Source organism: Bufo gargarizans, chromosome 8 (genome assembly GCF_014858855.1).
Source record: "Bufo gargarizans isolate SCDJY-AF-19 chromosome 8, ASM1485885v1, whole genome shotgun sequence".
Taxonomy (NCBI): domain Eukaryota; kingdom Metazoa; phylum Chordata; class Amphibia; order Anura; family Bufonidae; genus Bufo; species Bufo gargarizans.
In genome coordinates this window covers 143,472,267-143,616,445 of record NC_058087.1, presented here as the reverse complement: position 1 = coordinate 143,616,445, position 144,179 = coordinate 143,472,267, and the positions used below count along the sequence as shown (strand labels likewise).

At 46.3% G+C, this 144,179-nt stretch overlaps 2 protein-coding genes across 2 annotated transcripts in view; both read left to right on the top strand.

Moving 5' to 3' along the window:
• The window catches only part of LOC122945446 (uromodulin-like), a 22,377-nt gene extending 18,011 nt beyond the window's left edge, over nt 1-4,366 (top strand). The window contains exons 11-13 of the mRNA XM_044304515.1: nt 585-830; nt 3,813-4,002; nt 4,280-4,366. Of these exons, the coding sequence (XP_044160450.1) occupies nt 585-830; nt 3,813-4,002; nt 4,280-4,366 (523 nt within the window). The remainder of the gene's footprint in view (nt 1-584; nt 831-3,812; nt 4,003-4,279) is intronic.
• A 55,847-nt stretch (nt 4,367-60,213) lies between these two features.
• LOC122944485 (nodal modulator 3-like) lies at nt 60,214-129,929 on the top strand. Its single transcript, XM_044302807.1, has 31 exons — nt 60,214-60,474; nt 68,891-68,980; nt 71,092-71,137; nt 78,279-78,379; nt 78,545-78,651; nt 80,478-80,550; nt 81,056-81,208; nt 82,085-82,222; nt 84,323-84,412; nt 85,926-86,031; nt 86,746-86,896; nt 86,999-87,176; nt 90,176-90,317; nt 90,983-91,114; nt 94,678-94,814; nt 95,113-95,200; nt 102,093-102,156; nt 103,179-103,274; nt 103,861-104,070; nt 105,504-105,586; nt 105,707-105,866; nt 108,660-108,786; nt 108,879-108,992; nt 110,295-110,422; nt 114,005-114,146; nt 114,665-114,748; nt 116,110-116,220; nt 118,862-118,963; nt 123,691-123,810; nt 125,024-125,116; nt 129,409-129,929. Exons 1-31 carry the CDS (start codon nt 60,343-60,345, stop codon nt 129,538-129,540), a joined length of 3,630 nt encoding a protein of 1,209 aa, XP_044158742.1. The 5' UTR covers nt 60,214-60,342; the 3' UTR covers nt 129,541-129,929.
• Nucleotides 129,930-144,179: the final 14,250 nt, after the last annotated feature.

Genomic DNA, 144,179 nt, shown 5'->3' with positions numbered 1-144,179 from the left:
AGTGATTGGCTCCAATGTCACCATCAAAATGGGTTGTCTTCTTCTGGACCTTCAGGGCCCATTATTGTATCACAGCCAGGGACCAGCATAGGATCCTCTGGTACACTGGTGGTCCAGTCTTTTATATCCATGTCCTACTATGTGTTATACACAAGACGCATAGTTGCCAACTTTCCCCGAATTTGCCTGGACTGTGCCTGATTTTCAGAGACAGTCTCTGCAAATTTGTGCTGTACTGGGTCGAAAATGGGTGGAGCTAAGACAAACAGCGGCCACAAGAGGGCGTTCCTGGGTGGGGGTTGGGGTTTCCTCAGGGGCGGAGCTTAAATGACCCCAATTTTACCAACGGAAACGTTGGTAAGTATGAAGATGTACATTCTAATGTGCCGCAGATTTTAAGAACTAAGGGGGAAATTTATCAAACTGGAAAACTCACTTAGTTGTCCATTATGCTCAACAGATGACTTTTAATGGATTCCAGGTCTCAGATACATCTACGGCTGTTTTCGATGATTAGTATACGAATGCTTCAGCCAATGTACGTCTAGTAACCTTCAGTATTAGTAACTTTCTTATTTTTACAGTTCACTGACCTTGAACATTGAAGGCACTGGGCAATTCAGGGCACAAATGGTCCTCTACAGAGATGAGAATTATGTGTCCCCATATGAAGATGACCAGATTATGCTGTCCACACAAGCCACCCTGTATGCTGCCATCAATCTCGAAGGTGAAAACTCGTATCAGTATGTTGTGCTGATGAAGAACTGCTTTGCTACTCCGACAAGGAACTTCTATGATCCGGTCAAATACTATATAATAAAAAATAGGTACGTCTAAAAAATGTAGGATTATGACCTAAACTATGTTATGAAGCTGTAACCATCACCAACCTAATCCCTGGTTTATGTACTGTATGTGTGTTAAGATTATGGATTCTCGTGGCTGACACTTTATTAAGGCCCTGTGTCTGGCACCGTATGGGTTCTCTGTGACTGGCACTGTATGTGGGCTGTTTTGCTGTCACTATTTGGAGTTTCAATGCCTGCCACTGAATGGATTGCCTGTAGCTGGCATTGTGGATTGGTGGCTGGCACTATAGGGATCCTTCTGGCGAGCCCGTATGGGGCTGACTCTATGGCTGACTCTGTGAGAGACCTCTGTGCCTGCCTCTGATTGGCCTCTCTGTGACTGGTGCTGTGTGCGTCTTTCTTGTGACTGACAGAGACGTGTCTTTATTTTATCTTCCCTTTTGGTTGGAGACATCCCAGAATGAGTGGAGCAAGATAACTAGCTTGCAGAAAGGAAAAAAAATAAAAAAAATAAAAAAATATATATATATATATATATTATTCAACTGGATTTACACAGCCTTGTGTGTAAACAAGGGTGTACCTCCTTAATATATATACCAACAAAAGAGAACTGGTACTGATTAATACCCAATAAAATTTTATCTTTATTTTGACATAAAAACATAGACAAAAATACATAAATGTAGAGACCGTGCAGAGTGCCTGCAGAGAACAGTCCACAATCAACACCGTGATCACAGATGGCAGATCATTCAATATTCCACAATTATCGTGTGAGACTCTGTATATGAAATGTCTAGGTCAGCATATACTTATACAAGCTGTCTCTAGCTGTGAATACAATTATCTCTCACTATAGGTGCATCTGGCATAACTGTGACAAGGGTATAGATAACATCTATATTCAGTGGTTAGTGCCGTATAAGCACCACAGCACATCGCATAGATGCTATTGTATTGGCACAAGACCGATCTAAGTTCCTCTCTTACCCGATATCCAGTGATATTGATGTGGGCTGTCTCTGGCTGGCGTGATCCTCGACTCACGTTTCGCTAATGCTTCATCAGGAGAATTTACTGCAGGCACTCTGCACGGTCTCTACATTTATGTATTTTTGTCTATGTTTTTATGTCAAAATAAAGATTTAATTTTATTGGGTATTAATCAGTACCAGTTCTCTTTTGTTGGTATATATATATATATATATGTATAAAGATGAAAAAAGTCGGACTGCACTCCTGAGTAGTAAAAGTGGAAAACTTTTATTCACCCATATTGTGGCAAACTTGCGACGTTTCGGCTCACAAGAGCCTTCCTCAAGCTTGAGGAAGGCTCTTGTGAGCCGAAACGTCGCAAGTTTGCCACAATATGGGTGAATAAAAGTTTTCAACTTTTACTACTCAGGAGTGCAGTCCGACTTTTTTCATCTTTATACTTATTGGGTATTGCCGCTACCTCTTGTTGGACCTTGCACCCATACCTTGGATGGTGCTCCCGCTGGACTTTCTTTTATATATATATATATATGTATATATAATAAATAAAAACATTCTGCATTACTCACAATGGCCAACAGTGTAAAGTAAAAGAGGTCATTGCGTCTCACAAAAGGAAAGGTAAGGAAGGGCACACTTATATTATGGGGATGTTACGGCTGACAATATATTGGTTCTCTAATAATTTATATAGTGGTTCTGTGGCTGGCAGAATGTAGGGGCTTTGTGGCTGGCACTATACAATGACTTGTGGCTGCCACTATACAATGACTTGTGGCTGGCACTATACAGTGACTTGTAGGTGGCACTATAAAATGACCTGTAGGTGGCACTATAAAATGACCTGTAGGTGGCACTATACAATGACTTGTGGCTGGCTCTATACAGTTACTTGTGGCTGGCACTATACAATTACTTGTGGCTGGCACTATACAGTGACTTGTGACTGGCACTATATATTGACTTGTGGCTGGTACTATAAGGGTGCTGTATGGCTGGCACTATACAGTAACTTGTGGCTAGCACTATACAGTAACTTGTGGCTGGCACTATACAGTAACTTGTGGCTGGCACTATACAGTAACTTGTGGCAGGCACTATACAGTGACTTTCTAGCTGGCACTATACAGTAACTTGTTGCTGGCACTATACAATGACTTGTGGCTGGCTCTATACAGTGACTTGTGACTGGCACTATACAGTGACTTGTGGCTGGCACTATACAGTGACTTGTGGCTGGCACTATATAGTGACTTGTGGCTGGCACTATACAGTGACTTGTGGCTGGCACTATACAGTGACTTGTAGGTGGCACTATAAAATGACTTGTGGCTGGCACTATACAGTGACTTGTGACTGGCACTATATATTGACTTGTGGTTGGCACTATACAGTGACTTGTGACTGGCACTATATATTGACTTGTGGTTGGCACTATACAGTGACTTGTAGCTGGCACTATGAATTGGCTTGTGGCTGGCATTATACAGTGACTTGTGGCAGGCACTATGAGGGTGTTTTGGCTGGCACTACACGATGACTTATGGTTGGCACTACATGGTGACTTCTGGCTGGCCCTATATGGGAGCTTTATGGCTGGCACTATACCATGACTTGTGGCTGGCACTATGCAATGGTTTGTGGATGGCACTATACAGTGACTTGTGGCTGGCACTATACAGTGACTTGTGGCTGGCACTATACAGTGACTTGTGGCTGGCACTATATGGGGGCTCTGTGATACATTTCTAGAGGCATGGTTGCCGGAGGTGGTTTGGGGTACTGGCTGCACTGTAGTTCGCACCATTGACTGGCATTCTTAGGATCTGTCATTGATTATGACTGTTATGGAGGCACTGACTTATCTGACAGTGTTACCTGGTGTGTGAATGTTAATGTTAAGGCACTGATTGTGCCTCTCAATTGCAGGCAGCCTAACCTTCTTACCACTAAGATACCCTAGATTGCCAGCAGGTCACCTGATTACTATCTTTCATACAGATGTCCTAACAGGCGGGATGGAACTGTGAATGTCAAGGAGAATGGAGTCTCCACCAAAGGACGCTTCTCTGTTCAGATGTTCAGATTTGTTGGGGAATACGACTCAGTATTTCTGCACTGTGAAGCAAACCTCTGCGATACCACGAGACACACGTGTAAACCTGTAAGTGAGGTTCTCTATAACCGTCAGGTTATTACTAACTAAACTGTATAGCTCAATAATTCATTATAGGGTTGGAGCTCAAGCTTCCTGATTCAGAGCTGCAAATCCTTTACTTCTCTTCAATGATCCATAGATGATAGAATGTAGCCTAGAGATGTATACAGCTATCATTAAAGGGGTATTCCTATGTCAGACACCGATGGCAAATCGCTAGATATGCGATCAATGTCAGAACAGGTCCCCCAAGTGAAGGTGAGCACACTGCACATGTGGCCTCATGTAAACGACCGTGTCCATTTTGCAGATCTGCAAGACACGGAAGGCGGCTGTGTGCGTTCCGCATTTTGCAGAATGGAACCTCCGGCTCTCAGTAGAGCAGTTTTATCCTTGATACGGTCAAGAATAGGACATCTTTTGCAGCCCCACTGAAGTGAATGGGTCGGCATCCGACCTGCAATAAATGCGGCTCAGATGCTGACCCAAACCCACGATCGTGTGCATGAGGCCTTAATCTCTATTGGAGTAAAATAAAGGAATGAGAGTGCACCGTCCAAGTGCAGTCACTGCTCCATTCCCGCTATGGGACTGTCAGAAATAGGCAAGCCGACACCTGGCTATTTTTGAAACTCCTATAATAGAGAACATATAGTGGACACGCATGCTCAGCTTCTCTCCTTCCACTCTGGAGACCTGCACCTATCTGACACTGATGCCATACCCTAGCGATATGCCATCAATGTCTGAAATGGGCCAACTCCTTTAAATTCAATAATAAATTCATACTGTGAGCCCCCCTTAGAGGGGTTATCCAAATTATAAAACTTGCCCCCCAATGCCCAGGACCCTCATTATACCTACCCCGCTCCCTGACACCCGCGTCGCTCCTGATCCCCGCACGGCCGCAGCTGCATCTCCCCATCTCGCAGATCAAAACATCCGGCGACGAGGTTGCAGCCAACATCAGGCTGTGATGGGGATGAGTCTCCCTAGTGTCACCCATGATGAGATGCAGCAGCGGCCATGAGGGGATCGGGGTGCTAGGGAGCTGGTAAGTATAATATATATGAGGGGCCCAGGCATTAGGGAGCAGGTTTTATAGTTTGGATAACTCCTTTTAATGGTGGCAGAAAGAATTTTTTCTTCTAAATTGCTTCCCTTTAAGTGCACTTTTGGAAGGTGGCTGAATTTGACCAAACACAATATAGGAATAATGTGGCCCCATCGCTGGCGGTGGATTGCCGACGTTATGAAGAGGCCTCCTTCGGCGTATCCAGCGCCACTTCTAAGTGTAAGACAGTTTCCGAGCTACCTTACATTTAGACCTTTTTCTACGCCTGAAACGGGCATAGAAAATGGTAAATGAGACGGGCCCCTTTCCCGCCCACTTTTTTTTAGATCTGCCGTGAGCGGGGAGAAGAAGTTGCAGATTTTTAGGCGTATTTCAGCTTGATATATGACCCCAAATATTTCTACCACAAAAGTGTTATTCATTACGATATTTCAATTAGATTTATATAATTTTAATAGGTAATTATATCTTATGCTTTCTTTGTAGTCATGTTCTGGTTTCCGCTCAAGTTTTCCTCAAAGTGATGAAAATACTTTTGTTTTGGCCTATGGTCCCATAGGTGTATCAAGTGAGTATTAAACTGTTACCGGAAAGTGCCAGCTGGTTCACCTCCCACCTCAGAAAATCACAGAAAATATGTTTAAAAGGTTTCTGTCATGAGAAATCACGTTATGTAGCTGATTGACGTGAGCGATGGGCTAATGTCAGCAGTACATCACAGTGGGCTTTATAACTCCCTGCCTGCTGCCGTTCTCCTAAAATAAAGACTTTTCAAAAATGCTAATGAGCCTCTAGGTGCTAAGAGGGCGTTGCTTCAGCACCTAGAGGCTCCGTCTACGCACCCTTTGGCACGCCCAGGTCCAGTTGATTGACTGGCAAGTTCTCCTCTTCATCCCGCGCCTGCACCGTCCTGTTTAGTATTCAGCGCAGGCGCAGTGAGTGAAGGACGCGCTCTTGCTGCCGGCCTCACTCACTGCACAGGCGTCGTCCCGTTTAGTATTTGTCGCAGGGGCAGTGAGTGAAGGACGCGCTCGGAGCGCTTCCTTCACTCACTGTGTCTGCGCCGAATATTAAACTGGATGGCGCCTGCGCAGTGAGTGAGGCCAGCAGCAGGAGCGCGTCCTTCGCTCACTGCGCCTGCGCCGAATACTAAACGGGATGGCGCAGGATTTACTGGACGAAGAGGAGAACTCGCCAGTCAATCAACTTCACCTGGGCGTGCCAAAGGGTGCGTAGACCGAGCCTCTAGGTGCTGAAGAAACGCCCTCTTAGCACCTAGAGGCTCATTAGCATATTTTAAATGTATTTTTTTTAAGAGAACGGCTGCAGGCAGTTATACAGCACACTGTTATGTACTGCTGACATTAGCACATCGCTAATATCAGTCAGTTACATAACGTTATTTCTCATGACAGAAACCCTTTAAGGCAGGCATGCCCAACCTGCGGCCCTCCTGCTTTAAGGGGTATTCCCATCTTAGATATTTATGATGTAGCCACAGAATATATGATAAAAGTGTGATAGGTGTGGGTTCCAGAGGTGGGACCTGCATCTATCTCCAGAATGGGGGTCCTCCAACCCCTGCCCTCCCTGGTGAAGTGGCTGATGTGAATGGACAGGTTGCTGTGAATGCACGGCTCTCTCCATTGACTTCTAGTTTGGAAAACAGCAGAGAAAGTATGGGACCCACATCTATCAGAGCTTTGTGGCAAATCATCTGGATATGTCATAAGTATCTCAGATGGGAATACCCCTTTAGGTCTAGTAATATGGAAGTGAAAAAATTCATTCCAAAACTAAAACTTTATAAATGTTAAATTGAACTTCAAAGCCATAAATAACAATTATAATGTATTTATTTATTTTTACAATAAAATACAAATAGTTATAACATTTATCTTGCTATTATTATATTTATTTATTTGCATGTTTTACAAAAGACTGGAGAATTAATTTGATAGAATTATATATAAAATGAATAGCTTTACTACTTCTAATATAGATGTATTAATAAATCTACTATTTTACCTGCCTGTTTCTCTTCAACTGAGAGTCATGACAAACTAGATTAGTGATACCGGGGGAAAAGCTATAGGTCTTGCAAATAAATAATAGCGTATTTATTAAAGTCTTGTGCTATTAAAAGACAAAGTAACGCCTTTAAAAATAGATTTTTTTTCTTGTTTTGTTAATTTTTTCACTTCCCTCTGTCCCTTCTAAAATCCCCTTCGCCCACCTCCCACAGAACAATGAAGGACGGTAACGTAGTGAGGTATAGTAAAGCATATGGACAAGGTAAGACACAGGAGCCCAATGAGAGCAGTCACTTTCTAATTAAGTTGCTTCCAAACTAGTGAAACAGTATGAAAGAGTAAAAAAAAAAAAGTCAGAAAATTCGTTTTATATTCAATTTACTTTCATTCCCAGTTTGGACAGTAAAATGGCATTGATCACAACCAGCTGTTACATTTATTAGGGGCGTAACTACCATAGCGGCAGATCAGGCGACTGCTATGGGGCCCAGGGCAAGAGGGGGCCCAGTCTTAGGTGGGATTATCTCCTCCTCTACTGGAGGTGGAAACTTGGTCAGGACTCTACCCTCTAAATTACTTTTAGCAAATGAGTCCGTGGAAAAATGGCCCAAGGATCATTGAAAAGGGTTTAGGCAGATACCCTTCTGTCCTGTGTGGGGGGCCTGGTTTGATCCTTGCGATGGGGCCCTTATTTCTCTATGTACACCACTGTTAGGGTCTGAAAAAATATACAAAGTTCTACAAAATCAGCATTTAACCCCTGAAATGACCACCCGCGCTGTCTTTTGTTGAGCTGCTTCTGCTGTAGGAACGAACTGTAACTAGCAGCATGGGTTCTTAGAGCAGCCTATAGCTCTCCAGCCAGGATTGGGGGTAGCTCCAATGGCAACTGTTACCCCTTTGATAACATGATGATCAAAGGAGAATTTCCCCTCTGGGTTCTAGTGATCAGTTCAGAGGCTGGGTAAGTCGTCTGCCGTCAGCTGTTGGGGCCTTAAAGGGAAGGTGGCCTCAGAAAATGACCTATTGTTTAAATCATGTTTTTATGTAAACATATTTTTAAACAATAATATCTATATCAATATCTATATTTTTTAAAGCGTACAATCCTGCAGTTTTTGCACTGGCCACATACTTCTTGGTCTGTACAGATCACTTTAATCCAGTTACCTGCTTATCTGTCATTCTAATCCTGCCTGTAATGATATCACCTCTTTGTATAGATAAAACAGGATCCACCATTCACAATAGGCAATTGTCACATTGTCATATTCTTACCTTGTACAATGACCTCTGCACCGGTCACAGAGCCTGCCCAGAAAACTCTCCTGACCATTGTGTCTATGACCACGTGGCTGCCGTAAAGCAATTTTCTTAATGCTTTCTAGATGCTGTTAAGAACAGCTCAGGCAAGACGGTCGCCCCCATAATCAGGTTCAGAAAATAGAATTAAAAAATCTGCAATCAAAAATAAAATCAGATTAGAAAAAAAGGATGTGTGTTACAATCTGGTTTTACTGGCAGATAACATTTTTAGTGACACATTTCCTTTACAAATGACTCCATGACTGTAAGTTCAGTAATACTGATGTCGGATACGGACCCATTCACTACCGTGTACTGTCCGCATCCGTATGCCCGTCCCGCACCATCAAAAAAAGAGAATATGTCCTATACTTGTCCTTTTCACGGACAAGGATGGGAGTGTTCCATTATAGCCTGGACGTTCTATTCTGCAAAATCCAGAACGCACATGGTCGGTATCCGTATTTGTGATGTTAATTAGGAGGTTTGGTGTGGAGCCCTAAACCAGGCTATGCTGTGGACAGTAAGGGTATGTTCACATAGAGCTAAAACACTGCTGACTTGTTGGCACAGAATTGTGTTTGGCACGGGCAAAATGGATGTGATTTTAAAGGGAATCTGTCACCACGATTTTGGACTATTACCCACTGTAATATATGAGTAGTACTGCAGATAAGTCCAGGTCACAATTTTTTTTCATCTACCTGCCATTCTTCTGCTGAAATACATTGTCAGGACTGCTGTGCATGCTCACGTGAGTCCTCTCCATTATGTTAGCACAGCACAGCAGTCCGGACTGTGCATTTCAGCGCAGCTTTGAGTGCTGACAGCGGGGGAAAAATAATAAATGGCGGTTTGGACTCCTTTTCTGCAGCACTACCCATCTATGACTACTAGTGATGAGCGAATCGAAGTCCACGAAGTTGATCCGAATTTCAGAATAAATTTGATTTGTTGTGAAGCTAAATTTCCGAATGCTTTGTGGTAGCGAATCGATTTAACTTGAAAAAAACAAATAAAATACTTACCTGCTCCATTGTCTTGCGACGGCCCCATCTTGATTGAAGATCTCGGCCGAAATCCTGCGCGGCAACGTATGATGTCACCACGACGGCAGGCATGATGACTTCATCTCGGGCCGTGCGAGATTTTGCGCCAGACCTTCATCAAGATGGCTGCGGGCGGCCCGTCACGAGCAAATGGATCAGGTAAGTATTAATATATATATTTTTTAATTTTACACTTTGTAATTTATATCAGATGCAGCGAGCATGTATGAACGCGGCATCTGAGAGTACAATGCACCCACTACTCACAAAGAAATGGGCTTCGTGACAGTCATTCTTCATAAAGCGGATTTTATTGTAAAATTCGGTGAAGCAGCCGAATCAAATTTTTAAAAACTTCACTCATGTCTAATGACTACAAACAATAGTCCAGAATCGTGGTGACATATTCCTTTTAAGAAATCTGCCATGTAAATTGTAGGGTTGGGCGCGAATATTAAAATCGCGAATATCGTCACTTCGAGAATTCGCAAATATTTAGAATATAGTGATATATATTCGTATTTTTTTATATTCTAGATTTTTCATCTGAACATGATCCCTCCCTTCTTCTTGCTTGTGAGCCAATGAGAAGGCTGCAATGTCTTTGTCTGAGCTTAGCAACATCCCTAGCAACCAATAGGAAAGTTGCCTACCCCTTACTATATAAGAACCTGCCCATCAGCCGTTGTCTACAGGTTTTTTTTAAAGTTCTGAGAGAGAGAGCAGTGTCATTGCTGTGCTCTGTGCTTTCCTGTGTCATTACATTAGATAGATAGTTAGCTCATATATATATAATACAGACAGTTAGTGGGAGATAGTCAGTGTAGGTTATATCCTGATATAGTGTAGCTGATAGGTTCCAGTGCAGGGTGTTAGGTAGTGTGATAGGAATTACTGTTTCTCTGCTGTCCATACATACATGCTACAGACATAGTGCTATGATGTCACAACCAACTTAGTGCACCAATCAGTAATATGTAGTCAGACCTGCTAAAATGTGAAGTTTCACGCATTGCCCTAAAATATTCGCATCATTAGTGCCGATTAGTGCAATCGCAAATATATTGAAGCACTCTACCAGCATATAAAGCTATTGTACTGTTCTGCCGTGCCAACCATTTTCTCCAGTCTCAGGAAACTTCTAGCAGCTTGAAAAATGTAGCTATAGTGACCCACGCCTGTATTGTGCACGCATTACACGAATATTACATTGCCGATTTTCGCAATCCAGAAAATAATCTCGAATTTGCGAATATATGATGAATATTCTACAAAATATTCGCGAAATATTGCAAATTCAAATATTGCCGCTGCTGCTCATCACTAGTAAATGGACTTGTTCAGTGCATGCTACAGATTTCCACCACGGATAGATGTATATCATGCAGCTTTTGCTGTGGATCTGTTGCTGAAGTTACATCCCATGTGGAAAGAAACACTACAAAGGTTGCTTGTGCGACTTTATGTAATTATATTATTTTTGTTCCATATACAGACGTGGACAAAATTGTTGGTACCCTTTGGTCAATGAAAGAAAAAGTCACAATGGTCACAGAAATAACTTTAATCTGACAAAAGTAATAATAAATTAAAATTCTATAAATGTTAACCAATGAAAGTCAGACATTGTTTTTCAACCATGCTTCAACAGAATTATGTAAAAAAATAAACTCATGAAACAGGCATGGACAAAAATGATGGTACCCCTAACTTAATATTTTGTTGCGCAACCTTTTGAGGCAATCACTGCAATCAAACGCTTCCTGTAACTGTCAATGAGACATCTGCACCTCTCAGCAGGTATTTTGGCCCACTCCTCATGAGCAAACTGCTCCAGTTGTGTCCGGTTTGAAGGGTGCCTTTTCCAGACTGCATGTTTCAGCTCCTTCCAAAGATGCTCAATAGGATTGAGGTCAGGGCTCATAGAAGGCCACTTTAGAATAGTCCAATTTTTTCCTCTTAGCCATTCTTGGGTGTTTTTAGCGGTGTGTTTTGGGTCATTGTCCTGTTGCAAGACCCATGACCTGCGACTGAGACCAAGCTTTCTGACACTGGCTAGTACATTTCTCTCTAGAATTCCTTGATAGTCTTGAGATTTCATTGTACCCTGCACAGATTCAAGACACCCTGTGCCAGACGCAGCAAAGCAGCCCCAGAACATAACAGAGCCTCCTCCATGTTTCACAGTAGGGACAGTGTTCTTTTCTTGATATGCTTCATTTTTTCGTCTGTGAACATACAGCTGATGTGCCTTGGCAAAAACTTCGATTTTTGTCTCATCTGTCCACAGGACATTCTCCCAGAAGCTTTGTGGCTTGTCAACATGTAGTTTGGCATATTCCAGTCTTGCTTTTTTATGATTCGTTTTCAACAATGGTGTCCTCCTTGGTCGTCTCCCATGTAGTCCACTTTGGCTCAAACAACGACGGATGGTGCGATCTGACACTGATGTTCCTTGAGCATGAAGTTCACCTTGAATCTCTTTAGAAGTCTTTCTAGGCTCTTTTGTTACCATTCGGATTATCCGTCTCTTAGATTTGTCATCAATTTTCCTCCTGCGGCCACGTCCAGGGAGGTTGGCTACAGTCCCATGGATCTTAAACTTATGAATAATATGTGCAACTGTACTCACAGGAACATCTAGTTGCTTGGAGATGGTCTTATAGCCTTTACCTTTAACATGCTTGTCTATAATTTTCTTTCTGATCTCTTGAGACAGCTCTTTCCTTTGCTTCCTCTGGTCCATGTCGAGTGTGGTACACACCATATCACCAAACAACACAGTGATTACCTGGAGCCATATATATAGGCCCAATGGCTGATTACAAGGTTGTAGACACCTGTGATGCTAATTAGTGGACACACCTTGAATTAACATGTCCCTTTGGTCACATTATGTTCTGTGTTTTCTAGGGGTACCATCATTTTTGTCCATGCCTGTTTCATGAGTTTATTTTTTTACATAATTCTGTTGAAGCATGGTTGAAAAACAATGTCTGACTTTCATTGGTTAACATTTATAGAATTTTAATTTATTATTACTTTTGTCAGATTAAAGTTATTTCTGTGACCATTGTGACTTTTTCTTTCATTGACCAAAGGGTACCAACAATTTTGTCCACGTCTGTATTAAGACCTGGGGCCTGACTCCAATATCCATACAATCCATTATAACAAATATTTTAGAACAGGGTGATAATTATTTCTTTATATGCTTTGTCATTTTCAGATGATCATTCGACCTCTGATGATCCTGGTAAGTTCTTGGCATACTTCACATCATTGGCGTAGCTAGAACTGACTGGGCCCCACAGCAAATTTTTGCACGGGGCCCCCTCTTCATGACCATCCTGGCATTGCATTTGTACATATGTAAGAGCGGGTTCACATCACCTTTTTACCATCTGATTGACGTATGACGTAGGGATACAAAAACGCAGCACACCACGCTTTTGTATCCTGCAGAGTCCAGCAAAAAAGTGCACTTTCTTTTACAATGGAATCCTATATATGCCACTATATGACATCAACCTGAGTCATCCGTTAAGGTATACATGTTAAACGCATGGCATGAACCCAGCTTAAGTATGCCAAAATAAGCATTAGTACACAGCGGAGCAACATGGCAGAGAAGGGAGGCTGCCATGTACTGTAGGCTATATTACAAAAGGCTGGTCCTGGTGGTCAGTGGTGTGGACTGTGTTCTACAAGGCTCATTTACTCTACTGGGAAATACAGGCCACACTACAGCATAATATACTGGAATCTACAGTATACACTGTAAATATATTAGCCCTTCAATCAAATAATAACACCGCCATACAATGACCCTACATACAGGGACCGGACAACACCTATATACAGTGACTGGATGACGCTGCCATACAATGACTGGATAATGCCTAAATACAGTGACTAGATAACACCACCATATTGGATAACAACTCCATACAGTGACCGAATGACGCCACCATACAGTAACTGGATAACACCGCCATACAGTGACCAGATAACACCTCCATACAGTGACTGGACAACTCGCCATACAGTGACTGGATAAGGCCGCATACAGTTACCGGATAATGCCTCCATACAGTGACTGGATAACACCTCCATACAGTGACTGGACAAGGCCGCCATACAGTGACTGGATAATGCCGCCATACAGTGACTGGATAACACCGCCATACAGTGACTGGATAACACCTCCATACAGTGACTGAATAATGTCTCTATACAGTGACTGGATGACGACTCCATACAGTGATTGAATATAGGGTATAAGGGGGCACAGTATAGAGTATTAGAGGGCACAGTACAGGGTATGATAAGGGGGCACAATGGAGGGTATAAGAGGGCATAGTACAGGGTAGTAGGCATATTATAGGGTATAAGGGGGCATAGTAGAGGTTAGGAGGCACAGTACAGGTGTATACCCTTATACCCTTGTACTGTACCACTAACAGTGTATGTTTAGGTGGCACAGTCCAGTGTAGGGTGGGGCACAGTCCAGGGTAGGGGGCACAGTTCAGGGTATCAGACTCACCAAAGCTGGCAGGGAGTCTGAAGCAGGAGGGTTCTGACTCTTGGCTCTGGCTTGCAGGCAGCAGCGGTTTTTAGAGGTGGGTGGTGGGCGGCAATTCAAAGCTTCAGCTTGGCGAGCATCCAAACGTGCAGCTGGCCGGGCGGCCATACAATATGGCTGGGTAGAAGGACGGGCAGCCATTCAACCGTGCAGGGTGGCTGAGCAAGAAGGCAAGCAGACATAAAAACATGCCTCAGAATTTAATAGGGCCCTGATGCCCCCCCCCCCCCCCCCGCTGCTGCTCCTTGGCCCCTCCTCAGCTTTGGCCCCGAAGCAGCCGCTTCCCTTGCTTCCCCGATAGCTATGCCACTGCTTCACATTATATTAGTTTTAAATGAGATTTAAAGGCTATGAAAACCTTTGGAGGGAATTTCTTTTTATTATTGCATTTTACTCGTTTTGGGGTAAAAATATATTTTTAAATAGGTCATTATAAAAAAAAATTGTGAAGTTTCTGTAGCATTCAGTTTCAGTGCATCTGCTGTCTATCTTGCTTTCTGGTTTATAGAGAATAGGACAGCTGGATTTGAAGCCATTATCTTATCAGCCGGATAAGAATTTAGCTATAATGACTGTTTATGAGCTGTCAGGAGTTCACAGATAAGGGCCAGCTGCCTGACGGATTCTCTGTAAAACAGAAAGCAAGATAGTCTGCAGAGACACCTAAACTAAAAGCTATGGAACAGAAACAGTTGAATGTAATAGATCAGAGACCAATTAAAAAAGTGATTTTAGCCCAAAATGAGTAAAATTCAATGATATAAAGCACTCCTGCCGATTAACTGATTTGGAGAAGGTGTTGGAGTAGACAGAGCTGTTTGGTGAAGCACTGTTACCATTCACTGTGTAGCTCTGGAGGTGTGGGGTGTTGGACCTCCAAGTATCTGATATTAATGGCCTATCCTGAGAATAGGTCGCATATCAACTGACTGGACATCCCCTTTAGGTTTCTGGTTCTTAGGACTGGAAACACAATATGTAAAATAAAGTAGTCATCTATCATTCAGTCAGACTCTCCCCAACCTGCAGTGGTTGATACCAGAGAATGATAAATTAACAGAAGAGTAAAGGCGAAGCAAGAACAACATTTATCATCTATCCACAGGATAGGTAATAAATGTACGATCGCATGGGGTCCGACTGCTGAGAGCTCAATTATTTTGGGTCCTAGTGGTTGGACCCCTAGCAATCACAAATTCATCTCTTATCCGTAGTGGTGTACCATAGAGGGGGCTTAGGGCACAAAACCGCAGTGGGTACAGATATATGCTAACACAAGACCATCATGTTATGTCACACCTTCCTTTACCCACTCATTCTAGTTTTTACCACAGACTAGAATTTAGTGGTTAAAAGTGTGTCCTCCCTCTGGAGTTAGTAATCTAGGCTGGACCCTAAACCCACTAACCCTAACTCACTGACCCTAACCCACCAACCCCTAACCTTAAAGAGGTTTTCCGGGATTTTATTATTGATGACCTATCCTCAGGATAGAAAAAATGGAGGGCCACAGCAGCGTCTCGCCAATAATCTTCTTTATTCAGGATCACACCTCACAACAAGGCATACAAAATATTTTGCATGCCTTGTTGTGAGGTGTGATCCTGAATAAAGAAGATTATTGGCGAGACGCTGCTGTGGCCCTCCATTTTTTCTACATGCCGTTGGATCGCTTTGGATCTGCGATCCCCTGCCCAGCTGTTGCGTGTTCACCATTTTTTGCTCTTCACAAGCCGTCTGTGTTGCTGCTCCTGAACAAACCTATCCTCTCTATCCTCAGGATAGGTCATCAATATCAGATGAGTGGGGTCATCAATAATAAAATCCTGGAAAACCCCTTTAGCCCAACCAGCCATATTCAGGCTAAAGGAAGAGCTTATGCTCTTTACCTATATAGCCTAAAGCCGCGTGATCATCTGCAACATATGAACAGTGATGTAACACTTTTACCCACTACATTTTAGCTTCTATTAGAACTCCAGGAGAAGGTCTTTTCTTTCAACTCGAGCTTTACTGCTCCTGTCCTGCAAGTCCCCAAGAAAAGTGAGACATATGGGGACTATACTGCTGCCAGAGAGATTGGTGGTCAGGGGAGAATGCTGCTGCCAGGAGGAAAGGGGTTGTCATTGGACAATAGTGTTGGCAGAGGGATCTAGCAGATGGGGTCTCTAGCTGTCAGGGACCCTGAGGAGAAGACATAGGCAGTTTTATATCACTTCTGCCTTCTCCTTTGCTCTGTGCATAGCACTCAATGAACGCTATGTTTTGACCTGGCAATCACATGTCAAAGTTAGGGGGTGCCAATATTTGGCTTGCCCCAGGCACTGGCAATCCATGCTACACCACTGTTCATGAACCAACAGCTTTAAGAGAAAATGAGGAAATAGGAGCAAAAATGAATTTCTTGTGAAAAACCTTCTAATAATTTTTAATGGAGGAACCACTTTATCATATAAGGGAGTTGTATGTTCAATGATTCTTTAAAGTAATTTACTCCTTCCTGTTTTTCTATAATTTTTTTGTATTTTTTTTTTGCAGGGATACACACATCTTGGACAACACTAATACTTGTTCTGCTCTGTCTCAAAAACTGCTCTAATTTTCTCTGTTGATGTTATAAGGGGTATGAACCAATTCTGTACTCCGGCCGCCCCTTCTCTGTCCTTCGCTGTATGATATTAAGCGTGTTCATCTGTCACATGTTTGTGTAATGACCTAAAGCTACACTGTATTGTATTTTTTTCCTTATATTGAAGTACAGCCTCAAAAGATACATCAATACATATGATCATACAAAATCAATAAGATATTGCAAAATCAATAAAATATTGTTGTGTGACCATTGTCTCACTGTTTTAACTGTTTGGTGACTGGTTTACAAATATCATCTAGTACAGTACCTCATGATATATATACCACATGTATTAGAGGAGTATAGCGTTGCATTCTGTAACTTTCTAGTAGGTTCCTATGGGGAAAACAAGGATGGACTGGCAATTTAGATTGGCCCTGGAAAACACTTAAAAGTGGCCCAACCAAATTGCCAGAAGGTAGGAGAATTAGGCAGGGTCAGCTATATCATCTGCAGTGCAGGCCACAGGCCTCTTCCAGCCTGAGGCCTCAGATGCCTGCACCCCTATGTCATCTGTACACTGCCTCATCAGCTTTAAGTCTAGTGGTCTGTTTCCTATGAGGATGAACAGCAGGTCAGGAAGCTATGGACTCTTTTGCCCACCACAGTATTCAACTGTATCACTGTCCTGATAATGGTGATACAGTTTATTTGGGGAGGGCACCTGTGGTACCTGCCCTTTTACATAAGTACCTGATGCTCCCATAGTTAACACTGGGAGTCTCAGATAGTTACGCACCTTGAGTCTCGAGGAGGGCTTAGGTGGTCCCCTGGACATCGGAGCAAAAACAACATGGGACACTTTCAGTTTCATATGTATTTCGATTCATTGCTTGCAACATACAGTGCTGCCCATAATTATTCATACCCCAGGCAAATTTTGACTTAAAGTTAGTTTTATTCAACCAGCAAGTAATTTTTTGACGGGAAATGACATAGGTGTCTCCCAAAAGATAATAAGACGATGTACAAGAGGCATTATTGTGGGGAAAAAAACATTTCTCAGCTTTTATTTACATTTGAGCAAAAAGTGTCCAGTCAAAATTATTCATACCCTTCTCAATAATCAATAGAAAAGCCTTTATTGGCTATTACAGCAATCACACGCTTCCTATAATTCAGACCAGCTTTGTGCATGTCTCCACAGGTATTTTTGCCCATTCATGTTTAGCAATGAGCTCCAAATCTTTCAGGTTCGAGGGTCTTCTTGCCATCACCCTGATCTTTAGCCCCCTCCACAGATTCTCAATTGGATTCAAGTCTGGACTCTGGTTGGGCCACTCCAAAATGTTAATGTTGTTGTATGCTAACGGTTTCTTCAACACTTTTGCTGTGTGTTTTGGGTCATTGTCATGCTGAAATGTCCACTGGTGCCCAAGGCCAAGTTTCTCTGCAGACTGCCTGATGTTGTCGTTGAGAATCCTCATGTATTGCTCTTTTTTCATGGTGCTGTTCTGGTTCTGGCCAAACTGCCAGTTCGGTTGATGTACTGCTCCAAATTAATTAAGATACGTGCACGGAGAGATCAGACAGACAACCCACTGCATGGGGTTAAACAGGATCTCTGGTTTATTTCTGAAAACAGCAGACAATACATAGTTTTCACGAGAGGAGGGAGTGTGTCATGGAACCATGAACCAGACGTACAACAAGAGATAAGTGGAAAATAAGAAGGTTTTATTGAAGAGCAAGCCGTAAGCAAAGTCCGAACGGATGGCTAAACCGAAGCAGGGTCTTGCGGAGACAGAGGTCAGGAACCAGAAGGGTAGTCAGACGAAGCCAGGAACAGGAACCAACGGGGTAGTCAGACGAAGCCGGAATCAGGAACCAACGGGGTAGTCAGACGAAGCCGGAATCAGGAACCAACGGGGTAGTCAGACGAGGCCAGGATCAGGAACCAGAAGCAGCAGCAGTCTTGGAAGCATGTGAACACAGGAGGACCAAGCAAGGAACTGAAGCCACAGACCTCCTATATATATGAGCTGGGCATCCAGCTCCTCCCAGTGGGAAGGAGGAGCCGCAGGGTGGGAGGCTACAAGAAAACCCAGAAACCAAGATGGCCGCCAGCACATGTCAAACGAAGGGAACAGCAAGGAGGTAAGACCATGACAGTACCTCCCCCTCAAGGGCCCCTCCTCCGCGGAGTAAGGAACGGTTTCTGAGGGAAGCGTGCGTGGAAGGCTCGGAGCAAAGCAGGAGCATGGACATCTGCGGAGGGAACCCAGGAACGCTCCTCTGGACCATAACCACGCCAATGGACCAAAAACTGCACCCGGCCGCGGACCAGGCGTGAGTCCAGGATATTGCTCACCTCATACTCCTCACGATTGCCCACTTGGACCGGACGAGGCCGAGGAATCGAGGAAGTGAAACGATTACACACCAGTGGCTTCAACAGGGAGACATGAAACACGTTGGAGATCCGCATGCCAGGAGGAAGCGCAAGGGCATAGGCTACCGGGTTTACCCTGCGAAGCACTCGGAAGGGACCAACAAAGCGAGGCGCCAGCTTGGGAGTGGGCACTCGAAGGTTGAGGTTGCGGGTGGACAACCATACGCGGTCTCCGACCTGGTAGGAAGGAGCGGGCGCTCGTCTGCGATCAGCCTGGAGTTTCTGGCGCTGCGCAGAGACCTCAAGGGACCTCTGGATCTGTACCCAAGAAGCACGTAGGACGGAAAGGTGATCCTCCACAGCCGGAATATCCTGGGGAGAGAATACCTCCGGTAACACGGCAGGTTGGAACCCATAATTGGCCATGAAGGGAGACGTCCCAGAGGAAGAGTTCACCGCCGTGTTCCTGGCAAACTCAGCCCAAGGCAGGAGGTCAACCCAATTGTCTTGGTGATCGGAGACATAGCAACGAAGGAATTGCTCCAAGGCCTGATTGGATCGTTCTGCGGCCCCATTGGACTGAGGGTGGTAGGCCGAGGAGAAAGAGAGATGAATCCCCAACTGGGAGCAAAAGGCGCGCCAGAACCTGGACACAAACTGACTCCCCCGATCCGACACAATCTCCTTGGGCAAACCGTGCAACCGGAAGACCTCCCTGGCAAAAATCGAGGCCAACTCTTGTGCAGAGGGTAACTTCTTGAGAGGAACACAGTGGCACATTTTGGAAAACCGATCCACAATCATGAGAATGACCGTATGGCCTCGGGATGCAGGGAGGTCCACAATGAAATCCATCCCCAGGTGTGACCATGGACGCTCCCCGGTGGCTATGGGTTGCAAAAGGCCCAACGGAAGGTGCCGAGGGGACTTACTCTGGGCACAAACGGAGCATGCCGCTACATATGCGGCGATGTCGGAACGTAGAGAAGGCCACCAGAACAGACGTGAAACCGCCCAGGACAGCTGATTCTTTCCAGGGTGCCCCGCGGCCTTGGAGTTATGGTAGGTTCGCAACAACCGAGTGCGCAACTCCTCAGGCACAAAACATCTGCCGTTGGGTCTCCCAGAGGGAGCACCAGATTGAGCCGCCAAAAACTGCTCACCCAGAGGAGAAGTCAGGCTGGTGCGAATAGCGGCCAGGATCTGATTCGGGGGTATGACCGTAGTCGGAATCGACTCCTCCCCGGACAGCTCGGAGTACTGCCGTGATAAGGCATCCGCTCTGATGTTCTTGGAGCCGGGTAGGTAGGAGACCACGTAATTAAAACGTGACAAGAACAGAGCCCATCTGGCCTGACGTGGTGTCAATCTCTTGGCCTCAGAGAGGTAGGTCAGATTCTTGTGGTCCGTCAGGATGAGAACCGGAACCACCGAGCCCTCGAGCAAGTGCCTCCATTCTTTAAGGGCCTGCACGATGGCCAATAACTCCCTGTCACCAATCTGATAGTTGCACTCCGCGGAAGACAGTTTCCGGGAGTAAAACCCACAAGGAAGCAGAGGACCCTCTGGTGTTCTACGCTGAGACAGGAGGGCGCCTACTCCCGTCTCAGACGCGTCCACCTCGAGGACAAAAGGCAACCCAGGGTTGGGATGCGACAGAATCGGAGCCGACACAAAGGCGGACTTTAGAGCCTCAAAAGCTCGGATGGCCTCGAGCGGCCAGACCTGAGGATTACTGCCCTTCCTGGTCAGATCCGTGAGAGGCTTGGCTAGCATGGAAAAGTCCCTGATGAACTTCCGATAATAATTGGCGAAGCCCAAAAAGCGCTGCAGGGCACGAAGCCCACTGGGCTGGGGCCACTGTAAGACAGCCGAAACCTTCTCAGGATCCATGGAGAACCCCTCAGCGGAAATGATGTAACCTAAGAAGGTTACCTGGGATCGGTGAAATTCGCATTTCTCAAGCTTACCGAACAGCTTGTTCTCTCGTAAGCGTTGCAACACTCGTCTGACATCCAGAATGTGGGCCTCCATGGATGCAGAATATACCAAGATGTCATCCAAATAGACCACCACACACTGCTGCAACAGGTCACGGAAAACATCGTTGATGAATTCCTGGAAGACTGCGGGCGCATTGCACAACCCAAAGGGCATAACCAAGGATTCATAATGACCGGTCCTGGTGTTAAACGCGGTCTTCCACTCATCGCCCGCCTTGATCCTTACCAGGTTATATGCCGCCCTCAGGTCGAGTTTGGTAAAGACCGTGGCCCCTTTGAGGCGATCGAACAGCTCGGAAATCAAGGGTATCGGGTAAGCGTTCTTGATCGTGATGCGATTGAGACCCCTGTAATCGATGCAAGGCCTCAACTCGCCGCCCTTCTTTTTCACAAAGAAAAATCCAGCCCCTGCCGGGGACGAGGATTTGCGAATGTGTCCGCGTGAAAGCGCCTCCCTCACGTACTCCTCCATGGCCTCATTCTCCGCTACCGACAGTGGATAGACTTTGCCACGAGGAGGAACGGCACCGGATTGTAACTCTATGGCACAATCGTATGGGCGGTGCGGAGGTAGGGCAACCGCGCGCACCTTATCGAATACATCCCGGTACTCTTCGTATTCAGGAGGCAACAGAGAGTCCGAGGAAGTACACAGCAACTTGACAGGCCCATGGATGCAACTAGCCCCACACTGCGGTGACCACGAGAGGATCTCGACCGATCTCCAATCGAAAGTCGGATTATGCTTCTGGAGCCAGGGGTACCCCAAGACCACCGAGTAGTGTGGAGACGAAATAACCTGGAGACAGACCGACTCTCTGTGAACGGCACCAATGGCTATCCCCACTGGAAGGGTCTCATGAGTCACGTGTGGCGGCAGAAGGGGTCTGCCGTCTATCGCCTCAAGAGCCAGTGGGGAACCTCGAGGCTGCAGAGGAATGGAATTGGCGGCAACGAACACTCTATCAATGAACAAACCACCAGCACCAGAGTCCACCAACGCCTGGGTCGTCACCGAGCCCCCGACCCAGGAGAGGACAACCGTGATCAGTGGTTTGTCAACACGGGAAACCGGGGACGAGGAGACTCCACCCAAGATCTGCCCCCGACAGGACCTCAGGTGCGAGCGTTCTCCCGGACGGTTCGGACATGCCAACCGAAAATGCCCACCGAGACCACAGTACATGCATCGGCCCTCGCGTCTCCGGAGTACCCTCTCCCCCTCAGACAGGCGAGCAAAGCCCCGCTGCATGGGTTCACCCCCAGACAAGTCATCCCCAGGAGGCGTGGGAGGAGAGGGAGGCACGGGTGGGACAGCAAACGTAGGCGCCAATCTGTTAGGAGACCTCCGCAGGCTCTCCTTAAAGGAAGGTCTCTCCCTGAGTCTGGTGTCAATCAAAATCAGGAAAGAAATAAGAGACTCGAGCTCCACTGGTAGGTCCTTAGCTGCAACCTCATCCTTCAAGGCATCCGAGAGACCATGAGAGAAAGCAGCGACCAGAGCCTCATTATTCCAGCCCACCTCTGCTGCCAGGGTACGAAACTCAATGGCGTATTCAGCTACGGATCGTGAACCCTGTCTGATGGACATAAGGAGCTTCGCAGCAGAGGCAGCACGAGCCGGCACATCGAATACCTTCCGAAGAGAAGCAACAAAACCGGAAAACTCGGCAACCACCGGATTGTTGTTCTCCCATAAAGGGCTGGCCCAGGCCAAGGCCTTGTCCGAGAGCAGCGAGATCAAGAAGCCCACCCTTGATCTCTCAGTAGGAAAGGCATGTGGCAGCAACTCGAAGTAAATGCCCACCTGGTTAAGGAAACCTCGGCACTGAGTTGGCTCTCCCCCAAAGCGCTGTGGAAGGGGGGCAGAACCGGTCATACCCTGAAACACCACAGGCGCAGCAACAGGTGTCAGGGTAGACTCTGGCGCAACAACCGGAGCGGCAGTAGGAGCGGGCCCAGGAGCGACAACCGACCAATCGGCAACGGAAGCTAAATGAGCCGTGCGTTCAAGCAGGGTTTGCAACGCCACAGCGAACCGACCCAACAGGTGATCCTGCTGATCAAGTCTGGCAACCAGCGTAGGTAGCGAGGGTGGCCCTGTACCGTCAGAATTCATGGCTTGGTCCTAATGTCATGGAACCATGAACCAGACGTACAACAAGAGATAAGTGGAAAATAAGAAGGTTTTATTGAAGAGCAAGCCGTAAGCAAAGTCCGAACGGATGGCTAAACCGAAGCGGAGACAGAGGTCAGGAACCAGAAGGGTAGTCAGACGAAGCCAGGAACAGGAACCAACGGGGTAGTCAGACGAAGCCGGAATCAGGAACCAACGGGGTAGTCAGACGAAGCCGGAATCAGGAACCAACGGGGTAGTCAGACGAGGCCAGGATCAGGAACCAGAAGCAGCAGCAGTCTTGGAAGCATGTGAACACAGGAGGACCAAGCAAGGAACTGAAGCCACAGACCTCCTATATATATGAGCTGGGCATCCAGCTCCTCCCAGTGGGAAGGAGGAGCCGCAGGGTGGGAGGCTACAAGAAAACCCAGAAACCAAGATGGCCGCCAGCACATGTCAAACGAAGGGAACAGCAAGGAGGTAAGACCATGACAGAGTGAGAGGGGGGTGAAAGATAAAGTATATATTTTCTATTGGCTATGAACTCTCTACTTTTCTGTAACCTTGACGGCCAGAGGAAATTCCTTCTCCCTCCCCCCTTGCTCCTGGGTGAAACCGTTACTTCTTCTTTCTTTGTAACTGCTTGCTTGAGCTGAATGGAAACCACAAAGAAACACATGATAAAAACACAAAGTAAGATTCTTGTTTATAGGTGTTGGCAGAATGCCTGGCCGCCATCTTAGCTCAACAAGCAAGTATCCATTTTGTATCAATAGTCCATAACAGTCCCCCCTTGGAGACTTGATTGTAGACTTTCCCTTCGCCTAGCGAATCCCCTGGGCATACCATTCGTATCCTCTTCACCCGCAGTGGCGACAACCTACCCCTTATAGGTAGGCTCCCGGTTGCTCGGACTTGTGGTAATACCCTGGGATTCATCTCACCCTATCTCAGCCAGGCATCATTGTGAGGAGGGGGAGCTGTGTTGAACAATGTTTCCTTCTGTCCTTCCTCATCGTAGAGGAGCATAATAGGTCGTTCATCAGTTTTCTTCATTCTTTTTGAAAAGCGGGTCACACAAATAAGAACGAGCTTAATCACTACATATATCACCAATATTATTAGGGCTACCTGCAATATTACTTGGACAATTCCCATGAGCCAACCCCCAATACCTTTGAACCAGTTATTGGGGTTAAGGGAAGAGAAGGTATCAGACCACCATGTATCTTTATCAGCTTTATGTGCATCCAGCCATTTATCTCTTAAATCCGCCATTTTCTCTATACCCACCTTAACTTGCAAATTACCCTGCGGGTCTATGTAATGGCAACAAGAGGGTCCCACAACCTGGCACATACCTCCATCTTTAGCTGTAACATAATCTAGAACTAATGTGTGTTGGTTGGTGACAATGATTAACTGGTTTTGCACAATGTTTGAGGTATTCATAAGTCTCATCACTTCCCATATTTGGTCATCCAGGTAGTCTGTTGCTACTACCAGATGATCCCACATCTGCGCTATCATGGGATATATGAAGATGGAACTAACAATTTTGTTGGTAATGCTCATCTCTACTACATGTGGCTTGCCATTTGGTCTGGGTGTGTTATCTTTGGCCCTACGATACAAGGTATGTTTAGGTACTGCATTTATGTCAATTTCAGAGTGTGGTACTATAAAGGTGGCAGGAGTAAGCCTGGCGATGGTGCACAGTCCTGTGACATTCTGGGATAACCATTTGTACGCTTTGTGTCCACAAACTAAGTATATGTCGTCTGGAACTGCTACTGCTGTGCTATTGAATAATCGGGTAATTAGTTCGGCTAATTTTATCCCTTTCGCCAACTCATATCCTTTTGACTGACTTTCGGTGTCGTTAGCTAATATACCTGTCAGGAGATCCTGTACAGTACGGTGGATACAGGGCAGATCCTTTCCGTTCTCAGCATCTACACCAATACACTGCACGTGGCTGTCTGTTTTTGAATCATTGCAACCTGAGTGTACGTGTGGACTAAATGTCATACCTTTGGTTTGTACTTGGAGACAATAACAGTGTGTCCAGCTTGGAAAACATGTGACATTAGCCCAGTGTCCCTCTTGCCAAGAAGTAGAGCTATAATCTACCTAGGGTCCTGATCTGTTTATCATGAGCCATGGGGCATCTGCCCACCCTGCAACAGGTAAGGCTACTTCCCTGTCCTTGTGTGTACTGGATTTAACTTGGTGTATGGTAGTGAGACATATGGTAGAATTAGACAGGTCAATCAGTTCAGAAAGGTCCAGGGGTATTGCAAAAAAGGCATACTGGTTGAACTCACGGGACTGTGGGTACAGATCCAACAATCTCTGAGAGTCTCAACCCCTGGACTAGAATTTGATGGTGCCGTGTCAGTGAATTGTCCCATTCATCACCCAGTGGTGTGAACACTGCTGATATGCCTACAGTCAAAGTCATGATCAGTATGTGAATCCTCATGGCTTATTGTTCCAGGATCGTCGGGACAGCCTTTACTCTTTTACAATGTGAGGCGTGGATCCAGGTAAGCCTCCCTTCGAGTTTTACAGAGGTCGGGGTAGTCAGCAACATCTGGTAAGGCCCCTTGTATCGTGGTTCGAGGGTGTTTCTGATGTGTTTCTTGACCACCACCCACTCTCCAGGTTTGAGAGTGTGTATTCCCTCTAGGGAGTCAGGATCTGGAATGGAAGAGAAAACTTGTGCACATATGTTAGACAATTGTTTACTCAGGGCAATTACATATTTAGCAACAGATTCATAATGCATTTGCAATTGCTGTGGGAAGTACTGTCCCATCCTAGGCCGTGTCCTAAACAAAATTTGGTGTGGAGGCCTAGGGGTGTGTCTAACTGAAAATAGTGCTATTGGCAGGCATTGTACCCAACTGAGCCCTGTCTCCCCAGTCATTTTCAGCATCTTGGACTTCAGTAGCCCGTTCAGTCGTTTGACTTTGTCGCCGCTTTGGGGTCTGTAGGGTGTGTGATAGGCTAAGTCTGACCCTACCATCTTCCAGACTTCTTGGGTTAATCTAGCAGTGAATGCTGGGCCCTGATCACTCTCAATGACCTCAGGTACTCCGAACCTACAAACAGTTTCCTGCATCAGTTTTTTTGCAGTAGTGGTTGCTGTCTGGTTTCGGACGGGGTAGGCTTCTGGCCACCCAGAGAACAAGTCTATCACTACTAGCACATATTGAAACCCTTGGCACATTGGCATCTGGATGTGGTCAATTTGAATCCGTTGGAACGGGTACTGGGCTTTGGGGAGACATTTGGTTGGTGTAGGCTCAGGTCTTCCCGGGTTGCACTGCGCACAGATGAGGCAAGACTGAGTATGCCTCACCAGGACAGGGGTTATCCCTGGGGCCATTGTCTATTAGTTCTTTCATGATGGTCTTAGATTGGTGGGTGGGCCCATGAGCTATTGAAGCTATCAGAGGATAGAGAGCTTTGGGCAGAGATGCTCTCTTTCCTTGGGTCCACAGTCCAGATTCTTTCTCTTCTTGGGCTGACTCTTTTAGCCAATCCATTTTTTCTTGTGGCGTGGCCTGCTTCTGTAACTGGACTAGCAGGTCCCAGGAGACCTCTTTTGATTTCTGTGTTAGGTCTGTTGTGGACTCTGTTGCCATCAAGACTTGTGAGGGCTGTTCTTCTTCCTCTTTCACTGCTACTTGCTTTGCTGCTTGGTCAGCTAGGGCTTTTCCTCTGGCTTCAGAGGTGTCAGCTCGAGTGTGCCTGTAGATCAATAAAATCTTCAGATTCTCCAGTATACTCCCCCCTTGGAAGAGGAAGGAGTGCAGCAGGATGGAGGATGTGGCACCTCTGAATGGTGACATTATCTGGCAGAAGCAAACTACACGGAAGCCGGAGGTGGCGCTGAGCAGTGAGGTGTTTAGGTTGAGTCTGCTGGAGGATGGCAGAAATGTCATGGGGAGCCAGAATAGTGAGGGGATGACCCAGCACAACGTCAGATGTGACGTTTAGAAGAGAGCTGGCAGCATGGATAGCTCTGACACAGGAAGGGGCTTCTCTGGCTACTGGGTCCAGTCTCTTTGTATGGTAGGACTTTGGGGTCCTACAGGGTCACAGTGACTGGTGGGACATTGAGGTATCCAATATCCTGGGGTCCTCTGGCCCAGAGAGTATTGGGGATGAGGTGCAAAATGGTTTGCAGCGAATCCCCTTGCTCATATAAATCAGTGCAGAATTTTATTGTCAGGCATCCGGCAGCCGTGGGTGTCACATAATTTGAGTGAAAACCACAAAGACCAAGAAGCGAGACAGTTTCTTATCAGACTAACACAGCAGAAACTAACATTTCTGTGAAAAGAAAAAAGGTGGGGGTCAACTGATCCCCCGCAGCTGTCCTGCAATGTGGAATGATCTGCTAATTTAGCTTTTGTCCATTTCTGTAGTTGTTCTATAAAGAATTCTCCAGACTCATGATCCCGGGGGTCAAAGTTAGCACCTTTAAGTTCAGGGATGTGGATTTGATCCATTATCAGTGTGGAGTATTCACCTGTCTTGTTTTCCACTATACTTTGCAGGTCCGACCATGTGCACCCATAGGTTTGATGCACTTGGGACAGTTTCCTGAAAAAGGGCATGGGATGGGTCTCAGGGTCAGGCAGTAAATTCACTATGGTGAATAACTGTTGTGGGGTGAAAGACACATATTTTGGTGGTCCCTGTGGCCGGTTAAGTGCTAGGGCTTCTTTCAGTGTCTCAAGGTTTCCCTGCTCAATTTTCTGTAAGTTCTTTTGTAACTCTGTAATCTGACCCTGCAGTATTTGATCTTGTGAACGTCGTGATGGGCGCACGGTCATGGGTACAGTCCACTGTGGTGCCAGGGATAAAGTTGGCGGTACCCCGCAAAGGAGTCTGCATATTACCCGGTGCATTTTGTATGCCCATTGTGGATTCTGCAGCACCGTCTGCATCCCCCTGTTCTGCTTCATCAGGTTGCCCCCCTACCATTATAGGAGTAAGGGTGGCAGGTGAGTGGGGTAGCATGAATGTACCGTCCGGGTTTATCATCGGGTACAAGGTAGTAGGAAGGGGCAAGGGTGACATAGGAGTGACGGGGGGGTCCGGACCGAATGATATTAAAGGTCCGTTCATGGGCGTTGCCTGGGGACAAGATGGCGCTGTAGCTAACACGGGAAGTGATGGGACGTGCCGGGGAGTAGTTACCAAGGTGTGGTTTTGTGGGTGGGGAACCCCACAGGGAAGGCACGTATCACGGGAGGAGGGATTCTGTTGACCACATGTTTTGCAGGTCCACCCACCTGCTTTCTTCCCGGCGCCATTATAGGGTGGTGGCAAGTCATGTATCAATGCAACACCAGGCTTACAGAAATATCTCTGTCTTTTCTCATCAAAATTTAGTTCCCCCCGGTCTGTTCAAATTCTTTACTACAGTCCAACCACACACGGACCATGTCTGTCAATTTATCATCTTCTAACTTCCCTCTCTTCTCGTTTAACAACACTTGCCAGGTAGCACTACATAGGATGCCTCCTTTACAGACACCTTTAACTCTTCTCCAACTTACTTAATCCTTTTATGAAACGTTTGCCTCTCCTGTCCGCCACGTACTGTTCAGGTGAACAGTAACCCTTCGGAACACTTTCCTCATTTCCCATTATCTCTCGTACCTACTGAAGCCGCCTAAAGACCTCCTGTATAGAGTAATCACTGGACGCGAAGACCTTTGAGTCCCGGTCAGCACACTCTGGGCTACCGCGAACCGCTCTCCACCCATCTGTGATCGTCCCCTTTATGGAGATTTGAGTCAGACGCCGGGCTGAACTCCGATACAGGTACACAGGAGAACTCCGTGTCTCCGTCAGTGATACTTGTCAACAGGGTCTTCACAACTTATAGGCACAACACAGTACATCAAGACTTTAAAAAAACATATGGGGTTCTTACTTTCATGCCCTCGAGGACGTCCCAGACTGCTTCCGCACCCCTCCCTCAGACGAACACCAAGAGGCTACACCAGGGGACACTTTATAGGCAAGATGACTCAATTTTCCTACCTCATATCACGGGTTGCGATCCCGGTGTCCGTTAGTGCGCCTCTCCTCGTCTGGTTTCTGGGGGTATGGGAACAGAGGGTCCAATCCTCGAGCCCCACGATTGGCGCCAAAATTGTTCTGGTTCTGGCCAAACTGCCAGTTCGGTTGATGTACTGCTCCAAATTAATTAAGATACGTGCACGGAGAGATCAGACAGACAACCCACTGCATGGGGTTAAACAGGATCTCTGGTTTATTTCTGAAAACAGCAGACAATACATAGTTTTCACGAGAGGCACGAGAGGAGGGAGTGAGAGGGGGGTGAAAGATAAAGTATATATTTTCTATTGGCTATAAACTCTCTACTTTTCTGTAACCTTGACGGCCAGAGGAAATTCCTTCTCCCTCCCCCCTTGCTCCTGGGTGAAACCGTTACTTCTTCTTTCTTTGTAACTGCTTGCTTGAGCTGAATGGAAACCACAAAGAAACACATGATAAAAACACAAAGTAAGATTCTTGTTTATAGGTGTTGGCAGAATGCCTGGCCGCCATCTTAGCTCAACAAGCAAGTATGCATTTTGTATCAATAGTCCATAACAGTGCCGTTTACTGTGATTAGGTTTCCTGGTCCATTGGCTGAAAAACATCCCCGAAGCATTACGTTCCCACCACCATGTTTGACAGTGGGGATGGTGTTCTTTGGGTTGAAGGCATTGTGACCAAACAATTACATTTTTGTTTCATCTGACAATAACACAGAAGACCAGAAGTCTTCTTCTTTGTCCAGATGAGCTTTTGCAAAGGCCAAGCAAGCTTTTGTGTGCCTTATCTGGAGAAGTGGCGTCCTCCTTGGTCTGCATCCGTGGAACCCAGCAGTGTGCAGTGTCCGTTGGATTTTCTGCCTTGAGACATCTGCCTTGAGACAGAGCCCAAATTTACCAAGATGGCCTTGGTGGTGATCCTTGGATTCTTTTTCACCTCTCTAACTATCCTTCTGGCCAGCACAGGTGTCACTTTTGGCTTCCGACCACGTCCTCTGAGATTTTCCACAGTACGGAACATCTTGTATTTTTTAATAATACTTTGCACTGTAGCCACTGGAACTTGAAAACATTTAGAAATGGCCTTGTAGCCCTTTCCTGACTTGTGAGCAGCCACAATGCGCAGCCGCAGGTCCTCACTGAGCTCCTTTGTCTTAGCCATGACTGTCCACAAACCAACTGCAGAGAGCTGCTGTTTTTCATCTGTTGAGTTTATTAGAACAGCTGTTCCTAATTAATCAGGGTAATTAGGATGCTTTAGAACAGCTTGGACCATTTGGAATGGTATATAACTTTTTATTTTCCCACAGACTGTGACAGTTTGTGAAGGATATGAATAATTTTGGACTGGACACTTTTTGCTCAAATGTAAATAAAATCTGAGAAATGTTTTTTTTTCCCACAATAATGCCTCTTGTACAACATTATTATCTTTTGGGAGACACCTATGTCATTTCCTGTCAAAAAATTACTTGCTGGTTGAATAAAAGTAACTTTAAGTCAAAATTTGCCAGGGGTATGAATAATTATGGGCAGCACTGTACATCTGAAAACCAATATTCCACAGAAGTTCATAGAAAGTGCATGGACAAAATAGTGCTGTGCTGTTGCCATATACTTATCAGTTCAGATAGTCCATCCCTAAAAGCGAGGCCACATAAGAGTCAGCGTGCCAAGGCGCTTGATAGCATCGGCTCACCTGCAAATTTTCCCTGTAAGATCTTTGGCCAGTCCTCCCCTGAGGGAAAACAACCTTCTCAATAAGTTTGATCTAAACCTATACATAAAGTATACCACTTCCAGGAGTTTCCAGTAGACCCATGTGTTCCTTATTTTTGGCAGTATTCCCTCTTATTGTTGTAGCCTATGACCATTGCACGGTACCCCACTCAAGGATGCACAATGACCCACACAAACTTTGCAAGGTTTCTCTTGAACATTGGTTCACTCATTTTCAGTCAGTGAGCATAAGGTTGCACTCTATCAGAGAGGGCACAAACTTGATAGTTACACACAATATTGGGTTTCTACCTCTAGCTCCAATCTCGGATCCTACTGACTTTTCTTTAACCCCTGAACAAAACTGTATGTCATATGGCGCATGGGGAATGTATTGTCACGAAGGTGTCACGACCTAGTAGCAAGAAAGTGTATGTGTATTAATACGCATGAGCGCTTTTTTAGACAGTAAACTATTGGACAGTCACTCCAAAATTCTGCCAAAAACCTTCCCATGGCCAAATCCTTTCTGCCTCCCATTAATCTCAATGGCCGCGCCAAGAATGAACATGTCAATTCTCAGCACAGCATCGGCTTTAGGCCACGCTCTGCAATCCTCACTCAGCCATGCCTTCCATTAAAATAAATGGAAGGCAGCTGTCCGTACCAAAATTACACTGTAGTACCTGCCATGTGAACAGGCCTTAGGGGTGCTGCCACATGTTCACGTTTTTGAAGAAGGATAACAAGGTTAGGGTACCAGGAGGGGGAGCATGATGGGAAAGTGAGGAACCTAAGATGTCTGTGTGATAAACTCCACAGAAACAAGACAAGGCGGAAAGAATTTGTCAAGGCGGTCTGATCTCCTAATGGAGAAGATGAGGAAAGAAAACGTCTAAATCAGAGAAGACATCACTGAATGTAAGAGGTATGTGCTGCTGTATTACCCTGTAGGTTTCATGTCCATCCACATATGTCTTTAACAGGACGGCTGGAGGGAGAGGTTAGATTGAGAATTTGGCATTTGGCTTGAGGTGCACCATAAGGCTAGAAAAGCTAGGTGCACCATATAGGGAATTGCACGTATATGGCAATAAACTTTTCTGCATGTGCAAAGGGTTACTTGCTTCTGGCACCTGCCACACTTCTGAGAAGGACTGGCCATCTGATCTAGGACTGCAGCCTGCAGTTGGGAACTGCAGAATGTATATTGATAGTGATTGCACGTCTGTGGTCATTTGGGAAGATTGCATAGTGTATCTAGAGAGAGAATCAGGGAGAACTACTGCCATCATTGACACCTCATATAGACAACCTTTGGGAAAATTTGGCCCTGTTAAATACCTCATAACTGTGCCTATTGCTTGTGATTGTACTGCAACACCCTCATCCTCAGTAAAGAGAATGTTATCTGTTCTAACGAAATGGGCCTGGTCATTTCCTCCATCATCTGCTGGCCCTCTACCTGGCCGTCCCGCCCTACAGCCTGTTACCCATCCAAGCAGGAGACCCCAAAAAGTCCAGGGTGTGTCCCGAGGAAGAGACGGGTTGCGCCCCTCCAATCACTGCACATGCAACCCACTAGAGGGAGAAGGACTGGACACCATGAGGACTAAAACCATCCTCATTGCTACTGCCACTGTCAACACACAGCCAGCCGCCATGCCTCTCCTGCGGTCCAGTGCGCTGCTCACGCTCCACATCACAGGTCAATTTTGTGGAGAAAATGTCTGCACCGAGTAGATGAGAATTGTGAAATCTCCTCCACTCCACTGGAAAACCTGTGTGTAACCCCCACCGTGTGCAGGTGTCCTAATAGACAGGACTGGTCAGACTCTCCTTCTTCTGTCCCTCTCAGTGCTGATGACTACATCTTTAGCTTGTATACGGTCATCTATAGTGACTGATTGCAGGATGGTCCTAACTAGGGATGAGCGAATCGACTTTGGATGAAGCATCCGAAGTCGATTCGCATAAAACTTCGTTAGAATACTGTACGGAGTGGGTTCTCCGTACGGTATTAGAATGTATTGGCTCCGATGAGCCAAAATTATTACTTTGTGAAGTCTCGAGAGACTTTGTGTAATAACTTTGTAAATTAATTATTACTGTAAAAAACCTTGATACCGAACTCAGGTTTGGTTCGAAGGCACCACTTGGAACCGAACCCGATGGTTCGGTACCAACATTTTTTACAGTAATAATTAATTTGCAAAGTTATTACACTAAGTATTGTGAGACTTCGTGAAGTAATAACTTCGGCTCATCGGAGCCAATACATTCTAATACTGTACAGAGCCCCTGCTTCGTACAGTAGTGGAACAAAGTTTTGCAAATCAACTTTGTGTGAAGCATCCGAAATCGATTTGCTTATCCTTAGTCATAACCATGGATACAAGCAGTGTATAATATAATGGAAAAATGAATCCAGCCAGCAAAGGTGGCAATATGTACAATCACAATACATTAGTAAGTGCCTTGTATTAACTTTCTCTACATGATAAATGCTATTTGCTGAAGTGACAAAACCCCTTTAAGCTGCATTTACATGAGCCATTAATCACCCAGATTATTGGGAACGACAGTTCTCGAGAAAAGTAGAATTGGCTTAGTTGCCCATAGCAACCAATCAGATTCCACCTTTCATTTTTGAGAGCTCCTTTGGAAAATGAAAGGTGGAATCTGATTGGTTCCTATGGGCAACTAAGCCAGTTTTCCTTTACACCAGTTTTTGATAACTCTCCCCCAATGTCATCTTTATCTCTTTATGATCTGGAAATTATGGTACTTTGGGATGAATGGCGATTATACATAGGAAGTTTGTAGTATGCTATGCAGAAAGATCCACATAGTACCACCTATGTATATACTGTATATAAGTAATGAGTGCATGTATGTACTGCATGTACTGAAGTCGCAGGTATGATGCATGTATGTATATGTAGAGCAGTACGCAGCCCTGCAGGGTAATGCGATGGTGAGGTCACGGTTACTTGGCAAACGAGGGTTGCTCTGGGTTACTCACAGTTTCTTGAAGGACCCTGGACAGGCGTACAGCAGTGATGGAGAGGCTGGCACAGGAGACCTCTGGGGCACTCTCAGTTTATAGGGACCAGGCCTGTTGGTAGATGAGGTGCCCTGGATGTTGCAGGTGTTTAATGTGCCGGGGGCAAGGTCCCTTTAAGATTCGTGACGCCAGTGCCGGTAATGGTGGCACACCGATTTATGATAGGAATAATTGAGGAACACGATATTGTGGTGAACTAAACTTCCTTTTACTGGAAACAGTTAACTTTATACAGTCTTTTGGTAAAGTTCCATAGATCAGTAGCAGTCACAAGCAGGCTTATACAAATGGCAGGCACACTGTTCTTGCAAAATACTCAGAGGGTTAAACACTTACAGATCAGGTTGCACTTTTCCTCAGAATCCTGTCTGTCTTTATCCCAAGGCCCGTATGCCCTAATGCTGGCTTTATCCTTGGTAGGGGAAACTTCCTCAGGTATGTATATCCTTGCTTTCAGTAAAATCCTTCTGCCCTTCAGCCCTCAGGTTGGCTGGAAACACTTCAGGTTTTCTCAGGAGGCAATTTCTTCTCCTGGTGGCAACTAGAAGCCTGGGCTGTCTAGCTGCATGTCAGGAGGTGGCCCTCAGCTCCTCTCTGGCTAAAGTGCACACTCTCTTCTGTCTCCACACCGGCTCCTGACTACACAGATGACTTTCCCTAAACAGGACCTGACTATATATATTAGGGGTTCCCTAGCTCCCTCTACTGTCTAGGAGGAGGAACCACACCCTAACAGGCCTGACACTCAAAATACAGGGAAAAAATACATAAAAAACATAGAAATATACATTAAAATGGACTGTAAAACACAATGACACTGTTCCACAGGAGTTGGAGAACAACGTGGCCCAATTGACCCTTGTGTAGTGCCCACATTTACCTAGTGGGACACTACAGTAGTTATAAAGATAGCATGAAACTCGATTTTAATATACTGGGCTGGAGGGGGCCCCACTTCCCATACAGCCCAGGGCCCCTGCCCCTGAGCTCACGGATGACAGATGAGAGTTGGTGTGCATGAGGCCTTATAGTAGGGTATTAGGGAATCAGTGGAAATGCAGTCATCCAGGATGTTACTGCAGGCACTGATAACCTGGAGGACAATACGCTGAAGACCTGTCCTCACAGTATACATATACACCTAGGAGCCTATCGCACACTAGATCTGGTAGTTCTCCTTTAATGCAGATGAGGGCAGCGTGTCACATACAGTAGAACTCGTGATGTCACTGGCTCTTGTGACGTCATCGCCTGCATTCTTCTCAGTCTCTTGAGACGAGCAGACACTGGGTGTGCTTTCTTGCATTTTTAGTCAATTTTAATAAAAATATTTCATTTTTCACCAGGTATAGAGTCCATGTGACATCAGGTCCAGGGGCGGAATGGAAACTTAAAGAGGCCCTGGAAAAAATAAATAAAAGTGCCCCCATTTTGTAGGCAAGTCCAAATGAACAGAAGACACAAGTAGGCGGGGTCAAAAATACCATCCAAGCAGAGCCAAATAACACAGTGTAGGACAATATACTGCCCCAAAAGCTGGCCCTCTGTAGTTCCCATCAATAGCTGCCATCTTCTGTCCTCCTCCAGTTGTCTATGGAACAGGGGGCTTAGGAGGTGATGTGTGGGCCACAGCAGTTGAATTCAGACGCTGGCTGGTCACATGAGTACCTGATTCTCACAGCTTTAATTACCGCTGAGAGCTCATTATGTACCGGCAGCGGCAGAGAGGAGGGCTTGGTTGGCCTCCTTGGGCATCGGCCCACCAGGAAATTTCCCTGTAGGGTCTATGGCCTATCCGCCCCTGATCAGGTCAGTATAATATCAGACATGGAGAAGAAGAATCTCATGTATTTTATTAATACCCTTTGGGGAAATCGGCCAAATATATAAGAAAATGTGTAATTCCACTAAATGTAAAATACCATGAAATTTAAAGCATCTGCAGTGAACCCTCTGTGAGACCACTACCCATATCTGTACTCAGTGGGGTCTTTTATATGGAAGGGGGGTCTTCTCAAACATTATGGCCAGTGTCGGACTGGGGTGCCTAGGGCCCACCAGTGGAATTGATTTTGGGGGCCCAACCTAGAGCTTGTTCATTTTTCAGTCTCAAGCACATGAATGTATGCATTTTAGCACACAATACACTATGCTAAACAGAACAGTATTGTGCATTGCACTATATCAAATTGCTTCTCATTCAGCAACTCATTTAGTTCATAACTGTGTCTGGTATGTACAGTCAGTAGTTTGGACAGCAGTCACACATGGACATTCCATGTCCTAGATGAACCACCCAGTCCCCCAGCCAGCCTAAACAATATCCAAAGTAAAGGAAATGTTTCCTGGCATATTCAGAAGGAAACGTTTATTGAAGTGATCGCAGTAGCGCCACAGCCTCTTGTCAGACCCCCACCGATCAGATACTGATGACCTATCCACAGGATAGGTCATAAGTTATAATATCTCTGAAAAACCCTTTAAATATACATTGTGAGTTGGATATTTAAAGATGGCACCCACTCGCAAGCGCAGCAGGTGCTGTAGCCACGAGGGCTAATGTATGCAATTGACAATAAGGTCAGTCACACACTTTTAACTCCTCAGATGCCATGGTCAAATGTGACTACAACATCTAGGAGCTCAAAAACCTAGTGGGGATCAGGGTACCCAGATGGTGCTCGGTTCTTCTGAATGATCTGAGGGTGCAGCATCTATGTTCCCAAGAAGACCCTGCCTGAGACTCTGATAGACTCCAATGCTAATGAATTGGAGACTGTGTCAGAAGCAATCTAATAATTTATTGTTCAAGTTCCCTAGGGGAATTATTAAAAAGTGTAAAAAAAAAAAAAAGGCTTAAAGAAAATTGAATAAAAAGTGAGCAAACAGTCGTACACACTCCAACATGGTATCAATAAAAACTAGATTATCCTGCAAAAAATGAGCCCTAACACAGCTTTATAGACATAAAAACTAAAAAGTTATTGGTGCCAACATGGCAATCCAAAGAAAAAAAAAATGTTTTTTTTTTTTCAGTATTAAATCTAAGCATATGTGGTATAGATGTAATCATACTGACCCAGAGAATGAGAGTAACAAGTCAGTTTCACAGCATAGAAAATGCTGTGAATACAAAACTTGTAAAACTGAAGCGAAACTTTTTTATTTTTTTATTAATCCTACACAATTTAAAAAAAAATCCAATTTCCCACTACATTGTATAGAACCGTAAATGGTGCCGTTAAAAAGTACAGCTAATCCCGCAAAAAACAAGTTGTCATACAGCTATGTGAATGGAAAAATAAAAAAGTTATGGCTCTGGGAGGGCTGGGAGTAATAAAACAAAGGAAAAATGGAAAATGGAACTGTCCTGAAGAGGTTAAACCCGCAACTGTCCCAAGAACAGACATGTCCACTTTTGATGCAGTGTCCTTTCATGGCTTAGCTCCATTCAATGCAGTGTATATAGCAGAAGCCACAGCCAGCAGCTTCGATCATGGCATACATGGTGTGAATAGGCCTAGGAGTATAACACTTTGCAGTGAGGAAAACTACAACTCTCAGCAAGTCCTGAAGGTCTGCATCTGACAGGACATGTTGGGAGTAGTAATTTTCAGAGAGGGGAACAGTAAAAACATGAGTATTTTTTTATTATTATCAGTAAATACCTTTTCTTCCATTATTTTAGGGACTTGGGGGACTGGCCTGGCTGGATAAACTTTTATAGCTTTATTTGAAAAAGAGCCTCCTGCTGCTTCTCTTCTCCTGCCCTGTCATCTCCCACACTGAACTCCTGCGCTCAGCCTCTGGAACACAGGCGGGTGGCAGGACAGCTCTCTCTCTCACTGTGCAGCGACAGCCGGATGATGGATGCAGGTAGTGAGAGCAGAGGTCAGGAGGCGGGGGCCCACAGTTGAGTAAGATGGGCTCCGCAGCACTGTGCCAGCTATACAAGAGGACAAGCAGCCGGATGACAGTCCAGATCATCTGGCCGCCTGCTACATACACACTGTGCCTATGGTAAATGCCGGGCTATTACAACAGCGCTTGTCAGCAGGCAGCTGGGGTTGCCGCTGACTAGTATAAGCAGACAGGCAAAGTGCCCACTGAGGATTTCACTGGCTCTCCAGTGGGCCAATCCGAGCCTGATTATGGCTAGTATGTATAATACATGAGCAGCGACCCGGCCGCAGAGGCAATATGTGAGTGTTGGTGGGCCGATGGGGGTAGTAGTTGTTTACTCACTGTTCTGTAGAGCTCCCTGGGCCGGTGTGCAGTGAATGAAAGGACAGCACCAGTTCCTTCGGGGCACACTCAGTTGTTCAGGGACTCCCGCCAGATGGTGGTTGAGGTGCCCTTGGTGGAATGGTTTAAGGTGCCGTGGAGGCAGAGTCCCTGATGTTCGTGATGCCAGCACCGTTAGGTGCGGAGGAAGGTGGTAGAAAGGATGAGGAGTCAATGGTTGTAAACAACGGAACTTTTTACTTAATCAGTTGCCTTGAGGTAGTTAGCACAGTATATTTACATGGCAAGGGTGACAACCCATATGATGCTTACACGATTGTCTTAGCTGCAATCCTAGTAACAGGCTTGACAATAGGTGCATTGAGATTTTTCTTTCGCTGGTATGAGAGAGTTCCTTTCTAACTATCCTCACTTTGTCCACACTCTAGCCGCCAGATACTCGATATAATAATGACTCTTACTTGTGTTTGGCAACCCACAGGGTGGTCTCCCTAATGGCAGGCATGAGTCCTCTGCTCCATTGTTTGCACTGGTTGCTTTCAGAAACACTGGTTCACAATATCCATAGAGGTATGTGGTAATGGACAACCTTGCGCCTAGTCGTCTGGCTGTGTCCAGGTGCTTTTAGGCTACTGGTGTTGTGGTGTCCATAAGCTAATGCTGCTTCTATCACCACTAGACTTTCTCTATATCCACAGTTTACTCTGGTCTGTGCTAGGTAGCTATAAGGATGTTCTCCCTACTCCCTCAGCTTGGCCAGGGCCAAGGGGCTAAAATGGCAGCTACATATTGGACTTTGCTTCTCCTGCTCCTCACACATCACTACCTCTCTCTTTACTCCTCAGCTAACTTCCTTCCTTCTACACAGAACTGAAAAACCCTAAGGTGTATATATATATATATATATATATATATATATATATAGTGCCAGCACCACCTAGGGGCGAATGGTTGTAATGCAACTACCAGCCTGTTGTAGGGAATTTGCAGCTTAATACATAGAAAATACAATGGTATAAAATTACATACATAAACTGAAATAAGGAGTGGGACACTGCACATGGTGAACTGGAAATGTCAGATGAAATGTGGTCTGGATAAGGACACTTTCACATGGTCAGTATTTGATCAGTATTTGTAAGCCAAAACCAGAAGTGGGTCTAAATCACAAAAGAGACACAAATAATTCCATTCTTATTTTTTCTGTAGGATCCGCTTGTTTGTTCCACACCCTACAAACTTAAATGGGCTATTCACCCCTGGGGACCTTTTCTGTAGTATTGCCAGACATGCAGTGGTACTTACCTGATCCCCACCGTTGGGTTCTGGCTCAATTGCTCCCCCTCAGGTTCCGCAGGTCTCAGGTCTCCATTAGTCAATATCCAGTTTGACGTGGGCCACATGGATGCTTCAATGGTGATGTGTCACCCATGCGTCATGTCACTGGGCCTGTGTCACACCTCATGTTCACACAGAGAGACCCAAGATCTATGGTGCCTAAGAGGGTGTGATGGAGCCAGAACCCAGCGGTGGGGATCAGATAAGTACAACTGCCACCGCAGGTCCCGCCCCACTGGAGGGTCTGCAGAAAAAGGTTCACAGCAGTTGTACTTCACACACAAGAACCTGCACAACTCTAGATCTTTTAGTGAACATCTGCATTTCGCACACCTCACCCTCTCAGTGTGCCACTGCCATTAGGGGTGCTCACTTTATTCAGGCAATAAGGTGAGAGCTGTATTAACGGCTTGCTGACCATTTAAAGTGTCCACTATCTACGGGATAGAGGCAAACTAACTAATCTATGGGGGTCCAACCACCGGGATCACCATCCACCCTAAGAACAGTTACCCTTGTTCTTATACTGATGGAGCAACAGGGTGATCCGCTCCATTTATGCTATAAGGATCTGCCAAAAATAGCCAGGTGCTGTACTTGGTTATGTCCGGCAGTTCCACAGAGAATAAATGGACCAGCAGGGCAACGCCTCATCAGGACGACAGCATGTTTCCCAGTTCTCAGGATTAGAAGGGGTCCCAGCGATCAGATGCCCACCGATCTATTAGTTATCCTCTGTCCTGTGGATAAGGGGTAATTTGCATATTTAGCACGGCCAGGGCTGGATTAAGATTCATGGAGGTTTCTGGGCAAAAAATCTGGTGTGAGCCATATTTTACTTATATTTTTAATAACTGTAGATAAATTGTATCTAATCTACACCAAGTACCAAACAAAATGTCCATCAAAGACACACAAATATATATAGCAGATACATTATCTGTATTCATATACACGATGATTGAGCTGGTTTGGGCAGCTCCTGGATGCCCTGAGGAGCACATTATATAGAGCGGACAGTATGTGGCAGGTATTATCTTGTTGGAACAATACATCTCCTGAGTCTGAAAATGCAGTAGGACTGGAACCACGATGTTCTGGACATACTAAAGGCTGTAGGCAGGAAGACTGGAGAGCGTCAACTGCCATCATGCATAGTGCGGAAACACACAGGACCAACACCAGGTGTGAGGTTTGGGGCACCATTAGTTACCATGCCCATTTCCATCTGATATTTACAGAGGAAACATGGCCAGCTCGATCTACTGATCTCTCCCCCATCAAGAATGCCTGGGACTGGATGGGGCGATGGATCTCCCAGGCACAGCAGCCAACAACCACCTTGGTTGAACTACAGCTCCAGGTAGAAAGATCTTGTAATGACATACCACAGGAGGATATCCATGGCCGCCTGTATCACAGTAAGGGTCCATTCACACGTCTGCAAAATGGGTCGGCATCCGTTCCGCAAATTTAATTTTCAATGGGGCTGGAATGTGCTGTCCGCATTCACATTTGCGGATCCGCACTTCCGCATCCGTGCTTCCGTTTCCGCAAAAAAATAGAACATGTCCTACTCTTGTCTGGACAAGATTAGGCATTTTCTATTATAGTGCCGGCGATGTGCGGTCCGCAAATTGCGGAATGCACATTGCCGGTGTCCGTGTTTTGCGGATCCGCAAAACACACACTGACGTCTGAATGGAGCCTAAGATGAGTCTCTACCCAGTAGTAACGTGAACCTGCCTCATTATCTACCCTGCTGCAGAACCCAAAATAAAGGGGACACCACCTTGTGTGTGATAATTGACCAAGCACAGCTAGCAGTTTATACTTTGTCAGTCTCAGCTCAATCACATTATACTTTCCAGATTTTCCTCATTTTCCGCGAGTATAGAAACTATATTGCAAGAGGCGGCACAGAGCCTTCACTATGTCCAGTAAGAGAAGACATCCAGACACCATGAAAGGTGTTGTGGAAAAATTATTGTTTGCTGTATGGTTGCCATCTTTCCTATGGAGATGCGCAGATTCGTTCGCGTTGGCATCGCGCAGAAACTTTCGCGCAATGGTCTGTAGCTGATTTGTGCCCAGCCTGGTATTACTGCAGGATACCAGTGCAGTAATACCAGCCTGGTATTACTGCAGGAGGGATGGGAATCGTCAAACAAAGGTCTCTTCATCCACGAGGATAAGCGTGGCAACGAAAAGGGCGCGAATAAGTGTGCGAACGCTCGAACATAAGTTCGCGCTATCATTCACATCTTTGCCAGGTAATCACTTCATACTATAACCTGTCTCCCCATTGGTCATGATTGTAAGACCGCCTTCCAGCCAATCACCTGTCTCCCCATTGGTGTCACCGCCAGTTCTGTGAGAAGGTCTGTTAGACGTTCTTCTCTACCTCTTGCATGACGTTCTTTGTTTTGGTTTCACTTTGTCATCTCCTTTCCTTCTCCCAGCTGTCACCTATTTACACTAATTGTCTCCCTTTATATTCCCTCCCATACTGCCTCACTTTGCGGTTTATACTTCTTCCTGGATGAGTTTTTCACTGCTGGATGCTGCTTCTGCTGATTCCTCAGATAAGTCTGTTTCCTTTATTTGTGTTTCCTTGCTGGCTTGATTCTAGGTGACCCTGACTCCGTCCGTATTTAGTGCAGGGAGCCGGTGGTCGTGTCCCCTCACTATTATAGGGTTTTCAGGTGTCACATAGTATGAGGTACGTGGGCATGCAATTGTCTACCATAAAGACCTTTGCATGGGCATAGCAGTCAGGGAGAGCTCTATCGGTTTTATAGGGCTCACCCATATGCTCCTTAGTTTGGGATCAAGCCAGTCGGATGTTTATTTATAAGTTCCAGCTTTCTGCAACACCATCCGTGACAATTGGTCATGATTGTAAGACCGCCTTCCAGCCAATCACCTGTATCCCCATTGGTCATGATTGTAAGACCGCCTTCCATCTTCTGGTATAAATAAACCTCGCCTAGCTGTTGGAGGCAGGCACATTAATGGATCCTACTTGAGAACGTCTCTGTGATGTTATTTTGGAGGAATTGCGCACACATCGATGCACACTACACCAGGGATTTCCCGATTGTGCTTCTGGCGGTCGTTTTTGGTTGTGAGAACGAGACAAAGGAGCAAACGGCGATATCAAAGGGGAGATCCTCCATTGTAACTGGGATTTCGCTGTAAAGTTTAGAGAGAGAGAACAGTAAAGTACTGTAGATTTTATCTCTAGAACTTCATCTTGTTAAAGATGTGTGAATTTTATTCTATATTTTTGTATATCTAGGATTGTAATGAGTTAACTTTTTCTTGTTCAAGTGTCTCCCGCCCCCCTCTTTGTTACAAGACTGGAGAAGAGGGGGGGGGGGGGCAAAGGGCTGTGCTGTGAGAAGTGTCTGTTTTCTCATCTTTGTACAGGTGTCCCAAGGGAGTCATATAGAGTGTCGGGGAATGCATAGTCCAATCATATGAGTTGATGATATATACATATTATTCACTGCCTATAGAGAAGCACCTCTTTGAAGTGTCACACATGACATATGCAGTATTATTGTTAGACTGTCCACCATTACAAAATGGCGAACACTTAGATGTTTACATTAGTTCACATGCCAAAGTGGTACTCACTGCGCAGATGTTGAAGTGTTATCTTTGTTTCTCTTATCTCTTTTTCCTTTTTGACCAATGAAATAATGCCTGGGCCTCAGAAAGTACTGCCCTTTTCTGAAGATACATATACCACTTACTCTGTGTAATAAAGGTTAGAGATTGCTTTGACCAACTTCTGTGTCAGTGTCCAGTCTCTCAACCATGCGTGGATATTAACCCCTAGGGGGTACATTGATTTGGAGCACCAGAGTGCATCTAAAATGCTCTAATTTAGGGCTACTTTGACAATCTTTTCAGGCTGCTTTTTCTTACTATAATGATGAGAAAATGCTTATCCAGCAATTCCCTCACCTTCTCTTCCATCACTAGGACTTAGCTGCAGATCCTTCTCTCTTTGGTACAGTAACCCGCTTTTCATTCTTTTGACATGTGCCAGCTAATTTTACAGCAGCATGGTTGCCCTCACCTTCCCAGTTAGGGGAAGGGGGGCAGCTATCCTGGTACAAGCCAGCAGCATGGCACATGGCCATAGCAAACAGAGCGAGCGTCCCCTGGTGAGGGTGGTGGCAACTGACGCTGACCTGGACCCAGAGGTAATGACTAGTGATGAGCGGGAGGTGCTCAATTCAATTTCGCGATATTTCGCGAATATTCATTTGAATATTCGACTTATATTCGTCGAAATCGAATATTCGTCATTATTCTATTTATCGCGAATAATATGCAATTTAATTATTTGCGTATTTCTTTTACCTGTATAAGGCCACTTTCCTATTGGTTGACTATGGCTATTATGTGTATTTTATGAATATTTGCTATAATGATATATATTCTTGTTTTAGAATATGACGATTATTCTAAAAAACCTAAGTTATAGCAATATAGAGAATATTTGTAAAATACACTGTAATTTAGGTAATATAGTGCTATAATCTTTTTTTATAGTCTAATTTTTTTTTCTCTTCTGAACAGTTTTGTAAAAAATTTACACTATTAAAAAAAAATACTATAGCACTATATTAGCTAAATTGCAGTCTATATGTGTATTTTACAAATATTCGCGATATTGCTATAACTTAGTTTTTTAGAATATTACGAAGTTATAGCAATATAGCGAATATATTCATTATTTAGAATATTCGTCCTTTTTTTCCAATGTGTACTGTCTTCCACTTTGGCATACTCCTCCCCGACAAGCTTCCTCGTCACCATGAGAACGCCTGTGGGTTAGAATATACCATAGGATCTGGGTTTTCACGATCTCAGGGAAAACTCAGATCCGATGGTATTTTCTAACCCACAGGCGTTCCCATGGTGACGGGGATGCTTGTCGGGAAGGAGTATGCGAACAACTGTACAGATAGGAAAAAATAATGCGAAAATTGTAAATAACTAATATATTCACTATATCGCTATATATTCGTTTTTTAGAATATTCGTCATTTTTTTTCCATATGAAAACATGATTCCTCCATGCTTAAGTTGCTTGTGGGCCAATGGCTCATTGACCCACAAGAAAGAAGCAGGGAGGAATCATGTATTCAGATGTAAAAAATTGACGAATATTAGAAATAGCGAATATATAGCACTATATTCAAAATATTTGCGAATTAGCGAAGTTGAGAATATTCGCGATTAATATTCGCTATTCGAATATTCGAGCTCAACACTAGTAATGACTCTCATCCTAGAGCATATATATGTAACACATTTATTCCTAGAGCTTTCTTCCTCCTGTTTTATTATCAGTGATCTTCCATTACTTTCTTCTCTACTGTCCGATCAGTACTCTGATCAGTACTCTGGATTTGAATCCCATAATGAAGTTCTTTGATGTCCTATTGACTGTAAGTCTCTGTACATTTGCCTCTTCTCCTTTCTTATGATTTTTAGGTAGCCTTTCACACACAGTGGAATTTGTTGCAGAATTTTCCCCAACTGAAAATCTGTTCCATTCCCCTGAATTCAGCTTGTAGAAATCCATGTGCTTGCCGCCCCATTGAAATGAATAGAACAGATTTTTTTTCCAGTCTTGGAAAATTCTGCAACAAAATCTGCAGCGTGTGAAAACGCCTTTATTGTAACCTACAGTACTATCTGTAATACCAACAACAACCACTTGGGGACAGCAGAGCCTAGACCAGTGATGGCAAACCTTTTAGAGGCTGAGTGCCCAAACTGCAACCCAAAACCCACTTTTTTATCGCAAAGTGCCAACACAGCAATTTAACCTGAATACTTACTGTACTTAATCATTCTGCTTTAATATCCTCCCTACATTCAGTGCGCTGCCTATGCTGTTCATAGTGCGTCCTGTGCTGCTGAATGGCAGGAAAAGTCTAAGGCATATTGGTACGCCATAGACTTTTTCCAGGGTGCGGGTGCCCACAGAGAGGGCTCTGAGTGCCGCCTCTGGCACCCGTGCCATAGGTTCGCCACCACTGGCCTAGACTATGGACAGGAAATTGGTCCTTATGTCCCTTTCATTCCAGTTATTGATCATCTGTTCTTCTAGATGTGTGCAGCGTTGATCGGGTCCCAGTGTTCAGGAATGCCGAGTGGTATGTTGTGACCATAATAGCATAATAGTTTGTGTCAAGGTGCTCCTACCTAGCTGGATCTTCACTGCAGAGCACTGGCACTTCATTCATAAACTTTTAGTAGGAGTAATAGAGGGATGGTGCAACATAAAGTCATAAGAATGAATGCTATAGAATTGTTATTACATATATAGCATTATATATACTGGGGGCACCATTACTAATGAGGGTTCTTTGGGAGAATATTATATACACAGTTTAGCAGACAGTACCACTTGTGATAGGCTTAGATACAGCAGCTCAGCAGACAGTATCACACATGATATGATTATATACACAGCACACCTGCTTGCCAATTTTTGGAAGTTTCAAACCAGTGAATAAGGACACTGTGCATGTGCAATGTGTTCTCCGTTCACTTTTAGACCTGTCCCACCTATCTGACATTTATGGCATATCTTAGCAGTATGCTATGAATGTCCCAGATGGGAATATCCCTTTAATAAAGTTCCTCTTTGGAGTTCATTGGTTGCATATCCTTCAGGGGTTCAGCCCTGTAACCATTCAATACACCCCTAGGATACCTATAGAAAACAGGGGCACAGGAGAAATGGCACAATTTAAAGGGGTTGCCTCATCTCAGACAATGGGAGCATATCGCTAGGATATGCCCCCATTGTCTGATAGGTGCAGGTCCAACCGCTGGGACCCACACCTATATCGAGAACTTAGCCTCGAAAGTGGTGGAGGGTACACTGTGCATATGCAGCCCCCCCTCATTTATTTTGTATGGGGCCGTGAAAAATAACCGAGTGCTGGCTCGACTATTTCTGTCGGGCCCGTAGAAGCAAATGGCAGCGGTGGCCGGTCATGCGTGCTACTCTCCTATTCATTTCTATGGGAAGAGCGCTTGGTGGTGGCCGGACCAGAGTCCTCCAGCCACCACTTTTCCTGCTCCATTCCCGAAATAGGTGCAAGAGGGGCATATCCTAGCGATATGCTCCCATTGTCTGAAAAAAAAACACAACAATCTTTTTAAAGAAACACACACCAAAAACTTTATTTATTATAAAATGTTCTTGAATGTCTGTGGCTGTGGACCTTTAAAGTAAATGGGGGCTCCTTCTTCACTTTCTCCTGGGATTCTTCCATTGTCGCATCTGTGGCAGATTTTTGGGTGCCGCAGAGGGTCACACACAGCTCTCACAATTCCCAAATACGAGGAGAAAAGTGGCCAAACTTACCTGAACTGGTCGTGCGATGTTCATCAAAGGCAACTAATGGTAAGAGTCAGCCCTGGAGACTAAGGTTAGGGTCAGTGCGTCAACTCCATTTATACCCACCGCAGATTATGATGTGATATGTAAATGAGCCATGACTCCCAGTATGATGCAACAAGTAAGTGAGTCATCCACCAAGATTCTAATGATGACATCACAAGCAGGGTCTCAACATGGCAGCGGCCATTTTTTATGTAATAAGGTAAAGACTACAGATAATGGGTTAGTACTTTGTTCTTGCAATACTCCTGAGCAGAGAGTATCTGCAAATGGTTTGTTCTTTTTATTCTAATGTTATTTAATGTTATGGTAAGTATTGTTTTGCCATGTATTGGACCCAGTATAGCCATGTATGGATGGCACTGCCAAGGGTTAATAATCCAGGCTCACTCCTTTGCAGCAGGTTCGGTGGGTAACCAGGATCCGCCCCCAGGAAAATTAGGGGGTGATTAGTGAGAGTTTAGAGAGAAAGAAATTTGTGCCATATGCCCCCTTTTCTTAGGCCCAGGAAACCTACTGAGAATAACAGATTTCTGCAAGGTCCACAGAAAGAGGGAAAGTGTCACGGAAGGTGTACAGAAAACTAGAAGACACAAAATGAAGATCCGACTGACTGGATCCAAAACTAAGGAACCAAAGGGAAAGCCCTGCAACAGACCTGGCTCTCTCCCTAACTGCTCAGCCTATGCAAAAATCTCAATGGTAGATGATCGCATATCCTCGTTCCTCGACTGTATAACACCTGAACACCCTATAATAGTGAGGGGACACAACCACCGGCTCCCTACACTTGATACGGAGGGAGTCAGGGTCACCTGGGATCCAGCAAACAGGAAAACACAAATGAATGAACAAAACTTATCTGTAGAAGACTCAGTAGTAGCATCCAGCATGCACACACTCCAGGAAGTTGTATAAACTGCAAAGTGATGCAGTATGGGAAGGGATTTAAAGGGATGCAATCAGTGCAACTACATGACAGCTGAGAGAGGCTAACGAGATGAGAAAACGAAAGCAAAACAAAAGGAACCTCAAGGAGGAGGTTCTGAAGAACGTCTGTCAGAGCTTCTCAGATGTCTAGTGGTGACAGTACCCCACCTTCTACGAGTGGACTCCGGACACTCAGAGCCCACCTTCTCAGGATGGAAAGCCCTGATGAGACGAGTGGCCTTAATGTCCGTCACTGGGACCCACATCCTCTCCTCAGGACCATAACCCTCCCAATGAACGAGGTACTGGAGAGAACCACGGACAACACGAGAATCCACAATCCTAGAGACCTGAAATTCAAGATTACCATCAACCACAATCGGAGGAGGAGGCAAAGACAAGGGTACAATGGGTTGGACATAAGGTTTTAATAAGGACTTATGAAAAACATTATGGATCTTCCAAGTCTAAGGAAAATCAAGATGGTAGGCAACAGGATTGATGACGGACAAGATTTTGTAAGGCCCAATAAACTTAGGACCCAACTTCCAGGAGGGAACCTTCAATTTGATATTCTTAGTAGACGACCACACCAGATCACCAACATTCAGGTCCGGACCAGGCACACGTCTCTTATCCGCCACACGCTTATATCTCTCACTCATGCTCTTTAGATTATCCTGAATCTTTTGCCAAATAGATGACAAAGACGAGGAGAATCTGTCCTCATCAGGTAAAACAGAAGACCCCTCTCCAGAGAATGTCCCAAACTGCGGATGAAACCCATATGCACCAAAAAATGGTGACTTATCAGAGGACTCCTGACGACGGTTATTTAAAGCAAACTCAGCAAGTGACAAAAAAGAACACCAATCCTCCTGATTCTCCGCCACAAAACAGCGCAGATATGTCTACAGATTCTGATTGACGCGCTCTGTCTGGCCATTCGACTGCGGGTGGAAAGCAGAAGAGAATGACAACCGAACCCCCAAGCGAGAACAGAAAGCCTTCCAGAATCTGGAAACAAACTGCGTGCCCCTATCAGAGACTATGTCTGAAGGAATACCATGCAATTTGACAATGTGATCAATAAATGCCTGCGCCAGCGTCTTAGCATTGGGCAAGCCAGGAAAAGGAATGAAATGCACCATTTTGCTAAAACGGTCCAACCACCACCAGAATCACAGTCTTCCCCGAGGAACGAGGCAGGTCCGTAATGAAGTCCATGGACAGATGTGTCCAAGGACGGGAAGGAATGGGTAACGGAAGGAGAGGACCTGATGGCCGTGAATGAGGGACCTTGGCACGAGCGCAGGTCTCGCAGGCTGCCACAAAACCCTCAACTGACTTACGAAGCGCCGGCCACCAGAATCTCTGAGCGATGAGATCCACTGTGGCTCTTGCCCCCGGGTGCCCAGCAAGGACAGTATCGTGGTGCTCCTTAAAAATCTTGTGTCTTAAAGCGAGAGGCACAAACAACCTCCCAGGAGGACAAAGATCAGGAGCCTCTGACTGGGCTACCTGAACCTCTGCCTCCAATTCAGGATAAAGAGCAGAGACCACCACCCCTTCAGCCAAAATGGGACCCGGGTCTTCAAAATTCCCACCTCCCGGAAAACAACGTGACAGGGCATCCGCCTTCACATTCTTAACCCCAGGGCTGAACATAACAACAAAATTAAACCTTGAAAAGAACAAAGACCATCTGGCCTGTCTCGGGTTCCGACGCTTGGCTGACTCCAAGTAGGCCAGATTCTTATGGTCAGTAAACACGGTAATAGGGTGTCTGGCTCCCTCTAGCCAATGGCGCCATTCCTCAAAAGCTAACTTGATGGCCAACTACTCCCTATCTCCCACATCGTAATTTCTCTCTGCGGAGGAGAGTTTCTTCGAGAAAAAGGCACACGGTCGCCATTTGGCAGGAGAGGGACCCTGAGACAAGACCGCACCCACACCCACCTCAGAAGCGTCCACCTCAACTATGAAGGACAGAGAAACATCAGGTTGTACCAAGATGAGAGCGGAAGCAAGACTCTACTTGATACTAAGAAAGGCCTTACACGCCTCTACTGACCAGGAGGAAAAATCTACCCCCTTTCTAGTCATATCAGCGAGTGGTTTAACAACAGAGGAATAATTCAAAATAAACTTCCTGTAATAATTGGCAAAACCCAAAAAACGCATCAGCGCCTTCTGATTCTCAGGAAGCTCCCACTCAAGCACAGCGCGGACCTTCTCGGGGTCCATGCGAAAACCAGAAGCGGAGAGAAGAAACCCCAGAAATTGAATTTCTGGAACCGCAAACACACATTTTTCCAGTTTAGCGTACAATTTATTCTCCCGCTGGATGAGCAAGACCTGACGTAGGTGGTCCTTATGAGTTTTGAAATCAGGAGAAAAAATCAAAATGTCATCTAGATACACTAATACAAATTTTCCCATTAAATGATAAAAAATGCTGTTCACAAAATGCTGAAAGACGGCTGGAGCATTCATCAAACCAAAAGGCATAACCAAATTCTCAAAATGGCCCTCAGAGGTATTGAAGGCCGTCTTCCATTCGTCTCCTTCTCTGACCCTGACCAGGTTGTATGCCCCTCTTAGATCCAACTTGGAAAAAACTTTAGCCCCAACAATCTGGTTAAACAGGTCCGGGATCAGAGGAAGCGGATAAGGGTCACGAATTGTAATACTGTTCAGCTCCCTGAAATCCAGACATGGTCTTAAAGAACAATCTTTTTTCTTAACAAAGAAAAAACCAGCGGCAACAGGTGACTTCGAGGGTCGTATGTGTCCCTTTCTCAGACTCTCAGAGATATAAGCACGCATAGCGACCCTTTCAGGTTGGGAGAGATTGTATAAACGAGATTTAGGCAGCTTGGTGCCTGGGGTGAGATTAATAGGGCAATCGTACTCCCTGTGAGGGGGCAAGTCCTGAACACCACTCTCAGAAAACACATCCGATAATTCAGAGAGAAAAGATGGTACAGTCTTAGTAGAAACCTCAGAAACAGATGTCGTGAGGCAATTCTCTTTGCAAAAGTCACTCCAACCATTTATTTGCCTCGCTTGCCAATCAATGGTGGGGTTATGTTTAGTGAGCCAGGGTAACCCCAACACTAGAGGAGTAGGCAACCCGCCTAGGACGAAACATGACACATCCTCAACATGAGTATCACTCACAATCAAACAGATATTGTGAACTATGCCCTTTAACGATTTCTGAGAAAGTGGAACAGAATCAATAGCAAAAACAGGTATATCTTTTCCCAAAGTGCATACCTGGAAACCATGTGTTATAGCAAATTGATTATCAATGAGATTGACAGCTGCTCCACTATCTACAAAAATCTCACAAAAAATGTTCTTGCTCTCTAGCGCCACCCTGGCAGGTAGGACAAAACAGGAACTACAAGCAAACGGAAAACCTTCAATTTCCGCATCAACCTTGCCAATAGTAACAGATGGAACGTTTTTAGAGGATTTTTTTCTTTTTGTTTCTTTATTACTCTCAAAAAACTGCCTGAATCTCCTAGAGGGACAAACATTTGCCAAATGATTTATACCTCCACAACAGAAACAAACCTTCCTATGAGAGCTGAATCTTCTATTGTCAGAGGCAAGCAAACCCAGCTGCATGGGCCCCTGCTCAGAAGGGATTGAGAGCGACTGAGACCCCTGTGCACTGAATGAGACCGCCGCACTGTCCTTGGACTGAGTATGACAGGAAGAAGTGACCTCTCCTCTCTGTCTAAGACGCCTGTCAATACGAACGGCCCGAGACATGACAGTGTCCAAGGAGGTAGGTCTCTCATGAAAGGCAAATGCATCTTTCAATCCCTCTGAAAGACCATGGCAAAATTGACTTCGGAGTGCAGCATCATTCCAACCAGTATCAGCTGCCCATCTCCAAAATTCTGAACAGTATATCTCTGCGGACTGTTTACCCTGGCATAAAAGACGTAGTCTAGACTCAGCCAGAGCAATACGATCCGGATCATCATATATCTGACCCAGGGCTAAAAAAAATTCATCCACTAAACAGAGGGGCCGTGCCCCCACTGGCAGCGAAAAGGCCCAGGACTGAGCGTTATCCCTGAGCAGCGAGATGATGATCCCCACCCTCCGCTCCTCATCACTAGAGGAATGGGGAAGTAGACGAAAATGGAGTTTGCAAGCCTCTCTAAAACAAACAAAATTCTCACTACCCCCGGAGAACGTATCAGAAAGCAAGATTTTAGGCTCAGAACAAATTCCATGAACGCAAGCAGAAACGGTCACCTCAAACTTTTCCGGAGATCTGCTACCTCCAGTGAAAGACCCTGCATGCGGTCAATCAAGGTTGAAACCGGATTCATGCTTAAGACAGTTTTGGCGGTTTATAATGTCACGGAAGGTGTACACAGGGCCGGTGCAAGGATTTTTGCCAACACAAGCGAAGCTACATTTTGGCGCCCCCCCCCCCCCCCCACGCTTCTCCTCTCTGTGGTCCTGGTATCTTCTCTCTGCTTCAGACAATGGCTGGTTTAAGGACCATATTTTTCGCCCTCTAAGACACACTTAGGTTTTAGAGGAGGATAATAAGAAAAAAATATTTTCCATTACACCTCAGATCAGACCAGCAATCAGACCCCCAATGTTAATCAGACCTCAGCTCACAGCCCCAATCAGACCCCCAATATTAATCAGACCTCAGCTCACAGCCCCAATCAGACCCCCAATGTTAATCAGACCTCAGATCAGAACCCCATGTCAGACATCATCCCCCAGCCATCAGCCCCCAATGTCAGCCATCAGACCCCCATGTCACATTTCTCCCCCTCCATGTCACATTTTTACGCCCTCCCCCAGGGTGCGCCCTAAGGCGGCTGCTTGGTCTGCCTTATGGTAGCACCGGCCCTGGGTGTACAGAAAACTAGAAGACACAAAATGAAGATCCGACTGACTGGATCCAAAACTAAGGAACCAAAGGGAAAGCCCTGCAACAGACCTGGCTCTCTCCCTAACTGCTCAGCCTATGCAAAAATCTCAATGGTAGATGATCGCATATCCTCGTTCCTCGACTGTATGACACCTGAACACCCTATAATAGTGAGGGGACACGACCACCGGCTCCCTACACTTGATACGGAGGGAGTCAGGGTCATCTGGGATCCAGCAAACAGGAAAACACAAATGAATGAACAAAACTTATCTGTAGAAGACTCAGTAGTAGCATCCAGCATGCACACACTCCAGGAAGTTGTATAAACCGCAAAGTGATGCAGTATGGGAAGGGATTTAAAGGGATGCAATCAGTGCAACTACATGACAGCTGAGAGAGGCTAACGAGATGAGAAAACAAAAGCAAAACAAAAGGAACCTCAAGGAGGAGGTTCTGAAGAACGTCTGACAGAGCTTCTCAGATGTCTGGTGGTGACAGAAAGACAGAGAGAAAAGCTGAATTTACAGTCTGCACAGCCAAGCATAGGAATTAGTAAGGTAATCTGTGCCTACAGCCATTCAGACTTTGCTGCAGTGAGGGACACTGTTAAGACACCCTTCACACCTGGACACACGCTGACCAGATGTGCCTTTAAAACCCTGTATCCTGAAATGGACATTACAGCCATTACTGCCAAGGTACTATTGCCAGCCATAGGTTCCACCGAAAGAGACTTTAGCCAGAAAGTGTACAAAGAGGGCTATAACTCCTATCCTTGCCTAAATGCATATACTGCTGTCTGGGAGAGAATTGCACTGTGTACAGTTGGGACCGTGTTTTGCTGTATTTAGATTAACTACAATTCCCATTTTGCTATACAGTAAAGAGACGTTTATTTTTCTACCTCTGGCCTATTTTTCTGACTCCTACACCATACACTGGCCATTGCACTCTACACGCCCTGCCTTTAACCTATCCAGACACCTAACATCAGGGGCATAGGTTAGCCGGATAATTATACTGTGTCTGATAGTGCTCCTCAGTATTTATAATGCCCCCTATAGTGTCCCCGGTATAAATATTGGGTGCACCACTAGAGACAGTAAAACTATTGGGGCACTAAGGGGGCATTATAAAGATGGGGGCAATAACAACAGACAGTGTAACTATTGGGGGCACTACAGGGGGCATTCTAAATATTTGGGGCACTACAGGGAACATTATAAATACTGAGGGTGCCATTACTACTGAGTGTGTTCTGGGAGAAGATTAGATACACAGTTCAGCAGACAGTATCATATATGATAAGATTAGATATAGCAGCTCAGCGGGCAGTATCACACATGATGGGATTAGATAAACAGTGCACCTGCTTGCCAATTTTTAGAAGTCTCATACCAGTGAACGGAGAGGACACTGTGCTTGTGCAGGGTTCTCTCCGTTCACTTCAAGATCTGTCCCACAGGTGGTACCCAAACCTTAGGCCTCTTTCACACTTGCGTTGTCCGGATCCGTCCTGTACTCCATTTGCCGGAATTACACGCCGGATCCGGAAAAACGCGTAAGAACGCATATTTTTTTCTTTCCGGATGCGTCTTTACGGCTTTTTTGGTAAGATACTGATCCGGAAATCCTGAAGCCAACATCAACGTTTCTTTTTTCCGGATCCGTCGCACGGATCCGGTATGGGGCCAGATCCGTACGACGGATCCGGGAAAAAAACGTTGATGTTGGCTTCAGGATTTCCGGATCAGTCTCTTCTCGCGCCAGCCAAGCCCTTCCTACTTCCTGGCACAGGCGCAGACGCAACTTCCGGATCCGTCGTTGCGTCGTAACAACTGAAGATGTTAGGACGGATCCGGAATAATACATTTCAATGGGCTATTATTCCGGATCCATCGATGCGGCAAGTGTTCAGGATTTTTGACCGGAGCAAAAAGCGCAGCATGCTGCAGTATTTTCTCCGGCCAGAAAACGTTCCGGTCCTGAACTGAAGACATCCTGATGCATCCTGAACGGATTTCTCTCCATTCAGAATGCATGGGGATAATCCGGATCAGGATTTTTCCGGCATAGAGCCCCGACGACGGAACTCTATGCCGGAAAAGAAAAGCGCAAGTGTGAAAGAGTCCTAACATTTATGGAATATTCTGGTGGTATGCCACAAATGTCCCAGATGGGAATATCCCTTTAATTTATTTCCTCTTTGGAGTTCATTGGTTATTCTTTAAAGGGGTTGTCCGGGTTCAGAGCTGAATCCGTACATACCCATATTTTTACCCAGGCAGCCCCCCTGATGTTAGCATCGGAGTATCTCATGCTCGGACGCGCTCCCTTGCTCTGCGGTAGATCGCGCAGGGAAAGGGCTCTTTTGTTTACAATAACACACTGCTGGGTGGAGGCTACAGCTCGGCAGTGTGTTAGGTGACGTCACCGGCTCTGATTTGCCCTGTACGATTAAGCGCAGGGCAAAGGAGAGAATCGGAGCTGCTCCGATGCTCAAGTCAGGGGGCTGCCTAGGTGAAAATGGAGGTATGTCCGGGTTTAGCTCTGAACCCGGACAACCCCTTTAAGGGTTCCGCCCTGTACCCGTTCAATGCACCCCTAGGATACCTATAGAAAACAGGTGCATAGGAGAAATGGTACTATTTAATATTTAAGAAAAAAAACACAAAAAAAATATGTATTATAAAATGGTCGTGGATTTCTGTGGCTAGAATGGCCTGGATAAGTCAAAGTGTTTTAAAGTTATCACGAGATAAAGTGACACTGGTCAGATTGCAAAAAATGGCCTGGTCCTTAAAGGGAACCTGTCACCAGTTTTATGGTGTCCTAACTAAGGGCAACATAAATAAGTGACTGATTCTCTTAGCAAAATGCTGGGTCACTTTCTTTATTTGGCCCAGTCAGTCTGCCAACATCTTGTATTGAAAAGCTCCAGCTGATAATGATGCGTCATGAATATTCATGAGCTCCTGACTCTCCCCGCCTACCTGCTGCTGAGTGACAGTTTGTTTCCATAGGAATCAGCAGCAGGTGGGCAGGGGAGTGGCTATAGCTCTGAATTAAATATACGCTGGACTCAATGACATCACGCCGGACTCCAATCATCTCATTAGCATGTGGTAACCATCTGTCACACCAGTAAGTGAATACATCTAAGGCACTTTTTAGTAGTTAATGATTGTATATAATTAGTTAGATTATAATCAAATATCCACATGACAGGTTCCCTTTAAGGTGAAAATGAGCCCGGTCCCTAAGGGGTTAATATATATAATTTTTTTTTAACCCCTCCATCCCTATTTTACTAAGCATTCTGTATTAAGAATGCTATTATTTTCCCTTATAACCATGTTATAAGGGAAAATAATAAAGATCGGGTCCCCATCCTGATCATCTCCGTGAAAATGGCACCGCATCCGCACAATATAGAGCATACTGCGATGTCATTCAACGCACAAGTGATGTATGAAAATCACCGCTCATGTACACAGCCCCATAGAAATGAATGGGTCCGGATACAGTGCGGGTGCAATGCGTTCACCTCATGCATTGCACCCGCGCAGAAAACTCGCCCGTGTGAAAGAGGCCTTAGAAGTTTAGAAGCAAATGTTGACATTTTTCAGAAAATTTCCAAAACCCACTTTTTAAGGATCAGTTCAGGTCTGAAGTCACTTTGTTAGGCTTGCATAATAGAAACCACCCAAAAATGACCCCATTTTAGAAACTACACCCCTCAAGGTATTCAAAACTGATTTTACAAACTTTGTTAACCCTTTAGGTGTTCCTCAAGAATTCATGGAAAATGGAGATGAAATTTCAGAATCTCACTTTTTTGGCAGATTTTCCATTTTAATCCATTTTTTTCCCACTAACAAAGCAAGGGTTAACAGCCAAAAAAACAACAACAATATTTATAGGGTCCATTCACATGTCCGTAGTGTATTGCGCATCCGCAATACACCCCCCCGGCACCCCCATAGAGCTGCCTATTCTTGTCCGCAATTGCGGACAAGAATAGAACATGTTCTATTTTTTTCGGGAGCCGTGGACTGGAAGATCGGGGCCGCGCTTTGGAAATGTGGATGCGGAGGGCACACTGTGTGCTGTCCGCATCTCTTCCGGCCTCATAGAGAATGAATGGGTCCGGATTCGTTCCACAGGATCCGGACCCAATCTCCGGATGTGTGAATGGACCCTTATTTTTCTAATTTTAACAGCGTGTTTCTTTGTGATGTACACATAATGCGCATGTTCACACCGTGCGGTTTTGGTGGACAACCTGTTTGACACTGGGTTTTCTCTCTTTTCTTTTACGTTTTTCTCTCTTTATGCGGTCCATTGTACAGATTTGAATGCATTTATGGAATGCACAGATTTTATTTATGTAAGTGAGAAAATAGTAATGTTCAACCACTGAAAAAAGTTTGTGGTGTTTGAAAATAATTGTGGCAGGTGACTGACTGTGAGGTGTTCAGCCCGAGGTGAACTCCCATCCCCCTTTTCCCATAGGTTCCCTTCCCTTTCTTCTTATTCCCCTTTCCTCCCATGTTTTGTCCCCTCTCTTCCTTTTTTCCCTTTGGAGGTTGATGTCCGTTTCTTCCCCTGAAGCTGAACACCACACAGGGTTATGATTAAGAACGATGGAGTTCGAAACATGTTAACCTGTTGCGGTGGTGGGATGTGATATCCACAAGATGTAATCTGCAACTAATAATGAAATAAAGACGGAGCGATAAACCTCCATGGGACTGTTTTTAGGGTCCATTTCTCAGAAAGGAATCAGTGAAAAAAAATGCCTATTAAAAACTGACCCTTTTCGCGTTTTTAATGGACTTTTTCACAGTTGTGTGAGTCTACCTTTAGGCCCCTTTCACACGGGGCGAGTTTTCCGCGTGGGTGCAATGCGTGAGTTGAACGCATTGCACCCGCACTGAATCCGGACCCATTCATTTCTATGGGGCTGTGCACATGAGCGGTGATTTTCACGCATCACTTGTGCGTTGCGTGAAAATCGCAGCATGCTCCTCTTTCTGCGTTTTTCACGTAACGCAGGCCCCATAGAAATTAATTGGGTTCAGAATAGATTCTTGACGTGATCAATGATAATGTTTGTGTATATTCTTGAATTTTTTATTGTTTATGCTTTCTGTTTTTCTGTTTGTTTCTCTGTTCTCTTGAATTTTTATATGATGAAAATGAAAATAAAAATATTGAATATAAAAAAAAGAAATGAATTGGGTTGCGTGAAAATCACAAGCATCCGCAAGCAAGTGTGGATGCGGTGCGATTTTCACGCACGGTTGCTAAGTGACGATCGGGATGGAGACCCAATCATTATTATTTTCCCTTATAACATGGTTATAAGGGAAAATAATAGCATTCTGAATACAGAATGCATAGTATAATAGTGCTGGAGGGGTTAAAAAAAGAAAGAAAAATATTTTAACTCACCTTAATCCACTTGATCGCGCAGCCGGCATCTCTTCTGTCTTCTTTCTTCAGGACCTGGGTAAAGGACCTGTGGTGATGTCACTGCGCTCATCACATGATCCATCACCATGGTGATGGATCATGTGAATGACCATGTGATAAGCGTAGTGACGTCATCAAAGGTCCTTTTCCTCACAGATGAAGACAGAAGAGATGTCGGCTGCGCGATCAAGTGGATTAAGGTGAGTTAAAATATATATTTTTTAACCCCTTCAGCCCTATGTTACTATGTATTCTCTATTCAGAATGCTATTATTTCCCCTATAACCATGTTATAAGGGAAAATAATACAATCTACACAACCTTGAACCCAAACCTGAACTTCTGTGAAGAAGTTCGGGTCTGGGTACCACAGTCGGTTTTTTATCACGTGCGTGCAAAACACATTGCACCCGCGCGATAAAAACTGAACAACGGAATGCAATCGCAGTCAAAACTGACTGCAATTGGGTACCTACTCACGCGGGTTTGCCGCAATGCACCGGGACGCATCCGGACCTAATCCGGACACGCTCGTCTGCAAGGGGCCTAACACCTGCACTGAATCCTGACCAATTCATTTCAATTGGTCTCTGTACATGAGCATTTTTTTTCACGCATTATCGCATAAAAAACGCAGCATGTTCTATATTCTGCGTTTTTCACGCAGCCCTGGCCCCATAGAAGTGAATTGGGCTTCAGTGAAAAACGCATTGCATCCGGAAGCAAGTGCGGGTGCGATGCGTTTTTCACTGATGCTTGCTAAGAGATGTTGTTTGTAAACCTTCCGTTTTTTATAACTCGCGTGAAAAACGCATCAAAACGCATTGCACCCGCGGGCAAAAAACTGAACGCAATCGCAGACAAAACTGACTGAACTTGCTTGCAAAATAGTGCGAGTTTCCCTGAACGCATCTGGACCTAATCTGTCACGCTCATGTAAAACAGGTCTTAGGCCTCTTTCACACGAACAATACGGATTAGGTCCGGATGCGTTCAGAGTGCGTTCAGCGAAACTCACACCATTTTGCAAGCAAGTTCAGTCAGTTTTGTCTGCATTCAGTTTATTCCACGCAGGTGCAATGCGTTTTGATGCGTTTTTCACGCGAGTTATAAAAAAAACGGAAGGTTTACAAACAACATCTGCTAGCAACCATCAGTAAAAATCGCATTGCATTCGCACTTGCTATGCGATTTTCATGCATCCCCATTAATTTCTATGGGGCCTGCGTTGCGTGAAAAATGCTAAATATATAACATGCTGCGATTTCCACACAACGCACGTCTGCACAGCACAGCCCCACTGAAGTGAATGGGTCCGGATTCAGTCCGAGTGCAATGCGTTCACCTCACGCATTGCAACCGCGCTGAATTATTGCCCGTGTGGAAAGGGCCTGACTGTGATGAAAAAAATTACGTGAAATCCTCTTCAAAAGGGGAAGTTTGGCTGTGGAACATGTAACTGCGCCGCGGTTTACAAACCTGCGAGTGGAAAAAAACGAAACATGGCGTATGAATTACCATGGGTTTAATCCACTGAAATCAAAGGAATGTGGAGGATCTGCTCCAAAATTCACCCATTCTGTGCCACAACTAAAAATGCATCCAATTTTTTTCCAGGTGTGAACAGGGTCACAAAGTCCCCACTGACATGCACAAGATGGACGACCTCATCTAATTCTGAACTTATGAGGTGTACAAATATTATACCTCTAAAAAAGAAAAATTATAAAAAAAATGAAAAAAATATACAGCGGTGCGTTGGCCGCGTGCAGTAATTCCTCCGCGCCGGCAGATGGCAACACGTCACCTTACCGGTTCTCTATAGAATCGTGACTATAGTAACAACTCTAAGCTACAGCCTTCAGCCCGGTGCAGAGCGCATGCGTGAAGGAATCCGGTCGGCCCGCAGCTGACACCTCTCGCCTGTGTCAGCAAAAAGCAGGCGGATCGTAGCAGGCCGGCAACGTAGTGAGCGGCCCGGGAGAGGGGAACCAACCGACGGGGGCATGGACGGCTGGGCGATGTGGACGGTGCTGGGCGCCTTTTGCTTGCAGTGCGGGCTCGGAGCGGATGACATGGTGGTGGGATGCGGGGGGTTCGTGAAGTCGGACGTGGACATCAACTATTCGCTGATCGAGGTGGGTGAGAGGCTGTGGGGGCAGAGCCGGGTGCTGTGGGGTACCCCCAGGTGTCGGGGCTGTCCCATGTGCCGCCGCCACTCATTCACTTCCTTCACCTTGGAGGTGCTGACCTCTGAACCCTGCTGTCAGGCTGCCCTGATCACAGAGGATCTAGTCATGGGGGTTATTGGCCGCTCTCATTACCAGGTGCCCTGTACTACAACCCCCACCGTGCAGTACAGCGATCTTTAGAGACCGCCATGTTCTATACAGACATCGGATGAGCGGGTCAGATGTGCAGTGGGGGCTCAAAATCTGCCAAAACACCCACCGCACAGGTCAGCACGCCTTATTCCTCCCCCCACATGCACGCTTGGCTAAGATTGCATGTATTCTGAATGGGAAGAGAGGAATAACCTATTGCCAGACAACCCTGGCGCCGCTGATCTCCGGTGAGAACTTAGGAGCGGTCAACAAACATCCACGTGTGAACGGGCCCCGAGGACACCTGCACATGATGCACTGTAAACTGCCGAGTAACACAGGACGGCAGTGAATGAGATCTGACAAGTCTTGGGGCACTTTGCACTATGTAAGGGCTCTTTCACACCTGCGTTCTTGTCTTCCGGCATAGAGTTCTGTCGTCGGGGCTCTATGCCGGAAGAATCCTGATCAGTTTTATCCTAATGCATTCTGAATGGAGTGAAATCCGTTCAGGATGCATCAGGATGTCTTCAGTTCCGGAACGGAACGTTTTTTGGCCGGAGAAAATACCGCAGCATGCTGCGCTTTTTGCTCCGGCCAAAAATCCTGAAGACTTGCTGCAAGGCCGGATCCGGAATGAATGCCCATTGAAAGGCATTGATCCGGATCCGGCCTTAAGCTAAACGTCGTTTCGGCGCATTGCCGGATCCGACGTTTAGCTTTTTTAGCGTGGTTACCATGGCTGCTGGGACGCTAAAGTCCTGGCAGCCATGGTAAAGTGTAGCGGGGAGAGGGGGAGCAGCATACTTACCATCCGTGCGGCTCCCGGGGCGCTCCAGAGTGACGTCAGGGCGCCCCACGCTCATGGATCACGTGATCGCATGGCACGTCATCCATGCGCATGGGGCGCTCTGACGTCATTCTGGAGCGCCCGGGAGCCGCACGGACGGTAAGTATACCGCTCCCCCGCTCCCCGCTCCTACTATGGCAACCAGGACTTTAATAGCGTCCTGGCTGCCATAGTAACACTGAAAGCATTTTGAAGACGGATCCGTCTTCAAATGCTTTCAGTACACTTGCGTTTTTCCGGATCCGGCGTGTAATTCCGGCAAGTGGAGTACACGCCGGATCCGGACAACGCAAGTGTGAAAGAGGCCTAAGAATATGAGATCACAGACTTAAAGGGCATCTGTCAGCAGATCTGCACCTCTGACACTGGCTGACCTGTTACATGTGCGCTTGGCAGCTGAAGGCATCTGTGTTGGTCCCATGTTTATATGTGCCTGTATTGCTGAGAAATGTGATGTTATAATATATGCAAATGAGTCTCTAGGAGCAACGGGGGCATTACCATTACACCTAGAGGCTCTGCTCTCTCTGCAACTGCTGTGAGCTCTGCACCTTGATTAACACGGCCAGGTATTATGATGTTTTTACTGCCTTGTCCTGTCAATCAAAGTGCAGAGGGTGCGGCAGTTGCAGAGAGAGCAGAGCCTCTAGGTGTAATGTAATGTAAAATATTTTTCTCAGCAATGCGGGCACATAGGAACATGGGACCAACACAGATGCCTTCAGCTGCCAAGTGCACGTGTAACAGGTCAGCCAGTGTCATAGATACAGAACTGCTGACAGATGCCCTTTTAATATTAGACACACTTCCTGTTCTGGTCCATAGACCTGTAAACTACGACGATCAAACAATTGTTTGATCCTCTGCCGGATCTCAAAACCGCGAAGGAAAACTCAGATGTAAAAGTAGCTGAAGTTTACGCCATCTTTAAGACTGGTGCATTTTCGATAGTAAATCTGCCCCACTGTATCCTTTTTCTGTCCAGACATGGGCCCGTCATGCGGATTTTGAAATTGTTAGCAAGTCGATTGTTCCTGCTGATCTTCATAGAAACATAGAATGAGTCGGCAGATAAGAACCAATTGGCCCATCTAGTCTGCCCAATATACTGAATACTATGAATAGCCCTTGGCCCTATCTTATATGAAGGATGGCCTTATGCCTATCCCATGCATGCTTAAACTCCTCCACTGTATTTGCAGCTACCACGTCTGCAGGAAGGCTATTCCATGCATCCACTACTCTCTCAGTAAAGTAATACTTCCTGATATTACTTTTAAACCTTTGCCCCTCTAATTTAAAACTATGTCCTCTTGTAGCAGTTTTTCTTCTTTTAAATATTCTTTCCTCTTTTACCTTGTTGATCCCCTTTATGTATTTAAAAGTTTCTATCATATCCCCTCTGTCTCGTCTTTCTTCCAAGCTATACATGTTAAGGTCCTTTAGTCTTTCCTGGTAAGTTTTATCCTGCAATCCATGTACCAGTTTAGTAGCTCTTCTCTGAACTCTCTCCAAAGTATCAATATCCTTCTGGAGATATGGTCTCCAGTACGGCGCACAATACTCCATATGAGGTCTCACTGGTGCTCTGTAGAGCGGCATAAGCACCTCCCTCTTTCTACTGGTAATGGCTCTCCCTATACACCCAAGCATTCTGCTAGCATTTCCTGCTGCTCTGTGACCTTGTCTGCCTACCTTTTAAAGGGGTTGTCCGGGAACAAAATGATTTTTTCAAATATAGTTTCCTCACTATTACTAGCAGAGTCAAGATTCCCCGATGTTTTTAGGTATTTTTTAACCTGCTGCATGGCTCCTATAGTCCCCCACAGATTGTTGACATGGATGTTTATTTTTGTGATGACTTCCTGCCGCACTACACTGTGGGTGCCAGCGCAGCGCGGCATCTCCTGGTTTCTACTGTCTTTTAACTAGTCCCTGCACCCGCCCCCCTCATACATATTCTCCTGCCGCACATCGTCCACTCCCCCCATCGATCTGCCCCCCTAATACATATTCTCCTGCCGCACATCGTCCACTCCCCCCATCGATCCGCCCCCTCATACATATTCTCCTGCCGCACATCGTCCACTCCCCCATCGATCCGCCCCCTCATACATATTCTCCTGCCGCACATCGTCCACTCCCCCATCGATCCGCCCCCTCATACATATTCTCCTGCCGCACATCGTCCACTCCCCCCATCGATCCACCCGCCTCATACATATTCTCCCGCACATATCGTCCACTCCCCCATCGATCCGCCCCCTCATACATATTCTCCTGCCGCACATCGATCCGCCCCCCCCATACATATTCTCCTGCCGCACATCGTCCACTCCCCCATCGATCCGCCCCCTCATACATATTCTCCTGCCGCACATCGTCCACTCCCCCATCGATCCCCCCCTCATACATATTCTCCTGCCGCACATCGTCCACTCCCCCATCGATCCGCCCCCCTCATACATATTCTCCTGCCGCACATCGATCCGCCCCCCCCCCATACATATTCTCCTGCCGCACATCGTCCACTCCCCCCATCGATCCGCCCCATATACATATTCTCCTGCCGCACATCGTCCACTCCCCCCATCGATCCGCCCCCCTCATACATATTCTCCTGCCGCACATCGTCCACTCCCCCATCGATCCCCCCCTCATACATATTCTCCTGCCGCACATCGTCCACTCCCCCCATCGATCCGCCCCCCTCATACATATCCCGCCTCCAGCAGCACATATTCCTCCCTCATATTTACACCCATAAACTCCTCCTTGCTCTGTCTTCATTCTGCCTCCATTCAGTAGAAAGATCCATGCCCGGTGACGTCACCGGACCGGAGGGGCGTGGCTTAACACAATGTCTGCAAACCTAGTTACCGCCCCTCTGTGCGCTCTGCATAATGAGTTAGACTGACGGTGACGTCACCGGGCTCCCTGCAAAGCCGGAAGAAGAGGCTTCGCTTGCCTGCAAGGGACCCCGTACGTCACTCATTTTACAACAATAGTCACTTCCGACCAATAATTTGCAGTATCAAAACGGGGCTTCAGAAATATGTGGTGCAGGTAGGACATGCATGTGTGACATATGTCACTCTGGTACTAATACAACAATGTCCCCAATCCCGGACAACCCCTTTAAGTCTTCTGAAATAATGATCCCTAAATCCCTTTCCTCAGATACTGAGGTTAGGACTGTATCACTGATTTTATATTATGCTCTTGGGTTTTTACGCCCCAGGTGCATTATCTTGCACTTATCAACATTAAATTTTAGTTGCCAGATTTTTGACCATTCCTCTAGTTTTCCTAAATCCTTTTCCATTTGGTGTATTCCTCCAGGAACATCAACCCTGTTACAAATCTTTGTGTCATCAGCAAAAAGACACACCTTACCATCGAGGCCTTCTGCAATTCCGCTGATAAAGATATTAAACAATATAGGTCCCAGAACAGATCCCTGAGGTACCCCACTGGTAACAAGACCATGGTCTGAATATACTCCATTGACTACAACCCTCTGTTGTCTGTCCCTCAGCCACTGCCTAATCCATTCAACAATATGGGAGTCCAAACCCAAAGACTGCACTTTATTGATAAGCCTTCTATGAGGGACAGTATCAAAAGCCTTACTGAAGTCTAGATAAGCGATGTCTACTGCACCTCCTCCATCTATTATTTTAGTCACCTGCGTTGTGTGTCCATCGAGTAGACATGTCCAGCTTCTGTTGGCTGTTAGGCCCCCTGCACACGAACGTGTGCTTCCCGTTGCTGTATTGTGGACCGCATTTGCGGATCCGCAATACACGGGTGCCGTTCCGTGTGCATTCCGCATCATGGAAGCGCGGAACGGAAACGTACGGAAGCACTACAGAGTGCTTCCGTGGGGTTTCGTCCCGTACTTCCGTTCCGCAAAAAGATAAGACATGTCCTATCTTTTTGCCGAACGGTTGGATCGCGGACCCATTAAAGTGAATGGGTCCGCGATCTGCTGCGGCTGCCCCACGGACTGTGTTCGTGCATTGTGGCCCGCATTTTGCAGTCCGTAGCACGACTATGGGGTGCACATGTTCGTGTGCAGGGGGCCTTATTGTCAAGTTAAAACGCCACCAGCTATCACCTCTGAGATGGCAGGTAACAGACGTGCGGCGCAGAGGGAAGCGGACTACCCTTCCACTAGACAGAGGGAGGAGTGGTGACCCCTAGCGCACCTGGCTGCCCTGACGTCCCTAGATGGGCTGCTAACCCATACGCCAATCACGTGCTTCGTCCCTGGCTTACCCTGAAATAAGCCCTAGGTAGTGAATAGGGCGGGGGGAGCACTAGTCCTCACTACTGACGCCTAGGGGAACAGGGAAAGGACACACACCACAAATAATCCCCAAAGGGAGAGAACAACAGGAGTCAACCAGAGATCCAACGGCCCTACAGAAACTCCAACTCCACCAGAGGTCAGCATGGAAGATCTGGAAGGAAGGGAAGCAGAAAGGGAGAATATATAGTGGCTGACAGAACAGCTGAAGGGAAAAGCTACAGATTCCTAAAACAAAAAGGATCGCAAACCTAAGCAGGAAAACCTGGACCGGAATCCATTCTCACCATTAGGTCATAGAGCGATCCCTTGAGAAACCGAGCGCGTAGCCACCCGCTGCGACCTTCGGACCCCAGGCACAACAGGGTCAGCGATAGGTCGTGACACCAGCCGTACAATGAATGACCACCTAATGCATTGATGTTCACCAGAGCGGAGTCTGGAGTTTCTACGGCTTCTTCTACCGGAGATTTTCTCTGTCCTGTGTCATCCACTGGTGCATGCCACCAGCCACGAGATCCAGGATATGCTCAAAACCTAGTGTATTGGTGCGATATTAATCCAGTGGACATCTGTGAGGGAGGATATGCGGTAGAAGGTCTGCAAGCAGAAATCGCACTGTCTTGTGCAGTCATAGGGCTCTTTCACACCTGCGTTCTTTTCTTCCGGCATAGAGTTCTGTCGTCGGGGCTCTATGCCCGAAGAATCCTGATCAGGATTATCCTAATGCATTCTGAATAGAGTGAAATCCGTTCAGGATGCATCAGGATGTCTTCAGTTCCGGACCGGAACGTTTTTTGGCCGGAGAAAATACCGCAGCATGCTGCGCTTTTTGCTCCGGCCAAAAATCCTGAAGACTTGCCGCAAGGCCGGATCCGGAATTAATGCCCATTGAAAGGCATTGATCCGGATCCGGCCTTAAGCTAAACGTCGTTTCGGCGCATTGCCGGATCCGACGTTTAGCTTTTTCTGAATGGTTACCATGGCTGCCGGGATGCTAAAGTCCTGGCAGCCATGGTAAAGTGCAGTGGGGACCGGGGAGCAGCATACTTACCGTCCGTGCGGCTCCCGGGGCGCTCCAGAGTGACGTCAGGGCGCCCCACGCGCATGGATGACGTGATCGCATGGCACGTCATCCATGCGCATGGGGCGCTCTGACGTCATTCTGGAGCGCCCCGGGAGCCGCACAGACTGTAAGTATACTGCTCCCCCGCTCCCCACTACTACTATGGCAACCAGGACTTTAATAGCGTCCTGGCTGCCATAGTAACACTGAAAGCATTTTGAAGACGGATCCGTCTTCAAATGCTTTCAGTACGCTTGCGTTTTTCCGGATCCTGCGTGTAATTCCGGCAAGTGGAGTACACGCTGGATCCGGACAATGCAAGTGTGAAAGAGGATAGACTGTATTGTATCGTGTGGACTAGGGTTGTCACGATACCAAAATTTTGATTCCTTTTTTTTTTTTTTTTAAGACGGCGCCATATACATATTACACACACAGCTCTACCACATGCCCATTACACAGATAGAACTATTGTGTGCACATTACACACAGATGACTGGTTACACTGACATAGCCCTGCTTTATACACACTTTCCATACATAAAGTACCTCTGCATTGTCCACCAGCACAGTCTTACAGGAAGCCTGTGTTCCCCTAACTCCTCCCACACATGGTTGATCACATGACTGTGACATCACCACAGGTCCTGTAACCACAGTGCAGTGTTTAGTACAGATGTCCGTGAGGGGCGGGGCTTCATGTGTGCTGGCCCTGGCAGCACTGCGCCACCAATGTTTTTAATTGAAGATAATTAAATGTTTAATACAGATACAGGAGGCGGGTGTCGGCAGCAGAATCACACAGCCGGCACTTGACCTCTATGTGGCACCTGAGGGGTTAACTGCCATTGATCACAGCTCCCTGTCATAGAGGTCGGGTGCCGGCTATGTGATTCTGCTGCCGGCACCCGCCTCCTGTATCTGTATTAATGGATTACTTATCTTCATTGGTGGCGCAGTGGCCACAGCCCCTCCCCTCCTCCTCTTATTGGTGGCAGTGGCACAGGAGGGAGGCACTGCTTCCTTCTCCTCTGTGCTGCTGAGGGAACATGGCGCGCGCTGAGAGCAGCACGCGCCATGTTCTCTGATACTGCGCAGCCTGGTAGCTATAAAAGGTAAATCCCGATATCAAATCGATACCGGTACAAAAGAATTGATTGGGTATCGATAATTCGATACTCGGTGCAACCCTAGTGTGGGCATGTCATGTGCCCAGAGGTCACAACGCAGTGCCGGATCTGTCACCAACCGACGCCAGCAGAGCCTGAGAGACCCCACTGACTTGTAATGGGGGCTGTTGATGCATGCTGCCCGATGCTCCCCATCAATCCATGATGGAGCCTACAATGAACGCAGACTTGGTCTTCGTGAACGCGTCAGTTTCCCTATTTAGGTCCACGACCCCAGACCTGCCAAATACCTTGTGTGTGCATTCCATACCTCCTCACTCCCATCATTGGAGAGGACTATTCTCATCTGCAGTGCAGAATAGGACGTGTTCTATAATTTGCATAGCGGGCGCAAAAAATACCGGATGTGTGCATGGCTCCATAGAAATGAATGGGTCGATGTGCCATTCACCCAAAAAAACGCACAAGGCTGAAAACTTTGGTCTAACTTCTCTTTAAATGGGTTTTCTGGGATTTTGATACTGATGACCTATCCTCAGGATAGGTCATCAGTATCTGATTGTGGCGGTCCGACACGTGGGACCCCCCCGCTGATCAGCTGTTTGAGAAGGCAGTAGTGCTCCTGTGAGCGCCGCAGACTTCTCGCAGCTCGCCGAGCACAGCGCCGTACATTGTATAGTGGCTGTGCTTGGTAAGATGTGAGAAGACCTGCGCTCACAGGAGCACCGGTGCCTTCTCAAACAGCAGGTTGTCGGGGGTCCCCCACCGATCAGATACTGATGACCTATCCTGAGGATCAAGTTTCAAACATGCCGAAAAATTTTTGGGAATTGATTCCTCCATGTTCACTCTGATTGTGCCTTCTTTTTCAGATAAAGTTATACACCAAGCAAGGCACGCTGAAATACCAGACCGACTGCGCTCCTAATAACGGATACTTCATGATTCCTCTGTATGATAAGGTGGGTAACCAGTCATACCTGCGCCATGCTGCTTGTGTGTAGGTGTCTCCACCCCTGATACGAGATCAGATGGGAGTTTGAAAGTAAAATGACACTTTCATTGTCGCCCACTTGCTAATTTTTATGGGGTGTTAGGGCCGCAGTTCTTTTGGCAATCATTGGTCTGAGAAGAGTGGGAGTGTTTGGTAAAACCCAGCGCAGTGCAGCTGTTGGTGCCATCACTGTGTACCCATTCCCACGGATTCCTTTTTTTTTATTTTTTATTTTTTTTGTTATAGACTTTAGGCCAGTTTCAGAAGACCTCTGTGTGGGAACGTGATTTTCCATCCTGGACTCTGCCCTTATAACAGGACCTCTGTCAGTACAAGCCATCACAGTGGGCAGGGACACACAGCATTAGAGGTTACAAGAGCAGAGTCCATAATGGGAAATCGCTCCCCCACACAGAGCGTGTTTCTCCCAGTGAACTCACTCTGAAACTAGCCTTATACTTAGAGAAACGCTGGGCTGTCCCTGTACCCCCATAAGTATTGCCTCACCCGGCTAGCACACGAAGAATACTAAAATGCGAGCGGTGCAGTTCGACTTAGCCAATTAGCAGTTACTTTGCACAGCGCCTGTCTTTGATGTGATTTCTGAAATGGACCTAATTTTGGTTTTAATGTGTAATGTCTCCTCACTAGCTGAAGAGGGGCTCATAGACTTCCTGCCTCCTTGTGGTAGAGATCATGGGGGTTTCGGTGCTGTCACCGGCACCGATCAGAACTTTTAGTGTATCACTGTCATGTGTCAGAAGCTTACCAAACAGTACGCCCAGTCTTCGCCAGACTCCCAAACAGTACGCCCAGTCTTCGCCAGACTCCCAAACAGTACGCCCAGTCTTCGCCAGACTCCCAAACAGTACGCCCAGTCTTCGCCAGACTCCCAAACAGTACGCCCAGTCTTCGCCAGACTCCCAAACAGTACGCCCAGTCTTCGCCAGACTCCCACGCCTGCGCACTCATTCCTTTGGTCGGCATCACATTAATTAATGCGCATGTGCTGATGGACCGCCTCTGCATGCGCAATAGTTACTGTGATGCCATACAAGGAATGGGCATCGCAGTGCGCATGCGCCGGCCAAAGGAATGACTGCGCAGGTGCGGGATCTCGGCGGAATAACAAGTTGGTAGATAGGCGGTCAGAAGGAAAGGATGGGCGGGCGGAGGGTAGGGAGGGGCGGGAGGACGCAATGAAAAGGCTGAGCTAGCAGAGCACCTACGAGGGTAACGCCGCCCCTGGGCACTTGCGAGCCCTCATTTGCATATGGTATAAAGATCGTTTTTGATGGTTTTATAAGTACAGGATTGATGCCAGAGGTAATGGTTTTTATTACCTGTAAGCATGCTAGGGAGCTATGGGAAGGGTTAAAGTGAAATGCTGATGACAGACTCCCTTTAAGACCATTATTTTGGCCAAAAACTACCGCTGGTTGGTAATAATTCTGACGACAACTTGACAAAGCCAAATCCCCTGTCTAAACCATTTTAAAAAGTCGGCGCCACCATTTTTATGTCGCGAATCGGCACTACCTTTGTCTAAATGGATGTGCCAAAAAGATGGCCTTTGCTGGCCGACCATGTAGGGAATGCTGGATAGGCTCATCGTTCTCTCTCCTGACCCCTCCGTACACATGCATGCTTGGCTCGACATATGCACAGCAATATCAAATGCCGTAATAAGTCATGTGGTGAAATTCTTACCCTCGCTCGTTTCCTTCATTGTGTAATCGCATGTTACACAACACCCCTGAAGTAAGAATATGTCTCATTTGAAGCCTTGTAGTTTGGACGGTGGTGGCGGCTCCTGCATGTGTATTTATTACGTGTGGTTTTTTTAATTTATTTTTTCCTCCCAATTATACCCCATTTCTGTTTTTGCTGGAGGAGCTGATAAATCACAAGAGATTAATCTCACATTGCGATGAGACAAATATATCCGGGGTAACCGGTTGTGCCGCCCTCATCTGCTTTCTCTGTCTTGTGTCTGTGCCAAAGAGGAACAGGGTGCCCGCTGCTGTAAACGTCTGCGTTTTGTCTGTCCTAATCGCCATTGTTCTGTCCTCCTTGCAGGGGGATTTTGTGCTGAAGATTGAGCCGCCCCTAGGGTGGAGTTTTGGTAAGTTGCTGTAATAACTATGTTCATGTCCCTGTGGCATTGCTTGTGTACATAGTTCCCATTCCCTGGTTTACCCTATTTGCATTCGTTAGATGTAATCAGTAAATCCCTGGCCACCGCCATTAAATGCAGCTACGTTGTTAAAGGAGCGCGGCGACACGTTCAGCGCTGCATCTCATTTCTATAATATATATAAAATATGTTCGGCTACAGTATATAGTGCATGAGAGAAAGTACCTGTTATTCTGCATCTAGTATTCCTGTATTTTATATTTCATTGGTGCATGTAAAAATGGAGCCATTTTATAACTGTAAAAATAGCAATTCCTTAAATATCACATGACTAATGTTAAAAATGAAAATAAAAATCAGACGTAATATAGTACATAATGATAATTTCTTTCTAACAAAGCTAGAACAGTTACGATTAAGGACGAGATGTCTGAAACGCGTTAACGAACACTGCATACTATGTGGATGTGTCTGCTGTTATATATATTGCAATAAAGGAGAAGTTTTAGGAGGATTTTCATTCTATTCTGAAGCTGTCCTTTTTTCATTTTTTGCAAAGCTAGAACCAGCTCTGTACCTCACATGGGTCCAGAGATCTCCCCATTCATTTCTCTGCTAGATTTATATCATGCTGGCAGCTCAAGGGGAGTGTCTTTCTCGTGCGTGGCATTGGGGGACACAGCACCATGGGTATATGCCCAGCTGCCACTAGGAGGCTGACACTAGAAACAAAAAAGTGTTGGCTCCACCCAGGTGGGCTATACCCCTCTGCTAGAGCCAGAACAACTCAGTCTAGTTCTAGTGTCCGTAGGAGGCAGACATGACCTGCTAGCAGGTCCTTTTTCTGCTAATTTTTTATTTTATTTTATTTTATTTTTATTTCTTTTAATTTTTTCCTCTACAGGTAGCAGGGGCGGCTCCATCGTGTTCCACCTTAGTTGCCCCCCTGCGGGCGCGTACTCGGGTACCTTGCAGCCACCCAGTCCCCAACGTGACCTGCTTCTGCAGTGGATTCCGGCAGACCCACGGTTTCCGTGTTGAGTCCGCCGAGGGGGTGGTCATGCTGCGCCTGAACTAATCGGAGGGTGAGTATGAGCTCAGCCCCCCCCCCATTCCCCCCTAGTATAGCTGGGCCTTCACTCTCCTACTCTCCTTCTCGGGGGGGGGTCCCCCTTCTGGAGCTTTTTTAATGGAGTCGGCTCCTTTAAGACGGCCGTTTCGGCCTTCGCCCTCTCCCTACCTCTGGTGACTGTGTCCCCTCCTCTGCCTGTCCTCGGCGCGGACTGTAGTTTTTCTCCTGCGCTGGCGGGCGGGGGTTGCCGGCGGCGGCGCTCTCCTCTCTCGTCCGACTGCGCCTTGACATACTAGAGGCCGCGGCTTTTGCTCGGCCTAGGCCGCGGTCACATGGGCGGGCGTCGTCTCCGCCTCCTGGGCTTCCCGGGCTTCCTCTCTTGCCCCTCCCCTTGTGGGCGTTCCTCCGGAGGTCCCTCTTCTTTCCGCCCAATCCAGCGCCAGCGCGGGCTGCTAAGGGGGGCGTTTCTTCTGCCCCGGCTTTCTCTGTGCCTGAGCTGAGCGGTCGCGTGCGTCGCCATATTCTTCTGCGCTCCGGATCCTCCAGCTGTCGGTTTTCTGGGACACAGCACCATTGGTCGTGGTAGGCAGCCTCTGGCTGACTTCTTCTTTTCAGGTTCCACCACCGCCATCATGTCTTCCTCTGGTCAGGCCCCCACTCCCCCCGCCGCCATTTCCACTCATTACGCCTGCTCTGTGTGTAATAGGAAGTTCCCATGCGGCCAGCCTACGTCCCTCTGTGTGCAGTGCCTCACCCCCGGGCCCGCCCAGTCCGCTCCTGCGGCCTCTACCTTGTCGGTTCTCCCGGAATGGGCTGCTACCCTGTCCCAGGCCATAGGTAGCCTTGCTAGCCTCTCCCAATCCCTGGCGCACTCTCTGGACAGTCTCCCTGCCCAGATTGCGGCCGCCTCTGGCAGGGCCTCTACCGCTGGTGATGCGCCTGGCGACAGTTCCCATCCTCGCTCCGGCTCTCGGTCCCGCAAACGACCACGTACGGTCTCGGCTGGGTCCCACTCCTCCTCAGTTTCCCCGGATCGCTCTCCGGCTAGGTCTGAGTCCGGTGAGATTTCTTCTTCAGCCGCTTCCGCCGCTCCTGGGGACTCCTCCGCTTCAGATTCTGAATCTGAGCGGTGTTCGGCGATGTCGGCAGCCGTGCAGGATCTCATCAGGGCCGTTCGGGACGCACTCCACGTACAGGACGTCCCCTCGTCCTCCTCCCTGGAGGCGGTGTCCTTCCGCCGCTCTAAGCGGTCCACGGTGGTTTTTCCCAATCACGAGGATCTGGACGCTCTCCTTGCCAAGGAGTGGCGTCACCCTGACCGGCGCCTTCATCTCACCAAGGCTTCTGATGTGCCTTATCCTTTCTCTGAGGATTCGGTCAATCTCTGGACGATTCCCCCCCTGGTGGATCCTCAGGTCGCTCGTCTGGCGAAGGCTACTACGCTTCCCCTGGCTGATGCGGCTTCCTTGTCGGATCCCGCTGATAAACGGGTCGACTCCTTGGCCAAGTCCGTTTTCATCGCAGCGGGCGCCGCCATCCGCCCTGCGTTTGCCGCCTCTTGGGTCGCCAAGGCATGCGCTGTTTGGGCAAAACAGCTTCTCCGTGCCTTACCTGCTGACTCTGACCAGGGGGACTTGGCAGTGCTTGCCTCCCAGATCTATCAGGCCTCCAAGTTTCTTTGTGACGCCTCTATGGAATCGGCTCGCCGCTCTGGGCGTGCGGCCGCCAACTCTGTGGCTATCCGCCGCACCATCTGGCTTCGTTCCTGGGCGGCGGACGCCGCCTCTAAGAAGGCTCTTATCTCTCTTCCCTTTCTCGGTGGAAAGCTTTTTGGGAAACGCTTAGAGGAGCTCATCTCCGAGGCCACTGGAGGTAAGAGTTCTCTTCTTCCTCAGAGTCAGCCTCGCCGCCGTCGTTTCCCCGGGTCGTCCTCCCGGACGCAGTCCTTTCGGTCCTTTCGGGCCCCTCCTGCCCGATCCGACAAGAAGCCTTCCAGGCCTTCCTTCAAGTCCAGGCCCTCTTGGCACGCCAAACCCAAGCCCGCTCGTCCCCAGTCCACTAAGCCTCCTTCAGCATGACTCGATCCCCGTCATGGTGGGAGGGCGCCTGCTCCTCTTTCGGGATGTTTGGCGGGCAAACGTAGAAGACGCCTGGGTCCTCGAGGTGGTCTCTTCTGGGTACAGAATCGAATTCACCGACCTTCCGCCCAGTCGTTTCTTCTTGACGTCCCCCCCCATGTCTCCCGCCCGGGCAGACAGGTTTTTTCAGGCCATTCATTCCCTGCGCGCTCTGGGGGTCATCGTTCCGGTTCCAGAGTCAGAACGTTTTCGGGGCTTCTACTCGAACCTATTCACCGTCCCCAAAAAGGACGGCTCACTCCGTCCTATCCTGGATCTGAAGGCGCTCAATCTCTTTGTCCGGGTCCGTCATTTCCGCATGGAGTCCCTCCGGTCCGTGATCGCCTCTCTGGAGTTGGGCGAGTTCCTGTCGTCTATCGACATTCAGGATGCCTATCTCCACGTTCCCATCGCCCTCTCCCATCAAAGGTTCCTTCGCTTCGCGGTGGGTTCGCTTCATTTCCAATTTGTAGCCCTTCCCTTCGGTCTGGCCTCCGCACCAAGGGTTTTCACCAAGGTGTTAGCTCCCCTCGTGGCTCTTCTTCGTGCCAGGGGGGTCGCCTTGGTGCCTTACCTGGACGACCTTCTGATTCGGGCCCCGTCTCCCGAGGACAATCTGTCCAGCCTGAGCATCACCCTCTCGGCTCTTGCTCAGTTCGGGTGGCTTGTCAACCACTCCAAGTCCTCCCTTGTCCCACGCCAGAGGATGCTCTTTCTGGGCATGCTTTTCGATACTCGCCTCGGGCGGGTGTTCCTTCCCCCAGAGAAGGTGTCTTCTCTTCAGGCGGGGGTGCATCTTCTCCGCAGGCCGTCCTCTCTGACCATCAGGACGTGTATGCGCGTCCTGGGGAGGATGGTGGCCTCATTCGAAGCCATTCCTTATTCCCAATTCCACTCTCGGGACCTTCAGATGTTCATCTTGTCCAGGTGGGACAAGTCCCCGGAGGGTCTCGAGCGCCTTGTTCGTCTCCCTCCTCAGATTCGCCTGGATCTCTCCTGGTGGTTGCTTCCTCGGACGGTGTCCCTGGGCCGGTCCTTCCTCCCCCCCAGTTGGCGCGTGATCACGACCGATGCCAGCCTCGCGGGATGGGGAGCGGTGTTCGAGTCCCTCACGGTTCAGGGTCTGTGGTCTGTTCAGGAATCCTCCCTGCAGATCAACGTTCTCGAACTCAGGGCAATTTTCTTAGCACTGTCGCACTGGACTTTTCGTCTGCGCGGCCTCCCGATCCGGATTCAAACGGACAACTCCACCGCCGTGGCTTATCTGAATCATCAGGGGGGCACCAGGAGCGTGATGGCCCTGCGAGAGGCCTCTCAGATCCTGCGATGGGCGGAGGACCACGTCCCCGTTCTCTCCGCCGTCCACATTCCCGGGGTCGACAATTGGGCGGCAGATTTTCTCAGTCGTCAGCTCGTCGACCCGGGCGAATGGTCTCTCCACCCGGAGGTGTTTCATCAACTGTGTCTCCGGTGGGGAGTTCCGGACGTGGATCTCTTCGCGTCTCGCCTGAATCACAGACTTCCGCGCTATGTTGCGCGGTCCAGGGATCCGCAAGCTCTTGCGGTCGATGCCCTGGTTCTGCCTTGGTCTCAGTTCGACCTTCTGTATCTCTTTCCGCCCATCCCTCTTCTGCCTCGAGTGCTCAAGCGTCTCAAGGCGGCCCGGGTGCCGGCGATTCTGGTGGCTCCAGATTGGCCCCGCAGGGCGTGGTACGCAGATCTCGTGTTCCTGCTCGCCGACGTTCCATGGCGTCTTCCCCTGCGTCGCGATCTCCTTTCGCAGGGCCCTCTGTTCCACCCGAATTTACCGCAGCTTCGTTTGACGGCGTGGCTGTTGAGACCGCGATCCTGAAGGCCCGTGGTCTCTCGGACTCTGTCGTTCAGACGATGCTTCGCGCTCGGAAGCCCCAGTCGGCCCGTATTTACTATCGGACCTGGAGGGCGTATTTTGCTTGGTGCGAGTCCGCACGTTCTCGTCCCCTCCTTTTTTCGGTCCCTAATATTCTGGCCTTTCTTCAGGCTGGTTTTGATAAAGGGCTTCGCCTGGCTTCTCTCAGGGGGCAGATTTCTGCCCTTTCGGTCCTTTTTCAACGTTCTGTGGCCGCGCGGGCTCAGGTTAAGACTTTTCTGCAGGGTGTCGCTCGCCGAGCCCCTCCTTTTCGCCCTCCGGTGGAGCCGTGGGACCTGAATCTTGTCCTCGATGCTCTTCAGTCCTCTCCTTTTGAGCCCTTGGCAGACATCTCTCTGCCGTTTGTGTCATTTAAGGTTGCCTTCCTTGTGGCGATCACCTCTATCCGTCGGGTTTCCGAACTGGCGGCGCTTTCCTGCCGGTCGCCTTTTCTGGTGTTCCATCAGGACAAGGTCGTTTTGCGTCCCGTTCCTTCCTTTCTCCCTAAGGTTGTCACCCCGTTTCACATCAATGAGGAGATTATCCTTCCTTCCTTCTGCCCTAATCCTTCTCACCCTCGGGAGAAGTCTCTCCATTGCCTGGATGTTGTTCGGGCCCTCCGCTGGTACCTTCGCCTCACGGAACCCTTCCGTCGTTCGGATTCTCTTTTCCTGGTTCCGGCGGGTCCTCGTAAAGGTCTGCCTGCCTCCAAGGCCACCATCTCTCGCTGGGTTCGGTCGGCTGTCAAGGAGGCCTACGCCGCGAAGGGTCGCGCTCCCCCTTCCAGGTTGACCGCTCATTCGACTAGGGCAGTCGGAGCTTCCTGGGCGGTGCGTCATCAGGCTTCGGCTGCCCAGCTTTGCCGGGCCGCCACCTGGGCGTCAGTTCACACTTTTTCTAAATTCTACCACATTCATTCCCTGGCTTCTGCTGATGCCAGCCTGGGGCGTAAGGTTCTGCAGGCAGCGGTGCTTTAGGTTGCCGTCTGGCGATCTTCTTCCCTCCCTCAGGGACTGCTTTGGGACGTCCCATGGTGCTGTGTCCCCCAATGCCACGCACGAGAAAAATGGATTTTTTGTACTCACCGTAAAATCCTTTTCTCGTAGTAGGCATTGGGGGACACAGATCCCTCCCTTTCCTTGGAGCATTTGTTCTTGTTCGTGGTTCCGGCGTTTGCTTGTGGTTGTCGGGTTCCCCAGTTCAAGACTTGTTGGCACTCCGTTTCTTTTTGGTTCAGGTGTGGCGTTCCTACTGCTTTGGGTACTGACTGAGTTGTTCTGGCTCTAGCAGAGGGGTATAGCCCACCTGGGTGGAGCCAACACTTTTTTGTTTCTAGTGTCAGCCTCCTAGTGGCAGCTGGGCATATACCCATGGTGCTGTGTCCCCCAATGCCTACTACGAGAAAAGGATTTTACGGTGAGTACAAAAAATCCATTTTTTCTGCTGCAGCTCAGGGGGCGTGTCCATGCTCTCCCTATCACAGCTCAGGGGGCATTTAAAGGATGAAACTGAGCATGTGCGGCCATCTCAGTGAGCAGGACAAAGAAATAAGGGGGGGAAAAAAACTGCAGGTGGCGCTGTACAGATACAGTGTATTAAAGAGGACCTTTCACCGATCCTGACATTGTGAACTATGTATACAGACATGGAGAGCGGCGCCCGGGGATCTCACTGCACTTACTGTTATCCCTGGGCGCCGCTCTGTTCTCCCGCTATGCCCTCAGGTATCTTCGGTCACTAAGTTATGGTAGGCGGAGTCTGCCCTTGTTCTGTTATTGATCAATAACATTGTGTGTATAGAGAGCTGTCAGTCACTGATAACTCCTCCTCCTTGTACCGATAGCTGTTCACAGGAGGTAGAAAAACGATAAAGATATAACTATAAATTACAGGTTTTACTAAACCTTTTCCTATAAAACTATGTATCAATCTGCTCAGCTCCTCCTGCTCTATAACATGCTGTCTGCGGATTGATTGCACTTTTTGATGACCGGTCCTCTTTAAGCCCAGTGGTAGAAGTAGTTTTTTTTATGTTTTGTTTCTTATATGCAGAGCCAACCAGCGTCCCTCTTCACGTGGATGGAGTGAACGACATCTGTACAAAAGGGGAAGATGTCAATTTTGTATTTACTGGGTTTTCAGTCAGTGGGAAGGTATGGAAAATACTGCTCGTTTTAATGGTGAAGGCTGATGTGATGTGGGGTCACTGCTGGTATCGCCTGATTTTCTTCTGTAAATGCTTAGATTTTTGTACATTTTCTCATTATTTTTTATTTTTTTTAAGATTGCCCATTTAAATCTGAATAAATTATTTCCAGGTGCTTAGCCGGAACCAGAATTTGGGTCCAGGTGGAGTTCATGTCACCATGCGAAGAGCAGGGAGTGGAGGCAGCTTTCAGACAACGGTTACTCAACCTGGCGGGAAGTAAGTTGTCCATAAAATAAAGTAAATGTGAATATAAGTGAATAAGGTCGCATTGCAAGTTGTCACAACCACAACCCGACAGTCACAAGAAATCCAAACCTGCTGGATTTCTTGCAGCTGTCGGTTCGCATCAGTTTGCAAGTTGAAACCCGACCCTGTTCACATCTGTTATGTTGCCGTGTACAGAAACGTCGTGACGCTGCGTTCTGTGTGATGTCGCCACCCGGCTTGAAAGGGTGATCCCGTTCTGAAACCTCTTTTTCAAATACTCCATTATGGATTACTGAGTTTAGGAGTATGGGGGTTGTGTTATCTCAGACATTGGCATATTGCTAAGTTTGGTGTTACCATAGGTGGGACATGCTCCTATCTCCAGAACAGGACCCCTGAAGTGAGCGGAGAGCAGCCATGCATGAGCTACTCCCCTCCATTTCTATGGGAGGTCTGAAAAAAGCCGAACAAGCGCGCTCGTCTGTTTCCGGCTGTCCCATAAGTGAATGGAGGGTGGCTGTGCTTGTGCAGTCCATTCTTCACTTTCGGAGGCCTGTTCTAAAGATGGGTGCTGGTCTCAGAGGTGGGACCTGCATCCTGTCTGACCTTGATGGCATATCCTAGCAATATGCCATTAAAGTCCCATATGACAAAACCCCTTTAAGTGCTCATGCACATGAACGTATTTTCTTTCCGTGTCTGTGCCTTTTTTTTTTTTTTTTTTTTTTTGCGGACCTTATGCGAAACCATTCATTTCAATGGGTCCGCAAAAAAAGGGAAGTTACTCTGTGTGCATTCTGTTTCAGTATGTCCGTATTTCCGTTCCGCAAAAAAATAGGACGTGTCCTATTATTGTCTGCATTACGGACAAGGATAGTACTGTTCTATTAGGGGCCAGTACTCCCATAGAAGTGGGTTGAGAGAGCTACGCATGCACAGTGATTCCAGGTTGGGAATTCGGGAAACTCCTGTCCTGGAGTTAGATGTGGGGCTGCCACTTTGATAGAGCGTAAAGTTCCCACGTTTATTACACTCTCAATGAAATGAACACTTACTGTTGTGTTCCCCCAGGGGTCTCCACAAAAGGGTTACTTCGCCTGACAAAAACATTGGTGGATCAGTAGGCTGATTTGCCATTAAGAATGCGAATAGAAAGTGGAGCAGCCAATCGGACTCCAGCTCTTATTTTTTTTTCAATGCCTTTTTGAAAATGAACGACTCATTAAGGGTACGTTCACACTTGCGGCAGGACGGATCCGACAGGCTGTTCACCATGTTGGATCCGTCCTGCGGCTATTTTGCCGTGCCGCCGGACCGCCGCTCCGTCCCCATTGACTATAATGGGGACGGGGGGGAGAGCTCCAGCGGTGCACGGCGAAAGCCGCTGGAATGAAAAGTCCTGCATATCCGAATTTTTAGTCCGGCGGCTTTCGCCGTGCTGCGCCGGAGCTCCGCCCCCGTCCCCATTATAGTCAATGGGGACGGAGCGGCGGTCCGGCAGCACGGAAAAATAGCCACAGGACGGATCCGACATGGTGAACAGCCTGTCGGATCCGTCCTGCCGCAAGTGTGAAAGTACCCTTAGGTTGGTTGTAATGGGAATCTACTCCACTTGCACTGGAGTTGCTGGGTATTCACATAGGATCGCTGTAGACTCAGCAGGATCTGTAGGAGAAATATTCAATATGCCGGCCGCGGGAACATAACTGCGTGACAAGAAAACGTAGTAGCTTTATTACGCACACGTGATGCACACCCTGAACGGTCGTCATTCAAATCATGTTAGCCTATTTCCTTCTTACAGACTTATATTTGTTCTTTTTTTTTTTTTTAAGGTTTTCCTTCAATAAAGTGCTTCCAGGAGATTATGAGATCATTGCATCCCACCCCACTTGGACCTTAAAAGAGGTATGTCCATGCATTACATGTATGTCAGCATGTAGCAGCCCCTGCGGGGGAAATGTATGGCTGCCCATGGCTTCTCTGCAAATAACAACTGGTCATCGGTGGGCAGGGAAGCCGAACTTCGACTCTGCCTTAAGATGGCCATACATGATCATACTTGGCTGGGCTGAGCACAATGGGGTCTTTCATACGATCAGCTCAGCCGAGCATGCATGTATAGTGAATGAGGAGAGGATAGAGAGCCTGTGGCAGCGAATTATCTTCCTGTGAACAGAAGGTTTGGGAATTGAAATCCAACATGCCCGATCCTTTTCTCCTCCCGACATCATGTCGTGATTCCCCATACATATTAGAGGGTCGGCCAAACCTGTTGAAATCAGTGGGTTATATATCTATTGTGTATGGCCAGCTGTAATCTTATTTGAAATGATGTCCTATCTTGAGGATAGGCCATCACTTGTACTGTCCTGGACAACCCCTTTAATTGTAGCTGATTTCTTTATTTCAGGCAGCAGCAATGGTACAAGTGAAAAATTCCAATGCCCAAATAGCAAGCCCGCTTGTTGTCGCTGGCTATGATGTGTCTGGTGCCGTTCGTAGCGATGGCGAACCAATGAAAGGCGTCATGTTTCTGCTGTTCTCATCATCTATCAGCCGAGAGGTAAAGTCACCTTGATGGTTCTTGACCATTTATTTGCGTCATCTCTCATTTGTGGGTTAAAGGGCTATTCCAGTTATAACATGTTATAACTATCACATCGGTGGTGGTCCTGAAATGGATGAGGCTATGGTTGAAAAATGCGCTCCATTCATTTCTATGGGAGCGCCTGATATAGCGGTAGGACCCCCACCAATCTGATAGTTATCCCTTATCCTGTGGATAGAGGATAGATAACGTGTTATAACCTGAATACCCCTTTAAGGAGCATCTGTCACCAAACTATACTGTAATCTATGTGATATTACTGTCCTGAATTCTATCTATCCTAAAAAATGTCAGTCACCCCTTATCCCACCCAAAACCTGGGTCTTGGAAGCTGGTTTGTCAGTGCCTTGGAGCGCACAAGCACCATTTAAAGAGGACCGGTCACCCCCTCCAGACAGGTCTGTTTGGTGATAATTGTGTTCCCCATAAAGCAGTTCTGGGGCATCTTCTCTTAGAACTCTGTGTTGTGCTGTTCCTCTGTTATTCCTATTTCTAAATTAATGAATAAATGAGAAACTGGATGTTACTAGTGGTGGTCCTGTCTCTACACGGTCTGATGCCCAATGAGGGCTAACTCTGTTGGAGACCACCCCTTTGGCAAGAAGAACGGTACCAACCATTTGTCCATTTATTCATAAATTTCCTGGAGGAATAACAGAGCAACATCACTAGAAAAGACGCTCTGGAATTATTTTATGGGAAGTAAAGCTGAAGTGTCAGAAGAGCTGACTGGTCCGCTTTCTAGGGCTCGTCCTGTCACCAGTCTTCTTAAAGTGACAGGTCCGCCTCTTCTACTCCTACTTTGTTGACAAGCTGTACTTCTCGCTGCAGGATATTTTAGGCTGCAATCTGTCACCCGTTGAGGGCTTTCAAGGAAAAGATGAGTCTGTTTCATACCTGTGTCACGCCACCTCTAAAGACGATGGATCCTTTACTTTCTTGTCACTGCCAAGCGGGGATTACAGCGTGGTAAGTGAGGAAAGTGGCTCTTCCTATCTGATGAAACATCTGCTGTCACATACAGACTAGACGGTTAATCTCCTCTTAGTGGAGGAATCTGTGGGGGGCCATTAGCTAACTCCATCAACAAAGGCTCTCGCTCATTACGTTAATCTGTTCTCTTTCTGCTAATGCCCAGCTCTGCCAGCCATACACCTCATATAAGAAACAGTCGCACACGGGATCGCTCGTCTAGTCGTTCACCACAACATGCCAGACTGAACTGACTATACATTCATACGTACGGGAATCTCCTTTTGAGCTGACAAATTAAAAAGAGAAGGGTACCAAATAACAAATGTTCAGTTGCGCCAGGTTATAGGATTAATCGGACCACGTGTTCACTGTTAGGCATCCGGAACTAAAATTTCTGCGAGTCTGATTTGGATCTGTCACAGCCTGCAAAAAAAAAGTCTGACTGCCAGCACTCGCCACTAGGGGAGCGCTGTTCAGCCTAAAGGGCTTCTCCTGTAATGATGCCATTATACCATGTGCTAACAGCCTGCCCAACTAAGCCAAGGATAAATACTTGCCTGCTCTTGTCCTCCACGCACCTCTGGTGTCTCCATCTTCTGATCCCTGCAGTGTTTTCTTCCTGTGCTGCAAGGGCATGGTGACCAGCTCTGCTGCAGCCAATAACTGGCTTCAGCAGTGAGGGCCTGCTTGTGGCCACATCACCGCTGAAGCCAGTCATTGGCTGCAGCAGAGCCTGTGACCCTGCCCATGAGGTGCCAGAAGGAAACAGTGCAAGGACTGGAAGATGGAGGCAATACAGAGGACCGAAGCGGCAGGGATCAGGTATGTATGAATCGTTAGCTTAGTCAGGCAGGCTGCTGGCACTTGGTAAAATTGCGTTATTACCGGAGGACCTCTTAAAAGGAGTCGGCCACTACCGTTCACTAGAACAGTGTTTTCCAACCAGTGTGCCTCCAGCTGTTGCAAAACTACAACTCCCAGCATGCCCGCACAACCAAAGGCTGTCCGGGCATGCTGGGAGTTGTAGTTTTGCAACAGCTGGAGGCACACTGGTTGGGAAACACTGCACTAGAACAGGGGTCCCTAGCCCCAGTTCTAGAGGCGTTTGAATGGAGCTTTGGTCCTTGGCCTCTCTCCTTCTGTACCAGTTTGTAACTCGTCTTGTTCATGCTTAGTGCAATTGTCTGTATTATGTATGTTCAGCGCTATGGAATGAATGGTGCTTTAATAATAAATAATAATTACTATCTGTTCATTGTCTGTGGGACTGACTGAGATTGTTGTGGCAGTCCCATAAATGTGAACTGAGCGAGGGATACACATCTTTCCATTCACACATGGGACTGTAGGGCCCCCAGTCTCGTGATTGTTGGGGATCCAAGCGGCCGATCCACCAGCTGTTAATAGGTGTAAATATGAACGTTTCATAGACAATGCTAAACGACCACTGCTTACATGTTGGGGTTTTTATTAGCCACACATCCGAGAACTGTCCGGCTTCTACAATTAAGGCTACTTTCACATTAGCTTTTTTTTTTTTTTTTGTGGATCCGTCATGGATCTGCAAAAAAACGCTTCCGTTGCAATACTACAACCGCATGCATCCGTCATAAATGGCTCAGGTTGTATTATGTCTTCTATAGCCATGATGGATCCGTCATGAACTCCATTGAAAGTGAATAGGGAACGGATCCGTTTTCTATTGTGTCAGAGAAAACGGATCCATCCTCATTGACTTGCATTGTGTGCCAGGATGGATCCCTCTCGCTCCGCATCCCAGGACGGACAGAAAACCTCTTAAGGCGTCGTTTTGGTGTCCGCCTCCAGAGCGGAATGGAGACGCAACGGAGGCAAACTGATGCATTCTGAGCGGATCCTTTTCCATTCAGATCGCGTTAGGGCGAAACTGATCTGTTTTGAACCAAAATGCTAGTGTGAAAGCGGCCTAATGCAGTCGTGTGTTGTGTAGATGGGATACGTGTGTGTGTTGTTCATGTTCCAGAGTCAGCCATGCCATTACCTTTCATGGACTCGATTTGAATGTTCTTTTCATGCATGCACTTTTAACTCCTTCCTGCATTTTTATTTTTCTAGATCCCATTTTACAGGGGGGAGAGGATTACATTTGACGTTGCACCATCCAGGATGGATTTCACTGTAGTACACGACAGCCTTAAGTTACAGGTAGCATAACAATCTATATTAGCACATACGTCTGGTTTATTTCGTCCTCTTACAGTGGCTGTCCCTAATATAATTATTACAGCGTTGCTCCAACTTATCCAGTAAGTCGCCAAACTTCTGACATCCAAAGAACTGTAGATGCCTCTACCTACCTAATTTTAACCCTTCATTATAGCATCTCCTTATAAATAGAAGCCGTTCCATCAATCGGCGGACTGTCGTTCCATAGGCCCCAATCCACCCAATTCCTCTGCAGTTTTGTGCACTATTTTTATACAGAAGCATCTAGTAACAAAGTAAATCATATATGGCCTGTGGGTGACAGATGCCGTTGTATTCACCGAAGGTATGCAGCCGGAAACCCTCCCAATGTGCACCTCTGATGGAAACGGCAAAAGCGTACAGAATATGTTGCCATCAGAGGTCTTACATGGTGGCCATTCAAATGAATGACCGAGCAGCTGTCCTCAGTGGTGACCCACACAGGAACCCTCCTCCCCATGTGATATCCATATGCCAAGTGGAAAGGGTTAATCATTTTGAGAGAAATCTTAAGGATTGGAAATCGACAGTATAACGGGACTTGAGCAGGGGTAAATACTTTTTCATATAGTTGTAGTTTACGTGCGTCTTTCTGGAGGACCGCCACTCTTAAGAGTGTGTTTATTTAATGTTTTCTGACTGTTTCAGGGTTAATAGCATTTGGCTGTATTGTGTAGTATGCAATTTTTAGCAAAGTAACTCTTTCTTTAAGGGGTTTGATGACCTTGTCCTCAGGGATCGGACGACGAGCCTCTCCACAGATTAGTTGTTTCGGGTTGTCACAGCGCCAGAAGCTATGCAGCGTGGCGAGCCTCCTGCTTCCACCCCTTAGGCCCCTTTCAGACAAGCGAGGGTCTTGCTGCGGACTTGCAGCGAGGCATCCGGCCTGAATTTCCAGCACTGCCTGAGTCACATAGCATTATATTAATTTAGCTGACAATGACTTAATGCTTTCAGTGTTATCCAATACATTCCAGAATTTTAAGGGTTACATGGCATCATAAATCACTATAATGCTATGTGACCCCATCAGTGCTGGGAGGTCAGGACGGGAGCTAGTCTAAAAGGGGCCTTAGAGTGTTGGTCCCCCCTGTGCAGCTGCAGGCGGGAACAGCTGATCGATGGGTGTCCATCGCCGCCAATCTGATATTGACCTTTCCATCATTATCTGTAGCCTGGAGAACCCAAACTTTTATGCACCCTTAGTATTGAGTATTTAGACATTGGTGTAACCGTTATGACGGGGATGCTCAACCTGCAGCTCTCCAGCTGTAATAAAACTACAACTCCCACCATGCCCTTCTGTAGGCTATCTGGGAATGATGGTAGTTGTAGTTTTACAACAGCTGGAGGGCCGCAGGTTGAGCATGCCTGCTTTATGATGTGCTATTGTGACTTTGTTAATATCATATGGCCTTTTTTCTGCCAGTCTTTGGGAAATAAACCTATTTTTTGCCTTCCTTTATTGCAGCCGATCTTTCACGTCATGGGATTTTCTGTCACAGGACGTGTGTTGAATGGGCCAGATGGTGAAGGTGTGGCGGATGCTGTGGTTACACTTAACAACCAGATGAATGGTAATGGCAAGGCTCTTCACTATGTCTGGGTGGGCCTACTATTAAGAAGGCAGAAAAGGGCATCATGCCCATGGCAGTTTTGAGCTGAGGTGCAGTAGGAAAGAATATCCATCCCTTCCCGAACAGTGGGGGCCTGTTTGCCCGGACTCCTCTTGTCTAGTGATTGGTAGGGGTCCCTGCTCCCTCATTTGAATGGAGCCGAGGTCACACATCTTGACTGCCGTTCCATTCAACTCTGTGGTCCTGCCAGCTTTCTGACCCCTACTTATTAGGCCCTTATCATGTAGACAGGGTGATGCGTTGTTCTATGGAAAACCTCTTTAATCACTCTGATACCCCCCCCAGGAACGAAGAGAACAAAATCCTTTTGGCTTATTCCTGTTAATTTGAATGCAGCTGTACTGGTTCTCCACACACAAGGACCCCCGAGAAGGGAATATGGCCAAGTCAACCCCATCTCTTTGTTTTTGGGTTTGGCAGGGGGGGTTACAGAGGTCAGACTAGTGATTCCATAAAAGTACAGCATGGAAGTGCCCCTTCCTCTATAAAATAAGTCACCGTTCGCTGAGTGACATAATTTTTCACTTGGCCCTAAAAGGCAGATTCAGGATAACTCCTTATTGAGGCTCATTCGTATAATATGTGCCTTTTGGCTCTAGTAGGGCAGAAGGTGAATTTCCGAGTGCCCTAGACTTTTTTTTACTCTTTACATAGTTATGACCAATGCTGATGGATCCTTCCGTCTGGAGAACATGACTGCGGGTACATACAGCATTGATGCGCGGAAGGAACATGTATTCTTTGATACGCTCACGGTGAAGATTGCGCCAAACACGCCACAGCTTGCTGATATTGTGGCAGCGAGGTAAATAAGACATCCTGGGAATTTACGGGAATTACGGGCTGAGATGCATAGACCCAAAGTCACTTGGGTAATAATTTTTATTTATTTTTTTCTCTTTTCCAGATTCAGTGTGTGCGGAGATATTTCTATCACACATTTTCCTGAAAGTATGAAGACGATGAGTAAATATAAAGTCACGCTGACATCGCAAGACAAAGACAGGATGTCAGTCCTGACAACGGAGTCCGACTCTCATGGAGCCTTCTGCTTCCAGGCTAGAAGAGGATCGTACAATATACAGGTGAAGCAGCACAAGATATAGCTCTATACATATGGTAGTTTTTACCATCTGTGCCGAAGAGAAATGGACAGCTGGTGCTAATACCACCCATAGCATGCCGTGATCAGTAGACCAGTCATGTGAGGACTCGCAGGCGTGGTATGAAGTGATTGTTAAAGGGATTTTCCTACAGGGTGATTGCTAGGGGCAATACTGCCACCCCTGCTGATCATGAGAACCAGGTCTTGGGAGTGGGTGAGTTTGTGTGCTGCCTCTCCATTTAGACTATAGAATGGGCACAGATACTAAAGAGCACCCTGTTACTACATTGTAAATGTGCAGCTTTTAAAGGAGTTATCTATGAAAACATATAGATGACCTATGCTCAAGATAGGTCATCAATATCAGATCTGCGGGAGTCCGACACCCAGGACCTCTGCTGATCAGCTGTTAAAGGCTGGGTGCTCCATGAGCACTGTGGCCCCTTCCTAGGCCAGCGACGTCACAGTACATCGTTCACATGGCCTAGTTGCGGCTCAACTCCATTTACGTCAATAGGGGCTGAGCTGCAATACCAAGCACAGCTGATATAAGATGTACAGCGCTGTGCTTGGAAAGCTGCCGGAAGCCCACAGATCTCACTAGGGCTCTGGAGAACACAGCGGCTCCCTGAAACGGCTGATCAGTGGGGGTGCTGGGATTTAGACCCCTTCCGATGTGATAATGATGACCTTTCTCGTGAATGGCATTGGGGGACACAGCACCATGGGTATATGCCCACCTACCACTATGAGGCGACACTAGATAACAGAAAAGTTGGCTCCGCCCAGGTGGGCTATACCCTCTCCACAGCCACTAGGTTATTCAGTTTTAGTCTAGTGTCCTGCATGCTGCGCTTTTTGTCCGGATGACTTTCCGTTTGTCTGCCGGAACAGCACGCTGTAGTTAAACACCAGAGGTGCGAAACTAGCCTAACTTGCAGTCTGTATCGGGAGTTCCTCCGAGATTTTCCAGTAGAGTTTTCCTTTGGAGATTTCTATCAGACTTTATTAAAATGTGCTACAAATCTCCATACTGAGGATTTATTTTTTCTGTTGAGCAGTGTCAGAAATGCGTCATTAATCTATTTGTCTGCTGTGGTTCTGTTACACGCTAAATATTACAGGGAGTGCAGAATTATTAGGCAAATGAGTATTTTGACCACATCATCCTCTTTATGCATGTTGTCTTACTCCAAGCTGTATAGGCTCGAAAGCCTACTACCAATTAAGCATATTAGGTGATGTGCATCTCTGTAATGAGAAGGGGTGTGGTCTAATGACATCAACACCCTATATCAGGTGTGCATAATTATTAGGCAACTTCCTTTCCTTTGGCAAAATGGGTCAAAAGAAGGACTTGACAGGCTCAGAAAAGGCAAAAATAGTGAGATATCTTGCAGAGGGATGCAGCACTCTTAAAATTGCAAAGCTTCTGAAGCGTGATCATCGAACAATCAAGCGTTTCATTCAAAATAGTCAACAGGGTCGCAAGAAGCGTGTGGAAAAACCAAGGCGCAAAATAACTGCCCATGAACTGAGAAAAGTCAAGCGTGCAGCTGCCAAGATGCCACTTGCCACCAGTTTGGCCATATTTCAGAGCTGCAACATCACTGGAGTGCCCAAAAGCACAAGGTGTGCAATACTCAGAGACATGGCCAAGGTAAGAAAGGCTGAAAGACGACCACCACTGAACAAGACACACAAGCTGAAACGTCAAGACTGGGCCAAGAAATATCTCAAGACTGATTTTTCTAAGGTTTTATGGACTGATGAAATGAGAGGGAGTCTTGATGGGCCAGATGGATGGGCCCGTGGCTGGATTGGTAAAGGGCAGAGAGCTCCAGTCCGACTCAGACGCCAGCAAGGTGAAGGTGGAGTACTGGTTTGGGCTGGTATCATCAAAGATGAGCTTGTGGGGCCTTTTCGGGTTGAGGATGGAGTCAAGCTCAACTCCCAGTCCTACTGCCAGTTTCTGGAAGACACCTTCTTCAAGCAGTGGTACAGGAAGAAGTCTGCATCCTTCAAGACAAACATGATTTTCATGCAGGACAATGCTCCATCACACGCGTCCAAGTACTCCACAGCGTGGCTGGCAAGAAAGGGTATAAAAGAAGAAAATCTAATGACATGGCCTCCTTGTTCACCTGATCTGAACCCCATTGAGAACCTGTGGTCCATCATCAAATGTGAGATTTACAAGGAGGGAAAACAGTACACCTCTCTGAACAGTGTCTGGGAGGCTGTGGTTGCTGCTGCACGCAATGTTGATGGTGAACAGATCAAAACACTGACAGAATCCATGGATGGCAGGCTTTTGAGTGTCCTTGCAAAGAAAGGTGGCTATATTGGTCACTGATTTGTTTTTGTTTTGTTTTTGAATGTCAGAAATGTATATTTGTGAATGTTGAGATGTTATATTGGTTTCACTGGTAAAAATAAATAATTGAAATGGGTATATATTTGTTTTTTGTTAAGTTGCCTAATAATTATGCACAGTAATAGTCACCTGCACACACAGATATCCCCCTAAAATAGCTAAAACTAAAAACAAACTAAAAACTACTTCCAAAAATATTCAGCTTTGATATTAATGAGTTTTTTGGGTTCATTGAGAACATGGTTGTTCAATAATAAAATTAATCCTCAAAAATACAACTTGCCTAATAATTCTGCACTCCCTGTAAAGGGCTTAGTCCCTTATACACTGCCTGATACACCCGAGTACTAAGCTTAGTACTCGGGTGTATCAGGCAGTCCCACAGAGTCAATGCAGTGGCAATACCCAAGCGCAGCCTGCTGCTTCTTTCATTCTGGGGACTCCGAACCCCCGTTCTTGTGATCAGTGGTCCGAGCCCCACCCATTAGATCCACAGGATTGGTGATGGTTTAGTATCTTGGGACAACTCCTTCAAGATGCCATTATACAGGTTATGATAGGAAGTCTTGATCCTAATATTGAAGATAATGTCTCTTTTTCAGGTCTCCATTCCAGAACCTGAGGCTAAAGCCGGACTGGCATTAAAACCATATGTGTTCCCTGTGACTGTGACAGACAAACCTGTGATGGATGTGTCGTTCTCCCAATTTGTGGCTTCTGTTTCGGGCAAAGTATCTTGTCTCGGTATGTTTAATTTTGCATAGTGTCAGTAGATGGTTTTTAGAGCATTTTAGTGATCTAGCCAATGAACATTCTGCACTGTCTGCAGTATTTAAAGAGGTTCTCCCATCTCAGCACCTATGGCATATCCACAGAATATGCCATTACTGTCCAATAGGTGTGTTTCACACCTTTCTTGAGAATGGGCCACCATCTTGTTGCTGCTGTGAATGGAGAGGTGGTCACGCATGGCTATATCTATTCACATCTGGGAAAGTTATGGACTTTTATTCATACATGTAATTAAACAATAATAAATTCAGTTTAAAGGGGTTTTCTGAGACTTTAGAACTTTTGACCGATCACCCGGGACCCCCCGACAATTAGCTGTTTGAGAAGGCAGCGGCGTGGCCTTCTCTCAGCTTTTCCTAGGCCAGTGACCGGCCAGTTCATTGTTAAGCACTGAGAAGGCCGCGCTGCTCACAGGAGCGTCGGTGCCTTCTCAAAAAGCTGATCGACAGGGGTTCCTGGTAAAGGACCTCCACTGATCAGATACGGATGTCCTATAAGTCTTGGAAAACCATTTGAACTTTTTTTTTTTTATGTTCAAACATTTTTGTAGTTTGTTTTGTAGACTTTCGTTTTCTTGTCAGTATATTAAAATATGCAATGTCTTTCTGATTCTTTAGATGCTTGTGGGGATCTGACTGTGACATTGCAGTCAGTGAGCCGGCACAGAGAGAAGCGTTCTGTCCAGGTCTCCAGCAAATCAGAAGGGGTGACTTTCACTTTTGAGGATGTCTTACCCGGCAAATATAAAGGTAGAGAACTATATAATGTGTAAAACAAAAATACTGTTTCCAGGTTATAAATGGTAGCCTACTTTTGACAAATGCTGGTGTCTGTAGTTTGCAGATGTGTGGTTTGCAGTCCGCAAAACTGATATGGCTGTGTGAATACCCCCTTTAAGCAGATTGTTGCCTACTTTCATAGTTGAGGTTATTGAAAATACTTCCCAGTACAAGTTTACTGATCTCATGAGGTGCATCCTAGGGTTGCACCAGGTATCGAACTATCGATACCCAATCGATACTTTTAGACCCGGATCGATTTGATGCCGGTATTTACTATTTTCCGATACTAGGCCGCACTACTGCACGCGCCATGTTCTCTTCAGCAGCACAGGGGAGAAGGCGGTAGTCTCTCCCTCCCTCCCCACTGTGACGCGGCTGCCGCTGCCACCAATAAGAAGAGAGGGGAGGGGCCACTGCACCACCAATGATTATAATTTATAATACTGGGGTTGGTTGGGGGGGGGGGGGGGGGCACTCTGTGCCACCAATGAAGATAATAACCTGTTATTATCACATACCCGGCACCCGCCCTCTATGAAAGGCTCTGCGATCCGCCGAACTGTGGCAATTAGCCCCTCAGGTGCCGCATCTGAGGGGTTAATTGACGGGGATTGCAGCACCTTGTCGTAGAGGACCGCCGGCACTCGCATCCTTCGTTTGTATTAACAGGTTAATTATCTTCATTGGTGGCGCAGTGTGCCCCCCAACCCCAGTATTATAAATTATAATCATTGGTGGCGCAGTGCGCCGCCCCAGCCCCACCAATATTATAATTATTGGTGGCAGTGGCCACAGGGTCCCCTCCTCATTGGTGGCAGTTGTCAACTTCCAATTGGAGCCCCAGCAGTGAAATTGTGTGGCGCTGATTGGTTACCATGGCAGCCAGGGATGCTACTGAAGCCATGACTGTCATGGTAAGCCTCCTGCTGCTGTGCGCACAAAGCCCAGGGCAGCAGGGAGAGTGTAAAGTCCTATTTGCCCTAATAGATCTCTATTAGGGTGAGCAGGACAAGGATCAAAAGATTCCAGGTTTTAGCCTCTAAGGTGAGAAATAGTTATTAAATAAAAAAAAAAACAACTAAGGCTACTTTCACACTAGCGTTCGTCGGTCCGCTCGTGAGCTCCGTTTGAAGGGGCTCACGAGCGGACCCGAACGCAGCCGTCCAGCCCTGATGCAGTCTGAATGGAGCGGATCCGCTCAGACTGCATCAGTCTGGCGGCGTTCAGCCTCCGCTCCGCTCGCCTCCGCACGGACAGGCGGACAGCTGAACGCTGCTTGCAGCGTTCGGGTGTCCGCCTGGCCGTGCGGAGGCGTGCGGATCCGTCCAGACTTACAATGTAAGTCAATGGGGACGGATCCGTTTGAAGATGCCACAATATGGCTCAATCTTCAAGCGGATCCGTCCCCCATTGACTTTACATTGAAAGTCTGGACGGATCCGTACGAGGCTATTTTCACACTTAGCTGTTATATGCTAAAAATAATGCAGACGGATCCGTTCTGAACGGAGCCTCCGTCTGCATTATTATGATCGGATCCGTTCAGAACGGATCCGATCGAACGCTAGTGTGAAAGTAGCCTAAATATTAAGTTTAAATTGCCCCCTTTCTCAATGTTACATATAAAATATATAAACAATAAAAAAAATAAACATATTGCATATCGCCACGTCTGAAAAAGTCCAAACTATTAAAATATTCAAAAATATCTCCTATGCGGTGGTGAACGCTGTAGTTACCTTGTCCCTCCCAAAAAATAGAATCTGACTGTTCTATTATGGGCCGGACGTTCCATAAAATGTGGAATGCACGCAGCTTTTTTGGTGGTTTTATTTTTTTTCGCATGGTATCGAGTATCGCAATACTTTTTGATGGTATTGAAATTGGATCAAAATTTTGGTATCGTGGTCTGTTCTGTATTAGCAAATGTAGTCAAGGCCCTGTGTTCGTATAGATGTTAGGCTACTTTCACACTCGCATTTGGTGCGGATCCGTCATGGATCTGCACAGACGGATCAGTTTTTAGATAATACAACCGTCTGCATCCATTCAAAACGGATCCGTTTGTATTATCTTTAACATTGCCAAGACGGATCCGTCATGAACACCATTGAAAGTCAATAGAGGACGGATCCGTTTTCTATTGTGTCAGAGAAAACTGATCCGTCCCCATTGACTTACATTGTGTGCCAGGACGGATCCGTTTGGCTCAGTTTAGTCAGACTGACACCAAAATGCTGCAAGTAGCGTCTTGGTGTTCGCCTCCAAAGCGGATTGGAGACGGAACAGAGACAAACTGATGCATTCTGAACTGATCCTTTTCCATTCAGAATGCATTAAGGGCAAAACTGATCCGTTTTGGACCGCTTGTGAGAGCCCTGAACGGATCTTGCAGACTGAAAGCCAAAACTCCAGTGTGAAAGTACCCTAAAAGAGTAAATGTATTGGTGTTTTGAATGAGACATTAGATCTAAGTCATCAGTATCAGGTTGGCGCGAGGTTCTGACTCTTTGCACCCCTACCAATCGGTTGTAGCTCTGGCACCGGAACTGGATGGCTTTGTCCACTGTGTATTGGCTGGAGCTTGTTACTGCAGTGCTGCTCCCATTCACGTGTATCTGCAGAAGCCATCCCTGCCTTCTACACAGAGGACTTACCTGTTTCTGGTGCTGGAGTTTGTGAAAACCGTAAGTCAGCAGGGGCCAGACCCGCATAGATATAATAATGCTCTATCTTAAGGATAGGTCATCCGGAAGTATGTTCTGGAGAACCCTTACCCTGGGTTCACACCTGAGCGTTTCTCAAACGCGCGTTTTACGCGCGTTTTTGTCGCGCGTTCTTATGCGCGTTTTTTGTAATAGTAAACGCGCGTTTGACGCGCGTTTGTGTCATTGACTGCAGTGTCCTATGGCCACAAACGCGCGTCAAAACGCCCCAAAGAAGCTCAAGTACTTGTTTGAGCGTCGGGCGTTTTACAGCGCGTTCGTACGCGCTGTAAAACGCCCAGGTGTGAACCATTCCCATAGGGAAGCATTGGATTTCATGTCTTGAGCGTTTTACAGCGCGTTTGAACGCGCTGTAAAACGCTCAGGTGTGAACCCAGGGTAAAAGTGGTTATCAAACTCCTATAATGCCCCCTTCCCCCAAAGGCCTGGGCCCCTCATACAGGTTATACTTGACTGCTCCCCGGCATACAGGCGATGACTGGGACGAGCCTTCCTAGCATAGCGGGTGACGCTAGAGAGGCTCGTTCCCGGCGCGGCCTGCTATTGGCTGCCCCCACGGGGAGATGCAGAGGCAGCCGTGCGGGCATCGGGAGCTGCGGTTGCTGGGGAGCAGGGTAAGTGTAACCTGTATGAGGGGCCCAGGCAGAGGTTGGATAATCCCTTTTTACTCCACACATTGATATACAGTACACAGCCATTCTGTCCTAATATAGGGTGTAGCATATTTTAAATTCAGGAGCTTTGTAATCCTTACTCGATATCCCTGAAATACATGGTGTTTTTTTTTTTTGTTTTTTTTTCAAGCGAGTATCATTCAGGAAGACTGGTGCTGGAAGAATAAGTCTCTGGAGTTTGAGGTTACAGAGGATGACGTTGTTGGCATTGAGTTCAGGCAGACTGGTTACATGCTCAGATGTTCCCTCTCCCATGGCATAACTCTGGTGAGTGAAGACCACATGAAGATGCATTCTAGATCTCACTGTCTGCTCTTCATGGCTCCTTTTGCTGAATCTCCTACTCTCCTTGACGCAAAATAATTACTTTAAATGGGCCTGGAGTCGCCAGTCTGATGTCTTAGCAACTAAACATAGAAATTGAATACTGGCGCACTATACGGGTGGTATTTTAGTCCCCCCGCTATCATGTTTAGGAAGTAAGAGGATCGATTAGATTTTTTTTCTTTTGTTGATCCCTTTTTATGTTCTATTTTATGATTCTTGTAAATTTCTCTTTCGCCAGGAATTTTACCAAGATGGAAATGCCCCAGAGCATGTTGGTGTGTATAATCTAACAAAAGGAGTAAATAGATTCTGCCTATCAAAACCAGGTAATTATTATTTATTTATTTTTTATAGATTTTGCTTTCAGATTCAGCTTAGTTGCCATTAAAATATTAAATACTTTGCCGCCGCTGAACCACTATATAAGTCGGCGGCAGAGTCTTTAAAGGGGTTCTGCACTTTCAATTAACTGATGATCTATCCTCTGGATAGATCATCAGCTTCTGATCGGACGGGGTCCGACACCCGGGACCCCCGCCGATCAGCTGTTTGAGAAGGCAGCGGCGCTCCAGCAGCGCCGCGGCCTTCTCACTGTTTACCGCCGGGCCGCCCGCCCACTGACGTCACGACTTGTATCGACTAGAGTGGACGCGGCTAAGCTCCATTCAAGTGAACAGAGCTTAGCCGCGCCCACTCTAGTTGATACAAGTCGTGACGTCAGTGGGCGGGCGGCCCGGCGGTAAACAGTGAGAAGGCCGCGGCGCTGCTGGAGCGCCGCTGCCTTCTCAAACAGCTGATCGGCGGGGGTCCCGGGTGTCGGACCCCGGCCGATCAGAAGCTGATTATCTATCCAGAGGATAGATCATCAGTTAATTGAAAGTGCAGAACCCCTTTAACCCCTTCAAGACACAGCCTTATTTCACCTTAAGGACCAGGTAATTTTTTGCAAATCTGACCAGTGTCACTTTAAGTGCTGATAACTTTAAAACGCTTTGACTTATCCAGGCCGTTCTGAGATTGTTTTTTCGTCACATATTGTACTTCATGACACTGGAAAAATTAAGTCCCAAAATTAATTTTTTTTGCATAAAAAAATACCAAATTTACCCCAAATTTGGAAAAATTAGCAAATTCCAAAGTTTAAGTTTTTCTACTTCTGTAATACATAGTAATACCCCCAAAAATTGTGATGAATTTACATTCCCCATATGTGTACTTCATGTTTGAATTATTTTGGGAATTATATTTTATTTTTTGGGGATGTTACAAGGCTTAGAAGTTTAGAAGCAAATCTTGAAATTTTTCAGAAATCCAATTTTTAGGGACCACTACAGGTCTGAAGTCACTTTGCAAGGCTTACATAATAGAAACCACCCAAAAATGACCCTATTCTATAAACGACACCCCTCAAGGTATTCAAAACTGATTTTACAAACTTTGTTAACCCTTTAGGTGTTGCACAAGAGTTATTGGCAAATGGGGATGAAATTTGAGAATTTAATTTTTTTGCCTAATTTTCCATTTTAACCAATTTTTTCCACTAACAAAGCAAGGGTTAACAGCCAAACAAGACTGTATCTTTATTGCCCTGACTCTGCCGTTTACAGAAACACCCCATATGTGGTCGTAAACTACTGTACGGCCACACAGCGGGGCGTAGAGTGAAAGGTGGGCCGTATGGTTTTTGGAAGGCAGATTTTGCTGGACTGGTTTATTTACACCATGTGCCATTTGAAGCCCCCTGATGCACCCCTAGAGTAGAAACTCCCTAAAAGTGACCCCATCTAAGAAACTACACCCCTCAAGGTATTCAAAACTGATTTTACAAACTTCGTTAACCCTTTAGGTGTTGCACAAGAGTTATTGGAAAATGGGGATGAAATTTGAGAATTTAATTTTTTTGCCTAATTTTCCATTTTAACCAATTTTTTCCACTAACAAAGCAAGGGTTAACAGCCAAACAAGACTGTATCTTTATTGCCCTGACTCTGCCGTTTACAGAAACACCCCATATGTGGTCGTAAACTACTGTACGGCCACACAGCGGGGCGTAGAGTGAAAGGTGGGCCGTATGGTTTTTGGAAGGCAGATTTTGCTGGACTGGTTTTTTGACACCATGTCCCATTTGAAGCCCCCCTGATGCACCCCTAGAGTAGAAACTCCAAAAAAGTGACCCCATTTTAGAAACTACGGGTACATATGATTTTTGGTTGCTCTATATTACACTTTTTGTGCGTCAAGGTAACAAGAAATAGCTTTTTTGGCATCTTTTTTTTTATTGTTATTTACAACATTCATCTGACAGGTTAGATCATGTGGTAATTTTATAGAGCAGGTTGTCACGGACGCGGCGATACCTAATATGTATACAATTTTTTTTATTTATGTAAGTTTTACACAATGATTTCATTTTTAAAACAAAATTTTTTTTTAGTTTCTCCATAGTCTAAGAGCCATAGTTTTTACAGTTTTGGGGTGATTATCTTAAGTAGGGTCTCATTTTTTGCGAGATGAGATGACGGTTTGATTGGCACAATGTTGGGGTGCATATGACTTTTTGATCGCTTGCTATTACACTTTTTGTGACGTAAGATGACAAAAAATTGCTTTTTCTACACCGTTTTTATTTTTTTACGGTGGTCATCTGAGGGGTTAGGTCATGTGATATTTTTATAGAGCCGGTCGATATGGACGCGGCAATACCGAATATGTATACTTTTTTTATTTATATAAGTTTTACACAATGATTTCATTTTTGAAACAAAAAAAATGATGTTTTAGTGTTTTCATAGTCTAAGAGCCATAGTTTTTTCAGTTTTTGGGCGATTATCTTAAGTAGGGTCTCATTTTTTGCGGGATGAGATGACGGTTTGATTGTTACAATTTTGGCGTACATGCGACTTTTTTGATCACTTTTATTACCTTTTTTGGGGAAGTAAGGTGGGCAAAATTTCAATTTCATCATAGTTTTTTATTTTTTATTTTTATGGCGTTCACCGTTCGGGAAAAGTAACATGACCATTTTATAGATCAGGTCGTTACGGACGCGGCGATACCAAACATGTGTAGGGAATTTTATTTTTCTCATGTTTAATCAGTGATAAATGTGTTTTTTGATTTTTACTTTTTTTTCACTTTTTTCACATTTTTTTTGACCCAGACCCACTTGGTTCTTGAAGATCCAGTGGGTCTGATGTCTGTATAATACAGTACAGTACAATATATATTGCACTGTACTATATTTTACTTACACTGAACAGATCTATGCTTTCAGCACAGATCTGTTCAGCACCATGGACAGCAGGACGCCTGAGAGGCGTCCTGTTGCCATGGGAACCTTCCCCGTCTGCTCAGTTATGTTCAGAACTGCGCAGACGGGGAAGGGTAAGGACGGGGCTCTGGGGGGGCTGTCTGGGAGCTCTCTCCCTCTCCATTCGGGGGGCTGCAAAGGCACAGCAGCCCTCCGATGGGAGAGGGAGGGAGCTCCCTGAGCTGTTAACCTTTTCCATACCGCGGTCCGTACGGACCGCGGTATGGAAAGGGTTAAACGGCTGACATCGCATCACCGATGTCAGCCGTTTATACCAGGGTGCCAGCAATGTGCTGGCACCCTGGTATACCACTGTACACCAACGATTATTATAATGGGAGGCGGGCGGGGGATCGCGATCCCGCCTGCCGCACCGCCCGCCCCCCGCAACTGCCGCACCGCCCCGCACCGCCCACAAACCGCCCCCCTGCACCCCGCCACATAAATGAATTCAGGGGTGCAGGGGGGTTAAAAAAATTGGTTTTTGGCAATTTTTAGGTTTATGATCCCTGCGGGATCAGAAACTACATAAAGCGCTGCAAACCGCAGGTCTGAATTGACCTGCGGTTTGCAGCGATCGCCGATATGGGGGGGTCACAGGACCCCCCTCGGCATTGAGCCTGGCTGTGTGTAACAGCCGGCACTCAGCGCTGTCACCATGTCTGCAGACATGGTGACAGTTAAATGCGATGAGGAGTATACTAGTCATGGAGCGCTAAGTAGCAGTGCTCCATGACTAGTATACATGTCATAGGTATAGTATATTGTCACTCTCTCCTTCTCTGATCGCTTCCCTGACAAGAATGGGGACGATCAGAGAAGGAGAGGCACACAGTCCCTCCCTAACCCCCCTTACCTGCCCCGATGCGCTGCGATTGGTCCCTCTGCAGTATTGGACCAATCACAGCGATCGTGGGCGGGTCAGTGGGCCAATACAGCTCCTTCCGGCTTCTCTGGTTGCCTAGCAACCCCAGCACGCCGGCTTCACTGAATCTTCAGCGCTTCGGTCCCTGCGCTGACAGTGAAAGCCGATCACGTACATGCACGTGGGGATGCGGTGAGGCACCACATTCCCCCACGTACATGTACGTGATATTGCGTGAAGGGGTTAAAGATGGCATCCACTCTGGTGCGGAGCGGGTGCCATAGCCTTCAGGTTTCAACAGTTTTAAACAGCAGACAGCGGAAGCAAGATTAAATCCCTCAGATACCCTGGTCAATTGTGACCAAGGCCTCTGATGTGGCTTTTCCTGAGGGCACAGGGAAGCCGTTCCTTCTCTGGAATAGCCTCTGTCTCTGAATAATTGGAGACTATGACAGCTGTAGTTCTTATGGAGACCTTCAGGTGGGAGGGCTCCTTAGCAACATAGCAAATCTCCCATACACTGCAATGATAATTCATTGCAGAGTATAGGAGAAGCGATTCTGAAGATCGCATATTTAAGTCTTCAAAAGGGCACATAAAAAATGTTTTTCGCATCACCCCTATTATAAAAATAAACCTAATATGCATCGCTGCATCCCAAAACATATATTAAAATCTAAATGTATTTATCACATATGGTGAAAACCGTAACTGAAAAAAAATCTAAATCACCTTTTTTGTCACTTCACCTTCCCAAAAAAATGAATAAGTAGTGATCAAAATGTCATGCACACTCCAAAATATCCATAAAAACTACAGATTGCCCTAAAAAAAGAAGCACTCCTACAACTTTGTAGACAAAGTTATTGGGGGTCAGAATATGCAGATGTAAAAAAATAAAAATAAAACTATATAAATGTAGCATTGCTGTAATTTTACTGTCCTGTAGAATGAAGGGAACAGGTCTGTTTTACCACATGGTTAACGCCATAAAAATGAAAAGCCATAAATCTATAGCGGTGTTGGAGTTTTATTTATTTTATTTTTTTCCCCAATTCCACCCCATTTGGAAAAAAACATTTACAGCTTCCCACCATTGTATGCAATATTAAAAGGTGCCATGAAAGTACAACTTGTCCTGCAAAAACAAGCCCTTATACGTCTATGTGAACGGAAAAATAGTTATGGCTGACGTTCTCTGTGCTCCTCTGGATTCTCCACTTCATTTCTCCAAACCCACCTGCCCTGTTTTGCTTGAGCAGTGTTGGTCAGAAACTGCCCATGCTGTCATTCGGGCTCCCCCTACTTCTTCAATATGCCCTAATGGGGCATATGGACAGGGGGTAGTCTTAGTGCGATGTCCGTATGGACAGGGGTAGTCTTAGTGCGATGTCCGTATGGACAGGGGTAGTCTTAGTGCGATGTCCGTATGGACAGGGGTAGTCTTAGTGCGATGTCCGTATGGACAGGGGTAGTCTTAGTGCGATGTCCGTATGGACAGGGGTAGTCTTAGTGCGATGTCCGTATGGACAGGGGTAGTCTTAGTGCGATGTCCGTATGGACAGGGGTAGTCTTAGTGAGATGTCCGTATGGACAGGGGTAGTCTTAGTGAGATGTCCGTATGGACAGGGGTAGTCTTAGTGAGATGTCCGTAAGGACAGGGGTAGTCTTAGTGAGATGTCCGTATGGACAGGGGTAGTCTTAGTGAGATGTCCGTATGGACAGGGGAAGTCTTAGGGTCCATTCACACGTCCGTTTTGGTGTTCCGCATCCGTTCCGATTAAAAACGGAACGTTATGCGGATCCATTCATTTTCAATGGAATCGGCAAATAATCGGACAGCACTCATGGTGCTCTCCGATTCCGTGATTCCGTTCCGTGGGTTCCATCATTCGGATCCTGGAAAAAAAATATACCCTGTCCTACTATTTGTCCGATTTTGCGTTCCGTCATCCCATTCTAGTCAATGGATCCGTCGAAAATCTGGAAGACATGCTAAAAGCATCCTCATGTCATCCAGATTTTCGGATCCGCAAAAAACAGGAACGTTTATCTGGAAAGGTAAAAATACTGACGTGTGAATGGACCCTATGTGAGATGTCCGTATGGACAGGGGTAGTCTTGGTGAGATGTCCGTATGGACAGGGGTAGTCTTGGTGAGATGTCCGTATGGACAGGGGTAGTCTTGGTGAGATGTCCGTATGGACAGGGGTAGTCTTGGTGAGATGTCCGTATGGACAGGGGTAGTCTTGGTGAGATGTCCGTATGGACAGGGGTAGTCTTGGTGAGATGTCCGTATGGACAGGGGTAGTCTTGGTGAGATGTCCGTATGGACAGGGGTAGTCTTGGTGAGATGTCCGTATGGACAGGGGTAGTCTTGGTGAGACATTATGGCGATCAGCAGCTTTAGTGATCAGTGTCTTTACTAACCAAATTATAATTAAAAAGTTAAGACTGCCGGAAGAGGGTTGAACTGAACTGCATCCTTTAAAATGAATGTTTTTTGTTTTTTTTTAAACTTTGCCTCATGCTAATAAATTGGATAAAATAAAATAATTCCATACTCGCCTGTTTCTCACACTGTTCTTAGTGTTGCACCTCCAGCTGCAGAGGTGACATTAAGGTATATAGCATGTTACCGCTGCAACCTATTGCTGGCTTCAGCAGTTTATGGCACAAGGCTCTTGCACTGATCACATGCCGTATACCTCAGTGCCATCACTGCAGTCTTGTGTACAAAGAATGGGAGGAGGACCGGAGATACGGCGCGAGAGAAACAGGCGAGTATAGGATTATTCTTTTATACAATTTACTGGTTTTAACTTGGGAAAAACCATTTAAGAGGTTCATAAACAGTATTCTGAAAACAAATAGGGCAGTTTTATGGAGCATTTCCATCTCCTTGTAATTGCAAGGGGCAGTATTTTAATTAAAAGCATACTGGGATTTCAGTAAAATGATGTGTGTGTTTTTTTATTTTATTTTTGCTGACTCCCTCCTGAATGCAGCCACTGATTTCCTATCTGATTCATATTCTTTCCAGGTGTTTACAAGGTCACCCCGCGGTCCTGCCATCGGTTTGAACACGCTTATTACACATATGATACGTAAGCGGATTTATTTTTATTTATTTTTTGCACTTTTTTTTTTCAAATGTGTTAAGTTTTGTGTAAGGTCAGCAATTGTTGCCAGAAGTAATGACAATGCAATGCAGCTGGAGGACAGGAGGTTGGGCATCCCCGGGTTAGACTAGTCTGTTTAAAAAAAAAAGTCAGGCGGAGCAGACGGTTCCCAAGGGTATTGACAGGATTTTTGCTAATGGAGGGTGCTGAAAGTAAAACCTGGTGCTGTTACTGCCATACTGCCTTGTATGGGGCAGGATCACTGGTTGACTGAATAAGGCGTCCGATGTGGACCCATGTGCTGTTCATATTGCTATTCGTATGTCTGTTCCACAGTCCTGCCAAAAAGATAAAACATGTCCTTCCTTGTCCGTTTTGTGGACAAGGATAGGACATTTCTACAGGAGTTAAAGAAATGGCTGTATGCACTCGGCCAGTATCCGGATTTTTCAGATCCGCGATTTTTGGCTACGGTTGTGTGTATGAGCCCTAAGTCTTTATAAGGCTCTGTATAGCGGTCTTGCGCTGAACTTCAATGTTACACCAGTGAGCATGGCAGAAGCTTCCTGTGGGGCTGCCTGGCGTCGTCTCTTTTGGTATTTACAAAAGATGCTCATGCTAAACACCCTGCAAATACTCTGGTATTTTTTATTTTAATTAGCTGCATTTTGAGATTTTATTGTGTTTAAAACCTGTCTTTTTTTATTTATTTAAAAAATATAAAAAAAATTGTCTCTTTCACATCAGCGTTCTTTATTTCGGTTGTTCTGCTCCGTTATAGGAGCAGAACAATGGAAATAACTGAAGTGCTGTAGCAAACTGATCCCATTGACTATACAGGGATCCTTCCGGAAGAATGCTTTTTATTTTTTATTTTTAGCAGAGGAAGGTCCTGCATGTAGGACTTTTTTCTCTCCACTGTTTTTGATGACATCTGTGATGGAGCCTTCAATGTAGATGTGATCAGTTTTCTTTAACCCTAATGTCGCTCTGTTCATATTTGACAGGTCCTCGCCTAGTATCCTTACCCTTACTGCAGTCCGACATCATGTCCTCGGAGCCATAACAGCCGATAAACTAATGGATGTGACCGTCACCATTAAGTAAGAGCAAGAACAATTGCAGCTTGAATTTCTATGCTACAACTGTGTAACTATTCATTCAGCTTATTATATGACTGAATAGTTCTCAGCCCTGAGACTGCAGTAATGCCTAAAAGCCTTTGGTAGGTTCATGCCACAATATGAAAGAATTTGTGTCAAATGCTACCTTGGACTTTGCAGCTGCCTAATCTTAGATGCCATCGCAATCTTTCCTACAGTGCGTTCAGGCACAGGGTGTTGATGGCACTCACCAGCGTCTGTCCACTCATTCCAGTCTGTAGCAGGAGATTGACGCGCGTTTGGGCCATAGACTCTTTGGACAACACTGCTGTCAATCACCCAAACGCGCGTTCACTATTAAAAAAAAAACGTGCATAAAACGCGCGACAAAAACGCGCATAGAAACGCGCGTTTGAGAAACGCCTAGGTGTGAACCCAGCGTAAAGAGGAGTGCCGGCGGTGGAGGACCAGCATGTTTGTAGGTGCCAGATGTGCCCCCTGCATTAACTGTGGTCTTGAAAGATTAAAACACCAGTTTGTGAGCAAACCATATAATTTATTGTGTCTACGTCTTTCCTTCATTCAGATCTTCCATAGACACTGAACCAGCCCTGGTCTTGGGACCTCTGAAATCCATTGAGGAGACACGGAGAGAGCAGCAGCTGGCTGAGATTCAGGCTCGTAGGTTGGAGAGAGAGAAATCCGGTGCAGAGGAGGCGGACGTCCAACCGCCAACCCAGGAGGTTGTAGAGGAGCTCCGGGGGCCCTTTACATATGAGTTCTCCTACTGGGCAAGGTAAGGACATGGTCATTTCCAGTTGAATCCTAAAGTGGTCACACGTGAGATTGCTGACTACTGTTTTTTCCCTGACTACTATTATGCTTGCTCTGTTTGGTTGACCCAAAAAAAAAAAAAAAAAAAAAAAAAAGATCCAAAGTTCTTAAGGATAAAAATAAAATGTGCTAAGCCAGAAATGTCCTATGTCATGAAATCTGGCATGTCTGTTCTAGTAAAAGTTTTTTTTTTTTTTTTTTCCCTCAATTTTTAATACTTTTTTTTTTTTTCCTTGATAATACTGTTCGTCTGGTATTCTTGTTGAGGGTACCATTCTCCTTGTTAAAGGGGTAATTTGTCAAAGCATATACAGCTGTCTATGCTCCACACGATACATGACGATATTGTCCTCCACTTGTCCAGGCCCTGACTGCCCTGGTATCAGTGAAGAAAACATACTAACCTGATATTCTGTATGGCGGCGAACGCTTCCTCTGGTTACTTCTAGGTATTCTCTATTCTGCGAGGGTGCTGAACGGCAAATGGACATGTCTGGCGCATGCGCAGATACAGGGGGTTCTGCTGCCTGAATATATGCATGTGTTGGATGCATCCATTTGCCGTTCAGCGCAAGATATGAAGGTACCCAGGAGCAGCCAGAGGAAGAATGACCGGTAATGGTTTAACTTACTGACATCAGGGTAGCTTGGGGCCTTTGTTAGGACCCCTAGGGGCCAGTATACAGTCATGTATGCTCCATACCTTTTCAAATGACATTGGAAATGCTCATAAAGTATATGAAAACTGAATGGTGGAAGGAAAAAGTTATTGCGGTGCCAGGCATTAAAGAGGTTATCAAACATTATATCGGACCTCACAGGGTGGCCGACCCACGCTGGTGATCATACCTGTCTCTATCGCACCATGGCCGGCTCTTCATCTCCATGGTGTACTGATATGAACATCCTGTAGATAAGGAGTCTGACTGCTGCAGCCGATCGCTGGCTGCAGAGGTGACCTGCTTACCTTGTGTCACGATAAATAGTGATGCGATGCAAGGGAAGCAGGTCACTGCTGTGGCCAGTGATTAGCCACAGTGGTCACGTGCGTGATGCCTTCTCAAATAGCTGATCAGTGGGGGTCTCATGTGTTGGACCCCCACTGATCAGATACTGATGTCATCAGTAGTAACATTTCTGAAAACCCTTTTAAGGAAGCGTATCATCAGGTAGGGGGAGAAGTCAGACATTTTTATTGGCAAGGTGATCCTGCTGAGAGCTGAAGCCATCTCTACATTTGCTCAGGGGATGGACTCTGTCACTAGCAATTGTCCAGTTGTTCTCTCAAAGGAAAGCTCAAGAAGTAACCTGTCCATGCTTTAAGGGAGAGAAGATACTCTGATATAGGCAAAACCCCTTAATTGACAGTATATGTATTTTTTTTATATAATTTAGATCGGGCGAGAAGATCACAGTGACCCCTTCATCTAAAGAACTTCTCTTCTACCCCCCCTCTGTGGAGACTGTCGTCAGTGGAGGTAAGCAATGGTCATGAAACGGGGGGAAGATGTGTCCGGTTTTGTCACATTGCTGATTTCCACACCTTGTACGCTTTATGCTGCAGATTTCTCATCCTGTGTTTGATTTCTCTATTACAGAAAGCTGCCCAGGAAAGCTGATTGAAATTCATGGCAAAGCTGGCTTGTTTCTGGAGGGACAGATACACCCGGAGTTAGAGGGAGTTGAGATTGTAATCAGTGAAAAAGGAGCCGCTTCCCCTCTCATTACCGTTTTTACTGATGATAAAGGTTCATACAGGTCGGCGCAATTATTTTTGGGGTTTACAGATTACACACCCGAACATAAAATTTGGTATAAAGCGGTTATGGAAACTATACAGCAGGCATGCTCAACCTTCGGCCCTCCAGCTGTTGTAAAACTACAACTACCACAATACCCTGCTCTAAGCTGTAGGCTGTTCGGGCATGCTGGGAGTTGTAGTTTTGCAACAGCTGGAGGGCAGCAGGTTGAGCATGCCTGCTATACAGGATATAATTGTCAGTCAAAATAGCCATGATAATCAGTCTGTCATAGGTAGGCCTCGGGAGTACTTCCTGATATCTCGCCCATTCGCTTCCATTATAAAGAAAAATGTCTACAGTTTTTTTTTTTAACCAGATCATTCTGTATAGAAATAAAAGGGGTTGTCCCACATCAGCAAATGGCATTTATCATGTAGAGAAAGTTAATACAAGGTACTTACTAATGTATTTGTGTTTTGTCCATATTGTTTCCTTTGCTGGCTAGATTCATTTTGCCATCACATTATACAGAGAGGCCACGCTTTTTCCTACAGTGTTCAAGTACGACCACCACTGCCGGATTGCAGGGTGGTCGTTACCCCTGGAAACGAGCAGCATATATTGTGATGGCAAAATGAATCCAGCCAGCAAAGGAGGCAATATGGACAATCGCAATACATTAGTAAGTTCCTTGTATTAACTTTCTCTACATGATTAATGCCATTGGCTGAAGTGAGACAACCCCTTTAACATAGCCAACTGCACTGCCCTATATATTATGCTACACGTTCCTTCCTGACCTATGCCAAAATGATGCATTCCGTCATTGGGTCTCAATGGATACCTTTTTAACCATATTATATGCCAAACGTAGATGAGAAATATAGGCCGAGCCGAATATGTCTAGACTCAGCCCCAAACCCTTGATTATTACCATAGTAGGCTAAAAACCAGTGAAGTTTCACCACAGTCCTGAAGGTTGGGTTATTTGGTGTAAGTCCTCATCCCTGTGATCCTCAAAAACATTTCACACTCCTGTCGCTATAGCCTTCCTGCCTAGGAGTAAGGCTACTTTCACACTTGCGTTTTTCTTTTCCAGCATAGAGTTCCGTCACAGGGGCTCTATACTGGAAGAGAACTGATCAGGCATATCCCCATGCATTCTGACTGGAGAGCAATCCGTTCAGGATGCATCAGGATGTCTTCAGTTCATTAGTTTTGACTGATCAGGCAAAAGATAAAACCGGAGCATGCTACGGTTTTATCTCCGGCCCAAAAAACTGAAGACTTGCCTGAATGCCGGATCCGGCATTTTTATCCATAGTAATGTATTAGTGCTGGATCTGGCATTTAAAATACCGAAAAGACGGACAAAAAGGTAAAAAAAAAAACTGCCGGATTCGCTTTGCTGGATGACACCGGAAAGACGGATCCGGCATTTCAATGCATTCTGACAGATCAGGCATTTCTCTGACTGATCATGGTCCTGATCAGTCTTACAAATGGCATCCGTTGGTATAAGTTTTGCCGGATCTGGCAGGCAGTTTCGGCGATGGAACTGTTTGCCGGATCACTCTGCCGCAAGTGTGAAAGTAGCCTAAGGGGCATAACTAGTGTGGCCAATTCTCTTCCTTGGGAGGACCAAACAGGTGGCAAATGAAAGAAAGGAGATTTCAGTAACAGACGGTAAAGCCCTCTGGTCACTCTTGTTGGGCTGGAATGATGGGACTTCATGTCTCTGCTCCTTTCTTGGGATACCCTATCATTTTGTTCAACTTCACCAAAGTAGAGGGTCATCTGATGTTGTAAGGGCGTAGGGAAAAGTATGTTCAAGTTATGTAAAACCAAGTGACCTATGAGGGTGCATGCTCACTAATTCTTTATCTATGGGCTTTTCCTTCTTATAAAGTGTCACATGGCTAGGATATGTATCTGTGGGGTTCTGACCTCTATTGCTGTCACCCTCATCGATCCTGACAACAGATAGGTCCGAGGAAGTGCTGTTCCCCCTTTCACATGGATACAGTGCCCTGCATAATGGGTGGACCGCTTCTCTGCAGAGAATAACAGAGAAGCAGGATATTTTAGATATCTGGTAGCCCCTTTAAACCTTTAACTGCCACCAGCCATATCTATATCTGTTAGAAGCTGTAACAGTTAGGGCTCATTCAGACGGCCGTATGCTGTCCGCAAAAATGTGAATCCGTTTTTTTGCGGACAGTTTTGCATGTCAGCAAAGAAACTGCTAGCATTCAGTATTTTTGTCGACCCATAGACTTCAATGGGGCCATGTCCTGATTTTCACTGACAAGTATAGGACATGTTTAATTTGTTTTGCGGAGCCGTGGACTGGATAAGGGCCCCATAGAAGTGAATGGGTCAGTATCTAATCTGCAAAAAAACTGATCCGCATCCGCGTACAGCATACGGACGTCTGAATGAGCCCTTACAGAGAGAGAGAAAGCTGCAGCAGAAAGGGCGCGCCCCTGAGCTATCTGCTTTATAAGGAATGTAGCAGAACAATTGGAGCAATGAATGGGGAGATCTCTGGATCCATGTGAGGTCCAGGGCTGGGTCTAGCTTTGGTAGAAAGAGACCGTCCCGTACTATATGGTGTCTGATTTTTCATTTTTCCATCAATCATGGCCTTAAGGATAGGAATAGCCCTTTATGCAGCAGGAAAATGATGATATCAAAGGTGTTTTTATAAGATTTAAAATGAACATTAAGTGTTTGTAATCTTACAAGTTGCCTTTTTATATCAAATCGAATTGTACCTTCAGTTTTGAATGGCCTGTTTTTTGCCCAGTGTGGGACCCCTACACAGTGACCTGGAGTACACCATTTCTGCTCAGAAGGAAGGCTTCGTGCTGACTGCTGTAGATGGGACCGTCGGAGACTTCAATGCTTTCGCCCTTGCAGGTGTTACATTTGAGGTATAGGTATAAGCCATTTTCGCAATAGTTTTTGGCAAAATTCTGCTATTTGAAAGGTTTTCCGGACTAACTTGGTTCTTGGTTCTGCACAGATCCGGTCAGAAGATGAGCAGCCCCTGGCTGGAGTTCTCTTGTCACTCAGTGGTGGAATGTTCCGCTCCAATCTCCTCACCCAAGACAACGGGATGTTAACCTTCTCCAACCTGGTAATGCCAGCCTTTCATTTACCGCCTTCCAGTTACTTTTTGAAATCTAAATGCAGAAAAATTAATCTCACACGTGATAGGACATTTGTTCTACTTGCGTCTCTATCAGAATTTCTTCCTAGTCTGCACATAGACATAAATGCCAGATGCACCTACTCATACCCCTGGGTCTCCACCAAACTCCTCCTGACTGGATACAGCGGCCAGAGGTGATTGGAACTATGGAAACAGCCGACCTTGCGTTCTACGTTGTCTGCTTAGATCCCTTAAAGAGAATGGGAGTTAAAGGCCTTTTCCGGAATCTTTCCAGCATCTCATCGTCTGAGGTCCGACACCCGGGACCCCTGTTGATCAGCTGTTTGAGAAGGCACCGGTACTTGCAGTAGCGCTGCGGCCTTCTCCCTGCTTGGCCTAGGTGTCGGACCCAGATACTGATGACCTATCCAGGAGATAGGTCATGAGTAAAAAGTTCTGGAAAAATCCTTTAACGGAAACAGCATAGTACGGCGAGGCGTTTCCGTAACGTGTGAGATACAGAAACAGCATAGGTGGCTCACTGTGCTCTGCTCACTTGTATGGAAGCCGCAGGAACAGCGTATCCCAGTTTACCATCAGGCTGCTCACTTGCATATCGCACTAGGAAGAGGTGCCAACACTGTTCATAAATGAAATGCCTTGTTCTCCTCAGTGATGGCTAACTTCCGGCATGCCAGCTGTGGTGAAACTACGACTCCCACATGCTCCATTCATTTCTATGGAGTTCTGAGAACAGCTAAGCAAGTGTACATCTTGGGAGTTGTAGTTTTACCACAGCTGGAGTGCCGGAGGTTAGCCATCACAGTACCTAGGTTCTCTTTGGGGTGAATGGCCATTGTGGATGTAACAGCAAGACATAGTAAGATAGTTTGCGAGGCCGAAAAGATAGTTTAGTCTGCTATCCTGCAAAGTCAATCCAGAGAAACGAAAAATAAACCCAATGAGGTTGAAGTCGTAAGGAAAAAATGACTTCTTGATCCAAAACCTAATAACTCCCTGGATCAACGATCTCTCTCTAGTAGCTATAGCCTGTAATATTATTACACTCCAGAAATACATCCAGGCCTCTCTTGAATTCCTTTATTGTACTCACCATCACCACCTCCTCAGGCAGAGATCTCCATAGTCTCACTGCTCTTACCGTAAAGAATCCTCTTCTATGTTTGTGTACAAACCTTCTTTCCTCCAGACGCAGAGGATGTCCCCTCGTCACAGTCCTGGGTCATTATGTACACATGAATACTAATTGCATGTTTCTCTTTTTAGAGCCCTGGTCAGTATTATTTTAAACCCATGATGAAGGAGTTTCGTTTTGAACCTTCCTCTCAGATGATAGAGGCACAAGAAGGGCAGAATTTGAAGATTAAAATCATTGGCTATCGGACGGCATACAGGTGGCTCTTTACTACTCACACAGCTGTCTGACTCCAGATGTTGTTTAACCTGTCAATTTACTTATATTAGTCAAATATTAAAGGGGTTGTGCAGTGGGTGAAAATTTGATGACCCATCCTCAGGATAAGTCCAATCTCGCATCGGCCAGCGTCCGATCCCCGGCACCCCTGCAGGTCCGCTGATTGAAGCAGTAGCAGCCATCTTCCAAGCGCTGTTTCCATTTCAAAATGACACTGCTTCTATTCTCGCATGCAGAGTCGGCTCTGTGTAACTACAACTGCTCGTCCCATTCAAAGTGACTGTATTGTAATGACACTGTGCAGCTTCTGCAAGTGAGACCGCAGAGGACAGTGTAGTTTTGAAGCGCTCGCTGATCGGCGGGGGTGCCGGGTGTCAGGCCCCCCGCTGATCCGATATTGATGACCTATCCTAAGGATAGGACGTCAGTATTTAGCCACTGCACAATCCCATTGATACGGTCTTTTGATTTTGTAATAAGACATTATACACCAATACTTTCATTCATTCCTATTCACTTCCGTTTTTGGGGTGTCCCTGTGTAACCCTGAAAACTTCAGGTATGATTATTCAACTGCTTGTTGTGGTACAATTTTATTGTCCCCTAAACATTCACGGAGAAGCACACTTTGGCTACTATGCAGGCTTTTTTACTGGGAGTATTGGACCCAGTCCCCCAAACGGGGCGTCACTTATGACATTCCTGTTCATTGTGGGAGCAGTTCCTGAATCAGGACCATGTGATCAGTGTACAGCACATTGTCCGTTCTTGTGGTTTTGTGACCCGTTTCAGAACGAGACACATTTATGAACAAAACTGCACGGTTGCATTTAGTCTCCCCCTTCCTAAGTCTTGGAGGACCTCTTTAACGCTGCTCCGCTCAAACCACTCTTGACCTGCCCATCTTTTAGTGCACTCTCGTTCCGTACAGACATAGTCAGGTCTTTTGGTCTGGGAGTGATTGGTAGTAAAATAAAAAGAGGTTCTCCATAGGTTGATATTGTCAGAACAATGGGTGTAAGTCCAGTTCCAGAGACTGTAGGACAGGTACCCCCCTAGGGGGGGTCGCGTGCTGAGATCAGACAAAGAAAAATTGGAAAATCCACCCGGGGTTGGGCATACAGATCTGTGTCTGGATCGGTAACCTCGATGGTCCAAAATTGATTTATAACTTGTATGTGTTGTGTAAGACGCAAGCTCATACTAGAGAACCGTACACGGCAAGATGATTAGTCCTAAATTTACTGTGGGTCCTTAAGCTAAATATAAAATAAGCGATGACTTCAGTAAATGATGTGAGAAAATATGATTCAATTATAAATTCATTGGCGTTTCCATAAAATACACCAGCCTGGTACGCAGTTTAGCTTTATGGAGTAGAAAAGTGGAGGCTCGGGATCTTCACAATAGAATTTTTACTTGTGGTTTATTATTCTTGAAGGTGGCCTATCACTGTCTGCGTTACCCTTGTCTGTCGTATTGTATTAATAATATATATTCCCAATGACGCCATAATACCGAGGGCTCCGTGTTCTTTATTTTTCAGACTATAAGACGCACCCAGGTTTAGACAACAGAAAATAAAAAAACAATTTCTACTTACTAAATCTTCCCTGATGCTTTAATGAAGTGGAGGGGACAAGGTCATTAAAGGGATTTTCCGAGACTTAAATAGGTCATTGGATAGGTCATCAGTATCTGATTGGACGGGGTCCGACACCCAGGACCACCGCTGATCAGCTGTTTGAGAAAGTAGCAGCACTTTCAGCTTTACCTAGTCCATGTGAGGTCACGTTCGTAGGTCACATGGCCTAGGCACAGCTGAGCCCCATGAAAGTGAATGGAGCTGAGTGCAATACCAAGCACATCCACTATACAATGTACGGCGCTGTGCTTGATGAGCAGGGAGAAGGCTGCAGCGCTCACAGGAGCATCGCTGCCTTCTCAAACAGCTGATCAGTTGGGTGTCAGACCTCCAATGATCAGTATTTAAATATCGGGGGGGGGGGAGGGGACTCTTTTAACTTTCGGGTCTAAAGTTGAGGGGGTTAATAGTTTTGGTCCGCAGCTGTTAACCTTATTGTGTGATCTGCTGACCATTCACACAAACTGCAATGGTGCATGTGGTCGCCTCATGTACACAACCATATTTCGTATCCATGTCTGATCACTTGGATGACGTGTGCTGTCCGCATCCATATGTCCATTCCGCAAATCATAGAACATGTCCTATTGTCCGTATTGTGGACGAGAATAGTCATTTTTACGGAAGCAATCTGTATTTTGCGGATCCATGGTTTTTGGACCACAATATGGACAGTCGTATCCATGAAGCCTAATTTTGCCTGTCATCATTGCTCTATGGTGTTCCGCCATGCTTCTTCTAGATGATTTATTGTATTATTTTTTATTTATTTTTTCTCCTTTCCATGAACATGGCCTATAAAACGCACACAGGTTTGCTGCACATATTCATGCAACATATATGTCGTATACACACAGCCACACACTCTCTTCTTTAACCACATCAATACCAAGCGATTTTCCAATTTTTCATTTTAATTTTTTTGCTTCCTGCTTTCCCAGGGCTATAAATTTGTCGGACAAGTTGTAATTTCTAATGGCTGGCATAAAAACAGCAGGCTGTCTCATGGGGCACCTGTCCACCCTCCTGATATGTCCCGGTAAATAATTCTGAAGCAGCTTTTCTTAGAAGGCTGCATTTTCCTGGAAATATATGAATACATTGACCGCTGGAAGTTAGCATTTCCTTGGTCTGTGGTGTTTTTACATAATCTAAAACTGCCTTAGGCGACTTTCACACTGGTTTCTGTTTGTGAGATCTGTTTTGCGGATCAGTTTTGCCCTAATGCAGTCTGAATGGACGAGGATCCGCTCAGAATGCATCAGTTTGCCTCCGTTCCTCCTCCATTCTGCTCTGGAGGCCGACACCAAAACTCTGCTTGCAGCGTTTTTGTGTCCGCCTGACGATGCGGAGGCAAGCGGATCCGTCCTGACACACAATGTAGGTCAATGGGGACTGATCCGTTTTCACTGACACAATCTGGCACTATAGAAAACAGATCCATCTCCCACTGACTTTCAATGGTGTTCAAGACGGATCCGTTGTGAACAGATGCATGCGGTTGTATTATCGGTGCGGATCGGTCTGTGCAGATCCATGACGGATCCGCACCAAACGCGAATGTGAAAGTAGCCTTATTAGTACATCATCGTATTGTTTAAAGGGAACCTATCCCCTAAACTGACACCATCCCGTTATACCCGATAGTAATAGGTTTCTAAAGATGCTGGGGTGTAAACCGCCCGTTGCAGCATCAAGTCTAAAATGAAGTCTGTTAAAGGGTCCCTGTTATTTTATAAAGGCACTTGAGTAAACCAGGGAAAGCCCAATGGTGTCTGCTCAGTTTCTGCCCCCTAGTGGCAGGTTCTTTTACTTATGGTTTTGTCCCCATTGACGTCATCAAGTAACTTGGATCAAGTCCTGGACAATGGATTTCACTTCTTTGAGTTTGACGTTCCTCTGCCCCTCTCTTTGCAGCTGTTATGGAACGGTGTCCTCTCTGAATGGTGAACCGGAGCAGGGAGTGTCTGTGGAAGCGATGGGCCAAAACGACTGCTCGATATTTGGTGAAGACACGGTCACGGATGAGGAGGGCAAATTCAGGCTTCGAGGGTTAAGGGTCAGTATGGCAGTCGTACCTGTAGGGGGTGCAGATAACTGGTCTCGTTCTGCCACATCCCAGAGAAAATATAAAGAACACATGTAATGAAGATTGGGACCGCCCGTTGTTAGCAGCTATTCCTAGGCTGTACAGGGCGGGGATATGGAAAACATATAGCTGGGGTATAGCCGCCTTAGGGCTCGTGCACACTAGTATGTGGAACCATTCACTTTAGCGGGTCCGGAAAATAAACAAAAAATAACAAAACAACGACTCTGCATTCCCCATCCGCATAGCCATTCCGCAAAAAAGATAGAACATATCCTTTTCTTGTCCATTTTGCCGACAAGGGTAGGAATTGTTACAATGGATCCGCAAGAAAAAACAAAAACTGATGCCATGCGGGTGTCATCTGTGTGTTTTGTGGATCGCAAAATACATACGGTTGTGTGCATGAGCCCTTCCTCTTATGCTAGCCTTGAGAAAAATCCAGGTTGGGAATATTTATCTGAAAGTCTTCCCGTTTTTGTTTTCAGCCGGGATGTGTCTACCATGTTCAGTTGAAGGAGGAAGGCAATGACCATATTGAACGTGCTTTGCCTTCATATCGGGCCATACAGGTGAGTTCACGGAGTGCCTTGACTTCCCAGTGAGTCTGGAGTAGACTGGGGTTTATACAGAGGAGGCAGAGCTGCATGGACGGGAGGAGGCGGCGGTCTGAGCCGGGGGCGTGTCTCTGACTACCTCAGACTCCCTGTAGACAGTGCAGCCAAACTGTAGTCACAGAGCATGGCCAGCTAAGCAGTGTGCACAGGGAGAAGCAAATGGCAAGGGTACCGCTCAAGACCGGACAGTTGGTTTAAATTGTCAGTTCTAGGGCTTATGTTTGGAGGTATCTGGTCTCTTGGCGGAGTCACTAGTTATGTCTAAACTCCGCTTACGCAGGAGGACCCGTGCGGTGGAAATACTTTGAGCACTGTAGTAAGACCTCTTATTAGGTATCCAAAAGGGTTTTTGACAAGTCCTTGGTGTTTTGAAGGGCTCCTCGTCATTTAACTGACCCCCAGCAATCAGTTGTCATCTGTGAGCGTGTTCAATTCCTCTAGCGCCACCACAGGGGAAAGGAAGTATTTACATCGTGCCTGTGGTCAGAGGATTGTGCAGGGTCCTTCAGAGATGCTCTTTAGTAACTGCTCTCAACTGTGGCTAATGAACGCAGGTCCCAAATGGGAAACTTCTTCTTATGACGCTGAATACCTTATGTTCTCTCTCGTATCCTGTCATTATTATACCGAATGTAACCTGATGGGCAGTGACAGTCGCGCTTTCCCAACAGATTTCCCTTTAAAGGGGTTGGCAACTTGTGACCAATGTGTATAGAAGATGATTATCTGGCACTTATTAATATAATCTTGAAATTCTGCACCATTTTCTGTATCTTATAAGATAAGCCCCTTTTGTTTGCCAAGTCTTTTGTGCGGCCCACACAGAGGTCTTGTCCATAAGTCATGTGACCAGGCAAATCGCCTCCATGTGATGTCTCCTCCATTCCAAGTGCAGATGGCAGGTGCAAGGTATGTGACTATAGGAGCCATCACATGGAGGTGATTAGCTTGGTCACAGTCTCTCGGAAAACCCCTTTAGGGTCCATTCACACGTCGTTTATTGCAGATCCGCAATACACCCGGCCGGCACCCCCATAGAACTGCCTATTCTTGTTGGACAAGAATAGGACATGTTCTGTTTTTTGGACCGGAAGATCGGGGGCGCACTTCGGAAATGTGGATGCAGACAGCACACTGTGTGCTGTCCGCATCCATTCCTACCCCATAGAGAATGAATGGGTCCGCACCCGTTCCGCAGAATTGCGGAACAAGTGCGGACACATTCACGGACGTGTGAATGGACCCCTAAGCTTTTGTGTGAACTGCATGCTTTCAATCTCTAGTAACCTTGTATGCGTTTTTTTTTTCTATATCAGGTTGGAAGTAGTGATATAGAAGATGTGAACATTATTGCTTTCCGTCAAATCAACCAATTTGATCTGAGTGGAAATGTAATGACGTCACCCGAACACCTCTCTACTCTTCTGGTAAGTCCCAGCCATGATGCCTTATCCTTTTGTTAATATATGATGATATCTTAAAGAGGACCTTTCACTCGTATACAAACTAAAAACTAACTATACCTGTGGGCAGAGCGCTGCCCAGGGGTCCCCCTGCACTTACTAGTATGCCTGGGCGCCGCTCCGTTCGCCCGGTATAGGCTCCGGTGTCTCAGCTCCGTCTGTTGTATTGGACTGATTTTTTTTGTAGGAGGCGTGTCCCTTGCTGCAGTGCTGGCCAATCGCAGCACACAGCTCATAGACTGGCTATGAGCTGTGCGCTGCGATTGGCCAGCAGTGCAGCAAGGGACACGCCTCCTACAAGAAATCAGTCAGAGGGAGCGCAGACACCGGAGCCTATACCGGGCAAACGGAGCGGCGCCCAGGCATACTAGTAAGTGCAGGGGGACCCCTGGGCGCCGCTCTGCCCACAGGTATAGTTAGTTTTTAGTTTGTATACGAGTGAAAGGTCCTCTTTAAGGCTACTTTTTACATCTGTATCATGCCCGTCATAGGATCTCAGTACTGGAGAAAAACGCTTCCGTTTTGTTTCCATTCATTGTCAATGGGGACTGAACTGAACAGAACGGAATGCACCAGAATGCATTCAATTCCGTTTGATTGTGTTCCCATGCCGGACAGAAAACCGCTGCAAGCAGCATTTTTCTGCCTGGCATTGGGATGCGGAGCAGGACCCTTCCGGCAAGACACATAATTTAAGTCAGTGATGCAGGATCCGTTTTCTTTGACACAAAAGAAACCGGATCCAGCACCTATTGACTTACACTATTTTTAATGCTGGATCCGTCATTGCTATTTTAAAGAATACAAACTGATCCATTCATAACGGATTCGGCCGGTTGTATTAACTAGACCAGGGATGCCCAACCTGCGGACCTCCAGCTGTTGCAAAACTACAACTGCCAGCATGCCTGGACAGACGGAAGCGTTTTGGCTTATCCTTGTGAAAGTAGCCTAAGCTGTGTTGGGTGTTTTTACTAGGCTTTATTCTGCAGTCCTACTGATCAGACACCCTGTGGATAGGGGATATGTTTAAAGCTTGGCCCGACCACCTTTATTGACCAATTTAGTTAAACATTTTTTTTACTTTTCTGCCTGATGTAGCAGCGTTTTATACTGTACGACATAAAATTAAATGATTGGACCACCAGGGGGAGCTCCTGACCTTCAAATATATTAAACCCATTTATTAAAAATATGTTCTTGGCCTGGCAATTTTTGTCTCGCATATTTTAGAATAGAAACCTATATTGCCCGTTAGACCAATTACAGTGGCTCACAGTTTATTACACTGTAATTTTATTTATTTTTTTTTGCAAATCCTTTTAAACAAGGAAAGGATCCGCTCAAGACTAACCTCCATGGTTTAGAAACCATATGGATATAGTGTTTGAGCGTTCAGGTGTTATGAATGTATAATCTCATGCACTTACCTGCCCCCCAATCACCACTGCCCACTGATGTATTACATTTTTAATTCATTTGAATGACTGGTGTGTAATACTGCATTTCCCCTGCAGAGGAAACATTTGCCTCATAAAAGTTCATGCGCCGACATAACAGAAAAAACGCCTAAAGCCTTTTCATAAGGTCAAACGTTTCTAAAGGCGCACAAAATGATATTCGCCATGGGATAATTGCAGCTGTTGTGCGAGCAGTAATGATTCCTAGGCGGTCATTATCTGCTCTCTCCAGTCCCTCACCTGCTGCAACCTTTCCTTCCAGATTTCTTTTGATATCACTCCACAGTCTTTACATGGCCTGCCCCTGCACTTACTATAAGGACGTACTTCTGTCTGTATTTCGAGTTGTGTTGAGAGTGGAGTTCAGTTGAAGACCTTGTTTGATCCTTTGTGATGAGGCCTTCAGCGAGGAAAGTGATTCGTTGTTAAAAATATAAAAAATCCTATGCAACTTGAAAGAATACAACATGACGGTGACCCCTATGTACTAAGGCGGTTGTGCCTAAAATGTCAAATGTTCCTAACGGAATAATCTATTGAGCCTCTCTTGATGAGCGAGCAGGAAAGGGGTGCCACTGAGCGGGAAGGGCATGGCGTACGATAACTTGTGCTGATGTCGCCAACCAATAGTTGATGTTTAACCATATTCCACATTTATCATCCAGCCTGAGCCCCTGTGATAGATTTGCTGCAGCTTAAAGTCTCATTCACACGTTCTTGCTTAAATCCGTGAAAAGGTGGTCAGTAATTCCCTCGTGAAGACGGGATCGTATTGTGTCCGTTTCTTTTTGCTGTCTGTGTGTCATCCGTGTTTCACTGACGCCGAACAGCTGAAAAATTAAATTTTCAAAGCATCTCTTCCGAATGATCCGTGAAACATGGATGGCATTCGTGTTGCATCCATGGTTTTCACGGACCCATAGACTATAATGGGGCGTGATGGATCCGTCAACACTGACAAAAGAGAGCATGCATCTGTGCTAAAAACACGGACTCGCGGACCATGCTAAAACACTGATGTGTGAATACACACACAAATGAATGGGGACGTGAAGAACACGCACAGCACACGTCCGTGAAATGCTGACGTGTAAATGAGGCTTTAGTCTCTAAGATTTGCTTATTCTTCTCTTTTTTAACTCTAGGTAAAGCTGTATAAAAGTGAAAATCTGGACAACCCAATACAGTCGGTGTCTCTAGGACAATCCCTTTTTTTCCATTTCCCTCCCCTACTCAGAGATGGCGAGGTAATTTTTACATTTTAGGAAATGCGACATATGTATGTGAAGAGTAGTTCATCACACTACTGTTTTAACTCTTTAATCCTTGCAATTTTAAAGGGAACCTGTCACCACCAAAATATCCCCCTGAACCATCTGCAGTACCTTACAGCTGAAGCCATCTGCTTTCTAATGTTGTCATAGGCTTCATGTAGACCGTATGTATTTTGCGGTCCACCCAAAAAAGTTTTTTATTTTTTTTGGCGGATCCATTGACTTCAATGGGTGTGTGGTCCGCATTTTGCTACCAAGAATAGGACATTTATCTTTTTGTGGATGACATCTGTGTGGTTTTTTTTTTGCGGACTCTTAGAAATGGGTCAGTGTGCAATCCGGAAAAAAAATGTGGATCAGACACCGCTACAGGATATAGTCGTGTGCATGATGCCTTAGACTAATTCGTCCAACGGGCAAGATTGGGCAAGAAAAACAACTTTTATTTATTCCGCAAAGGAGGAGCTTGAAGTCGAGGGGGGCAGCAGCCTTGACTCTTGAAATCATCCTTGCCATGCCCCCAATTCTCCAGGAGATCCTACGCCATACAATCTCATTTTGGGCGCCTGCGCAGTGAGCCATGCTGTAGTGTACTTGGCTTCAGCACGGCTCACTGCACAGGCACCGAAAACGAGACCGTACAGCACGAGCATGAAGAAAAAAGGCTATTAATCAAATGGGCAGGAAGGGGACTCGGCAAGCTGGACTTCAAGCTCCTCATTTGCATCCAGAATATGTTGTTTTTCTGCGATCTTGCCCATTGGACGAATTCGCCCCAAAAAATTATTAGAAACTGGAAGATTTCAGCTGTGAGGTACGGTGGGCAGATTAGGGGGCATTTTGGTGGTGACAGGTTCCCTTTTAAAACGAATTCACGGCTGTGTCCTCCTAGCAAAAGATGTTTCCACAGGTGTCCGTAACAATACATTACCCTTTAGGCTAAAGCAACACCTAGACCAAGAGGGTCAGCAACCTCTGGCACTCCAGCTGTGGTCAGACTACTCCCAGCATGCTCCATTTAGTTATGTGAGGGTTCTGAAAACAGCCAAGCATCTATGGATGCTGGGAGTTATGGTTTCACCACAGCTGAAGTGCCGGAGGTTGCTGATCCCTGACCTAGACTGTGCACAGTAAGGGCTCATTCACATGTCAGTGAATCATGGACGTGTATTGCTCAGAAATGCCGGCTTTTAAAAAATAAAATAAAAATTCACTAGTGACTCGCTTCACACACATATATACACACACACAGGTCCTTCTCAGAAAATTAGCATATTGTGATAAAGTTCATTATTTTCTGTAATGTACTGATAAACATTAGACTTTCATATATTTTAGATTCATTACACACAACTGAAGTAGTTCAAGCCTTTTATTGTTTTAATATTGATGATTTTGGCATACAGCTCATGAAAACCCAAATTTCCTATCTAAAAAAATTAGCATATTTCATCCGACCAATAAAAGAAAAGTGTTTTTAATACAAAAAAAGTCAACCTTCAAATAATTATGTTCAGTTATGCACTCAATACTTGGTCGGGAATCCTTTTGCAGAAATGACTGCTTCAATGCGGCGTGGCATGGAGGCAATCAGCCTGTGGCACTGCTGAGGTGTTATGGAGGCCCAGGATGCTTCGCTAGCGGCCTTAAGCTCATCCAGAGTGTTGGGTCTTGCGTCTCTCAACTTTCTCTTCCCAATATCCCACAGATTCTCTATGGGGTTCAGGTCAGGAGAGTTGGCAGGCCAATTGAGCACAGTAATACCATGGTCAGTAAACCATTTACCAGTGGTTTTGGCACTGTGAGCAGGTGCCAAGTCGTGCTGAAAAATGAAATCTTCATCTCCATAAAGCTTTTCAGCAGATGGAAGCATGAAGTGCTCCAAAATCTCCTGATAGCTAGCTGCATTGACCCTGCCCTCGATAAAACACAGTGGACCAACACCAGCAGCTGACATGGCACCCCAGACCATCACTGACTGTGGGTACTTGACACTGGACTTCAGGCATTTTGGCATTTCCCTCTCCCCAGTCTTCCTCCAGACTCTGGCACCTTGATTTCCGAATGACATGCAACAGTCCAGTGCTGCTTCTCTGTAGCCCAGGTCAGGCGCTTCTGCCGCTGTTTCTGGTTCAAAAGTGGCTTGACCTGGGGAATGCGGCACCTGTAGCCCATTTCCTGCACACGCCTGTACACGGTGGCTCTGGATGTTTCTACTCCAGACTCAGTCCACTGCTTCCGCAGGTCCTTCAAGGTCTGGAATCGGTCCTTCTCCACAATCTTCCTCAGGGTCCGGTCACCTCTTCTCGTTGTGCAGCGTTTTCTGCCACACTTTTTCCTTCCCACAGACTTCCCACTGAGGTGCCTTGATACAGCACTCTGGGAACAGCCTATTCGTTCAGAAATTTCTTTCTGTGTCTTACCCTCTTGCTTGAGGGTGTCAATGATGGCCTTCTGGACAGCAGTCAGGTCGGCAGTCTTACCCATGATTGCGGTTTTGAGTAATGAACCAGGCTGGGAGTTTTTAAAAGCCTCAAGAATCTTTTGCAGGTGTTTAGAGTTAATTAGTTGATTCAGATGATTAGGTTAATAGCTCGTTTAAAGGACCTTTTCATGATATGCTAATTTTTTTAGATAGGAATTTGGGGTTTTCATGAGCTGTATGCCAAAATCATCAATATTAAAACAACAAAAGGCTTGAACTACTTCAGTTGTGTGTAATGAATTTAAAATATATGAAAGTCTAATGTTTATCAGTACATTACAGAAAATAATGAACTTTATCACAATATGCTAATTTTTTTAGAAGGACCTGTATGTACATATATACAGTACAGACCAAAAGTTTGGACACATCTTCTCATTCAAAGAGTTTTCTTTATTTTCATGACTATTAAAATTGTAGATTCACACTGAAGGCATCAAAACTATGACTTAACACATGTGGAATTATATACATAACAAAAAAGTGTGAAACAACTGAAAATATGTCATATTCTAGGTTCTTCAAAGTAGCCACCTTTTGCTTTGATTACTGCTTTGCACACTCTTGGCATTCTCTTGATGAGCTTCAAGAGGTAGTCACCTGAAATGGTCTTCCAACAGTCTTGAAGGAGTTCCCAGAGATGCTTAGCACTTGTTGGCCCTTTTGCCTTCACTCTGCGGTCCAGCTCACCCCAAACCATCTCGATTGGGTTCAGGTCCGGTGACTGTGCAGGCCAGGTCATCTGACGCAGCACCCCATCACTCTCCTTCATGGTCAAATAGCCTTTACACAGCCTGGAGGTGTGTTTGGGGTCATTGTCCTGTTGAAAAATAAATGATGGTCCAACTAAACGCAAACCGGATGGAATAGCATGCCGCTGCAAGATGCTGTGGTAGCCATGCTGGTTCAGTATGCCTTCAATTTTGAATAAATCCCCAACAGTGTCACCAGCAAAGCACCCCCACACCATCACACCTCCTCCTCCATGCTTCACGGTGGGAACCAGGCATGTAGAGTCTATCCTTTCACCTTTTCTGCGTCGCACAAAGACACGGTGGTTGGAACCAAAGATCTCAAATTTGGACTCATCAGACCAAAGCACAGATTTCCACTGGTCTAATGTCCATTCCTTGTGTTCTTTAGCCCAAACAAGTCTCTTCTGCTTGTTGCCTGTCCTTAGCAGTGGTTTCCTAGCAGATATTCTACCATGAAGGCCTGATTCACACAGTCTCCTCTTAACAGTTGTTCTAGAGATGTGTCTGCTGCTAGAACTCTGTGTGGCATTGACCTGGTCTCTAATCTGAGCTGCTGTTAACCTGCGATTTCTGCGGCTGGTGACTCGGATGAACTTATCCTCCGCAGCAGAGGTGACTCTTGGTCTTCCTTTCCTGGGGTGGTCCGCATGTGAGCCAGTTTCTATGTAGCGCTTGATGGTTTTTGTGACTGCACTTGGGGACACTTTCAAAGTTTTCCCAATTTTTCGGACTGACTGACCTTCATTTCTTAAAGTAATGATGGCCACTCGTTTTTCTTAGCTGCTTTTTTCTTGCCATAATACAAATTCTAACAGTCTATTCAGTAGGACTATCAGCTGTGTATCCACCTGACTTCTCCACAACGCAACTGATGGTCCCAACCCCATTTATAAGGCAAGAAATCCAACTTATTAAACCTGACAGGACACACCTGTGAAGTGAAAACCATTTCAGGTGACTACCTCTTGAAGCTCATCAAGAGAATGCCAAGAGTGTGCAAAGCAGTAATCAAAGCAAAAGGTGGCTACTTTGAAGAACCTAGAATATGAAATATTTTCAGTTGTTTCACACTTTTTTGTTTGTATATAATTCCACATGTGTTAATTCATAGTTTTGATGCCTTCAGTGTGAATCTACAATTTTCATAGTCATAAAAATAATGAAAACTCTTTGAATGAGAAGGTGTGTCCAAACTTTTGGTCTGTACTGTGTATGTGTGTGTGTGTATGTATGTGTATATATATATATATATATATATATATATATATATATATATATATATATATATATATATATATATATATATATATATATATATATATATATATTAAATTTTATATATATATATTATAATTTTTATATATATATTATAATTTTTATATATATATTATCTCTATTGGTATGGCCCACATCTTAAATGGACACAATAGCATTTATACCTTGCCTGTTTTCTTTTTCAGACCTATGTTGTACAGCTGGGCTCTACTCTGCCTAAATCTCAGTATGACTACAGCCTGCCCCAGTTTTCGTTTAGCACACACGGCTACCATAAACACCTCACCTTCACCTTCTATCCTACGGTGAGTAACATATTTATGTGCTTTATATTATTGGCACCTGATACTAATATATCTTTCAAGAGCTGGAGTGTGAAAAATGGTCCAGTTTCCAGATTTCCAAACGTGGTCATATAATTAGTGTATTTAGCATCTGCGTCCCATGCAGTAAGAAGGTTGTGCAGGAGATATTCATGTGCATGTAATGTGTGTGCATAATCTATTTGGGGTCTGTGAGCAGCTGTAAATGTCTAAGAACAAAAAAAATGGTTCAGTTGTCGTCTCCATCCTATACATGCAGCAAGCAGCTGGTATCTGCTACATGACTGCTGTATAAGCAAGTTGGTCCTCATAGCCTCAGACAAGAAACGGATTACATAGACATCTATGATTTGGGGGCGGGGGGGTACTACTATCTCTCCTTGGGGAGAGAGCACCTTAATACTTATAGGCCATACATGCTCCTCTGGAATTCTGGGAAGAAAGGGAAGCTCATTTGCATTCCTTTCTTCATAGACGTCTATGGCATAGCTAGCTGACTGCTGCACTTGAAGGTAGGTGCAGGTACTTACAGCAGGTTGAAGCAGCCAGATGTTTAAATTGTACCCCCAGTGATCCACTTAAAAACCTCTTGGGATATGCACTTCAGTGCGTAAATCCCAGTTTCTTATGTAGAATAAAAACATTATTCTATTAGCTTCATACGTTTCCAGTCTGCATACACAATTTATTTCAATACAGGGCGGAGCAGAAGGAAGTTTTAATCACTGCAGCTATATAATTTGTCACAGCTGGAATAGGAGCTTTCTGTGGAGCCCTGTGATCACGGGAGCATCAGCAATGATTCAAACAAGCAGTCGGCGACCACAGCAGAGAAAGGCTGGCAAGTGTTACTTGGGCTAGGAGACTTAGAAAAAGTGACTGGTTAACCTTCCAGTTACAGAAAGTTATCCCCTATCTACAGAATAGGGGATAACTCTTAGATCGGTGGGGTCCAACCACTGGAGCATATACTGCGCCGCTCCATTCATCTCTATGGGACTCCCAGGTGAAGCAGAGTACAGTGCTATTTCTGGCAATCCCATTAGGATAAATGGAGCAGCACTGCATATGCTTGACCTGCTGCTCCACATTTCAGGGGACGCCCGTTCTAGGGGATTACTAGATGTGACCAGAATGCCTCGTTATACCTGGTGAATTAGACTGTATGAATAAACAGATTTTCTTTGACTCGCAGAGAAAGTTACCTGAACAAGATGTCGTCCAGGGCTCCTACCTGGCGCTGCCTCTCACCTTACTGCTGCTGTTGGCCGGTTACAAGTACGATAAGGTAACTGCAACCAATACACTATACAGTCACGGTTATTCCAACCCTCAGCATCTGTACGGTAGAAGTGCTTAGATGGCTTGGAGCTGGTCATGAGGTTATGATATGGGCTTCGGAACAGGAACGTGTGACATCCTGGCATATTTGCTACTCTAATACATTGATTACAGCAGGGAAAAATATTTAAGGAGACGGGCTGGCAGGCCTGTCTCATTTACCATTTTCTGCGCCTGTTTCAGGCCTAGAAAAAGGTCTGGGTGTAATACAGCTCGGAAGCTGTCTTACATTTAAAACTGGCGCTGGATTCGCCGAAGTTATGGAGAGGCCGGCTCTTCTTCGTAACTCCGGCAGATCCACCGCCAACTTAGGGCTTTATTAGACGCCGGTCTTAATAAATGTGTCCCGTAGTTTTTCGCCTGCAGATAATCCCCTGGATCACAGTGCTCCGACATCGCTTTGGTGCGGACCTTCGTCTGTCTAAGTCTAACGTACATGGTTACACAGCCCCTGAATATAAAATATTATAAAGTATACGAGACAACCACATGTTCGGAGACTTCCATTAATGGGGATTCTCCGAGTTTTACTCTGCCTTTATATTTTAAAGTCGTTGGGTTTGGATAGTTTGTCTCATTTCCAGTAACTTTCCCAATAAATGAACCCTTCCCTAGAGCGTTCTGCTGCCTTTAAGACGACTGCATCTGAAACCTCTCATTACGAGGACGACCTTTAGTGTATTGATAGTGATGGCTTAAGAGCCTGAGTAATGAGCGCTGTGTGCCTGTGCTTTCTCGTTACATAGGATGCCGGGGAGATGCGTGGACGCATCCGTCACACTTTGTTAACTTGACATGTGTAAATAGTTTTTGGCTGGAGCATAGGTCAGACTGTGTCAATAATTGCACAGAAGAGATCCAGCTCTGAGAGTTCCATGTGCTGCGTCCTGTTACATTGGAGCAGGCTGTACTGGAACATTTTAAATGCTCTTTTAAATTTTATTTTTATTTTACAGCCAAATGCATTAGGTAAACCCCGGGTATAATTAGGCGTCTCAGAGGAAAGTGCCGGCTTCTACGTATGGGTCGCACTGTCATTTGCTAACACGTATTAGGCCGGTCAATTAGAGTCACAGTAGTCCCTGACTCTAGCAGGGCTCATATTAATCAGAATGTAAATGCACGTGTCTGCCTGATTGTTTAAATTGCCTAGAAAATGATGTTCGGATGTGCTGCATGCAAGCAAAATGGGAAATGGCCTGCTCCTCTGTTGTAGGTAATAGTTGATGGATTTGATAGATTCCATTTAGTCAAGAAGAGCTTTTAAAGGGTTTTTGGAAATCCATTTATAGATGCTTGTCCACGTTGATGGCGACTTACTAGGTTATGGGGGCTTCAGACGCAACCTCCTGAGGTTGAGGGGTGTGCAGAACGGAGAGCATTACATGAAAGGCCATTCAGGGAAAATGTGTGGCTGCCCCTGATCATCACAGCGGATTGCTGGGGGTGCAAGAAAACGGATTGCTTCGCCTGCTTCTATCATCTGTGAACCCTCAACAGTATGGAGGTTTAAAGGGATCATGCCTATTAAGTACAGCATGGAGAGAGCTTGCATCAGTAAATTTTATCAATATGCTCACCCCTGACTCCCCCGCTGTTCGCCCTCAAATTGCCCATGCAGGGCATACAGAGGACCCCTGAGCATGCCCTATAATGGAAGTGACCCCAGGAGGAGTCCTCTCTCACAGCCAGTTTGCTGATGCGGAGTGGATGGACACCGGAGTTAATATAGGGATAAAAATGACTGAGGTCACTGGCGTGTGTGCCATTCGTGCGTTACTGTAGTTATCCCATGATTAATGTAAAAAATCGGGCATCATATAGTACATGGCAATCTCTAGAACCAGCCCTGCACCTCACATGAAACCAGAGATCTCCACGCTCACTGCTCCAATTGTTCTGCTAGATGTATTTCAAGCTGGCGCTAAGCATGTATGTCAACCTCAGCAGGACAGAGAATTTAGAAAAAGGGCAAACGGCAATTGGCGCTATACAGCGATTTTATTAAACAAAAAAAAATAAAAAAAGTATTCAGATCCAGGTGCTGGTTTGAAAAATGTAGAATATTTTTCGTGGTACAACCCCTTTAATAAGCCTTGTCCAAGGTGACCGAATCCCCTTAAGGTGGAAATTCATGTAGTAGGAAAAAGAAGGAAACAGCGGGGTTTATTTTAGTATCGTATTTTACATGTGCTTCATTTTTTTTTTTTTTTTTTTTTAAAGAGCACTTGTCAGCAGGATCAACTCCATTAAACCAGGCATACTGCTTGGTAGGGTTGATCATGCTGATTACAGTGATACCAGTGTTATGAAAATCTGTTGGGATGTTCCCGAGAGATAAGACTTTTATTCCTTATTCAGATGATGGCTTCAGTGCACCGAGGGGCAGGGGGCTAGACCCTCAGTTCTCCTACGTTTTCCAGTGCTGTCCACCTCCCTTGGTGCACTGAAGCCCTCATTCGCATAAGTAATAAAAAAAAAAAAAAAAAAAAAAAATTCCTCTCTCTAAGGAACAACCGATTTTCACAAGACTGGTATCATTTTAATCAGCAGGATCCCCTTTACTAGGCAGTGTGATTGGTTTAATAGGGTTAGTCCTCCTGATAGGTACTCTTTAATTCAGTGTTTCCCAACCAGTGTGTCTCCAGCTGTTGCAAAACTACAGGGTGGGCCATTTATAGGGATACACCTTAATAAAATGGGAATGGTTGGTGATATTAACTTCCTGTTTGTGGCACATTAGTATATGTGAGGGGGGAAGCTTTTCAAGATGGGTGGTGACCATAACGGCCATTTTAAAGTCGGCCATTTTGAATCCAACACCGCAGGAGAAATGCTAGCACAGGCTTCCAGTATCCGTAGTTTCAGGTGCTGCACATCTCGTATCTTCACAGCATATGCAGCACCTGAAACTACGGATACTGGAAGCCTGTGCTAGCATTTCTCCTGCGGTGTTGCTATCAGTGTGTGAAGAGTGGGAGAAGAGGGTTGCATTGACAATCCAACACAATGGGCAGCACATTGAACATATTGTATAAGGGGTCAGAAACTTGTAAATAACTCATGAAAGAATAAAGTTATGTTAAAACCAAGCACACCATTGTTTTTCTTGTGAAATTCCCAATAAGTTTGATGTGTCACATGACCCTCTTCCTATTGAAAAAACTAAAGTTGGATTCAAAATGGCCGACTTCAAAATGGCCACCATGGTCACCACCCATCTTGGAAAGCTTCTCCTCTCACATTTCCTGTTTGTGGCACATCAGTATGTTAATATCGCCAACCATTCCCATTTTATTAGGGTGTATCCATATAAATGGCCCATCCTGTACAACTCCCAGCATGCCCGCACAACCAAAGACTGTCCAGGCATGCTGGGAGTTGTAGTTTTGCAACAGCTGGAGACACACTGGTTGGGAAACACTGCTTTAATTCCTTCCTTTAATACATTTTTTTTTAATCATATTTTTTATTTTTTTTCATACTTTTAATATTGGCCTATTAACCAGTAAGCACCTCAGCCCACTTGCACATGGCTTAGGCTGCTTTCACACTAGCGTTTCTCTTTTCCAGTATTGAGATCTGTCATAGGACATTCATTGTCAGTGGGGACAAAACGTAACTGAACAGAACAGAATGCTCCAAAATGCATTCCGTTCCGTTTGGTTGCGTTCCCATACCGGAGAACAAACTGCAGCAAGCTGCGGTTTTCTTTCCACCATGGGGTGAGGAGCATGACCCACAATGCAAGTCAATGGGGACGGATCCGTTTTCTGACACAATAGAAAATGCATCCGTCCCCTATTGACTTTCAGTGGTGTTCATGACTGATCCGTCTTGGCCATGTTAAAGATAATACAACCAGATTCATTCATGACGGATACAGACGGTTGTATTATCAGTACGGAAGCGGATCCAGTAAAAACGCAAGTGTGAAAGTAGCCTTAAATAATGCCAATGCTATCCTGAAACCCCAAAGCGAGCTTCTCTTTGATGAGTACCACTCGCACAATTCTACAGTGTCACTGACACTGGCTGTCACCTTTACTACTGCCATCTTTCACGGTGCATGCTACATACCAGTTACGTTCCCAGTAATGTATAGACAGTGAGCTGGAGCCCTGCTTAATGTTTGTAGATTGGTGCATAGAGGAGACCAGGGCTCACAGTAAAAAAATGTTTTCCCCATAAAGTCACCTGTCTTCTCCGGTCATGATTCCCTTGTCTTCTTCTTGCTAGTTGGTTCCCCTGCTGCTGCAGCTGACAAGCCGCCTGCAAGGAGTTCGTGCTCTTGGACAGACAGGAGCTGACACTGCCAACCCAGAGGATGCAAAAAGACTTCAAAAAAGACCAAAGACACGAAGGACGTGAAGAAGCGGTACCGTGGTGTGAAGTGACAAAGTCATGCTCCAGACCCTTGGGGACATGTTATGGAAACTCCTTGGCTTGAAAGAAATTCCAGACTTCAAATAACAGTCTCTCGGCACTACATGACCCCCCCCCCCCCCTCCTCCTTTTTAAATGTAACTTGTTTTGTACATTGTGGATGTATATAAGCAGATCTTGGAACATGATTTAACTTGGAATTGAAGAAATTTGACCACTTATTTTGTAATTTTTTCCACTGGAGATAACTTATTTTTTATCATAAATGAAATACCTGGTGGCCGGCGACTTATACATGAAGCAAAGTAATTTCGTCTTTGCAAATGGTTTCCCAAGGAAGCTTAAATAAAGAGTAACATGGTTTCCCCTTTCTACATTGCTGGGTTACTGAGTTTTATTTTTGAAGTCGTGGGCCATAGTGGTCACCAAATGTAGAAGTGAACTCCTGGTCTGCATGTGTATTCTGTGTAAGGTGCTTGTGCCTGTCGTGTATGTTGCCTCATGAATGCATGGGCTCAACTTTTCCAACTTTTCGAACTGTAGGATTACTTGGCTGCCATTCAAATGAATGACTGTTCATTCAAGGGTCCTTTTAGGGACCGGCTACATGCTGCAATCGGACAGTGGCAAAAAACCATCCAGGGCCGATTTTGTCTGCGACTTTCACGTTCGCAACATGTTGAATGTCTCACAGTGACACCATTGAGATACATTTTGCCATGTAGCCATACCCCTTTGTGTCAACCCAACAAATGAGCAAATGCTCAGATTCCATCTTGCATATGGCACCAAAATTCTTTTTGTTCGTCACGTATTAACAGGGGATGTGCTGCCCAAAGGGAATGGGGACAAATGACCATAATAACAATCATTCATCCCTCATTCACTTCATATTAGGCCTTGTGAAAGACACTTGAAATGATCAGCAATTGCCTTTTTATATCGTCGATTGAAACACTTGCAGGCTGTAATCGCCCCAGTTGTCAGCCATAGGTGTCCCGAGCAGGAGACCTTCCATATGCTCTATTAAGGCAAATGGACAAGAGGTAGTTTTCATGAGACAACACCTTTAAAGTGGAACTCCAATACAAGTTTTCACCATGGTTAAATTTTCACCCTTCAAAAATGTTACCAAATGGAGATTGTAGATCGTCTTCTTCCCTATGAAGGAGGGAAGGGGTTCTCTTTCTTCCTCAAAAGAATGACTTCCTAGTGGTCCGTGCATACTATGTATAAATATAAAAAAAACTCAGAGTTGATTTGTTGAGAAAAGGGATGATCCTCAAATAGACAATAAACCGGTACAAATTCTCTAGATTAAGCGTGGTCTTCTCAACGTGGTCGTTTTTATTTTTTTTATTTTTTTTCTTTCCCAAGAGGATCACTGTAGATGCTTTCTCTGCCAGACCTTACCAGGTCCAGCTATGGGAGTATATGCTTTTATTGAGGATGAATAGATTGTAATAAAACTCTTTGTACTGTAGTTCCCTAGTTTGTCAGCAGAGGAAGCAGACCAGAACCCCTAAAGCTGGCCATACGCATTGTATGTATCATTGGCCAGCTGTATAATGTTTATAGGGGACCTCTCGACTTTTTCCTGATGGCAGATCGATAAATATCGAGCAAGTTGCATTAAACCATGCCCAACGCTTTGGTTTTCGGGGACATAAGCCGCTGCCAGAGGTGTGTGGCAGTTGCTTTCTCCCATTCTTCAAGCATGCACTTTTGTGGGAGATCGGGAGAGAGAGAGCTGTCAGCCAACTCTTGTAAAGGGGTATTCCGGTTATGTGAAGTTATCCGCGGCACACGGCATATGTGGCATAAAGACTTCCCCCTTGTTATCCTTTGGGGGTGAAAAGAGTCAGTCCCTGCCCTGTGCTCCCCGTAAGTAATGATGTGCTGCGGCTTTTCCAAAGCAGAATGTCTGTGTGGGTGTAATCCGCACAGAAAACCACCCCAAAATCTGTGCATGAAAATCCACCTCAAAATCTGCACTTTTGTAAAGATTCACACCTGCAGTTTCTATCTTAGATTTTCTGCCACCCTTATACTTCTTGTTCCTGCTGGATCAACCTTTGGCTTTGACAAAAAAAAAACTGCTACAAAAAAACTTGTGTGACACCACCCTTCCAGTCACCTTCTTTTGGATGACGCTCGGTATGCGGGGTGTGAATGTCTCTAGCTGTGCAGGCGTTAGGCTGGGTTTACACACTTCGCTTTTACCATATTTCGAAAGGTGGTGATTGTGGATAACTGCATGATGTTAACATGTTTTTATTAGGTAAAAAAAAAAGCCAAGTTTTGAGATTTTGGAGGATCTCCATGATCAGTGGTGTGGAATAATAATGTTTCTGTATACACCGGAGTATCTGGCGTTCTGTTCTAAATGTCTGCGCACTATGGCGCACGGTCTATCACGCGGTTTATGATATCCACTGCTCTGCAGGAGAATGCACCTAACTTATGGCTAGTTGCATCTTCTAGCAGTCTGTGCTCCTAGACTACCGTAAATTCTAAGTCGTCAAGCTGCTGTAGATTTTCAAGTCGTCTTCTACACCAGAAAACTGGCATAAAAGAAGATTAATATCCCTGGCCTGCTGACGGGAAAGTAGAGTAGAAACGCCACTTGGAACAATATTTTGTTGCAATGGTGTTTAAAAAGTAAAAAAACACGGTTTTGCCAATAAACTATCAAAAAAATTGGTGCTCTCCCCCTATATTCCTTACAAAAATCATCGTTCCCCATGGTAACACTTCCTCTCATTGAAGGCACACTGCAGGGACATGGAAACTTCTTTTCTCGCTCATATCATTGGGGGACACAGGACCGTGGGTATAGCTTGCTGCTGCCACTAGGAGGTGACACTAGGCTGAAAGCTGTTTGCTCCTCCCCTGCAGGCTATACCCCCTCAGCCTGGAGAGAGCATATCAGTTTTTAGCTTAGTGTCGTAGGAGGCAGACCTCCCTGCTTTGCAGGGTGGCGTTGTGAATTTTATACTATTTTTTTTCTTGATTTTTTTTCACAGATCCTGGATGGGGGTACAGGGTCTCTTGCGTCCCTGTATCCCCGGGGGGGCTGGCCGGTGTACCTTATTCACCGCCTTGCCTTCCCCAAGAAGATAAAGTGGACCAGGGCAGCCTCGCTCCCCTGCTTCCCCCCAGCTACAGGGTCACCCTCTCTCCAACCCTCCTCTGCCCGGACCCCTGTCGCCTGGTGCCAGCGGTCATGGGGTGGCCCTGCTGGTGATACATCTGAGGGTGAAGATCACAGATGAAGACAGGTAAGTGATCTTCATCCTCGGCGACCACCTCCCCCAGGGCTCTCCTCTCATAGGGACATTAGCAGGAGAGGAGCGCCTGCATGCGCCGGATCGGTCCGTCCGCTAGCCCGCCACCGCTGCCGCTTGTACTATGTCGGGTGGGAAACGCTGCCTCATAGTTGTCTGCCGCCTGCCCCCCGACATCCCTCCGCGTACCTTGCGCTGCACCGCGCGCAGCGGTCGACACTCAGGCCCCAGTCTGCGCTTGTTCGCCAGACGGGGACGCCATTGGAGGACGCCGGGCACCATTCCCCGCGGCGGTACCGTACCGCTGCGGGCAGACATTGGGGAGAACGTTAGGCACGCTGGCCGCAGCATCAGCGGTCACGTGCGCAGAGCGGGGGGGGGCGCGGCTTCTCCACTTTCAATTAGACTGCCGCTCCCGGGCTTATGGGGGCGTGGCTTATTCTCCCGCCCTGGTTGTACTTCCTGTTCCTCCTGGCGCAGCGGCACTCTCGGCGTGGGTAGGACACAGGACCTGGGATCTCACTCCTTCTGGTAGGCGATAGATACCTCGTTCAGCAGGAGATTTGACCATGTCTAACCCGGCCACTGACCCCCCCTCAGGCACCTTGTAGGACCACTTACTATGCCATGCTCCGTGTGTTCAGCTAAATTTCCTCGGTCAGTCACTATCACTGTGCTCTGCTTGTCAGAAACCTGCACAGAGCAATCCCCCTAGGGCACAGCAGCACGCAGAAGCCTCGGATCGTCCTGTCCAGGGGGAACCAGACTGGGCAAGGTCCCTGTCACGGGCAGTGGAGGACTTCTCTAAGATCTCCCATTCCACCCTTTCATTGCTGGGTCGTTTAGTGGAGAAATCACCACTGGTGCAATCCGCGCAGCCGCATTGCACGCAGACCAGAGGCAGACTTCCTAGTAAGCGCCCCAGAGCAGGCACCCGTTCCTCCTCTGACGCCTCAGCATCCCCCCCCTGCTCCTGGTTCCCAGTCACAGGCGTCCTCCCTGTTAGGCGACGCACTGTCTGAGGGAGAGCTTGGGGATTCGGATGCAGATATGGATCTGGAGCATTCTTCTCAGATTGCATCCATGGTGGATAGCCTGATTTCGGCGATAAGAGACACCTTCCGGGTTCAGGAGGACCTTCCCTCCACTAGCCAACAAGGGGTGTCGTTTCTGCGGGCAAAGCAGACCCCCAAGGCGTTCCCGTTACACGAAGATTTTTCTATCGTGGTCACCAAGGCTTGGGATCAGCCAGGTTTGCGTTTTGTTATTCCAAAACGCCTAGACTTACTCTACCCTTTTCCACGAGAGACCGTGGAACAATGGTCTTCCCCACCAAAGGTGGACCCGCCGGTGGCCCGCCTAGCAAAATCTACAACCATTCCAGTGGCGGATGGCTCTTCCCTCCAGGATCCAGTGGACCGTCGCGTAGAGTCACTCTCTAAATCGATCTTTACGGCAAGTGGGTCGGCATTACGCCCGATTTTTGCCTCTGCCTGGGTAGCCAAGGCGGTTTCGGAGTGGTCCCTCCGGTTGAGCCAGGACATTGTGTCCAACCTCCCGCCCGCTGAACTCGAATTGTCGGCGCTCCAAATTTCTCAAGCAGGGAAGTATCTCTGTGAAGCGGCACTGGATGCGGGGTCGATGGTCGCCCGTTCTTCGGCTCTCGCCACTTCGGTCCGCCGGGAGTTGTGGCTCAAGGCCTGGAAGGCTGATTCTTCCTCTAAACGCTTCCTGTTGAGGCTTCCGTTTTCTGGGGCTCTGCTGTTTGGGCCCAAACTAGATGTGATTATCTCAGAAGCTACGGGTGGGAAAAGCACCCATCTGCCCCAACCCAAAGCAAAGCGGCCTTTTCAGTCGAGATCTGCGTCTTCACGCTTCCAGTCCTTTCGCCGTTTTTCGGGCACCCGTTCAGCACCCACCTCTGCGGCGGGACCGCCCAGTCAGGATCGGCGGAAGGGCCCGTCCTTTAAGCCCCAGCAGGCCTGGCGTCCGCGTGCTCAGCAGTCTCGCACAGCCCCAGGTAAGCAGCCTTCAGCATGAAGGTTTGTCCCCACCCTCTCAGGTGGGGGGGCGTCTTCTCCTGTTCCAGGAGATTTGGCACGCCCACATTCCGGACGCATGGGCGCTCGAGGTAGTCTCCTCGGGCTACAAAATAGAGTTCAGGTCTCTTCCCCCCAAACCGTTTTTTCCTTTCCCAGCCTTCCAGGGATCCCGTCCGGGCCGCGGCTTTTTTGCACGCCGTCCAGTCACTGTTCGCCCGGGGGGTGATTTCACCGGTTCCCCCCGGAGGAGCGGTTTACAGGTTTTTATTCCAACCTGTTTGTGGTCCCCAAAAAGGAGGGCGATGTGAGGCCGGTGCTGGACCTCAAACTTTTGAACCGTTATCTGCGGGTTCAAAGGTTCAGAATGGAATCACTCCGTTCCATAGTGGCTTCACTGGTGCAAGGGGAGCACATAGCGTCATTGGACGTACAGGATGCGTATCTCCACATCCCCATCGCCACAACCCACCAACGTTTCCTCCGATTTGCCATCTAGTCAGATCACTTCCAGTTCGTCGCTCTGCCGTTCGGTCTGGCGACGGCCCGGCGGGTATTTACGAAGGTTCTGGCCCCCCTTCTGGGGATTCTGCGATCCAGAGGCATTACCCTTCTCCCATATCTGGACGACATCTTGGTCAAGGCCTCAACAGCGTCGCAATGCGAAGAGAGTCTTCGGATCACGATGAGCACGCTCACTCGCTTCGGGTGGATTCTCAATCGGAAGAAGTCATGCCTGTCTCCTACCACTCGGATCAGGTTCCTGGGCATGACTCTGGATTCCGAGGCTGCCGTGGTATGTCTGCCTCTGGACAAGAGATCGGGCATTCAGGATGCAGTGCGTCTGCTCATCCGGCGCCGCAAGGTGTTGATTTGCAGCTGCATGCGAGTTCTGGGTCTGATAGTGGCCTCATTCGAGGCGGTACCGTTCGCCCAGTTCCACACCAGGGAGTTTCAGCGGCTCATTCTGTCCTCCTGGGACAAGTCCCGGGATTCGCTGGACCTCAGGATCTCGCTGTCTCAGCCCGTGTGCGCGGCTCTTACCTGGTGGATGATACCGGGCCACCTGTCTTCGGGGAAGTCGTTCCTGCCGGTGTCATGGACGGTGATTACGACCGACGCCAGCCTCCGCGGCTGGGGAGGGGTCTTCGGTACCCGGACAGCCCAAGGGGTTTGGTCTCTGTCGGAGTCCAAATTACCTATCAGTATCCTGGAGCTCCGGGCCATCTACTGATATGGTTCTGATTCTGGATCTGACCCAATTAGTCAGTGAAGGATTGATGTACTGCTCCGAATGGTATGAAATGATTGGCATACGTACGCCTTGAGAGATCACACACAGACTGTCACAGAGAAGTCAATGCTATGATGTTCCGTTTATTATTTAGATTACATGATTTTTTATAGCAGAAAAAGAGGAACTTTATGACTCGGCTAATTTGATCTCATTGTCACATTACTAAGTCCCATGATAACGTATCACATTATCACTCCATACTTTAGCAAAAGTCAGCATTATGTCAGCAATATGTCAGCAATTTCAATATCATAAAGTGATTAGTAAGGGATTATTAAGGGAGCTGGCTGCTACTTCAGGGGCCATTTTGTTAAGCAAACTGTTAGATATAATACAAGCAAGTATACATTTGATACTAGATATGATTCCACAACAGTCCCCCCTTGTAGACTTGATTGTAGACTTTCCCTAAACCTAGCGAATCCCTTGGCATACCATTCGTATCCTCTTCACCCACAGTGGCGACAACTTATCCCTTGTGAATAAGTTCCCGATTCAGCGGACTTCTGGTAATACCCTGGGATTCATTTGTCCCTAATTCTCATCATCTCTTGGATCTTCAGGCCTGGGTAGAGGAGCTTCATCAGCGGGAGTTGGAGAAGGCGGGGGTGTCGGGAATGCAGGAATCACATCCACATCTATTGCGGTGCTAGCCATTTGTTCATAGAGAAGTAGTATGGTTTCCTCAGCAGGCTTCTTTCTGTTGGTGATGCGGTTAATGCAGGAAACAACAACTTTGATAAATATGTAGATTACCATCAATATTAGGGCTATCTGTAATATTCCCTGAATTATTCCCATCGTCCATCCACTAATTCCCTTGAACCAGTTACTGGGATTAAGGAATGAGAAAGTGTCAGACCACCATGTTGACTCATCTGCACTGTGAGCCTCTAGCCATTCATCACGTATCTCACTCATCTTTTCCAAACCAGCTTTTACCTGTAGATTACCTTGTGGATCGATATAATGGCAGCATGCAGTACCTACTACCTGACACATACCTCCATCCTTTGCAGTCAAATAGTCTAATACTAAAGTGTGTTGATTAGTGACTATGATGAGCTGATTCTGAACAACATTAGATGTATTCATCAGTTTCATAATTTCCCAAATCTGATCATCCAAGTAGTCGGTAGCCATTACTAGCTTGTCATATGTTTGTGTAAGCATAGGATAGATTAATAGAGTACTAAAGAACTTGTTGGCACCACTCATTTCTACAAGATGGGGTTTTCCATTTGGTCTAGGAATGTTATCTGCGGCTCTTTTATATAAGGTGTGTTTGGGGATGGCATTGACATTTAATTTTCCATGAGGCAGTGTAAAAGTGGCTGGTGTGAGCCTAGCAATTGTACATAAACCTTTGAAATCCGAAGGGAGCCATTTATATGCCCTGTGTCCACATACTAGGTATATATTTTTTGGGACCGAAACCACTGTACTATTGAACAAACGAGTGATTAAGTGGGCTAATTTGATACCTTCTGCTAGTTTTTGCCCCTTTTCTTGACCCTCTGTGGTTTTACTAGTTATCCCTATTGTCAAGTCCTTTATACTGCGCCGGGCGCAGGCCAGATCACCACTTGCTTCAGCATATATACCAATGCACTGTACTGGACTGTCTGGGTTGGAATCATTGCAGCCTGATCTGTTATGGGAACTGAAAACCATACCATGGGTTTGTACCTGTAGGCAGTAACAGTGGGTCCAATTTGGGAAGCAGGATACATTGCTCCACATATAGTCATTCCAGGGCATATTGCTATTCTGAGCTGAGGGTCCTGTTCTGTTTATCATTAGCCATGGGGACCCATCCCATGCTACTACTATTAGGGAAGCTTTTCTGTTGCCATTTTTGGTATTAACCTCTTTTATGCTAGAAAGGAAAACAGCTGATCCTGCCAAATCTTTTATCTCTTGGAAGGTTAGGGGCACAGCTAAATAAGGCATAGCTCTAGCATTTACTGGGCCATGTGTACATATCCAACAATCTTTTAGTGAAGAGGTGGTGGTGTCAGAATCACCTTCCTTCAGGCTTTTATACAACACTTGATGATGTTTGACAAACTTATTGTCCCACCCGTCATCATCCATTTCTGCCGGGGGAGGAATGTATGCACTGGTGAGTGTCACCAGTGCTAGCAGATAAAAGAAAATCATTTTGTTATTTCTGAATCTGGCGGGTTCCTTATCCTTTTGCAGTGAGAGGCGTGGATCCAGGTGGATCTCCCTTCGAGCTTTACAGAAGTTGGAGTGGTCAGTAGTACTTGGTAAGGCCCCTCGAAGCGTGGTTCTAGGGTACTTCTGACGTGTTTCTTGACCACTACCCACTCTCCTGGTTTCAGAGTGTGGCTGCCTTCTAGGGAGTCAGGATCTGGAATGGAAGAAAAGACTTGTACATGGATGTTAGACAACTGTTTGCTCAAAGCTATCACATACTTTGCAACAGATTCATAATGCATTTGCAACTGTTGAGGGAAGTACAGCCCCATCCGGGGTCCCGACCCAAACAATATCTCATGTGGAGTCAGCTTATGGGGAGGTTTGGGAGTGTGTCTGACTGCAAAGAGTGCTATTGGTAAACACTGAACCCAATTGAGCCCTGTCTCCCTAGTCATTTTCAGCATTTTTGACTTTAATACCCCATTCAGTCTCTCGACTTTGCCGCTACTTTGGGGTCTGTAAGGGGTGTGGAATGCCAGGTGTGACCCTACCATCTTCCAGACCTCTTGGGTTAGGTTAGCAGTGAATGCTGGGCCCTGATCACTCTCAATGACCTCAGGTACCCCGTACCTACAGACAGTTTCCTGTATCAATTTTTTAGCAGTAGTTGTTGCTGTCTGATTCCTGACGGGGTAGGCTTCTGGCCACCCAGAGAACATGTCTACCACTACTAACACGTATTGAAACCCTTGGCACATTGGCATCTGGATATGATCAATCTGGATCCTCTGGAAGGGGTATTAGGCTTTTGGGAGACATTTTTTGGGCGTGGGCTCAGTCCTACCTGGATTGCATTGGGCACAGATTAAACATGACTGGACATATTTCACTAGTACAGGAGTGATTCCTGGGGCTACCCATATTTTATCGATGAGTTCTTTCATTATTGTCTTAGATTGATGAGTGGGCCCATGGGCCACAGAGGCTATTACAGGATAGAGTGCTCTAGGCAAGCACACTTTCTTCCCTTGTGTCCAAAGTCCGGATTCTTCTTCCAGGGCTGACTCCTTTAGCCAGGTTTCCTTTTCTGAGCGGGTGGCTTGCTTCTGCATCTGTTTCAGTAGTTCCCATGATACTTCTTGTTGCTTGACATCCGGTTGTGCTAACATGATTTTATCTGGCTGTGCTCTTTCCTCTTCCATTGCTGCCTGTTTGGCTGCTTGGTCAGCCAATGCATTTCCTTTGGCTTCTGGTGTGTCAGCACGGGTATGTGCCTTTACTTTGATTACTGCTACTTTGGTGGGCAGGAGTACTGCAGTCATCAAAGCCTCCACTGCTAAAGCATGTTTAATTGGGGTTCCTGCTGCTGTAATGTAATCTCTGGCCTTCCATATTATTCCGAAATCATGAACTACTCCAAAAGCATATCTGGAGTCTGTGTAGATGTTAGCAGTGGAGTCTTTTGCTATGAGGCAGGCCTCAGTAAGGGCTATGAGTTCAGCCTCTTGTGCTGACTGGTCTGGGCGCAATTGCCTTGCACACAGTACTTCATACTCTCTAGTAACTGCCATGCCTGTATGGAATTTCCCTTTGTCATCGGCATACCTTGAACCGTCTACAAAGAGTGTCCAGTGTGGGTTTTGCAAAGGAGTATCCTGTATTGATGGTGGAGTTCCTACTTCAGCTTCCATCATTGTAATGCAATCATGTTCTTGTTCTTTGTAAAGAGAGTCGGTTGAGGCCCATAGTTCTTCTTCCTGAAGATCTTCTTCAGCACGTAGATCAATAAAATCTTCAGAATCTCCATCTGCAGTACACTCCCCCCTTGGGAGAGGAAGGAGTGCAGCAGGATTGAGGATGTGGCATCTCTGGATGGTGACATTATCTGGCAGAAGCAGACTACACTGGAGCCTGAGGTGGCGTTGTGCAGTGAGGTGTTTGTTGCAGGATAGCTGAGATGTCATGGGGAGCCATGATGGTGAGTGGGTGTCCCAGGACGATGTCAGCGGTAGCGTTCAGGAGAGAACTAGCAGCATGAACGGCCCTGACACAGGAAGGGGTGGCTCTGGCTACAGGGTCTAGACGTTTTGAGAAGTAGCCTAGAGGTCTACTACGACCCCCATGGCTCTGGGTGAGAACTCCAGTGGCATGACCCTGACGTTCCATGACATAAAGGCGAAAGGGAAGCTGATAGTTAGGGATGCCAAGAGCTGGGGCAGTGACAATGATTTGTTTGAGAGATTGGAATGCTTTTATGGCTTCTGCAGTCATTTGGAAAGGGACAGTAGCAATACGGGGTATGCAATCAAACAGTGGCTGCATCAGAACGGATGCATCAGGGATCCATGGTCTACAGTATGAAATTAGTCCCAGAAAGGTTTGCAGTTGGTGAGGGGTATCTGGCAGTGGGATGTCTGAGACTGCTTTTTTCCTGGCATCCGTAAGATGTTTACTGCCTTGTGAGATACAGTGACCTAGGAAAACAACTTTTGGAAGACACAATTGTAATTTAGAACGTGAGACTCTGCACCCAGCATCCGCCAGGTAGGCAAGAAGTGAGGCAGATGAGTTCAGGCAGACGGGGTGTGAGTCAGCACAGAGGAGTAAATCATCGACATATTGTAAGAGTTCCACCTCTGGGTGATCTGCTTGCCATGGTTGTAAGATGGATGCCATTGCTTTGCTAAAGCAGGAAGGACTATTATGAGCTCCTTGAGGCAACACCGTCCAGGTGTATTGTTTTCCATCATGTGTAAAAGCAAAGAGAAATTGGGAGTCTTCATGTAATGGGACAGAGAAAAAGGCATTAGCTAGATCAATGACAGTAAAGATAGCAGCCACAGGAGGAATGCTAGCAAGCAAAGTGTGGGGATTTGGTACAATGGGGGTTTCAAAGACCGTAGCCTCATTAATTGCTCTGAGGTCTTGTACCATGCGATATACAGGAGGTTGTCCCTTCACACTCTTCTTTTTAATTGGGTATAAGGGAGTGTTACATGGTGAGGTGGTAATTTTAATAGCTCCATTTGCAAGAAGAGCCTGTATCTGGAGGGTGATAGCATCTCTCTGGGAAATGGAGAGAGGGTATTGTGCTTTATATGGCAGTAAGTTAGGATTCTTCAAGGTTACAGTGACTGGCGGGACTTTGAGACGCCCAATGTCTTGGGGACCTTTGGTCCAAAGGGTATCAGGGATGAGGTGCAAAATGCTTTGCAGCGAATCCCCTTGTTCATGTGATTCAAGTGACTGGGATTTTAATGCCATTAGGAGGCAGGTTTCTTCAGGACTCAATGCCGTACCTAAAACAACTGTACCATTTTCCTTGAACTGGATGTTGGCACGTATTTTCTGAAGAAAATCTGAGCCTAATAGGTTATAAGGACATGTCTGGCTTACAACAAATTGTGACATTACTCCAGTGGGCAGATGTAACTGTGGAGATTGGCTTTGGGACTTAGTGGAGGGAGTAATCAAGAGAGGCTTAGTAACAGGGTTGTGCTGGGTGACCCCTTCTAAACCAGAGCAGGGTAAATGCATATCTGTGAGCCAGGAAGGGAGTATGGCGGTCTCACATAACACACTGCGGGCTGCACCAGTGTCTACAAGGAATGAGAGTTCCTTCCCTGCCACATCGAGGGTGATTCGAGGGGCGGGGCCTGCAGGAGGGGCAGAGACTGCCATACATGGGGTGTCCCCTCCCAGCAACACTGGTTTGCCAACGTCCTAGTAGGATGGAGCTGGCCACGGAGGAGGAGTTCCTCTTTGGCTCTGATCTGCTGGCCACAGATGTTTGGAGCGACAGTTTCTCTTAATGTGCCCTGGTTTGCCGCACCCATAACAGACACGGGGTGGGGGTCTTTCCTCTCCTCCTTCTCCCGTCATGACTGCCTTGACTGATATGCGGGATTTCTTTGTACTACTCTCCAGCCCTTTTGCAACTTGTTCTAAAATTTCTAATGTTAATGATTTCCATTCTGGGCGACAGGTTACAAGAGCTTTGTTCAGATCTGGCCTAAGGCCATCTACAAATGACCGTGCTAGGAGTCTTAGGTGCACAGGTTCATTTGGACTGAATCCCATATCTTTATAGTTTTGTTTAACTCTTTGTACAAACTTTTCTACTGACTCTGCTTTATCCTGTATCATGTCTTGCAGGACTGCTCTGCTAGTCTGTCTTTCGCCCACTTATATAATTGCTGAATGAAATCACGGCCAGATTCTGAATCACGAGTGTCATAATTTGCTCCAGGGAGTTCTGGTTGGCGTATGTGATCCATTATAAGTGAAGAAAATTCACCAGTTTTATTTTGTACAATACTTTGCAAGTCTGACCAAGTACACCCGTAGGTTTGATATACTTGTGCCAATTTTCTGTAAAAGGGCATAGGGTGAGTATCTGGGTCAGGCATGAGGTTCACTATGGTGAACAACTGCTGGGGGGTAAAGGACACATACTTAGGTGGCCCGACTGGGCGAGTGTTCAAGTATATTTCCCTTAAGGCTTCAAGATTTCCTTGTCCTATGTTATGGATCTCTCTTTGCAGCTCTGTAATTTGGTTTTGAAAAGACTCATTCATTGCTCTTGCTGCACCCTGCTGGCTACTTAGGGTAATGTCAGAAAATTGTCCAAGGTGCGGTGGGCTGCGATATCCCGGGGTTTGTGCTGCAGCACCAGGTGCATAGTCCACTGTCTGCTGTGAGTCTTCCCCTGCATCTTCCTTTTGTTTCTCCCCATCCTCATCTTCCTGATCTACAGCACCACTACCTCCTACCATTATATGAGCTGGAGCTATGGGCTGACTGGGTAGCATGTAGGTGCCGTCAGGATTTACAAGTGGGTATATAGTAGTGACTTGTGGCATGACAGAAAGAGCTGGGTTTGGGGAGATTACAAGTCCAGCCTTGGGCGTTGGCTGAGGACAAGATGGCGTCATTGCTGGGACTGGTGAGACGTGCTGGGGGGCTAAAAGAGCATGATTATGTGGGCGTGGAGCACCACAGGCTAAGCACGTATCACGGGGGGCAGGGTTCTGCTGACCACAATGTGTACAAGTCCAACTTCCCCTTTTTCTTTCAGCTGCGCCATTGTAGGGCGGTGGCTGTTCCTGTACTAAGACTGGGCCAGGCCGATAGTAATGGAGTCCTGATTTTTCATCAAACATTGCTTCTCCTTTTGTCTGTTCAAATTCTTTGCTACAGTCCAGCCATACCCTAACGGTATCTATCAACTTATCATCATTCAATTTGCCTCTCTTCTCAGTCAACAATGTCTGCCATATAGCAGAACACAATACACCTCCTTTTGCAATACCATAACTCTTTTCTAACTTGCTTAATCCTTTAACATAACCTTTTCCTCTCCGGTCCGCCACGTACTGTTCAGGTGAACAATAGCCCTTCGGGACACTATTTCGGTTACCCATTTTTTTCAAAACACCACGTTCTGGAGCCTTCAACACGTTCTGGAGCCTTCACTTACTGTCTCTGATAGTTGGATTAGCACAGACACTGACAAACAAACACCTTGAGCTTGAGATTAAAACACCACTGGGTTATCAGCAAGCTGTCTCCTTCCCTTCTACTATTTCTTGGGGTCACACACCGGGGTTACCCCTCAATGTAGGCACTTTAGGAGACTTCTATTGTTCTGTCAGTCTATGCCTCTCCTTTCTCCCAGAGAAACCAACCATACACAAAAAAATAATAAAACACAATACATCAAGCTTATCAATACAATGGGGTTCTTACTTTCATGCCCCTGAGGATGCCTCACTGTCGGTGCACCCCTCCCTAGAACAAATATGGATAGACTAAGCCAAGGGACACAGAATAGGT

Bases quoted from the DNA above. Each gene is read 5' to 3' on its own strand.
- LOC122944485 (XM_044302807.1), top strand. From the start codon at position 60,343: ATGGACGGCTGGGCGATGTGGACGGTGCTGGGCGCCTTTTGCTTGCAG. The intron at 78,652-80,477 runs GTAAGTTGTCCA...TTTTTTTTTAAG, and splicing joins GTTACTCAACCTGGCGGGAA to GTTTTCCTTCAATAAAGTGC. The intron at 125,117-129,408 runs GTAACTGCAACC...TCTTCTTGCTAG, and splicing joins CCGGTTACAAGTACGATAAG to TTGGTTCCCCTGCTGCTGCA.